The sequence below is a fragment of the Embiotoca jacksoni genome, unplaced genomic scaffold (genome assembly GCF_022577435.1).
Source record: "Embiotoca jacksoni isolate LCO1_2020_lvr unplaced genomic scaffold, fEmbJac1.0.p SCAF_1, whole genome shotgun sequence".
NCBI lineage: Eukaryota > Metazoa > Chordata > Actinopteri > Embiotocidae > Embiotoca > Embiotoca jacksoni.
The window spans coordinates 5,955,687-6,099,072 of record NW_027185229.1 but is presented as its reverse complement, the minus strand read 5'-3'; the positions used below and the strand labels follow the sequence as shown (position 1 = coordinate 6,099,072).

Here is a 143,386-nt window from a genome sequence, read left to right as displayed (position 1 = left end):
GCAAATGGGATAAACTACATGGGCAAAGCGGTTTCAAGTCACTTTGTGTGGACAATTACACAGGAAACACAATGTTTCAAAAACAGCCTTATCCCAGCGAGAATCTCAAAAATAACATAAAAATGCATTACAGTGCCACGGCTTAAACTAAGTGTTTACGAACAATTTCTTCATCAGTAAATGGGATACACTACATGGCCAACGTGGCTTCACATTGTATCTGCAATTACACAGAAAACAGCATTTCAATTCTCACTTTCTCAGCCTAATATAAAACTGCATCACAGCGCCACGGCTTAAACTAAGTGTTTACGAACAAATTTCTTCATCAGTACTATGGCAAATGGGATAAACTACATGGACAAAGTGGCTTCAAGTCACTTTGTGTGGACAATTTCACAGTAAACACAATGTTTCAAAAACAGCCTTATCTCAGCGAGAGAAGCTCAAAAACAGCATAAAACTGCATTACAGTGCCACGGCTTAAACTAAGTGTTTCTGAACAAATTTCTTCAACAGCAAATGGGATACACTACATGGCCAATGTGGCTTCACTTTGTGTCTGCAATTAGACAGAAAACAGCATTTCAAGTCTCACTTTCTCAGCCTAATGTAAAACTGCATCACAGCGCCACGGCTTAAACTAAGTGTTTACAAACAAGTTTCATACTCAGACCTATGGCAAATGGGATAAACTACATGGGCAAAGCGGTTTCAAGTCACTTTGTGTGGACAATTACACAGGAAACACAATGTTTCAAAAACAGCCTTATCCTAGCGAGAATCTCAAAAATAACATAAAAATGCATTACAGTGCCACGGCTTAAACTAAGTGTTTACGAACAATTTCTTCATCAGTAAATGGGATACACTACATGGCCAATGTGGCTTCACATTGTATCTGCAATTACACAGAAAACAGCATTTCAATTCTCACTTTCTCAGCCTAATATAAAACTGCATCACAGCGCCACGGCTTAAACTAAGTGTTTACGAACAAATTTCTTCATCAGTACTATGGCAAATGGGATACACTACATGGGCAAAGCGGTTTCAAGTCACTTTGTGTGGACAATTACACAGGAAACACAATGTTTCAAAAACAGCCTTATCTCAGCGAGAGAAGCTCAAAAACAGCGTAAAACTGCATTACAGTGCCACGGCTTAAACTAAGTGTTTACGAACAATTTCTTCATCAGTAAATGGGATACACTACATGGCCAGTGTGGCTTCACTTTGTATCTGCAATTACACAGAAAACAGCATTTTAAGTCTCACTTTCTCAGCCTAATGTAAAACTGCATCACAGCGCCACGGCTTAAACTAAGTGTTTACGAACAAATTTCTTCATCAGTACTATGGCAAATGGGATAAACTACATGGACAAAGTGGCTTCAAGTCACTTTGTGTGGACAATTTCACAGTAAACACAATGTTTCAAAAACAGCCTTATCTCAGCGAGAGAAGCTCAAAAACAGCATAAAACTGCATTACAGTGCCACGGCTTAAACTAAGTGTTTCTGAACAAATTTCTTCAACAGCAAATGGGATACACTACATGGCCAATGTGGCTTCACTTTGTGTCTGCAATTAGACAGAAAACAGCATTTCAAGTCTCACTTTCTCAGCCTAATGTAAAACTGCATCACAGCGCGACGGCTTAAACTAAGTGTTTACAAACAAGTTTCATACTCAGACCTATGGCAAATGGGATAAACTACATGGGCAAAGCGGTTTCAAGTCACTTTGTGTGGACAATTACACAGGAAACACAATGTTTCAAAAACAGCCTTATCCCAGCGAGAGAAGCTCAAAAATAACATAAAAATGCATTACAGTGCCACGGCTTAAAGTAAGTGTTTACGAACAATTTCTTCATCAGCAAATGGGATACACTACATGGCCAATGTGGTTTCACTTTGTATCTGCAATTACACAGAAAACAGCATTTCAAGTCTCACTTTCTCAGCCTAATTTAAAACTGCATTACAGTGCCACGTCTTAAACTAAGTTTTACGAACAAATTTCTTCATCAGTACTATGGCAAATGGGATAAAGTACATGGACAAAGTGGTTTCAAGTCACTTTGTGTGGACAATTTCACAGGAAACACAATGTTTCAAAAACAGCCTTATCTCAGCGAGAGAAGCTCAAAAACAGCATAAAACTGCATTACAGTGCAACGGCTTAAACTAAGTTTTTACGAACAAATTTCTTCATCAGTACTATGGCAAAAGGGATAAACTACATGGACAAAGTGGCTTCGAGTCACTTTGTGTCTGCAATTACACAGAAAACAGCATTTCAATTCTCACTTTCTCATCCTAATATAAAAGTGCATCACAGTGCCACGGCTTAAACTAAGTGTTTCTGAACAAATTTCTTCAACAGCAAATGGGATACACTACATGGCCAATGTGGCTTCACTTTGTGTCTGCAATTAGACAGAAAACAGCATTTCAAGTCTCACTTTCTCAGCCTAATATAAAACTGCATCACAGCGCCACGGCTTAAACTAAGTGTTTACGAACAAATTTCTTCATCAGTACTATGGCAATTGGGATAAACTACATGGACAAAGTGGCTTCAAGTCACTTTGTGTCTGCAATTACACAGAAAACAGCATTTCAATTCTCACTTTCTCATCCTAATATAAAAGTGCATCACAGTGCCACGGCTTAAACTAAGTGTTTCTGAACAAATTTCTTCAACAGCAAATGGGATACACTACATGGCCAATGTGGCTTCACTTTGTATCTGCAATTAGACAGACAACAGCATTTCAAGTCTCACTTTCTCAGCCTAATATAAAACTGCATCACAGCGCCACGGCTTAAACTAAGTGTTTACAAACAAGTTTCATACTCAGACCTATGGCAAATGGGATAAACTACATGGGCAAAGCGGTTTCAAGTCACTTTGTGTGGACAATTACACAGGAAACACAATGTTTCAAAAACAGCCTTATCCCAGCGAGAATCTCAAAAATAACATAAAAATGCATTACAGTGCCACGGCTTAAACTAAGTGTTTACGAACAATTTCTTCATCAGTAAATGGGATACACTACATGGCCAACGTGGCTTCACATTGTATCTGCAATTACACAGAAAACAGCATTTCAATTCTCACTTTCTCAGCCTAATATAAAACTGCATCACAGCGCCACGGCTTAAACTAAGTGTTTACGAACAAATTTCTTCATCAGTACTATGGCAAATGGGATAAACTACATGGACAAAGTGGCTTCAAGTCACTTTGTGTGGACAATTTCACAGTAAACACAATGTTTCAAAAACAGCCTTATCTCAGCGAGAGAAGCTCAAAAACAGCATAAAACTGCATTACAGTGCCACGGCTTAAACTAAGTGTTTCTGAACAAATTTCTTCAACAGCAAATGGGATACACTACATGGCCAATGTGGCTTCACTTTGTGTCTGCAATTAGACAGAAAACAGCATTTCAAGTCTCACTTTCTCAGCCTAATGTAAAACTGCATCACAGCGCCACGGCTTAAACTAAGTGTTTACAAACAAGTTTCATACTCAGACCTATGGCAAATGGGATAAACTACATGGGCAAAGCGGTTTCAAGTCACTTTGTGTGGACAATTACACAGGAAACACAATGTTTCAAAAACAGCCTTATCCTAGCGAGAATCTCAAAAATAACATAAAAATGCATTACAGTGCCACGGCTTAAACTAAGTGTTTACGAACAATTTCTTCATCAGTAAATGGGATACACTACATGGCCAATGTGGCTTCACATTGTATCTGCAATTACACAGAAAACAGCATTTCAATTCTCACTTTCTCAGCCTAATATAAAACTGCATCACAGCGCCACGGCTTAAACTAAGTGTTTACGAACAAATTTCTTCATCAGTACTATGGCAAATGGGATACACTACATGGGCAAAGCGGTTTCAAGTCACTTTGTGTGGACAATTACACAGGAAACACAATGTTTCAAAAACAGCCTTATCTCAGCGAGAGAAGCTCAAAAACAGCGTAAAACTGCATTACAGTGCCACGGCTTAAACTAAGTGTTTACGAACAATTTCTTCATCAGTAAATGGGATACACTACATGGCCAGTGTGGCTTCACTTTGTATCTGCAATTACACAGAAAACAGCATTTTAAGTCTCACTTTCTCAGCCTAATGTAAAACTGCATCACAGCGCCACGGCTTAAACTAAGTGTTTACGAACAAATTTCTTCATCAGTACTATGGCAAATGGGATAAACTACATGGACAAAGTGGCTTCAAGTCACTTTGTGTCTGCAATTACACAGAAAACAGCATTTCAATTCTCACTTTCTCATCCTAATATAAAAGTGCATCACAGTGCCACGGCTTAAACTAAGTGTTTCTGAACAAATTTCTTCAACAGCAAATGGGATACACTACATGGCCAATGTGGCTTCACTTTGTGTCTGCAATTAGACAGACAACAGCATTTCAAGTCTCACTTTCTCAGCCTAATATAAAACTGCATCACAGCGCTACGGCTTAAACTAAGTGTTTACGAACAAATTTCTTCATCAGTACTATGGCAAATGGGATAAACTACATGGACAAAGTGGCTTCAAGTCACTTTGTGTGGACAATTTCACAGGAAACACAATGTTTCAAAAACAGCCTTATCTCAGCGAGAGAAGCTCAAAAACAGCGTAAAACTGCATTACAGTGCCACGGCTTAAACTAAGTGTTTCCGAACAATTTCTTCATCAGCAAATGGGATACACTACATGGCCAATGTGGCTTCACTTTGTATCTGCAATTACACAGAAAACAGCATTCTAAGTCTCACTTTCTCAGCTTAATGTAAAACTGCATCACAGCGCCACGGCTTAAACTAAGTGTTTACAAACAAGTTTCATACTCAGACCTATGGCAAATGGGATAAACTACATGGGCAAAGCGGTTTCAAGTCACTTTGTGTGGACAATTACACAGGAAACACAATGTTTCAAAAACAGCCTTATCCCAGCGAGAATCTCAAAAATAACATAAAAATGCATTACAGTGCCACGGCTTAAACTAAGTGTTTACGAACAATTTCTTCATCAGTAAATGGGATACACTACATGGCCAACGTGGCTTCACATTGTATCTGCAATTACACAGAAAACAGCATTTCAATTCTCACTTTCTCAGCCTAATATAAAACTGCATCACAGCGCCACGGCTTAAACTAAGTGTTTACGAACAAATTTCTTCATCAGTACTATGGCAAATGGGATAAACTACATGGACAAAGTGGCTTCAAGTCACTTTGTGTGGACAATTTCACAGTAAACACAATGTTTCAAAAACAGCCTTATCTCAGCGAGAGAAGCTCAAAAACAGCATAAAACTGCATTACAGTGCCACGGCTTAAACTAAGTGTTTCTGAACAAATTTCTTCAACAGCAAATGGGATACACTACATGGCCAATGTGGCTTCACTTTGTGTCTGCAATTAGACAGAAAACAGCATTTCAAGTCTCACTTTCTCAGCCTAATGTAAAACTGCATCACAGCGCCACGGCTTAAACTAAGTGTTTACAAACAAGTTTCATACTCAGACCTATGGCAAATGGGATAAACTACATGGGCAAAGCGGTTTCAAGTCACTTTGTGTGGACAATTACACAGGAAACACAATGTTTCAAAAACAGCCTTATCCTAGCGAGAATCTCAAAAATAACATAAAAATGCATTACAGTGCCACGGCTTAAACTAAGTGTTTACGAACAATTTCTTCATCAGTAAATGGGATACACTACATGGCCAATGTGGCTTCACATTGTATCTGCAATTACACAGAAAACAGCATTTCAATTCTCACTTTCTCAGCCTAATATAAAACTGCATCACAGCGCCACGGCTTAAACTAAGTGTTTACGAACAAATTTCTTCATCAGTACTATGGCAAATGGGATACACTACATGGGCAAAGCGGTTTCAAGTCACTTTGTGTGGACAATTACACAGGAAACACAATGTTTCAAAAACAGCCTTATCTCAGCGAGAGAAGCTCAAAAACAGCGTAAAACTGCATTACAGTGCCACGGCTTAAACTAAGTGTTTACGAACAATTTCTTCATCAGTAAATGGGATACACTACATGGCCAGTGTGGCTTCACTTTGTATCTGCAATTACACAGAAAACAGCATTTTAAGTCTCACTTTCTCAGCCTAATGTAAAACTGCATCACAGCGCCACGGCTTAAACTAAGTGTTTACGAACAAATTTCTTCATCAGTACTATGGCAAATGGGATAAACTACATGGACAAAGTGGCTTCAAGTCACTTTGTGTGGACAATTTCACAGTAAACACAATGTTTCAAAAACAGCCTTATCTCAGCGAGAGAAGCTCAAAAACAGCATAAAACTGCATTACAGTGCCACGGCTTAAACTAAGTGTTTCTGAACAAATTTCTTCAACAGCAAATGGGATACACTACATGGCCAATGTGGCTTCACTTTGTGTCTGCAATTAGACAGAAAACAGCATTTCAAGTCTCACTTTCTCAGCCTAATGTAAAACTGCATCACAGCGCGACGGCTTAAACTAAGTGTTTACAAACAAGTTTCATACTCAGACCTATGGCAAATGGGATAAACTACATGGGCAAAGCGGTTTCAAGTCACTTTGTGTGGACAATTACACAGGAAACACAATGTTTCAAAAACAGCCTTATCCCAGCGAGAGAAGCTCAAAAATAACATAAAAATGCATTACAGTGCCACGGCTTAAAGTAAGTGTTTACGAACAATTTCTTCATCAGCAAATGGGATACACTACATGGCCAATGTGGCTTCACTTTGTATCTGCAATTACACAGAAAACAGCATTTCAAGTCTCACTTTCTCAGCCTAATTTAAAACTGCATTACAGTGCCACGTCTTAAACTAAGTTTTACGAACAAATTTCTTCATCAGTACTATGGCAAATGGGATAAAGTACATGGACAAAGTGGTTTCAAGTCACTTTGTGTGGACAATTTCACAGGAAACACAATGTTTCAAAAACAGCCTTATCTCAGCGAGAGAAGCTCAAAAACAGCATAAAACTGCATTACAGTGCAACGGCTTAAACTAAGTTTTTACGAACAAATTTCTTCATCAGTACTATGGCAAAAGGGATAAACTACATGGACAAAGTGGCTTCAAGTCACTTTGTGTCTGCAATTACACAGAAAACAGCATTTCAATTCTCACTTTCTCATCCTAATATAAAAGTGCATCACAGTGCCACGGCTTAAACTAAGTGTTTCTGAACAAATTTCTTCAACAGCAAATGGGATACACTACATGGCCAATGTGGCTTCACTTTGTGTCTGCAATTAGACAGAAAACAGCATTTCAAGTCTCACTTTCTCAGCCTAATATAAAACTGCATCACAGCGCCACGGCTTAAACTAAGTGTTTAACGAACAAATTTCTTCATCAGTACTATGGCAATTGGGATAAACTACATGGACAAAGTGGCTTCAAGTCACTTTGTGTCTGCAATTACACAGAAAACAGCATTTCAATTCTCACTTTCTCATCCTAATATAAAAGTGCATCACAGTGCCACGGCTTAAACTAAGTGTTTCTGAACAAATTTCTTCAACAGCAAATGGGATACACTACATGGCCAATGTGGCTTCACTTTGTGTCTGCAATTAGACAGAAAACAGCATTTCAAGTCTCACTTTCTCAGCCTAATATAAAACTGCATCACAGCGCTACGGCTTAAACTAAGTGTTTACGAACAAATTTCTTCATCAGTACTATGGCAAATGGGATAAACTAACATGGACAAAGTGGCTTCAAGTCACTTTGTGTGGACAATTTCACAGGAAACACAATGTTTTCAAAAACAGCCTTATCTCAGCGAGAGAAGCTCAAAAACAGCGTAAAAACTGCATTACAGTGCCACGGCTTAAACTAAGTGTTTCAGAACAATTTCTTCATCAGGCAAATGGGATACACTACATGGCCAATGTGGCTTCACTTTGTATCTGCAATTACACAGAAAACAGCATTCTAAGTCTCACTTTCTCAGCCTAATGTAAAACTGCATCACAGCGCCACGGCTTAAACTAAGTGTTTACAAACAAGTTTCATACTCAGACCTATGGCAAATGGGATAAACTACATGGGCAAAGCGGTTTCAAGTCACTTTGTGTGGACAATTACACAGGAAACACAATGTTTCAAAAACAGCCTTATCCCAGCGAGAATCTCAAAAATAACATAAAAATGCATTACAGTGCCACGGCTTAAACTAAGTGTTTACGAACAATTTCTTCATCAGTAAATGGGATACACTACATGGCCAACGTGGCTTCACATTGTATCTGCAATTACACAGAAAACAGCATTTCAATTCTCACTTTCTCAGCCTAATATAAAACTGCATCACAGCGCCACGGCTTAACTAAGTGTTTACGAACAAATTTCTTCATCAGTACTATGGGCAAATGGGATACACTACATGGGCAAAGCGGTTTCAAGTCACTTTGTGTGGACAATTACACAGGAAACACAATGTTTCAAAAACAGCCTTATCTCAGCGAGAGAAGCTCAAAAACAGCGTAAAAACTGCATTACAGTGCCACGGCTTAAACTAAGTGTTTACGAACAATTTCTTCATCAGTAAATGGGATACACTACATGGCCAATGTGGCTTCACATTGTATCTGCAATTACACAGAAAACAGCATTTCAATTCTCACTTTCTCAGCCTAATATAAAACTGCATCACAGCGCCACGGCTTAAACTAAGTGTTTACGAACAAATTTCTTCATCAGTACTATGGCAAATGGGATACACTACATGGGCAAAGCGGTTTCAAGTCACTTTGTGTGGACAATTACACAGGAAACACAATGTTTCAAAAACAGCCTTATCTCAGCGAGAGAAGCTCAAAAACAGCGTAAAACTGCATTACAGTGCCACGGCTTAAACTAAGTGTTTACGAACAATTTCTTCATCAGTAAATGGGATACACTACATGGCCAGTGTGGCTTCACTTTGTATCTGCAATTACACAGAAAACAGCATTTTAAGTCTCACTTTCTCAGCCTAATGTAAAACTGCATCACAGCGCCACGGCTTAAACTAAGTGTTTACGAACAAATTTCTTCATCAGTACTATGGCAAATGGGATAAACTACATGGACAAAGTGGTTTCAAGTCACTTTGTGTGGACAATTTCACAGGAAACACAATGTTTCAAAAACAGCCTTATCTCAGCGAGAGAAGCTCAAAAACAGCATAAAACTGCATTACAGTGCCACGGCTTAAACTAAGTGTTTACGAACAAATTTCTTCATCAGTACTATGGCAAATGGGATAAACTACATGGACAAAGTGGTTTCAAGTCACTTTGTGTGGACAATTACACAGGAAACACAATGTTTCAAAAAAAGCCTTATCTCAGCGAGAGAAGCTCAAAAACAGCATAAAACTGCATGACAGTGCCACGGCTTAAACTAAGTGTTTCTGAACAAATTTCTTCAACAGCAAATGGGATACACTACATGGCCAATGTGGCTTCACTTTGTGTCTGCAATTAGACAGAAAACAGCATTTCAAGTCTCACTTTCTCAGCCTAATGTAAAACTGCATCACAGCGCCACGGCTTAAACTAAGTGTTTACGAACAATTTCTTCATCAGCAAATGGGATACCCTACATGGCCAATGTGGCTTCACTTTGTATCTGCAATTACACAGAAAACAACATTCTAAGTCTCATTTTCTCAGCCTAATGTAAAACTGCATCACAGAGCCACGGCTTAAACTAAGTGTTTACAAACAAGTTTCATACTCAGAACTTTGGCAAATGGGATACACTACATGGACAAAGCGGTTTCAAGTCACTTTGTGTGGACAATTACACAGGAAACACAATGTTTCAAAAACAGCCTTATCTCAGCGAGAGAAGCTCAAAAACAGCATAAAACTACATTACAGTGCCACGGCTTAAACTAAGTGTTTACGAACAAATTTCTTCATCAGTACTATGGCAAATGGGATAAACTACATGGACAAAGTGGCTTCATGTCACTTTGTGTCTGCAATTACACAGAAAACAGCATTTCAATTCTCACTTTCTCAGCCTAATATAAAACTGCATCACAGCGCCACGGCTTAAATTAAGTGTTTACGAACAAATTTCTTCATCAGTACTATGGCAAATGGGATAAACTACATGGACAAAGTGGTTTCAAGTCACTTTGTGTGGACAATTTCACAGTAAACACAATGTTTCAAAAACAGCCTTATCTCACCGAGAGAAGCTCAAAAACAGCATAAAACTGCATTACAGTGCCACGTCTTAAATCAACTGTTTACGAACAAATTTCTTCATCAGTACTATGGCAAATGGGATAAACTACATGGACAAAGTGGTTTCAAGTCACTTTGTGTGGACAATTTCACAGGAAACACAATGTTTCAAAAACAGCCTTATCTCAGCGAGAGAAGCTCAAAAACAGCATAAAACTGCATTACAGTGCCACGGCTTAAATTAAGTGTTTACGAACAAATTTCTTCATCAGTACTATGGCAAATGGGATAAACTACATGGACAAAGTGGTTTCAAGTCACTTTGTGTGGACAATTTCACAGTAAACACAATGTTTCAAAAACAGCCTTATCTCACCGAGAGAAGCTCAAAAACAGCATAAAACTGCATTACAGTGCCACGTCTTAAATCAACTGTTTACGAACAAATTTCTTCATCAGTACTATGGCAAATGGGATAAACTACATGGACAAAGTGGTTTCAAGTCACTTTGTGTGGACAATTTCACAGGAAACACAATGTTTCAAAAACAGCCTTATCTCAGCGAGAGAAGCTCAAAAACAGCATAAAACTGCATTACAGTGCCACGGCTTAAATTAAGTGTTTACGAACAAATTTCTTCATCAGTACTATGGCAAATGGGATAAACTACATGGACAAAGTGGCTTCAAGTCACTTTGTATCTGCAATTACACAGAAAACAACATTCTAAGTCTCACTTTCTCAGCCTAATGTAAAACTGCATCACAGCGCCACGGCTTAAACTAAGTGTTTACGAACAAATTTCTTCATCAGTATTATGGCAAATGGGATAAACGACATGGACAAAGTGGCTTCAAGTCACTTTGTGTGGACAATTTCACAGTAAACACAATGTTTCAAAAACAGCCTTATCTCAGCGAGAGAAGCTCAAAAACAGCATAAAACTGCATTACAGTGCCACGGCTTAAACTAAGTGTTTCTGAACAAATTTCTTCAACAGCAAATGGGATACACTACATGGCCAATGTGGCTTCACTTTGTATCTGCAATTACACAGAAAACAGCATTCCAAGTCTCACTTTCTCAGCCTAATGTAAAACTGCATCACAGCGCCACGGCTTAAACTAAGTGTTTACAAACAAGTTTCATACTCAGAACTTTGGCAAATGGGATACACTACATGGGCAAAGCGGTTTCAAGTCACTTTGTGTGGACAATTACACAGGAAACACAATGTTTCAAAAACAGCCTTATCTCAGCGAGAGAAGCTCAAAAACAGCATAAAACTACATTACAGTGCCACGGCTTAAACTAAGTGTTTACGAACAAATTTCTTTATCAGTACTATGGCAAATGGGATAAACTACATGGACAAAGTGGCTTCAAGTCACTTTGTGTCTGCAATTAAACAGAAAACAGCATTTCAATTCTCACTTTCTCAGCCTAATATAAAACTGCATCACAGCGCCACGGCTTAAACTAAGTGTTTACGAACAAATTTCTTCATCAGTACTATGGCAAATGGGATAAACTACATGGACAAAGTGGTTTCAAGTCACTTTGTGTGGACAATTTCACAGGAAACACAATGTTTCAAAAACAGCCTTATCTCAGCGAGAGAAGCTCAAAAACAGCATAAAACTGCATTACAGTGCCACGGCTTAAACTAAGTGTTTACGAACAAATTTCTTCATCAGTACTATGGCAAATGGGATAAACTACATGGACAAAGTGGTTTCAAGTCACTTTGTGTGGACAATTACACAGGAAACACAATGTTTCAAAAACAGCCTTATCTCAGCGAGAGAAGCTCAAAAACAGCATAAAACTGCATTACAGTGCCACGGCTTAAACTAAGTGTTTACGATCAATTTCTTCATCAGCAAATGGGATACACTACATGGCCAATGTGGCTTCACTTTGTATCTGCAATTACACAGAAAACAACATTCTAAGTCTCACTTTCTCAGCCTAATGTAAAACTGCATCACAGCGCCACGGCTTAAACTAAGTGTTTACAAACAAGTTTCATACTCAGAACTTTGGCAAATGGGATACACTACATGGACAAAGCGGTTTCAAGTCACTTTGTGTGGACAATTACACAGGAAACACAATGTTTCAAAAACAGCCTTATCTCAGCGAGAGAAGCTCAAAAACAGCATAAAACTACATTACAGTGCCACGGCTTAAACTAAGTGTTTACGAACAAATTTCTTCATCAGTACTATGGCAAATGGGATAAACTACATGGACAAAGTGGCTTCATGTCACTTTGTGTCTGCAATTACACAGAAAACAGCATTTCAATTCTCACTTTCTCAGCCTAATATAAAACTGCATCACAGCGCCACGGCTTAAATTAAGTGTTTACGAACAAATTTCTTCATCAGTACTATGGCAAATGGGATAAACTACATGGACAAAGTGGTTTCAAGTCACTTTGTGTGGACAATTTCACAGGAAACACAATGTTTCAAAAACAGCCTTATCTCAGCGAGAGAAGCTCAAATACAGCATAAAACTGCATTACAGTGCCGCGGCTTAAACGGAGTGTTTACAAAAGAATTTCTTCATCAGTACTATGGCAAATGGGATAAACTACATGGCCAAGGAGTTTTTAAGTCACTTTGTGCGCGCAATTTCGCAGAAAACAGTATTTCAAATCTCACTTTCTCAGCCTAATGTAAAACTGCATTGCAGTGCCGCGGCTTAAACGGAGTGTTTACAAAAGAATTTCTTCATCAGTACTATGGCAAATGGGATAAACTACAAGGCCAAGGAGTTTTTAAGTCACTTTGTGTGCGCAATTTCACAGAAAACAGTATTTCAAATCTCACTTTCTCAGCCTAATGAAAACTGCATCACAGCGCCATGGCTTAAACTAGGTGTTCACAAACAAATTTCTTCATCAGTACTATGGCAAATCGGATAAACTACATGGCCAAAGTGTTTTTAAGTCACTTTGTGTCCGCAATTTCACAAAAAACAGTATTTCAAATCTCACTTTCTCAGCCTTATGCAACATAGCACCACGGCTGAAATTAAGTGTTTACAAACAAGTTTCCAACTCAGAACTATGGCAAATGGGATAAACTACATGGCCAAGGAGTTTTTAAGTCACTTTGTGCGCGCAATTTCGCAGAAAACAGTATTTCAAATCTCACTTTCTCAGCCTAATGTAAAACTGCATTGCAGTGCCGCGGCTTAAACGGAGTGTTTACAAAAGAATTTCTTCATCAGTACTATGGCAAATGGGATAAACTAAAAGGCCAAGGAGTTTTTAAGTCACTTTGTGGTGCGCAATTTCGCAGAAAACAGTATTTCAAATCTCACTTTCTCAGCCTAATGAAAACTGCATCACAGTGCCATGGCTTAAACTAGGTGTTTACAAGCAAGTTTCCTACTCAGAACTATGGCAAATGACAGGATTGTAACGGAGTATTTAAGGATGCTAAAATCTGCTGAGTTAAAAGTCTGCTCAGCAAAAGTCAATGAGCTCCTAACCTTTTGTCTACAGCCACAAACTGTGGCTCTCAGCTGAGGATGTGCTGTCGTGTGCTTCCTGCCATCTTCACTTGTGTTTGAATGAAAATATCTGTGATGGGATGAAAGTAAAGGGGCTAACATTTATGTTTTGCACCATTTAATTAGAAAATAATAATAATAATGGCACTTTTACCAAAGAGCAGACAAGTGAAGTAACCTCCCACCCTGCTTTCTGATTGACACTGTGACACCAACCCACTGAAACACTCGAGAAAGTAACCTTCCAAATCCAACTTGTATTTGAAAGGCTTTGCTATAAATGGAAGTGATTTACTTCTAAATAATAAATAATAGAGATCATATGCAGTGTAACCTTTTCTGTTGTGCTTTGTCGTAACTGCTCCAATAACTGATTAAGTTTCAGTATTGATGCACCTAAAGCATTACTTCTTTCACATTTATTTAAAGAGATGCATTTTCAAAGGGGCTTAAAACTTATTTGAACGCAGTCCACTAGTTCTGAAGTGCTACCTGCTTATTCAAAGATGTGGTTTTGTTTCTGTGTGAGTTCCAGCCATCAGACTAGAAGTCCCAGTTGCATACCTTTTTTTAAATGTGGAAAAAACAATTCCAACGCTTAATAGTTCAATTGTCTACCTGTCTTTTCATGTTGGACATTATGATGGTTGACCTGTGACTTTGTTTGCTATTTGTTTATGTTTACAAAAGAATTTCTTCATCAGTAACTATGGCAAATGGGATAAACTACAAGGCCAAGGAGTTTTTAAGTCACTTTGTGTGCGCAATTTCGCAGAAAACAGTATTTCAAATCTCACTTTCTCAGCCTATTGTAAAACTGCATCACAGCGCCATGGCTTAAACTAGGTGTTCACAAACAAATTTCTTCATCAGTACTATGGCAAATGGGATAAACTACAAGGCCAAAGTGGTTTCAAGTCACTTTGCTTCTGCAATTTCACAGAAAACAGTATTTCAAGTCTCACTTTATCAGCCTAATGTAAAACTGCATCACAGCGCCACGGCTTAAACTAGGTGTTCACAAACAAATTTCTTCATCAGTACTATGGCAAATGGGATAAACTACAGGCCAACGTGGTTTCAAGTCAATTTGTTTCTGCAATTTCACAGAAAACAGCATTTCAATTCTCACTTTCTCACCTTAATGTAAAACTGCATCACAGCGCCATGGCTTAAACTAGGTGTTCACAAACAAATTTCTTCATCAGTACTATGGCAAATGGGATAAACTACATGGCCAAAGTGGTTTCAAGTCACTTTGTGTGGACAATTTCTCAAGAAACACAATGTTTCAAAAACAGCCTTATCTCAGTGAGAGAAGCTCAAATACAGCATCAAACTGCATTACAGTGCCACGGTTTACATTAAGTATTTACGAACAAATTTCTTCATCAGTACTATGGCAAATGACCTACATGGCCAAAGGAGTTTTCAAGTCACTTTGTGTCCGCAATTTCACAAAAAACAGTATTTCAAATCTCACTTTCTCAGCCTAATGCATATAGCGTAAAACTGCATTGCAGTGCCGCTGCTTAAACGGAGTGTTTACAAAAGAATTTCTTCATCAGTACTATGGCAAATGGGATAAACTACAAGGCCAAAGTGGTTTCAAGTCACTTTGTGTCCGCAATTTCACAAAAAACAGTATTTCAAATCTCACTTTCTCAGCCTATTGTAAAACTGCATCACAGCGCAATGGCTTAAACTAAGTGTTTACAAACATGTTTCTTCATCAGTACGATGGCAATTGGGATAAACTACATGGCCGAAGTTATTTCAAATCACTTTCTTTTGACAATTTCACAGGAAACACAATGTTTCAAAAACAGCCCTATCTCAGTGCGAGAAGCTCAAACACAGCATAAAACTGCATTACTTTGCCACGGCTTAAACTAAGTGTTTACTAAAGAATTTCTTCATCAGTACTATGGCAAATGGGATAAACTACATGGCCAAAGGAGTTTTCAAGTCACTTTGTGTCCCCAATTTCGCAGAAAACAGCATTTCAAATCTCACTTTCTCAGCCTAATGCATCATAGCACCACGGCTGAAATTAAGTGTTTACAAACAAGTTTCCAACTCAGAACTATGGCAATTGGGATAAACTACAAGGCCAAAGTGGTTTCAAGTCACTTTGTTTCTGCAATTTCACAGAAAACAGTATTTCAAGTCTCACTTTATCAGCCTAATGTAAAACTGCATTACAGTGCCATGGCTTAAACTAGGTGTTCACAAACAAATTTCTTCATCAGTACTATGGCAAATGGGATAAACTACATGGCCAAAGGAGTTTTCAAGTCACTTTGTGTCCGCAAATTCACAATAAACAGTATTTCAAATCTCACTTTCTCAGCCTAATGCATCATAGCACCACGGCTGAAATTAAGTGTTTACAAACAAGTTTCCAACTCAGAACTATGGCAATTGGGATAAACTACAAGGCCAAAGTGGTTTCAAGTCACTTTGTTTCTGCAATTTCACAGAAAACAGTATTTCAAGTCTCACTTTATCAGCCTAATGTAAAACTGCATTACAGTGCCACGGCTTAAACTAGGTGTTCACAAACAAATTTCTTCATCAGTACTATGGCAAATGGGATAAACTACATGGCCAAAGGAGTTTTCAAGTCACTTTGTGTCCCCAATTTCGCAGAAAACAGCATTTCAAATCTCACTTTCTCAGCCTAATGCATCACAGCGCCACGGCTTAAACTAAGTGTTTACAAACAAGTTTCCATCTCAGAGCTATGGCAATTGGGATAAACGACATGGCCAGAGGGGTTTCAAGTCACTTTGTGTTTGCAATTTCACAGAAAATAGTATTTCAAATCTCACTTTCCCAGCCTCATGCCTACATCACAGCGCCACGGCTTAAATTTAAGTACTTACAAACAAGTTTCCAAATCAGAACTAGATTAAAACAAAATTATCACGAACAATAGTATCGGCCAAAATCACATCTGTAACACACAGCACAGTTATTCTTCTGATATTTCAGACCCATGGTCTCGCCTTAGCTTCTATCTTGTGCAAACCTCAGTCAGATACAGTAAATTATCAATGAGTCAGACCAGATTAACATATTCAGCCAGATAATCCTGCTGCCCCCACACTCTCTCTGCTGCAAGGTGATGCAGAGGAGGGATGGCAGGTTAACAAGGTGGTGCAGTTTGGTCATTTTGTTAAAAAGAAGGATGACAAATCCCCTCATAGTTCCAGCTGCACAGGTGGGATTGTATCCTTAGATTTAAATTTTTAAGTAAAGACAATTATAATTATTATTTTTTTTTTAAATACATAATTCAGAACTTTACATATATGCGTGTCTATTTTTATCTGTTAAACATCAGGGTTGAATTGCCCTTGCCTCAATATTTAAACTTAGAAACTGAATCTAATTATTGGTGTTTCACATTTCTCCCTCTTAAAAACACACCTTTACAAGATTGCACCCCCTGGTGGCGAAGCTGCCTAAAAATGTATAGATCTCTGTTTCACTGGTTTACAGTGAGTAATTGTTGCCGTGCTGCAGAAACTGAGCAGTTGTGGATGTTTTAAAATCATGTGTCACATGGGCAGTGTGAGTGTGCTTCCAGCTGAAGCTGCTATCTGGCCTGGAAAACATGAGCCAACAGTCTTAAAGTATTACCACTCTTCCCATGGGTCCTCTGTGGACTTCACCTGCTGATTTCTGGCCTCTGAATCGCTGATGTTGTTTCCATACAGACAGACCGCATGTTGTTCTTATTTTAGATTACCATGATCCCCCCCCCCCCCCCCCCCCAGTTTGTTTGACCTAACTCAAGGAGATAGTGACAGACTTGACTGTTTGCTTCTCCTTTGTTTTACAGAAAGTAGTGACAAGACTTGGCATCCAGAGCACTTCTTCTGTGCCTTTTTTGGCATGTGATGAATCAGAGATGTTTTCGTTAGTCGTATTAAAAGAAGTGTACAGTGTGAGTCAGTGTGTGCCTTTGCTGCCCTCTAGGTTTCCATGAGAAGGATGGAAAGGCGTTTTGCAGAAAGGACTACTTTGACATGTTTGCCCCTAGATGTGGTGGTTGTGCCCATGCCATCCTGGAGAACTACATCTCTGCTCTGAACTCACTCTGGCACCCTGAATGCTTTATCTGCAGTTTGTCTGTTAGTCTGAATTAAAAGAGATCATCCAACATTTTTTTCCAGACGGCTCTCCGCGATAAAGTCAACAAAGGGACATACATTTGTGAATTGAACTAAAACATGAAACTTATAGTGCTGAATTATTTTCGCGTTTTGACTTCTGATCTATTTACCTGCCCAGAAGGCTTTGGTCCTTCTTTCAAAAAACAAGAATTATACTTTGGACAATATCAACTTTACAGCTGTATGTGTCAATCTGGTGTCGTCTGAGGTTACAATGAAAAGATGAGTTGCTTAAAACAGTCCAATTAAAGTCAGTATTCCTTTTAGAATTAGCCATCGTCTTGCTAATTGTCTGACATTCATCACTGCACAGGTCACTGATGAAACCCAATGCATTATATAAATATGGACTTCAGGCAATCTGTTTTACAATGAAACAACATCTAATATTTACCATTAAGCCCAGTTCAGACCAAATAATTGCGATGAGATGAAACTGTTTTCAAGGCAGCAGGGGAAACATTGCAGCAGTGTGAACTGGCCTGTCTCAGCTCGACTGAAGCCTGATGATGTCGCCTGTAGTCCGGTTTGCGAAGCCGCCGGTGGACAGTTTTAGAGCCGAAGGCATGTCACGTCTTTCAACTGCCAATTAGCTCGTAGGCAAAGTCAGTGACTCATGCGAGTTACAAACCATCAGAGATGACAGAGTTTTGGATTGAAGAAAGATGAAAAAGAGGATCCCCTCATCAGTTTACATCATCATTCATGTTTTACGACACTACAAATTATATCCAGTTTATATCACCTCAGGATTCATAAACATGATGCTGCCTTTTGTTGATTTTTTTTTTTTTTTTTTTTTTTTTTTTTTTTTCATTTCCTTCCAGAACTTTACGGGCCAGATAGATATGACCCTGCTGCATCACAGCCATGGGCAAGAGTTCCACCCCGAGCTCTTCATGTGTGCTTTCTGCCTCAAGCAGCTTAACAAAGGCACCTTCAAAGAGCAGAATGACAAGCCCTACTGTCATGGCTGCTTCGTTAAACTCTTCAGTTAGACCGCATTTGTGTTTGTGCAAACGTGCGTGTACATGCATACATCTGTGTTTGAATGCATATGCGGATGAATGTGTCTAGTATTTAGGAGTCAGTTGCTTTTCAGACAGATTTGTCAATCACAGAAAGGTGAGAAATGTCTCTGACTACTAATTCTGAGGGTCTTCCCTGGCTGTCCAACCTCTCAGGTTTGACATTTCAGTCTTTCACAAAAGACATTTTTTTAACAGAACCCAAAGAGATTTTAATTTAGAGTTTTATTCCTGTGTGCAGCAGGGACAGGAGAGAAAAGATGCTCATTTCCCCTTGTGCATATGAGAAACGAGTTGAGAGCCCCGATTTGTAAAATATTTTATTCCCCATTACAGGGCAATCCCTTGCATCATATGGTGATGAGCGTATGTTGACATAGTTTGATGCAGTTCTGAGACAATTGCTTGATTGCATGGACCATGGAGAGTTGATTTAAGTAGTTTTAAAGTATGTTGTGTAACCAGTGCTTGGCCATTGAGTGTTGAAAAATATGTATTTTTCTAGCTTTTGAAAACTGTTGAGGTGCCATTTAAAATAAGCATGAAATTAGTACTTCATATGTACACACAGACACACAATGAACCCTCTCGTCTTTTTTAAAATAATCGTCCAACCTCTTTGCACACTCCAACAACCAATCTCTTGATGAGACCATCTTAAGGTGCATTTTGTGTCATCCAGATGTTAGTTCTTATTTTTCTACAGTTGTCCTGTGATGAATGAATCCAGATGTTTTCTCCATTTAAGCATACATTTCATTGACATTTGTGCTTGTTTTTAATGCAATTTTTACCCACCAGGGAGTGAAATCAAACATCACAAAAATATCACATTGAAGCTTTTCACCTGTTGCAACTTTATTTTTAGATTTACAGCTGTAGATTCATGGGACTTCAGTGTGTGTTGTGTCATTTACATTTATAAAAATATAAAATTAAAATGAATTCAAGTAAAATGTTTAAAAATGTATGACCATTTGGTGCAATCTGAGAAAACCAAGCCTAAACAAAGTTGATTGTTTTTGCTCCAGAGATTTTACTGCTGTATCTGCCCACAATTATCAGAACATTCAAACAAATTTTATTCTGAACAAATGATGCTCAAATTCAACATTTTCATTATTCTGCTATTGCTACTTCTGTGCATTTATCACTGTATTAAATTTATTAATTAGGCCAGTTAAAGGTTTCAGATGTGTTTTTCCTTTTCGTTGAGGAGATACTAGTTTCTATATGTGGAGTTTAATCAGCACCAGCTGCCAGTTGCTGTTACAATCACAATCTAAATTTATATACCTGTAATATTGTTGGAGAACTGTGTTTTGTCAGTTTTAATGAAAATGTATATATTTTTGAGCTGTTAGAGCTCACACTGATATGCAAAACGGGCATGTAGCCCAACAATAGTTTACCCTGGTCTCATTCCTACACACGCACGCAAGCGCGCTCGCACACGAGCTTGGATTCCAGTGTGTCAGACTTCAAAAGAAACGCAGCCTTCAGTATTTTTTATTAAGGATCATGAACTATGATCCTGTTGTCAGAGTGGTGTCAGTGCAAAGCTCACTGATGGAAGCTGGATGTTAGCTGGTCAGGAAACACAGGGCCGAGCCTTTAGCAGAATTTATTTGACAAATCGTTTCAACTTCATTTTCCTTGTAGCTCTGTTTTTGTCAGATGAGGCATTATGTGGGTTTTTTTGGACAATGTTTCTTGTCTTTTAATTTTGATCCCTGTGTGTGCGAGGAGTTAATACACAGTATCCACACTCAGATTGTTTTTGAGAAGATATTTATTGTGTTCTTGTGCCAAATGTGTCAATGCAATAAGGTCTTATACACTGTGGAGTTCTCAGCCTTTTTCCTGTGATTTGACTCTTTTTGGGCTGAACTCTGGGAGAGGCTTCATCTGCTGCGGTGCATCTTAACTCTGAACTGTACACTGTAGTAGACAGGCCAAGGAGAAACCTGCTGTACAGAGTCATTCAGCAGACAGTGTAAGTGTTCCCTTGTAGCGGACTCAGATTCACGGGATGTAGCAGGGGCAAATGTGACTGTCGGAAAAGACTTCAACATTTACGCTTTCAGTTAAACTGTGTATGCCTCTGAAAAAAAGAACAGGAATTGAGTTAATTTTGCTCATGTATATTTATCTTCTTTACTTTATTGCCTCATAGTTTTTGCTTCTCTCACAGAATTCCTAAAAAACAAAACAAAAAGAAAGCCTTTTACCGTTATTGGTACTCGGTGAACTTTGCTTTGTAAACGGAGACATATTCATGTGATCTTTTACTATTTGAATTTCCTCATGAGCCATAAACATGTGTGGCTCTTTGCCTGGGTGGGGTGTAAACTTTTGTGGGTCCTGATTGCTGATTGATTAATATTCTGCAAATAAAATATAAAGTATGTATTTGCATTGTTTTGTCACTTTTTATTTTCACAGAAACCTTTAATATTCAGCATTTTGATTAAATCAGATCTTTGGCACACATTTTCACAAAATAGATGTAACATTGTCTTAAAAAAAAGTATTAAAAAGATCTTCTGTTTTTACCCGAGTCTCATGCAGAAGAAATGCAATGCCTAAGGTGTTTTACAAAAAGGAGCAAAATTAGATTGCATAGCTTGTAAAATGTAAAAAAAAAATAAAAAAAAAATAGTCATAATGTTCACTTTACATTATCAAATGGAAACAGAACATTTGGTAAACAGAGTTTACGTTGATTTGCAACTTTTTGGCTCATGATACTGACTTGCTCATGCACTTGGAAAGAAAAAGGCAAACATCTTATCTTCTTAATCATCATACAGTCAACAGTTTACCCTCAGATTGGTTACCACTCATTTAGTTCAAGGATATGGAAAGTATGGAAAGGCACTGTAGATACTCAAATCAGAAGTCCAAATGGCAAAGTAATTCAGCACGCTTGATAAACACAAGAACAAGACATGAAATCTCTCTGGTGAGAAGTTGTGACCTGAAACCTGTTCTTTGTGACAGCTTGAAGCTCGGTGATGAGCTCAGAGAGAAAGGGCCTATTATCTAGGATCTCCAAGTACTCTAGGTCCTGCAGCTTGTGAAGGTGTAAGAAATCTTTCTTGGGTACGTAATCATGCCGAATTTTGAGACTTCTGAGCTTTGGAAATTGTCGTGGGATTTCAGCAATGTGAGCTCCCAAATGTGAGGGCCAGGGGTCTACATGGAGGTGGACGAGATTCGGTACCTGCACTGCAACGGCCGCCATGTCCTCTGTGGATAATCCTGCAACACACAGTGTGAGACTGGTCACTGATGCTGGAATGGAGCTGGCATACATCATAACAGGTGGACCCTTCACGATGACCAGGGTTGACAGCTGAGGGAGGTCATGCAGCCACGTTTCCAGGTGATGCACAGGTGGCTCCAAGTTTTCAGCCATCTCCTGAGTCGAATGCTTGTAGAAAATAGCAAGACGTTTGAGGCCAGGCATGAGCCTCATTGCATCTTCTGGCAATGCGTGATCCAAGCAGTCGATCAGTTCCAAACTGGACAGGACTGGGGCTTGCGAATCTGGGTTTGATGTGGGAATACTGTGAAAGGCACAATGTGTGTGCACAACACACACTGAGAGATGCTTCAGTTTAGGCAGGCATTTAAGTATGGAGCGAATCATCCAGATTGTTTCTCCAAAGATTCCCCTCTGATGCCACACCAGGGATGTAAGATTTGTAAACTGGGATACTGCAGAAATGAAGCTGCCCCATATTTTGGAAAATGTAAAACCACACATGCTAAGGTGTGTCAGCTGCTGGGGTTGACACACTGTGGATGCATCTAACAAAAGGGGAGTGGAACTGCCTCTGACAGCCAGACGTTTCAGATGTGGAAAGTCCTTTACGCAGCTGAGGCTCTCCTGAGTGCTTCGGGCCATTATCACTGTGGTGAGAGTAGGAAGGGACAGGGCGAGCTGTTTGCAGTCCTTGGCTTTGGTGCTCATCACCACCACACTGGTGACTTTTCTGCGGCGAAGAGTGGCCCAGAACTGGCTGTTGTAAGAGCCATTTTTAAAATCCAAAACTACTGTCCAGTCTCTCCAGAGAGACCCGTGATCGACAAGTTTCTTGAAGTATTTGCAAGATGCCCGGACGTTGAACTTGTCTGCTGCTGACAGATACCCAAAAATGTGGTTCCAGATTTCAGCGGGAAACTGTGGAGACGGCTGTGCCATCCTCTTTGCTCTGCAGACGGATATGTCAGCTTCTCGGCTAACTCTAGCGTCTATTTTACCGTTACCGAAAAGTAGAAATGCTACTCTTCACACCACGCTTGCTGCTTCAAGTTGACACGGAAGCGTCGTTTGGCAATAAAAGTGATTGACACAGTAACAATCCAATTATTGTGAAGATGACGCCCATAACTCCCCTCTGATTGGCTGACGGTCCAATATATACTCTTCTCGCGTCTTTCCTCTTCCTCTTTCTTTCACGCGACCCTCCCATAAGGTAAGACTCCTTACTGCCTGCTCAACAAATAACGAGAAAAAGATCTTTATGCCAATTATGTTACATGGAGTTTATAAATTCACGAGCTAAGTATATATGGCGCTTAACAACATGCAATTTGTGTCCCAGAAACGTACCGCGATGCGCTTTAGCCAAGCGAGGCCTGCTAAAATATTGCTAGCCATTAGCCGGCTAACGTTAGCTGTCGGCCACATGTCAGGAGTGTACCGTGGTCCTGGTTGTGTTGTTTGTTGTTCTGTTTATAAAGTAAATCTACTAACGTTTTTGTTCCCTGGATGTGTAGATACTACCTTGTCTTTAAACCAGCTGTGAAGCGATCCTTGGAAGCACTGCAAAGATGCCCAGGGAAGACAGGGCCACGTGGAAGTCCAACTATTTTATGAAAATTATCGTAAGTATGGGCTGGTATTCATCAGTTTACCTTATGTACTCACAACCTTAAGCTTTATTATATATTCCTCTATATTGCAATTAGTCTGACATACAGTGGTACGTTTGCAGCAACTTCTGGATGACTATCCCAAATGCTTCATTGTGGGTGCAGACAATGTCGGCTCCAAGCAGATGCAGACCATCCGTCTGTCTCTGCGCGGAAAGGCTGTGGTGCTGATGGGTAAAAACACCATGATGCGCAAAGCCATCCGAGGCCACCTGGAGAACAATCCTGCCTTGGAGAAGTAAGTTTACTGTCCCCTTTCTGCTGTTTGCTCCCTCCAGCCATGAGATTTTATGTAGCAGGATATCTACTGTGCAGCCTGTGTGGTGCTGTATTGTCGTTCCCCCTGCTAAAAGCATCATGTTTCCTCGCTATCTCTGTCTGTCTGTGTCTCTTGACTGCCAGAGACGTAAGGTTTCAGACATTTGAAAAATGCTCCTTTTTTTTTTTTTACAGATAATGATTTGCTAACATTTAACAGTTGATTCTATGATTTGACAGGCTCCTGCCCCACATCAAGGGGAATGTGGGCTTCGTCTTCACCAAGGAGGATCTGGCTGAAGTCAGGGACCTGCTGCTGGCCAATAAGGTGAGAGCCCAAAAGAGAAATCTGACTACAGGAGTACAAACAACCACACAGTGTGGACCACCTTATGTTCCGAACGAGCAATATGTTTGAGTTATGATCAGATTTTAAATGGCAGGACATCTACTGTGCAGCTCGTGTGGTGCTGCATTGTCGTTCCCCCTGCAAACATTAATTTGTTTCCTCGCTATCTCTGTCTGTCTGCATCTCTTGACTGCCAGAGACGTAAGGTTTCAGACATGCACTATCTGAAACTTAATTGTTTACCATGTTAAAACACTTAAGATTTAGTCTAAGCAGTATGATGTACTAATAGGTCACTCTATAAACCACCCCAGGTCCCTGCAGCTGCCCGTGCTGGAGCCATTGCCCCTTGTGATGTGGTGGTGCCAGCCCAGAACACTGGTCTGGGTCCTGAGAAGACCTCTTTCTTCCAGGCTCTGGGTATCACCACCAAAATCTCCAGGGGAACCATTGAAATCTTGGTGAGTTTGACAATTAAAATACTGTAGAAATCTGTGCTTGAAAGGCAGACATTTTATTCCCCACTTGTATTTGTTTGAACCAAGCTAGCAAATGTAAATCAAATTGTTCAATCCAGCAGCTAACCAGATTTTTTTCCTCTCTTCTAGAGTGACGTCGGTCTTATAAAGACTTGTGACAAGGTTGGTGCCAGCGAGGCCACGCTGCTCAACATGTTGAACATCTCACCCTTCTCCTACGGACTCATCATTCAGCAGGTCTACGACAACGGCAGTGTTTACAGCCCCGAGGTGCTTGACATCACAGAGGCATCTCTGCATGCCAGGTTCTTGGAGGTGAGAGGTCACGTTTGTCTACAGAATGTTCTTGAGACTAAACAAAAATTAAAAAAAACTTCTGTATGTATTAATATATGTAAATTGATTGTCTGACCATATATTGTTGTGAATTTTCTAGGGTGTGAGGAACATTGCCAGTGTGTGTATGGAGATTGGCTACCCCACTTTGGCCTCAGTCCCCCACTCCATCATCAATGGCTACAAGAGAGTCCTGGCTGTCACTGTGGAGACCGAATACTCCTTCCCCTTGGCAGACAAAGTATGATGCCTATGCATGTTAAACTATAAATTATACCACTAGTAAACTTGAAGGATAGGTTTTGGTGTAGCTTGCTACATTGGTCATCATCCAACAGAAATGCATTTTTCTATTTACATGTTTGGTCTCAGAATGCCCTCGAAAGATTTCAAGTTTTTACCTATAATACTTGTCAGACTGAGCTTAATATTTTTCCAGATTACGAAGCCATTTTGTGTAATTGGGAAATTAATATTACACTGTTTGTCCCCCACAGATTAAGGCCTTCCTGGCAGACCCAACTGCTTTTGCTGCTGTGGCAGCACCTGCAGCAGCTGCCGAGACAGCTGCAGCTCCAGCTGCTGCTAAGGAGGAAGTCAAAGAGGAGTCTGAGGAATCAGATGACGACATGGGCTTCGGTTTGTTCGACTAATAAAAATACAGCGAACAGAACCAGATTTGAGTCAAATAAGATCATGATTCAATAAAAACTCCTAAAAAACATTTTCCTTGTGTCACTTGTATAGTTGTATGGCTCATTTGATATGTTGTAGCATAAAATTAACATGTTTTGTAAATTAATGCATTCCACTGAACTGACAGTTGATAATAAAAAATAAACAATTCTCTCAAGTTGTAAACTAATAAATGTACTAGAGGAGAAAAGTTGTACATCACCTTTTTTCAGGAAGCTGAATGGGCAAATGCTAAAGATTTCCTCTTAAAGTGTGTTAATTCCCCAAAATAAGTGCCAGAAGAAAATGTAGGGATTTCACTAGTTACTCCAAGTCAAGTGAGAACTATTGGAGAAGTGTAGAGAAATGCATATGAAAATGTGGTATCTGAACATTTCAATGTAGTTGTATATTTTACAATACCTGCTCAGCTAAATTGCAGAATTAATTCCTAAATTGATATAGTGCAGAAATGACCAGAGTCATGGTAAAGGCACAAATCGTCACCTTCATAAAATAATGGCCCATGTCATCTTTTACAAAAAATGATTTCGTTGCCTAAATCATCTCATGATGCTGGCCACCTCTGGTAAAACCACCTACATCCTCAGTTGAACAGATCATGCGATTCTACCCCTGTAGTGGCTTAGGCTGTTTTATTTTGCTTAAGTCAAAAGACAATGTGACAGGCAATTTTACAAGCTTTTCAAGAGGGTGGCGGCTCCATCAAGAAGAACCAAAATCTACCTATCCACTGGAGTTATTTCCATGATCCAGGGCTTGTCCCCTATTGGTAAGTGATGAGGTTTACTATAAAATAAGCTGGGCTATTGCATAGTTATTTAGTCTTTTTAGTCAATGGAAATCTCACTTGAACATAATAGTAATCATAACATCATTTGACCGGTATTATAGTATGCCTGTTGTGCAGTGTCTAGAGGGAGCTTATGCACCCCTAGGGGTGCATGCACACCACTTTGGGAACCTCTGATGTAGCTTAATACAAGTGACCACAAGGCAATGAATGTTTTTCAGAATGATCACACATTTGTGACCGTACACCTCAAAGGGTTGAAATGTTTTTACATTTTGGTAGGAGATGCACTTGACAATTCTGACACTGATCAGGCCTCATCCACTGAAAATGACAATGAGACCGTTGTTGAATAGATGAAGCAGCATGTACCAGGCCAAGACTGTTTCAGATGGAGCAGACAGTAGCTTAAACACTCTCGTTGATGTTGTTGAAGATGCCTAGCAGACACATCCACACCATGAAGAGGACATATGATGTAATTTCCCAATTACACATGATATGATGATGTCATCAGCGATCCAGACTATACCCCATCCTGGACGTGTCCTCTGCCCCTGAAAATGAGGACAGCCTAACCATGGTGGCAACAACTCCAGAACAGCAGGATGAGGATGTTGATTTAAACAATACGGTTAAAAGGAAAATAAATAAATGCCTTAGTCCGGGAACATGGAAGCAAATTGAATCCAAGGAGAAACGTCTCAAAGAATGTCATACAAAGGTGGCAAAGAAATAAATGCAAAGGCTATCCTCCCTGCAACTCAAAGTTATGTCAGCGAGTCTTAACTCGAGACTGCCAAGTCATTACAGAAGAGAAGCAGCAGTGGATATTTCAGAAAACCTACAAAGACAAGAAGTTCCTTCTCCCAGGCACAACCATCTCCCAACTACATCGTGAATATCAACAGGCATCTGCAACTGCTGGAGTGAGGGCCGTTGGAATACGATATTTCACAGATGTGTTCCATGAAGAGAACTATTCCGTATTCATTCCGCCAAAAGATCAGTGTGATGTTTGTGTTTCATTCAAGCATGGGAATATCAGTAAGGCCGAATATGATGCACATGTCACCCAGAAAGATGAAGTGAGGCAAGAGAAATACAAGAATACAAGGATTCTGCGAATAATGAGAAGTCCGTTTGTACAATGGATTAGGTCCATTTCAAGCTGTCCTTCTTGGAGGACTCTGCGTGGGAAGCACTGCCACAGAGGGTACAGGTGCCAAATGAGCCGATAGCATGGATAAGAATGTTTCCATGTGCTCTACCAATCAAGGAGAGAAAGTTCCAGGACCTCCAGTCAATGAAACATGTCATGACCGTTGAGTGTCATCACTTCTTTGACAATTTGCCACATCAATAGGCATCAGTCAAGAACCCAGGAAAGAAGAGCTGGAGGGAGAAGTGAGGAGATGCACATGCCTCCTCAGCATTATGTTGAGTTAGTTTGTTAATTATGCTTTATTGTTGACAGAGTTGAAGGTTTAAAATGGCTTAAGTCACCAAGGCATGTTAAAAAATTTGCCTAAGTCATTTATTCCTCTTATTCCATGTCATCATTGACAGACATTGTTATTAGTATGTCAATAGTCATCTATTGTCATAACCTTTTTGACTGAAATTATTAATAAATATCATATAATCAGCATTTGGTTAAGTTTTTTGTGTTTCCTGAAAAACCTGGAAAAAATTACTTGGGCCATTATTTTAGGAAGGTGACGATATTTAACTTAAAGCAATTCTTTTCAGCTTGGGTTTTGCTTATATTCAGATTTGAACTTGAAAGCATATGAGCTGTAATTTTGGCTGACCTTGTGCTAAATTGCTGAAAGTAATGTTTCAGTCTGGAAGTGTCACCCTTTTCTAAGATGATTGAAAGTGTATAAAGATACACTCTTTGAATGCACTTTGAATAATGTTTTTTCACATGAAGTTAAATTACCTGGTTAGAAATTCTATAAATATATTTTCTACCTCATTGAAAAATACAGAATTTAGGTGAATGAAAGTTTCAAAAAGAAAGGAAAAATGTACATCCTTATAAAACATTTCATTACTAAATTACTACATTTAAACTACACAGTATACTTCTGAGCAAAATGCACTTTTATTTTGAAAACAATGGGCCGGAAATGGAATCGAGTTCGCGCAGCTGGAGAGTTGATGTGCAGTAGCCACAGGAGAATCGTCCGCTATGGCTGAGGTAAGATTTTAGGTTTTATACGTTTTAGAAAGATTCACGTGTCTCAATAAACTACACATTGGTTGCTTGTTGTGGATGTTGATGAAGGCTAACGTTGCCGTACTTTCCAGTAGCGTTGATGGCTCAGCAAACGTAAGCTAACGCTAGCGTTAGCCCACATATTCATTTACTCATTTTCCACCGAGTTAACATTACATAGGTGGTAAATGTCAGTGGATTAGAATTGTGTAAGCAACGAAATTAGATGTTGTGGTAACTTTTGTCTTGATAATCGTAGTTTATGTAAGTTATTGTTTAGGTTTTGCGAGATAAATTTGTGTTAGCTAGCTTCACAGTAGATGTTATTCTTCCAGCCTTTCTCTATGAAAGGTAGTGGCTTAAATTTGGATTGTTTGTCCAGACCCACAGCTTACAGGACCTCCAGCAGCCAACTATCTCCTCCAAGGTGTTTATCCAGAGAGACTACAGCTCGGGAACCATATGCAAGTTCCAGACCAAGTTCCCCTCTGATCTTGAGTCAAGGGTGTGTACATTGCTTATGCGGATGTTATAATTGTTTGCTCAGCATTTAAGTAAGAAGATGGATGCAAACTGTTGGTGTGGTTTCAGGTCGATAAGCAGCAGTTTGAGGAGACCATCCAGGCTCTAAACAACCTGTACGCAGACGCAGAGAAACTTGGAGGGAAGTCCTATTTGGAGGGTTGCCTGGCTTGTCTAACCGCCTACACCGTCTTCCTCTGTATGGAGACACATTATGAAAAGGTAAAACTGCTCCAGGGCTTTGTTGTGAATGGCATCAATTCATATTTCTTCTGCAGTTGAGCTTATATCTGTGTTCTGCTCTGTCTCTCTGTGTACAGGTGTTAAAGAAGATTGCCAGATACATTAAAGACCAGAATGAGAAGATATATGCTCCCAGGGGCTTGTTGCTGACTGACCCTGTAGAGAGAGGCCTCAGAGTGGTATCCTTAACCTGGCTAACGTTTGATAAACTGCATGATCTCGAGGGATAACTGACAGTAATGGAGTCTAGGGACTATGCAACCAATTGTTGCCCAAGGAGTATGTCTGTGTTGTTTTCATACCTTGCTACTTCCACATGGTGATATAACAAGCTATTGTTTTTGTTTGGTTTCTGTGTGTGTTGTTTTGGTCACGACTAGACTCCAGATCAGCAATTTTTTGACAAGTGTTAAGATATGGCAATGAACAGTTGAATAGGATGGAGGTCTGAGGTAAGGTTAGGCTTATCAATAGGTTTTTCTGTGCGACCCACTCAAAAATCTTTCCACCTGCAGACTTGGTCAGAATAATCAGTAATTAGTTTGTTTTACACCTAAGTTAAAACACCGATTCTAATCTGACAAGTGTTTATTCAGCTTTAAGTAAATCCTATGGTAATTTGAATAATTTATTTTAAACTAATACTACTTTGTATATACTATTCTGACTCACTGAAGGTTGTTCAAAATGTGCCATTGTCCAGCTATTTCAGTCATCATTCTCTTCTAGCTAGTAGTGTGTTACTACCCTTTTCAAAATCCCAAGTCACGACAGGAAACGATAACAAAAACGTCAGAGCAGCAACCTACTTGCTGAAAGCTTTGACGAAGATTTGAATAATGCAATAAGGCCGGCCTGCTTAGTTCTTTTGTCTTTTGCTGAGATTTAGTCATTTTGATGCCAGTGCAAATGTTCCACCAAAACAAGTTCTCCCGCAACAGTATTTTGTAAGGCCACTATCAGTGCATCGTGAGCTTAGCATTGCTTGAGACGATTGTGATTGGTTCAGACAAATACAAACACCCCATCTACAAAAATGATATATTGGTGCAGCCAGAGCATTTTCTAGCTCTGACACTGCGAGGTGGCGATAGGACTGGCGTGGTGAGAATATATGAATTCTAAAAAAGGTAAAGGATGTCCACGTAGCATTCTGTATTTTCCTTAACTTGCTATCTCCCAGGTTGAAATCACCGTCTTTGAAGACAGAAGTATTGGTTCTGGAAGATAAATGAATTCTGGGTATGTTGTCATTCAGAGTCCGCTTCATTTAGAAAATGTTTGGAGCTTCAATATGATGGTTATTCCTGTTATTAAGGAAACCACAGTTTCAGGATTTGTTTTTCTTTCCCCCCCTAAAATTCACACATCAATCTTATTACACAGCATCAGTCAAATTGATCTTGAGGGTTCTTGAAATTCCATCATTTCATAATGGATGTGAAACACTTTGCAGGACTTTAAAATAAGCTATAACAATGCTGAAGACATCATTGGGTTGAGCCTTTGTTTATTCTCTAACAGAAATTTTCCTCTTTCTTTTACCTCAACTTAGGCTGATGACTCACCAGATACCCTCTATGTGTCTGACAGCACATATTCAGCCTCCTGCTTCGCCTGAATGATGTATATAATTTTACTCTGATCCTTTTTCTCTGTTATTTATAAGTACTCTACTGTCTGCCTATCCTTATACATTTGTAAATGTGTTTTCTTGTCTTTATATACACATGGTGAGGTTGATCAAGACCAGTCTTATTGGATAATGCCATTGTGTTAAATGCCCCTTTTTGACCATGGCAGTTATGGGTGATCTGGTGTGTGTATTGTTTTGCAAATGATGTAAAGTCACATAAAGTGTAGTCGCCAGGAATTAACACGGAGACTGGTTGAGTCTGAGTTGTTGCCACAGTCTGTAAACACTATGGTTATGGATCGTTCTCGACAGTATTAACATGATTGTTGCCTTTGTCGAGGAAAATGTTAGTTTAGTTTTATCTGTGCATAAACGTGACATACTTTTTGGGGTGGGGGTTGAACTGCAGATTTTTATGACTTCAAAGTTGGAGCATGTTTACCTTTAATAAGGCCATCACTAAATAATAACCTGACCTACATTATAAGAAATGTTATTTTCCTCACTGGCACACTACAACTGCACTTAATATCCCAAACCATATTCAACAGTCCATGCTACATGTTTGGCAAAATGTTTACTATCTGTGTTGGAAATATCATCCCTTTTTCCATTATCACCAAACATCACAGAATTTATTAACTCCACAAATTGATTGTAGATGGTGTTTTAACAACTGATCTACTTTTCTTACAAGTATTGTTATGTTTTATCTAACTAAACCTGTTGACCTTGTGTAGTGTTGGACCTTATTTCAAATATCAGAGTACAAAAGGCTTTGAAGAGAATGAGAACTAATATTAGGTTTGGGCAGTGTTTTGCAAAATTATTGCTTCCCTTATGTAAAATTATAAGTAATTAGTTATTACTGTATAAAAGTTCAAACTATAATTGCATTTGTGGTTCTCCTAGATTTCAGTGCATAAATCTTTCTGCATCTGTAGCAATCAATCAATTTCCAGAGGCCAATTTTGTTTTACCACCCGCATTCCCCAAGGACTCGCCTTACCCATGTCTCTGATTGGCTGTTTGGAACTGGTATAGGATCAGAGCCAATCAGAGGCACCGAAGGGACGGGGAGCCTCAGAATGCGGATGTGTCTTCAGGTAACGCGGGCAACATCTCCAGTAACTAATTCATTGTATACCTCTCCCGCGACTTTTTCTTACCAAAGCGCCGACTGACAAATCTAGAGACTTTTTGGAAAAACTAGCTACTTTATGCCACATTATGAAATATGTAGCAATGAAGAGCAGCGATTTGGAAATGCTCGGAGGTGACTTCTGGTTAACATGTTATCTTAATGAGCCACGTTTCAGTCACTTTTTCATACTCCTCCTGTTGCTTGACAACAGAAACAGAAATGTAAATGTAAAAAAAAAAAAAAAAGCCGTTTTAAATTATTATTTTTTTTTTTTATAATTCGGCTGTATTTAAAGAGTAAATCTGAGCACAAAGACTAAGAGAGAGAGAGAGACCGATGTTAAGGGTTGACACTCGGAAGAATGCAAATAAGACGTAATGACGTCAACATATGCAAATTAGCGCGGGCGTCATCTGGCGACTTTTCGAGCAGGCGTTAGCTACTTTCCACTGAAACGAGTTCCCACCACTGCTGCACCTGATTAAAACAATCCCAAGGCAGGACTGTACACTTGCTTCAGCTTTTACGGTAAGCACGTTGTAGTTACTAGAAGCATTCGGTAACGTCTGGCAGACTGACATTTAACGTTTCCGCACGTGGTTAACACTAGCCAAAGTAAGCTAGCTTTGTTATGAGTTTTTCAGGACATTTAAACATCAAAATACCAGCTAGTTTTCTGTTCTCATTGACTACAAATAACGTAGGAGTTGCTACTTTATTTCGGCTATCTTACTATAAGCAAGCTAACGTTCGTGGGCATCGTAATTTGCATTTGAATTATGAATTTATTTTAACGCTGCAGCTTTTTATGTCCGTACTATGTTAACTTCACTGCTGTCAACAGGACCCGTCCGTCTCTGTCCACCCTGGCGTTTCCTTGTTTCGATGGCATTTACCTCCCAAAGGAAGAAAGTGAATTCGTGCATCATGTCATGGATGAGCTTGAAGCATACCAAAAGACAAACAACCGCAACAGGTAACGTAAAATTACCACCAGCTAGAGTGGCCAGCTAGAAAAAAACGCACGTCCTCTTGAGGCTAGGAAAACCATTGTGTAATCAACAATCATGTCTGTACTTGACTTGCTGCTCTTCAGATACAGTTGACTTGTGACTTTATCGGGGAGATTAATTGTAATACATTTTGTAGTAATTCTAACCAAAAGCAGCATCAATAACTTGTGTATTCTATAAAAGTTCGACAAAAACTCAGGACTGGCAAATAATTCCAGAATTCCAAAGGCCACTAACACATGAAGGGCTCATTTAGATTTCAAGTGTTAATTTTGTGCCTTTTTAATAAGATGTGAGTGTTTTGGAGTGTTTCTACTCCGTATTTATTTCTCACTGGTCTCAGTGACACTGCCTGATGAAATAAGGGTCATATACCATGACACTTATGACTCAGTGCTGGGTTATGTTGTTGAAAATGATGTTGTGTTTATACAGCCCCCCCAAAAAACCCACTTTCTCCATCTCCACTGTCATGCTCTCTGTGTCTCTGTCCAGTGTGCTCCTGTTCCCCCCTCTACCCAGCAGATTGCGATACCTGATTCACAAGACCATAGAAGACCTGCCGGAGCTCACCACCTTTTCGGTGGGGGAGAGCTGGTGCCGCAGGGTGGTGGTCTGTCATTCTGAGCTCAGGTACTCAATGCAGTGTTAACCAAACCTAAATCTGTGTGTCTTGTGCATTTTTAATTTTAGTGTAAAACTGCTTTCCAGTTTTTTGCAGAGCGGGTTGGTTGTTCGTGGTCATCATGACATGTTTTTTTGTTCGTGTTTCTGTAGAGGTGAAGTTGAGGAAGAGAGTGATTTGGAGAGCAACAGCAGCTTGTGTGAAGAGTTGTTGAGCAGCAGGGGGGAGACGCGAGGCAATGTGAAGTCAAAACCTTCAATCCCATCAAGGAGTCGAGCACCTAAGAGGCCGGACAAGCCCCTCTACATGCCACGGGCCGCTCGAGAGAGACTGTCTTTACAAAACTCTCAAGGACCCACCACAGGCCAGGAGTTACCAAGCTCAGCTCGTCCTAGCAGTAGCTCCGTCAGCAGTTCATCTGACTCTTGTTTCTGTACTGAAACTACAAAGTACTCATCTATATCAGGACAAGGATCATTCCCTGAAGTAGCGGACAGTGTCGTTGACCCTCCTGCAGACAGTTCAGTGTTATGTCCTGAGGAGGAGAAACAAAAGTTGATGCTGAGGCTGAATGAAGATGAGGACCCTGTTTGGGACCAGATTCAGTCCTGCTTGTCTGACATGACCTTAGAGGAGAAGGAGAAGGACGAGGATGCCCTTGTTAATGTGCCATACAGTTCCCAGACAGAAGACTCAAGCACAGACACAGATGATGCAACTGAAGAGGTAAGTTAACACGCACTTAATTTTGATGGTCTAATTGTTTTCCTGTTATTTACTGTCGTGGATGAATTTGTTGGTATCACTAATGGCTAATTGAAGAAATGCTTTATTCTGAAATGTGATGAAATTAAAAGCAATTTTTTTGTGTGTTTATGTCTCAAAGTACAACAAAGAGAGTGTTAAAAAAATATATATATATAATGTTTCTTCTACAAATATTACTCTAACAAGACCCAGTTACATTTGGTGGTACCCTCATAAAAATTGAAATAATTGGTTTATAGTGATATTCCAAACAAGCAGTTTTTCTTGAAATTGTATCACACGTCTTCAATCTTGTAATCAGTCATTCAGTCTATTTAAATGGACTGAAATGGTCACTCAGCTGTTTGGTTTCATTGTGTGAACCACACATGGACCAGAGAAAGCAAAGCAAAGAGTATTCTGAGAAGAACTGAACAAAAACTATAAACAAGCATGTTAAAGGTAAAAGATAAGACCATCTCCAAGCAGCTTGATGTTCTTGTGACTACAGCTGAAAATGTCATTGGGAAGTTTAAGGTCCACAGGACTTTAGCCAACCTCCTTGGACACGGCCTGTTAAGAGAAGGAGAATGGACGCCAGATTAAACAGAAGCATAGTGTGAATGGTAGACAAAGAGTCAAGGCAAACATCCAAAGAAATACAAGCTCAACTCCAAGAGTCTTGGTACATCAAGGTCTGATTGCAGCATGTGTCACAGGCAACTCGGAAGGATTTCACTGGTAAAAGGAAAAACAAAAAAACCGAATTGGAATCTGCTAAAATTCTTTAAGGTGAACTTTCTTTGGCAATATAACACAAACTGGAGCTTTCTTGTAAGTCACATCAGCTGTGGGTTCACAGAACTTTTCCAGGAAAAGAACACCACGCCTGCTGTGAAACTTTGGGGAGGTTTGGTTCTGTTTTAGGGCTTCTTTGCTGCATCTGGCACAGGGTGTCTTGAAACTGTGCAGAGCACAATGAAATCTCCAGACTATCAAGGCATTCTGGAGCAAAACGTACTGCCTGGTATTAGAAAGTTATATTATAGGTCATTGGTCCTTCAACAGGACAAGGACCCAAAACACAGTTAAAATCACCCCAAAACGATTAAGAACAAAACATTGGACTATTCGAAAGTGGCCTTCTGTGAGTCCTGATCTAAATACTGTTAAACATCTATAGAAGGAGCTGGAACATGTTTGTAGGCACCCTTCAAACCTGAGACAGCTGGAGCAGTTTGCTCAGGAAGAGCGGACCAAACTACCTGCTGACATATGCAGAAGTCTCACTTGGAGCCACACAAGTCATTTGTTTACAGTGATCGTCCCTGAAGGTTGTGCAAAAAAACAACCAGTGTCCTATTAACTTTGCCATTTTTTAAAAAATTAAATATAATATTCTGTTTAATACAAATTTTTGATTTTATTAAGAATATACAAAACTACTTTTGTTAGTCTCAAATTATTGCAAAGAAAATTGTCTTGTTGAGCAAACCAACAAATTCTTTTATGATTATTCCCCCCCCACAGATATATATATATATATATACACACATATATCAGTATTATCATCTTCATTGGGTTCCATTGCTCGATATGTTTTTTTTTTTATTAACCTGCACTTTTCATAAACCTATTCATGTAAAGGTAATATTGTATGTGTTGTTTGTTCTCTCAGATCAAGGCACATCTAAAGGAGGCTGCTACTGTTTCCATTCAGCGTGTCGAGAAGGACTTCTCTATGTACGAGAATGTGTGCATGAACTCTGATGACTTTGGCCACGTGATCGAGATCTACGACTTCCCAGCTATGTTCAAGACAGATGATCTTGTCGATGCATTTATAGAGTACAGGTGTGAGCAGAGAAATTGAATTGCATTAGATTTAGCTGAGGAACTCCGAGTTGAAGTTTTCTCAGTCTTTAAACTTTGTGGTGTGTAGCTGAGAGGTTTTCTATTTGTAACAAACGAGTGATGAAGCCACCAAGTTCATAAAGTGCTTCCCTCTTTTGCAGTAATGGTGGAATGAAGATCAAGTGGGTGGACAACACACATGCACTCGGGGTTTTCTCCAGTGAGTCAGCAGGTGAGAGCTTCCTCTGTATAATGAATGTGGCGCTGGGGTTGAGGTTAAAAGCTGGAAATGACTGATGTGTGTGTTGTGTCATACGCAGCTCTCCATGCCCTCTCCATCTGCCACCCACTGCTGAAGGTACGAGCACTGGCTGAAGGCAGTAAAAAAGCCCAAGGCAAGGCCTTCAGGCGGGCAGGTAGGAGATTCACCTACGTGTGTTTAGGATATCTTAAGCCACAATATTGTTATTTTGTTAACCATTGGGCTAAATGCTGATGATGTGGATCAGAGTGCTGTTTCTGTGTCTTCCTCCAGAGTTTATCCAGCCAGTGAAGGACCGTCCCAGGACAGACAGTGCTGTTGCCAGGAGGATGGTGACCAGAGCCTTGGGCATACAGGGACGAGGCAGAGGGTACCGATATTGAAGGGAAAAGCAAACCACTGTTGGCATACACTACAGGTAAAGCAAACTCACTTTTATGTTCTAACATTAAAACACCTTAGAGTTGGAATTACTATAAATTAATTTGATTTGTGTCCCTTGAAAGTCAGCCTGTGGGCAACAGTGATCACAACACTAAACTTGGGTTGTCACATGAAAAACCACATAACCGCAGAATACAGTCCTGTGAAAATTCCGCACAAGGGCCGATCAAAAAGTTCCAACTCTACCCGAACGGTAGGGAACCGCTGAGACAGCGGCAGTCATTAATATATCTATGAATTCTGCATCGTTTCTAAGAGTGCTTGAAGATAACGTGAGGCCATTTGACCAAAAGTTGAAGTGTTTTAACAGGCCAGTGATCCTCAACTCAAAAGGAAGTTATCGAAGTTTATGTCAAGATAAAAAGCCCAGATTTGAATCGACTCGTATGACGATTCCAAATAGGAAGTACATGCAAGAAAATCAAACGTCCTTCCTGTTAAAAGGAAGTTTTTCCTCCCCACTGTCACCAAGTACTCACTCTTTTTAGGAATTGTTTTGGCTTTTCGCAATAAAAAGTTTCCCGAGATGTGATTTGATGGCATATGATTTGAAATGGAACTAGATTTTGCCTCAAAATAATATTACATTTATTGATATAAAGTACCACTCAAAAGTTTGGACACACCTCTCATTCAATGGTTTTTCTTAATTTTTTTCTACATTGCAGATTAATATTGAAGACATGAAAATTATGAAGGAACACATGGTAAACAAAAAAGTGTTAAACAAACCAGAATATGTTTTATATTTTAGATTCTTCAAAGTAGCCACCTTTTGCTTTGATGACAGCTTTGCACTCTTGGCATTCTTTCAATCAGCTTTACGAGGTCGTCACCTGGAATGGTTTTCAATTAACAGGTGAGCCTTGTCGAGAGTTAATTTGTGGAATTTCTTGCCTTCTTAATGTGTTTGAGACCATCAGTTGTGTTGTGCAGAGGCAGGGTTGGTGCACAGCTCTATACAGTGAATAGGCTAATTCGACTACAGTTCTAATCCATATTATGGCAAGAATCACTCAACTAAGTAAAGAGAAACAACAGTCCATCATTACTTTAAGACAGGAAGGTCAGTCAATCTGGAAAATTAAAAGAACTTTGAATGCAGTCGCGAAAACCATCAAACGCTATGATGAAACTGTCTCTCATGAGGACAGGAAGGCCAAGAGTCACCTCTGCTGCTGAGGATAAGTTCATTAGAGTTACCAGCCTCAGAAACTGCAAATTAACAGCACCTCAGATTAGAGCCCACATAAATGCTTCGCAGCGTTCAAGTAGCAGACACGTCTCAACATCAACTGTTCAGAGGAGACTGCGTGAATCAGGCCTTCATGGTGGAATTGCTGCAAAGAAGCCACTACTGAGGAAGAACAAGAAGAAATGGGCCAAGAAATGCAAGGAATGGACATTAAACCATTGGAAATCTGTACTTTGGTCTGATGAGTCCAAATTTGAGATTTTTGGTTTCACCCGCCGTGTCTTTGTAAGACGCCGAAAAGGTGAGCGGCTGGTTTCTACATGTGTGGTTCCCACCGTGAAGCATGGATGAGGAGGTGCTTTGCTAGTGAAACTGTTGGTGATTTATTCAAAATTCAAGGCATACTTAACCAGCATGGCTACCACAGCATTCTGCAGCGACATGCCATCATGTCCGGTTTGCGCTTAGTTGGACCAGCATTTGTTTTTCAACAGGACAATGACCCCAAACACACCTCCATGCTATGGAAGGGCTATATGACCAAGAAGGAGAGTGATGGAGGGCCACGTCAGATGACCTGACCTCCACAATCACCCGACCTAAACCCAATTGAAATGGTCTGGGATGAGTTGGACCGCAGGGTGAAGGCAAAGCAGCCAACAAGAGCTCAGCACCTCTGGGAACTCCTTCAAGACTGTTGGAAAACCATTCCAGGTGACGACCTCATGAAGCTGATTGAAAGAATGCCAAGAGTGTGCAAAGCTGTCATCAAAGCAAAAGGTGGCTACTTTGAAGAATCTAAAATATAAAACATATTCTGGTTTGTTGAACATTTTTTTGTTTACCACATATGTTCCTTCATAGTTTTGATGTCTTCAATATTAATCTACAATGTAGAAAAAAAAAATTAAAGAAAAACCATGAATGAGAAGGTGTGTCCAAACCTTTGACTGGTACTGTATTTGTTTAAAAAATTATCAAATGTTCTACATGTCAGAAAAAGCTGAAAATGTACTATTTCACAGGACTGTATACTGAACTCTTCTCTTCACGTTCATCCTGCGTGGCTTTGAAAGAATTTTAGGGCACTAAAACATTACAAAAGTTTGTTTTCACCATTTTTTATTTAAAAAAAATGTAATGCTTTTCCACATTCATCCATGCATACAAAATAAAAACCACAAATAACAAGTGCCCTTATAAAATGAAGGATCCTTGAACTGCTACATTAGAAAAAAAAGTTTAAAATTTACAAAACCATTAAGAGGCATTTTCACATACATGTAGCTGTTACAGTACTTCCACAATTTCATAGTCCCTGACGGTAATAATTTAACAAAACTCAGACAATGAGAAAAGAAGCCGAAGGGGGTGTACAGATTATGAAGATAAAAATGTTTGTCTACTGTCACAACCAAGAAAACAAATCAATAAATAGAACATTAGCAAAAGTGAGCTCAAGTCTGTCGAACACAAAAAAACATTTTTATGAAATTGGATACAATCCTCCTGAGAAAAGGAGTGATGTTTTGTTGTCATACAACATGCATGCTGCGCTGTATCAGATATCATACATATCGGTACTGTATTCGTTTTCAGTCTGGAGTTGATAAAACCTTTAATCATCCAATACTGTTGAAGCAAATGTGATTCGTACACCTGCCCTTCAATTCAGATGTTAAAAAAAAACAAACATACAATGCAAGATTCAGAATTTTTAGCACCAGATTTCACGGAAAACAATTCTCATCTGACTAAAGTGAGCTCGACATAGAGGTCAGGGTCTTGTCTATTATTTTTTTTAGTTTGAGGCCTTTTTAAAAACAGCTAAAGTTTTGGCTTAGAATTCAACTGTTGGCACAGGTAGTTTAAAAAGTTATTTGGCTGCAATCCTCATGGGATTGTCCTAAGTGCATCAGGCCTGACCACTGCTGCACTGACAACAAAGGCAAAATCGCTGAAAGATACAAACACTGTAGTACAGCTGAATGTGGTTAATGGATTTAGTAAGCAAGCTGTTCATTTTCCCCTCCGAGTCATTGTTTATTGTACCAGATGAACCCAGAGTTCCAACAACAACCCAACACTGCTTCAAGGAAGCAAAACCGTACAGCCCCCTCTAGTGGTTGTCAAATAGAAGTATACGCTTCCTTGATGCTGTCCGTCCGTCTGTGTTGTCCATCTCAGGTCTACCTGTGAGAGAGCTGGTTGGTCAGCAATCCGGGGAATGTGTCCTCTGTTTCTGAACTCCGTGTGCCACCTGTGAAGTTGGACAGAGGTTGATAAAGACATTAGCAATATTCTGGAGCGCAAGACAAATAAATGATAAACTCCTTCATGAAGCTTTGGGTAAACAAATCTAAAATTGAGTCGGTGCCACCTTTTTTTATTTGATTAAAATGTACCATCCAAACAAGCTATTCAGACACTAACTATGCCTGATGTTGCAGTGATGTTGCAACTTGAAAAATATTGACTAAAAAAATCAGGCAAACCTTCATTTAAAGTTATTTTGCTCTTCCTGTTTTCTACAGAAAGGTCCAGCAGAGGTCTGCCTCCCTTCACTGATCATCGGATGAGACTCCACAGCTGCCACAAACAGCTAACTGCTCTGTGGCTCTGTTTGCCTTCTTCAGTGATCACTACAGGAGGTTGGCAAAGTGAAAGAGACTGACGGAGAGCACTGCCCCGCATCACCAACATCATCCACCCTGATCAAGTGTCTCTGAGTAAGACACAGAAGATGAACTCAGAGACTCTGTTTTGTATAAGTAGGTCCATCTGCAGATGCACAGTACCACACAAAAGACCTACTACAGTTAGGGTTAGTGGCAGCTCTCTCAGGGGGGGTGTTGTGTAGTCTGCAAGATCGCAGATAGACTGATCTTCATTCTACAGCTCAGCCTGACCCCTGACGTTTGGACATTACTGTTGAGGTTTGTGTTGTTTATTATACTAATGAGGCAATTACAGCACCAGCATTAATGAATATAAAAACCGTTTGATGCATTTACGATTTCAGATAGCATTGAAGGTTGAAGGATTAAATGGGGCACACTCGTACTACTATTGCACGTTGACCAGAGATTAAAATGTGTTTCCTTGTCAACTAGGTGTAACAGCATTGGTTGCAAAATTCACCTTAAGTGTTATTGATACCTTTCTTATTTTATGTCAGATTCCTCATCAGGATTTGGTCAAAAAAGTATATTGCTTGTAGATAACGGGTAATGTGGATCCACTAACAGAATGTTTTTTTTACGTTTTCAGAAGCCATCATTTAAAGTCTGACACTGTTGTCAAAGCAATGTTATACTGGACACAGATATCTGCTAACGTTTTGTTTTTAAAAAAAACATTTTTTTTCAACAAATTCCCAGGTGTTAAATTGTTCTTTGTATTTTTGTCCGTCTAAATAACACAGAACTACCTTAGACAAAGTGTTTAAGCTCTTTACGCCACGTTACACAAAACTTTTTGATCCACTGGAGTTTGAGCTTTGCAAACGTGGAATGTTATGTCCCTTTATAGTCATGGGTGTAACCATCGCGAGGCGGTGTGGGGGGGGACTCGGAGCAAGCGACTTTCGAATAGAAGTTTTGCTTGAAATGCCCACGTCTAGTATTAAGAACAGTTTACAATGTACAGTTTAACAATGACCTGAAACGTAATGTATTAGCTTATTTACTGAACAGTTACCTGTTTAGGTATCTGTTACTGTCTGAAAAAAATATGTTGCTGTCATTGCAAAAACAAAATGTAACAAGCAGAATTTTCAGTACATCAAATTAAAATGATCTAGTCAAGTTGAAATAGTTACATCTGGTCACAAGACAAATCAACAACATAGAAATGAAAACACATTTGGTCTTGATTACACAATATTTGCTTAAATATCCTTTGGATATGTAATTATATACGTGTGCGTGTTTATATCTATATAAATATAGAGTATATATATATATATACACATATATACATTATATTACATTACTGCCACACCTGTTCTCGATCAAGAAATCACTTATTTAAAAAAAAATAAATTTCACTTTATTAATCCCCGAGGGGAAATTTCTTCGCTACAGCAGGGGGGCTACCAGGGGGGAGCTGCTGCAACGGGCTGCCACTAGCGCGGCGCCAGGTAACCTGACCTGAGGTGCATGTTTTTGGATGATGGGAGGAAGCCGGAGAACCCGGAGAGAACCCACGCAAGCACAGGGAGAACATGCAAACTCCGCACAGAAAGGCCCAGGACCGGATTCGAACCCTGAACCTTTTTGCTGTGAGGCGACAATGCTAACCACTGCACCACTGTGCCACCCAGCAAAATTAAATAGGACCTGCCTGACAAAGTGAAGTAGACCAAAAGATCCTCAAAAGCTAGACATCATGCTGAGATCCAAAGAAATTCAGGAACAAATGAGAAAGAAAGTAATTGCGATCGATCAGTCTGGAAAAGGTTATAAAGCCATTTCTAAAGCTTTGGCACTCCAACGAACCACAGTGAGAGCCATTATCCACAAATGGAGAAAACGTGGAACAGTGGTGAACCTTCCCAGGAGTGGCCGGCCGACCAAAATTACCCCAAGAGCGCAGCGACGACTCATCCAAGAGGTCACAAAAGACCCCACAACAACATCCAAAGAACTGCAGGCCTCACTTGCCTCAGTTAAGGTCAGTGTTCATGACTCCACCATAAGAAAGAGACTGGGCAAAAATGGCCTGCATGGCAGAGTTCCAAAATGAAAACCACCGCTGAGCAAAAAGAACATTAAGGCTCGTCTCATTTTTGCCAGAAAACATCTTGATAATCTCCAAGACTTTTGGGAAAATACTCTGTGGACTGACGAGACACAAATTGAACTTTTTGGAAGGTGTGTGTCCCATTACATCTGGCGTAAAAGTAACACCGCATTTCAGAAAAAGAACATCATACCAACAGTAAAATATGGTGGTGGTAGTGTGATGGTCTGGGGCTGTTTTGCTGCTTCAGGACCTGGAAGACTTGCTGTGATGAATGGAACCATGAATTCTATTGTCTACCAAAAAATCCTGAAGGAGAATGTCTGGCCATCTGTTCGTGACCTCAAGCTGAAGCCAACTTGGGTTCTGCAGCAGGAGTGTTATCTTTGATTAATATTTAAATTTGTTTGATGATCTGAAACATTTAAGTGCGACAAACATGCAAAAATCAGGAAGGGGGCAAACACTTTTTCACACCACTATATGTCTATATATCTATTTATGAAACAACACGCATATGACATACTAGTTTGACAACACATATGTGGTATTTTTTGTGACATTTTGGATTATATGACTTTTTTTCATATTTTGGACAACGTGCTTTATTTTCATATTAGGGTTCGGGTTACTTTTGACATTTCCAGGTTCGATTCTTGTCCTTGACGGTACTAAATTATTTAACATCCTAGATGACAAGTCCTGTCTACGGCAAGAATTGAACCCAGAACCTTCTGACTGGGAGGCAACAACGCTAACCACTGCATCATTACTGTCTGCCATGACATGTTTAAAAGTCCTATAAGTCATGCAATAGAGCGCTGACAACTGCACAACTGTGCTGGTTAGCGTAACATGAATAAAAGTCATACTTATAACATGTCGTCACAAATAGCACAAAAAAGTCATTCTATAGCATGTCGTCAGAAATATGATGACAAAAGTCATACTATAGCATGTCATCCAAAATGTGAAAAAAGTCATTATAGCATGCCGTCCAAAATGAAAAAAAGTCATACTATAAAATATAGAAAAAAAGTCATGTCGTCATCCAAAATGTGAAAAAAAAGTCATACTATGGCATGCCGCCCAAAATATCGAAAAAAAAAAAAGAGTCATATTTTGTCGTCCAAAATGTGACAAAAAAGTCACACCATGTCTTCAAAATATGGAATATATAGAATATAGTCCAAAATATGGACGACACTTTTTTTTTCTTTGGACGACATACTAAATGATCTGTACTTGTATGGCAGTCTTGAAGCGCTTTTACACAGTTTTCCATTCACCCATTCATAGCGCTGCCATCAGGAGTACACACTAATGTGGGCAGGAGGAGCTGGGGATCAAACCACCAAGCGTCCAATTAGGGGGCAACCCACTCTACCATCTGAGCCACAGCATCCCCACACTATAGGATGACGTTTTATAACCTTTTTGGACAACATACGACGGTTTAATGAAGTTTTTATGACCTATTGGACAACATGACTATTCTTTACATTTTCATAAAAATACAATAACTACACAGTTATTAATTTGACACAATATAAGTCAAGTTAAGTCATATTAGTTTGAAATCCCATGATTAAACTGTCTCAAACATTACACAGACTTCATATGCAGATTACTTTGAGAACAGTGCAACCCCCTGCCCCTTTTAACCTTTGCAGTATTGTAGTAAATATAGTTGTGTCCCTAATGCAGATAAGATTATGCAATGGTCTTACCTATATGACAGTTGTATGTCCATATCCGATGTCCATCGTACCGAGAGCGGCACTTCATAATGTTGTTGGTGTAATCTGATTCTGCAACCTCATAGTTTGGGTTTATCACAATCTGGAAGAGGAAAACAGTTTTTTACATGTCGGTAAGTATTTCCCGTTTACACATCACACTACACAAGAAGCAGCACTTTGAAAAAACTACTACGATGGACCAATTATACAGGTATAGTGATTGTCAGTAATGTGACTCAAAAACACACAGCTCATCCATAAAGATGGAGTCAGTTTTTTTTATGCAACCCCGAGACTGTAAATTTAGTTTTGTGTTCAGTGTCCTTCAACAACCCCTGCTCACTTGTTTTATGTCTGAGTAGGAGTAGACTTGGGCTTATTGCCAAACACTAGCAGATGCAGAGATGTGGAAACCGTTGATGTCTATATCATATATGGTCTATATGACTGGACATGAGATGGATCTTTCCAGCAGCAGATGTGCCATATCGTCTATGGCTAGACAAACAAACCAGATGTTTTACCTGGAAGATATAGTCACCGGGCGTCACATCTGTGATGTCGATCCACTGACAGTCGATGTCGTGCCTGTAGGTATCCCAGCAGCCCACTGTGATGCCCTGTGCGCCGAAGTTTGCACATTCGTACCTCTTCTGAATACCTGAATTCAGGGCAGTTTTTAAGATGTAGCTTTGTTCAAAAATGTATTTAATCACAGGGACATCATGCAGGATGTTGTTTTTAACAGGATCATAACATATTTTTTAAATAATAGGTTTCAATATAGTTGTAATGTAAGGAGGACATGTAAACTCAGAACCAGAATATGCTCTAAAGCCACAGTATAAAAAAGGAAGGCAGGTGTCTATTTACCTTCGTCACAATGGGTGTCCTCCAGACAGAAGCTGGCTTTGTGTCCCTCCGCCACTTTAGTGCCGTTCAGACTCAGCAAGTCATAGTGGGTGAAAACTTCCATACTGTGGTAATGCCTGAATTATACAAAGAAAAAAAAGGTTGAAACATCCTATATTTAGGAACTCCACAATATTATCCACACTCTTATCTGTCTAGGGCAGGGGTGTCAAACTCATTTTAGTTAAGGGGCCACGTACGGCCCACTTTGATCTCAAGTGGGCCAGACCAGTAAAATCATAGCATAAAACGCATACATAACGACAACATTTCTCTATGTTTAAATCTTTGGTGAAGGTTTTTGGATGATAAACCCTATTTTAAGGTCTTTCTACAATAAACTAGAAACATAAAGACCAAAGACTCAGACATCAGCCCACTGTTTATCTGCCTGGGCTCTCCTCTGCAGATTCCCTCGCTTTGTGACGCGTTTGACGTGAAATGCTTCACAAAGCGAGCAGCGAGCGCTTCAGCCTCCGGAGCAAACGTCGCATTTACGCTGTTTTTGAAGCAATTACTGGATCGATTAAAAAAAAATTACAAAACGTTTGTACTCATGAACCTCCATATTCTCATAGAAATGCAATTTATGTCTTTCTGTAATTTTCACACTTAGCAAAGTCATCCGGCGGGCTGAGCTGGACCCCCTTGCGGGCCGGGTCCGGCCCGCGTGTTTGACAACCCTGGTCTAGGGTGTCTAGGGGCTTTTCTTTGAGTCACATTAGAGAAAGCCTAATTCCAGTGGGATATGAGTATTTCCTGGAAAGTTAGCTGCTGGCATTTTGCCGCTTAGCATCTGCAGTAATACCATCTAGCCCTGTGTAATTATTTGACAGTAACAGTTAAGGTTTCACACTCACTATGGTAAGAGCAAAACGCCAACTGTGAGTCCTGCTGAGGTCTCACCTGTGACACTCATGCCAGATCCAGGAGTGATGTGCCGCCCGCGGTCTGAAGTCTGTCTGGCCGTTGTTGTGGATCTGGGAGGAGAAGCGGAAGAGGCGGCGGTAGGAGCTAGAGTCAGCTTTGTTCGTGCTGCTGGACAGACAGCCCTCCTCCTGGGCACACTGCAGTGCGTACATGGGCCTGTCCTCCAGGTAGGATGTCTGCTCCACAACCTGAGCACTCAGGACCAGGTCTGGGGCCGCTGGGATGGTAAGAGCAACATGGGATGTGGTGGTTAACAATAGCATGTATCACTGAAACTCCACCATTTAGCCACAGGTTTGTCTTTGAGACAATATTTTTTTAAGAACTATTCCTTACTACCACAGTTTAGAAACTTTATATCCAAAAGCAGCAAAACAGTATTTGCTACATATTTCACTTAATTCTAAAACAATCAAAAGAAAGTCACAGAAGAAAAAAAAAAACCCTGGTGTTACTAACAGCATCAACAATCGCTTTGTTCTTTTCATGTGTCTCGGTAACTCATGACATTTGGTTTAAACCAAGAACCTTAAACCATCATTCACTGCAAAAGGCTTAATAGTGTATTCATAAGACTCCACATGCGATGTGACTTATTTTCTGGAGTTCCTTACTCTGCGTGCATGAGACCCCAGCAGCGAAGCGCCCGCCTCCTTTGGGACAGAGAATATGTTGCCCATGATGCAGACACTGATCCAGAGTCAGCTCCGTTGCTGAACATCTCACCCCGCTCATCACTACGGCATCAGCGGACGAATCTCCTTCCCAGTACCACGTTTCCTGATAAAAAAAAAAAAAGAAAAGAAGAGGCATGGAAAACAGGATTAACACAGTTGAATGATCAAAAGTCTGATCCAGAGGCTGATACCGCTCTCATATCTATACTGTAAAAAGCTAAAACCAGCAGCTGCTTTTTATAGCTCAGGATAAAGGCAAGGCGTGGGGAAACATGTAGCCTGGCTCTTTTCATCTATAATAAACTCTCCCCACCAACACATCTAAAACAATGCTCATAAAAATATCAAATTTATTTTGTATGAGAAAGTGTAACCTAGCTATAACTTCTGCCTCTCACATGTGGTACCATAATACATGAGATTTATTACCTCTGGAGAACCTGACTTGCTGTTTCTCCCTGTTTTTTTTTGTCTGAATGCTAAGCTATGCTAACCAGCTGTAGATTTACATTTAGCGTACGGACACGAGAGTGGTATCAATCGTCTCATCCAATTCTCAGCAAAGAAGCTTATTCCAAAATAAACAAATCATTCATTGGACTCCAAGTCAAGTCAGGTTAGGTTAGGTAGTTACTTTATTAATCCCAAGTCAACAGCTTTGTTACAGAGGCTCATTCACTCATGCCCCCCAAATAAGTAGTTGCAACCAAACAAATTAAGATCTTGCCCCTCAAACCATTCTAGAAAGGAATAATTGTGTAGGGACTTTAAACAGGAACATTATTTTAATTCTCCTCCTGTATTTCATTTGCAGACATGGCAGCATCTAGGTAGGTAGGTAGGTAGGTATGTACTTTATTAATCCCCGAGGGGAAATTTTTTTGCTACAGCAGCATACAGAAGCAAACATGTGTTTGATTTAATCACACAGCGAGAGGTGCTCCGTTGTCCTCACAGTCCTGACTCAGCCTTATTACAGCATTTTGCAGACCACAGGGAAACCTTCCGTGAAGGAAACTCATACTTTCCATCATCTTCTAAAGAAGTCATGAGAAAGAAATTGAGCTAAGGGGATGTGGATGTGGGAGGACTTGCTGGTGGGCTGAGGAGAAGGACAGATATACAGCAGTATAGTTTAAGCTTGGTGTCATTTGTTCCATCTGGCGGTCGGGTTCGCCTGGAGAAGTATTTAAAAGTCAGACAGTCAGCTCCGTGATAACAGAGACCAGGCATTTATTACTCTTACATGACAACTTATGTAATGACAACTTACTCGATGTAAAGAGAGATGTTATTAGGATACCTTGACCTGATTATTTAACTTGGCACAGAAAGGGACTCTTTAATCCGATCCAGTCCAAGTTCCATTCATAAAATCCCCTGCTGTTATCAGCACACCTCCTCATGATTCACACGCATACTTTCCACACCTATATCATCCACAAACACCAAATCCCTTAAAATAGAAAAATAAAAAGAACACAAGAGGGTTCTTTAGTGAAGACGTCTCACCTCATGAAAGGGAGCTGGGCTCTTCTTTAAAAAGCAAGAGGGAAATGTAAGCGGGGCAGAGCTGTGATGCTGACAGGTCATGCCATGTGGTTTACTGGTGGAGTGTCCACTAAACTTCAAACCTTTCCCTTCACTCCTGCTGAGGAGCTGAGCACATTTGTGCTTATCACCACCGAACCTGTGCTGACTGTGTTTTTGATGTTACTAAGCAAGTGGCATCTTTGTTTTGCCTTCTGGGATCAATAAAACTCAAGCTTGTTAGAGTGAGAGTTAATGGAGTCCACTGAAGCACACACACACATCAAACTGGAAAGAACTGCCAGGCTGATTTAATCTCATCAACATCTCACGTGGCTGTAACTTTCATATCATCTCCTGTTCCTCCTGTCTGTAAAACATCCTGAACACTTTCTAAACTACTAATAAAACTAGATTTATCAAAGTGGCACTGTAATATAAGGGAAAATAAAGCTGACATAGCAGCAGAAGTTGCTGTGCCTGAGGTGCAGACAGACCCTATTCTACCTTTTGGAAACTGGCTACTTCTACTGTTGTTGTGTATTTATTCAAAATCTTATCAGTTTTACTTTTAAATCTGTTTTAACTTAGTCATTTTTGTGTTCATTGTATTGTATGTGCTTCAACACTGTGGTTCTGACAACAATGAAACTCTACAAAATAAAACCCCAAAACAAGAATAATGGAAACACTGAGTCACACTGGGCATGTTAGCAAATACAAACTAAGTTGTGTTCCCAGAGGCCAGAGACGAGTGACTTGAAGAACAAATTTATGGTTTTCCATCTAAATTGAAGTAATATGCAAAAATCCAAAAAGTAAATAATAAATTTTCATTTCAAAGGTTTATTGATTTATATACAAGTATATCAATGAAAGAATAAATACATCCTTTTGGCTTGCTAATGTTATGTCAGAGCACAGAGTCCAAACCACTTTCTTTATGCTGAAAGTCTGTGCTGTAAAAATACTCTCATCTTAAAAAATATTTCATCCGAGTAGGCTTTAAGGGAAACATCTATTTCCTTACCTGAAAAGCATGGCTGGCAAAGCCCAAGCCCAGCTGTCTGCACACCACCATGGCCTCCATGGTCCCCCAGCTGTCGCTGCACACTGTGCCCCACACCAGAGAGCCGTTCCTCTCTGCCAGCACCTCCACACGGCCCTCATAGGGGTTACGGCCGCCACTTAACCGAAGCTAAGGAGAGGGATATGAAGATTTCCCCTCCAGTGCTTTACAAATACATTTTGTTTTGTTTTTCGTATGGCAGATGGAATTACTCACTCGATTGTGGAAGCCCATAGCAGGGACATTACACCTGACAGCTGCATCTTCCTCATGGCTGCAACCCAGAGCTTCACGATTAAAGAAGCACTCAGTCAGAGACTTTTCAAATCCAGAGCACCCCACCTCGTTCATGTGGACCGGCCCGATTCCTGCAGGCACACAGCAGGCATATAATAAAATATGTAACTATGATTCTGTTGAATTTATGACTGAACTCGCATCTGGAGGGTTAACATCATGTACATCACAGGGAATAATCTGGAAAGAAGAAATTTGATCCTCAGGTTATACGTTGATTTTTTTTTTTTAGCCCTGCCATGACTGAAACAGCAGTAGCCTCGCATGCCCGAGTGTTTTGTTAGAACAACAAGCCCATCCAAAGACAGATCTGCATTTCCTAGAATTACCCTGCAAAGGAAACAAGCAGTCAGCTATGTCGAATGAAAATGAGACACTTAAGGCCCATAAAAAAAATTAAATTCTCTCTCTGTGTGGTGAGGTTTCCACAATAGCATGCTAACTTGATGCTGATTTTCTTCCCATGTGACTGAGCAGGAATGTCTCTGGTGACGGACAGGGAGACAGTGGAGCAACATAGATTGAGTCCAGATCTGACAGATGACTATCAAAGATCGAATAAATACTATACGGATGACAGAAAACTGCTGCGGGTCAAGGGAAAGAAATAATTCATGTTTCTATCAGCATTATAATCTGACAAAGGGTGAACAAGATATAAATAACAATCATAAATTTGTCAATTGTTCTGAATAAGGAGGACAAATTACATATCTTCAATACAAATAAAGGAATATTTACTTAGGAATATTTTCTTGTTTAGTCCACTTCACTGTGTGTGGCACCATTTTTGGATACTGTGGCCAGCTCATAAAGAATTCCTTCAAATAACCTTGTCAACTGTCCAACAAAGAATTCCTCTTCTGAAACCCATAAAAGCTGTTTTTACTGGAACATTTTGTGCGCTTTTCTGTTTAGCTGTGAGAATAAGGCAGAGGAATAGACAACTGTTCCAGAGAACATATGATTCCCATAAAGCCTCGGTATATTGCATTTCACAGAATCAGGTTTTGGGTCAATGTACAAACACTAATGTGCTACTCCATACATCCCTAATGCCTTCATGTGCTGACTTTAGGTCTAGACTGATTGAACGGAGACAAAAACAGGTGATACATACACCAAAGATAAGGTGTAGGTAGATGTCTCTGGTTTCAGTCCACACCTTTCATTTTCACAGCTGGGAATGAGCTCTGCTTGAAGTTGTGTTTGAACTTTTGTTGAATGATAGTACTCTAACTGTGAAATGTCATCAAAGGTAAAAAAAACAACCTGTGAACAGTTAAGTTCAACAAAATGTGCAGAGAACCTGTTACAGTATGGGTGAGAGCGGTGAGCCTGACCAACACCAAAACTTCTGAGGCCCTGTTTAAAAAAAATCTGACAACAATCTCTGATTTTCTTTTAATACACAAATAAGCATTTTTGGAAAAGATTGATTAAATTTAGTTATGAAAAAATTTGGTATGTACTGAACTATTCAATGAAGAAATTTTTACTTGAAACGTATTCTGTATTGCAATTTTGGCCAAGCCCAGTTTTTCAGACTAGCTTAATTATTTTCTGTGTCTACAGAGTAATTTAACAGAAAATCCCCTTTTTGCATATATTAAAATTTTAAATGTATTTTCAAAATTTATGAATTGGGTGAGTTCAAGCTAAAATCAAGTAATAAGTTGCTCCTAAATTAAAATAAATATATAAATTAGTACATTACAAATAAGACTTATATTACAAAACGTCTTTTTAACCTTCAACTCTTTTCCCCCCAACATTATTCTTTTCCAACACACTTCAGACTCCATATGTAGTGCGAGAACCTGAAACCAACCACATCGTCAGGTAACACTTCACACGTGGTACTGAACCACGTGAGACTTTCGACCACACTGCGGAGAATCCTTTGTGAAAACTGACTTCACCTGAGGGGGAGAAGTCACAACCACTCTCCGGTCCGGTGATACAGAGTGACAAATCTGTAGGTACCTTGTCCGAGTCGGGCGCCAGTCAGGGCCTCTTTGGCGCTGCCGAACCCGAGCTCTCGACACACCACGGTGGCAGCTTGGATGTTCCAGTTGTCGTCACACACTGTTCCCCACTCTCCGTTCCTCAGCACCTCCACTCGGCCCTCACCTATCATAGCTCCACCTTTCAGACGTACCAATGGTTGCTATGGAAACAGCACACCAAAGAACAGAAATTAGTGGAAATATTATAGAGAATGAAAGAATATTGTTAAATGCTACAGGATTTAGAAAAATCTCAAAAGCTGAACGCTAAAGAAATAATTTAAAGGAAAGATTAACTTTTGACAACATTCTTAGGTTAGAAACACTGTCATCCACATGTTGTTCATGCATATTGTCTAAGGGGATTTCTTTAACAACTTAATGAGCCAGTGATACAACATTATTAGTCTGCACTAAACCTAATTTTATCTCACTAAATAAGAGCTTAAACAATGCACTACTCAAACTAAAGCTGCACCACACATAAACAAAACATCAGCTCAATGTTTACAGTGAAATAATTACCAAGGTTCACCGTTTTTGTAGTTAAGAGAGGAAAAAGTGTCACCTTGGTCCAAAAAGAAATACTGATTTAATTGCAACCCTGACAAATGTTTAGTGTTCATCCATTCAAATGTTTCCAGTACTAAACAGGAAATGGTTTAATCCACTGGTGTACTCATGTCAATAATTGATTATAGTATGAAATATAATATGCATACTGAACTCTCTACTTACATAGAAATGTTTACGCTTCTTAATATGCAATGTAATGGATTATCAACATACTGTATTTATAAAGAAAACAGATTCTGGATTAGGCATTTATGTCTTTCTTCAGGATTAATAATAAATTAACTGTATCGATGTCAGAAGAAGCACAAACATCTGCATTGTGTCTAGTTTTAATCGCAAACCCTGATATGAGCCATGTGGTGTTATATCTGATGATTGTTTTCGGCTTTGGAAAGCCTCAGGCCTCCAGAAGGGATTACACTTAACAAAATGCATGCCTGTTTGTCCTCTATTAGACACACTCAGATTTTCCATACATCTGATTCTGCTCACTCTAAAATCACCAAAATCTGATTCAAGTGATGACCTCAAACGCTCCACTCTTGTATGAAGTCCACTCAGGAATATATTCTGAATTTTTACATACAGTATATAATAATAGGGACTGCCATTAGACAGCAGGGTTAAAACAAAGATCCCTTTTGGTCACAACTTTCATACATAAAGGATAAGAGCTGAGTTTCACACCCTGGATTTCCTGCTGTGATGCAAAAGAGATGACCACTGATTCACTGTGCAGCCAAGTGGGAGGCTGTGGTAGAGTGGGTTGCACACTAATCGGATGGTTGGTGGTTCAATCTCCAGCTCCTCCTGTCCACATGCCCAAGTGTCCTTGAGCAAGACACTGAACCCTAAGTTGCTCCCGATGGTGTACCATCAGTGTGTGAATGTGCTCCTGATGGCAGCACCTTGCATGGTGATCTGTCTCATTAGTGTGTGAATGGGAAAACTATGTTAAAGCGCTTTGAGACTGAAAGGTGATAAAGCGCTATACAAGTACAGACCATTTACCAAGTGTGTGTAATCTGACCAACCTCCACCCTGTAGGCCTTCCTGAATCCGGTGCTGACGCTCGGCGCAAACGCCCGTCCGGGCACACAGCTGACCACAACAGGCATGCCTTGCCCACAAGTGCTGTTGCCCCTCAGCTCGATCTCTCGGCCCAGTTTGCAGTCAGAAAGGTCAGCCTCGTTGCCTGTGCAGTTGACGGAGAAACCCCAGTAGTTCTTCTTACGACGCTTGGCCAGCAATCTGAGAAGGAAAAATACAATAATACAAACTATTACAAATTATATTGTGTACTTTTTATGTTAATTCTGCAAAGGTACAAACCATAGGGATTGTTTTTCAGGTTAATGAATGATAAGTGTCAGCATTTTTTCCAAGCTTTCAGGTACCCATCAGTATTACCTCATGCAAAAAGGTACAGATGTGAAACTTGCTTCAAAAAATTGTATCTATTGTGCCTAACATACATTGTAATATTGTGTTTTTGTTATTTTATGTCACCACTACTTGGCAATGCTGTTGCTCTATAAATTTTAGAAGAAGGGAATTGACTCATGCAGGGATTACACAGGGAAGCAGGTTAAGTTCAAAGTCTTCATGAGCATGCCAAAGATCATAAACAGCCAGCGCAGCAAACAACACATGTGTGAAGCAGGCAAAAGAACAACAAAAACCTCAAGAACATAGTAATGCATGAGGACCATAAACTGGTGACAGGAATGGCTGAAAGGCTCCACTAACAGGTACTATGAATCTGTGTGAATGGGGAAGAGGCTGGACTTTATACACACAGAGGCCTGATTGGCTAACTAGACACAGGTGAGCACAATAAACACAAAGACAGGAAGTGGTTCCATTTATCACAGCAAGTCTTCCAGGTCCTGAAGCAGCAAAACAGCCCCAGACCCACTACCACCACCATATTTTACTGTTGGTATGATGTTCTTTTTCTGAAATGCGGTGTTACTTTTACGCCAGATGTAATGGGACACACACCTTCCAAAAAGTTCAACTTTTGTCTCGTCAGTCCACAGAGTATTTTCCCAAAAGTCTTGGGGATCATCAAGATGTTTTCTGGCAAAAATGAGACGAGCCTTAATGTTCTTTTTGCTCAGCGGTGGTTTTGGTCTTGGAACTCTGCCATGCAGGCCATTTTTGCCCAGTCTCTTTCTTATGGTGGAGTCATGAACACTGATCTTAACTGAGGCAAGTGTGGCCTGCAGTTCTTTGGATGTTGTTGTGGGGTCTTTTGTGACCTCTCGGATGAGTCGTCGCTGCGCTCTTGGGAAGGTTCACCACTGTTCCATGTTTTCTCCACTGTGGTTCGCTGGAGTCCCAAAGCTTTAGAAATGGCTTTATAACCTTTTCCAGACTGATATATCTCAATTACTTTCTTTCTCATTTGTTCCTGAATTTCTTTGGATCTCGGCATGATGTCCAGCTTTTGAGGATCTTTTGGTCTACTTCACTTTATCAGGCAGGTCCTATTTAAGTGATTTCTTGATTGAGAACAGGTGTGGCAGTAATCAGGCCTGGGTGTGGCTAGAGAAATTGAACTCAGGTGTGATAAACCACAGTTAAGTTATGTTTTAACAGGAGGGGACAAACACTTTTTCACACAGGGCCATGTGGGTTTGGATTTTTTTTTCTCCCTTAATAATAAAAACCTTCATTTAAAAACTGCATTTTGTGTTTACTTGTGTTATCTTTGACTAATATTTAAATTTGTTTGCTGATCTGAAACATTTAAGTGTGACAGACATGCAAAAAAATTGGAAATCAGGAAGGGGGCAAACGCTTTTTCACACCACTGTAGTTGTGAGTATTTTCATGTAAAAGACCACATAAAATATTTTACCATTCTTTCTCACTCTACTAAAATCATAAGGAGCTGTTTTATTTGATGTGGGAAATTTTTTTTTTCGAGATTGAGGAATTCATCAGTGCTCATCCAAATACTGGGAAGCACAAAGGGAGTATTATTCTGAGAAAACCATAACACTTCCATGCCCCCATACTTGAATGGGAGTCATCGACTAAAGGTCACAGAGGAAGCCCAACAACAGTGGCCCTTGAAGCGGGTCCGAGGCTTGGAAGAAGCAGACCATGTAATGAAACCAGCAGGAGCTACATTTACAGCCTTTTAGTTATTACAGCTTTTTCACAGGTTGTGGTTATGTTGCTCCAAGTTGGTTTGAATACAGCAACAATTTGTGGTCTGATGCCAAATTTAGCTTCAGGCTTTTCATTTTTGTTGGACTGATATTGGCATGTTTGGTGAACAGATCTGCCCTTTGTTGCTCAGGTAAAAAAAAAAAAAAAAGATTTAATGTGCTCTTTCACCTCTTGAAACAGCGAAACATATGAGACCACAGCAGGATCACACGCTTTGAAACCACACAAGCTTTGTGATCTTAAGTGATAACCAAAGTTAAGTGCTGATTTGATGTGCCTTGTATTTCCTTTAGTTAAAATGCATCCATATGTAAGATTAACATTAAATCAGATGTGATCATGTCTACCAAAGCTTTCAAAATAAAAACATTTGTCTTCTTTGCCTTATTCTTACCATATCACAGACATCACTACAAAAAGCCAGAAAAATGTATGTGAAGATCCAGGTGCAGACATGGATCATTACACATCCCACGGATTAAACAGGACTTGTAAATAAATCTATTTTTAAGTCTGTAAGGTTTTGATTTCAGAGTTTTTATCCTGTGGTTCTGAGATGCTTTAGAAGATATCAGAGTCCAACGCTGGCTGGTAGTAAGATCTGCTCATGTGATTGTTTTCTCATGTGCTGTGAGCATCTGTTTGATTTTGAACTTTAGTTCAGCACATAAAAAGGTTCAGATGCAAAGTGCTCTACAAAACAGCTGCGCAGCATTGTATTAGACACTTATGAAAAGCAGCATGTTAAAACTGCTGCTGGGAGGAAAACAATTACATAGAGTCAGAAGAGCCACTGTTTCACAGCGAAGTGCACTCAGTCGTTTCCCAGCAAAGCTCATCCTTCATCTGCTAAAACTTCCTTTGGCAGGGTTTGGCTTTTTGTCAAGAATTTACAGGCCGGAGCCTGTTTAATCTCAGTGTGGAAAATAGATGAAGGGGTGAGTGATTACCAGAGTAAACAAACTTGGTTATGTAATGGGTCCTCACATCAGTTTAGTATGGGCTGAACATTCCTACATGGCTCAACACAGCATTTCAAAAAAAGCCAAATGGGTACCTCCCAGAAATATTTTTAACATAAAAGTGTTTGAATCATGTGGTGTCCCTCAAGAGATGATTTTTTTTTCATATTTTTTACACGGGCATGAATAAAAGGATTCATATATGTAGCCCTGCTATATTCCTATAACCTAAGCTGTATTTAAGTAAGTTAACAGTTTGTGAAGCCTTTCATTACATCAAACTGTCCTCGTTTAAACGCTGTGGCCCTGGCACCAGTACTCACTTGTAGGGTCGGCTATTGAAGCGTTTCTCCCCGGGAAAACCATGCATGCCACAGATGACCCTGCTGTTCATCTCCGTCCACCCCTCGTTGCAGATCTGTCTCCACTTGCCTCCATCTTTCACCTCCAGAAAGCCCTCAGTGATGGGAATCCTTTTCCTGTGAGAGTACGTGGCTCTGATCCTTACCTCCTCCACCTGCACAGTCAGACTCTGACAAACACAACAGAAGAAACGGTTGACCACTCTTCTCCAGATAGCAGAAAATATACAGACAATGTTCAATATACAGACAACTGATTATAAACTGCAGTTTTATCCTATAGGATGCCTCACTGTTGGATACACCTCCAGATGATGGCATCAGTCAAACACTGGCCAAAGATTTGACCACAGCTACACAACAATGACTAAAGTTTCCATACATTTATTTTATCTTTGCAAACATGCTTTATTAGTGCAGAATTCACTACTATTATCGAGACTAAAATATATCTACAATTATTAAATGAATTGACATTAGTTTTTGCAACACATATGCATTTTCCCCAGAGGATGAATAATCAGATTTGGTGACCCCCTCCTTTCTTTTCCTTTAAGGTTACACTTGTAGTTTTATGTATAATATATAGAAACGGATTGTATTTAATGCCATTAAATTCCCCCTTAGACTCGTTCTGGGTATTTGGCGCATATGGACTCTTTCTCCCTGAGTCACGTGTTAGAGTGTGAAACTTGAAATGTGACATTACTTCTATGAACTACACTGACTCAGTGTCATTGCTTTATAAATAGTCTTATGTAATTGGTGAACATAATCTCAAATGTTATTTACATGATGTCGTTGATTTTGTATATACTGAGTTCACATGTATTCTTCCACTTGATATAATGTAAATACAATACAGCCTGAGTCATAAAGGAAAACTGTATTGCGTGTGAACGTAAAACTGTTAAAGAAAGAATAAATAATTGTGCTGTGGTCTTGCAGGAACTCAACATTTTTCATGTGCTTGAAAAAAACAAGTCAAGTTGAAAAACGTGAAGTTGAAATTTTGTTTAAACTTGTTAAGTGTTGCAGAGAGGTCTCAGCAGATCAGATAAATATCTGGAATTTTCTCTCTGTCTTCTTTGGGTCATCAGGGTTTAGAGCTGAGATTTAAGGGCCGGCAGGTAGTTTGTAAACAACATACATGAGAGTTCTGTCATAACTAGCTGGCATTGCTTTGGAAAAAGTAAAGTACTGTAAGGGAATATCGCATAGATGATTTGGATGTTAAGATAAAAAAAAAAATTAAACGCAGTGCGCAAAGAAGCTGAAAAAAAAAAACAGCAGAAAAGGAGAAACACAAATCTTCTCCCTGTGGGGATGTGTGGAAAGAATCAAGGCCAAATGTCTGTTTAAAGGCTTCACACCTAGCGTCTTAGATGTCGGCGATTACCAGAAAGGTGAAGCAGTGATAGAAGAAGTTAAAAAAGAATAAAAAATGATCCATGAAATTGTGTAGATTGCGATGTTAAACAGAGGTGGAAGACAGAAGATGCAGTGAGCAAGTGTTTCAGGTTGGAGAGTGTCAATGGGTGGTCCACAGATTATTACAAAGGGGTATAAACCCAGCTGATCGGATTGAGGGTCACTGATGCTCTCAATTAGCATCATGTGTCCTGAAGAGCCCTAAATCCAGAAGGCATGGCTTTATGGGAAAACAGCTACGTAACAACATTGTTCATTCTCCTGCATGAGCCAAATGCTGCCACTGGTAGTTCCTGGCAGGGTGTGAGGTTTTAGTGTGGGTGCCAAAAAGAGCTCAAGCTCTGAGCTGCAAAGATCAGCAAAATGCTGATATCGGTAATTTTGGAACAGCTAGTTTATTTAACAGTGAGAAAAAAAAAACATTCAGGCATGTCTCCCGGAATATTAAATGTTTGCCCACAGGGTGGTTTCCTGAGATGGCGTCAGCCTGAGGGAATGTTCAAGGCTACAGGGTCTCAACACTCAAGACTTCAGCGCAGGAGGAGCTTTGACTAAGACTGTTCCAACAGTGACCCCGGCCTACTGACCGCAGCAGTTAAAGGGGGTAAAAACCACTCTTTCATGAGGAGATTCCTGCTGGCCAGAGCATGACAGAGTATTTTCCGTTGGTGCCTGACAGGATAGGGAAAGTCAGGAGATGTGATCATGATCAGGGAGCTGGTGCCTATCTCAGTGTTTTGACTTTCTTTGCTTTAATGTAAAAGCAAAACAAGAATAATGTAGAGATGATCTATTATGATAATAGAAAATTAAAAAAAACATGAAGCTAATTTATAACATATAACAAAAGAAAAGGAACGAGAAAGAAGATGACTGTTAGGTGAATGTACCCGACAGAAAACTAAAGAAAATTAAATCAAAGAAAAAAAAGTGAAGCTTAAAATACCAGACGAGTATGAGTGAAAAATGGGGCACTGAGATGGGTCTGACCAGTGTTGCATTTGGCTCAGATGAAGGAAACTGGCTGTCTGAATGTGTGAGACTGAAGAGAAGTGGACAGATATGCACAGCTGGGATCAGTCCAGGCGTGCCCCACCCCCTGAAATCCTGACCACCAGACATAAACTCAGCATAAGCCTGCTTGGCTGAAGCCCAACTCTACATCAGTCACATCATAGCAATTTCTGTGGGGAAATGCATTAAAAAAAAAAATTCAGCTACAGAGCAATGAACATGGACACATGATAAACTGTTTCACATTACACGACTAAAAACCCTAATATCAATTTATGAAACCAGGAAGTACAGAAATACAAGAAAGGAATAGTTTTCACTTTACTGCTGAGAGCTAGATGAGAAGATTGATACCACGGTCATACCTGCATGCTAAATATGAAGAGCTTAGCATAAATTAGCTTAGCTTCAAAGACTGTAACCAAAAGCAATGGTATGCATTTAACAAACAGGATATGACATGCTAATCGATGAGATTTAGAGGTGCTGCTAGGTGGATTTTAAACTTTAGATTTAGATGATTCTGCCCATTTTCAGTGCTTAGCCAAGCTAAGCTAAACTAAGCTAATAGGCAGCTGGCAGTAGGTACATACATGTGTCCTAAACGTTTCACTTAAGAAAACAAAGTATATTTCCCAAAGTGTCAACATTTTCCTTGAAGTGTAGATAAATGGATCTCGTGGATCAGCGAGTCTTTTGGCCATTTTGGCAAACAGATCAGCCTTAAGAACTCATTAGTAATGAGTGTAGGCTTCTTTCCCACAGGTCATACTGAGGTTAACGCTTTACTGGACATTTCTACGGTGTTACCTCATCTTACCAGTTACAACTCCCTATTTATTTATATTTTATCATATTTATTCATTCTATTGCTTTTTTCCTCAAAATAATTTCATAATTTTTTTTTTTGTTCTTGTTTGTGAGTGGCGACTGAAAAAAAAAAAGAAATGAAAAACATTCTTCTTTCAATGAGAGTCTGTAAAGTGAGCTTTGACCATTACTGAACTATTTCCAACTGGAGAGCCGATTTGTTTTTCTGACTGGGTCGCCGTCACAATGTAGATGTGTGAACATGAGGCTGTGGTCTAGCCAGTGTCTGACTAATGCTTCCACTACTGTGCATTTCTTCCACTTTATTCAGCCTCTCAGCCCTGCTGCACGTTTATCTGCACGTGCATCAGTCACCCCCCCCACCCACACCCGCTCCTCCTTACGGTACATGGCAAGTATAAATGCTAATCACGCCAGATGGACAGCAAGAGAACAGCAAGGCTCTTTGAAATGACTTTCACATCTGCCCCACCCGACTCTCTGCCTCACTGGCCCCCAGTCTGCCGGACTGACAGAGGCAGTGTGTGTGTGTGTGTGTGTGTGTGTGTGTGTGTGTGTGTGTGTGTGTGTGTGTGTGTGTGTGTGCATCTGGAATATCTATTAGACTGTAATGCTCCCATAGTGGCAGTGTAAAGAAAAAGGCGCACAACTCATCTCAGACTGGACTTACCTGGCTAAAGCACAACTGGCTGTGTTGGATGTAGTAGATGTAGATAATTTAAAACTCCAGCATATAATCAGTGGAAACCCCATTTCTACTAACTAGGCCCCAGGCAAACTGCTGCCTATGTAATTAAAGGAGCAGTTTGACATTTTGGGAACTATGCTCGTTTGCTGTATTTGACAGTCAGATGAGACTCTCTGTGTCACAGCATGTAGCCATGTCAAATAAATAACTGTAAAAATGTAGCTACAGCCATCAGCTGGTTTGCTTAGCATAAAGACTAAGGTCCCCCAATTTACAATTGGTATCTCATTTGTTTTAGTCATACAAATGTGTAAAAACACCAATTTGTGATTCAGACACTCGAACATTTCCTGTCAAAATGCAGGTACAGTAGGCTACCTTTAAGCATGAGTTAGCCAGGTGACCAGCTCACTGCTGTTAGTCAAGAAATGACCATACATTTTACAGGTGCTGATATGCAGATTTTACCACCTTTGAGATTGCCAAGTAGATGTTTTAAGCTGAGTTTTGCTAAACCAACCATTTCCTGTCTGTAGCTTCATGTAACAAAAATGAGGACTATTACTGATCTTTGATCTTTTAATCCGAATCCTAACAAGAGAGCAAATACGCATGTCTCCCAAAATGTCAAACTGTTCGTTTCAGTCAACATGTCCAGTACAGAGATATACATAAATATATAATACAGTAGCTAAACTTGTGGTTTGGGAAATTTAATTTATGCTGCTCCTATACAAACATTGAAATGGTTACTGCATAGTGACACGGACAATATTTTGGATGACTGATGGATACTTGTGTTTGGACAGCTTAAGTTGTGTAATATTGATACTTCAGCCATGATGTCGATTTACAGCTCACGTCCAATAATTCACATTTAATGAGTCATCAAGCTGCACAGATGTTAAATCATAAAGAAAAAGTGTGAATCATAAAAGTCAGAAGTTGGGCTCTCTGCAACCCAAAGGAGAGCTGAGGCCACAGCTGTTAAACATGTGGTGAATCTATCTGCTACTCTGTCTTCAAGAGAGAAACTGGCCTCAGCCTCCTGACATGCATCAACCCTTTCTCCCCTCGATCACTCTCCTCCTCGTGAGCCCCTTGCGAACATCACGCTGAAGGCAGATCTTACTTTGGCTCAGGTTTCCTTTTTGTTGTATAGAGAATGTGAGGCTTTGAAATTCTTGTAAGCAGAAATCGTCACACCTGATTGACAAGCACAAACTCGGCCCCGTTCAGATGTGTAAAGAATCAAAAGGCTTTCAGCGGCTGCAGTCTGTTATAACAACCTGTGTGTCAGTCTGTGTCTGAGTGCTGACTCTAGATGTAAGTGTTTGGCTGAAGTTAACGGGGTTAATGGTCTGGTGGTCCACTGCAGCTGCTCAATTTTTTGTATCCCTTCAGAAAGAAGATTTCCTCTCACGTCCGAAGATCAACTCAGCTAAACTCGTCATCTGTTTATAATCATGTGGAGTTTCTGTAATTTTCTATCTGAAATTTGTTTATTTTCTTCACTTGCGCTGGTTTGTGAGCAATCGAAGTACAAATAAAAGGGATTCCAGCTCATGTGAGTAACACTTCCTGTTGGATTGTTTTCTTTGGCAGGGAACACAATCTGCAGCATTGCACAACGATTCCACACGTGCACAGCAATGCGAACTGTGTGGAAAACACAGGGCGAAGAACATCCTGAAATAACTCCTATCAAACCTTACCACCTGTAATTATCCTCAAAAGATACATCATGCGCTGAGGTTTGCTGTTCCCACATGAACAAGTGACCATGGCAGAGCTGATTAAATCATCTGTACAAACGTGAGATAAACAAAATTCCCTGCCATTGTTGTGCCTAGTTCTGATGACAAATGTTACCCCCTACTCAGAAGGACATTAACCATCTCCTGCACATGATAATACTAATGTGACTGTGGTGGGGTATTGTGCCCAATAAATCAGACTCCAGGACCTGTTGTTGGACCAGTGGGGGGCATTAGATGCTGCATGGTAAAATATCTAACAATATGCAAGACCATGATTCAGTCACACAGGAATGCACGTTCGTTTGTTGTTTCAAGAGTGTTGCATTGCCAGCCGAGACCATTTGTACCGGCGAGACACGAATCTTTTGTCTCCAGAGGTCAGCAGACCGTGTTAAAAATTGACGTTACTTCCAAGAAGAAGCAGTTGGGAGGGTCAGAGGTTTTTCAGCAGAATTACTTGATATTCTGTAAATGCCCTCATTAACCTCATAGGTTGTCTTTGACTGAATCTGCAAGAATTCAAATCCAGCAACACATGCTGTTTTTATTAATAACAGACTGATATTTTCAGTAGACTATTATTTGTGGTTAAATCTGATCTTGCCAGATGGAGCTGTTATGGTGTGCTCTTCACATTCCCAGATACCGTAAAACAGTCTCAGGATGTAACCCTCACACAACCAAAATAATCATTTGAGGCAACTTTGTGAACAGTACATTCACCCTGACATGCACTAGTAAAGGGTCAGTGAGAAGAGTTTAGTGGGATCTAGTGGCAGAAATTGATTAATTATATTCATAATCATGTTTTTTATTAGAGTTTAATCACCTGAAACTAAGAATTGGTGCCTTTTAATTACCTTAGAATGAGCCCTAGATATCTACTTAGGGATCAGATCCTCCTCCACCATGTTGCACCGACATGTTTCTGCAGTAGCCCAGAAGGGACAAACCAAACTTTAGACAGACTTTCGTGTTTTCCACAAGTTTGGCAGCCACTGTAAATTCTCGAACACCCTTGCTAGGGACGGATGATGCGAGCGGTTGGTTGCAATCTGCAACCTCACTGCTACATGCCACTACACTGCTTCTTTCAAACTTACAAGCAGAAATTGGTGGTAATACAAATTTTCATAGTAATGAAAAATACCCACTGCGTCACCCTTTTAGTGCACACAGTTGGGAGTGTGAACTTTCCGGATTGAGCACAGAATGTCAATTCATGCTGTGAATAAACAGATTACAGGAACAGTGCTGCCCATTGGCGATGTCAGTTCAAGCATAGTTAAAGAGGTGTAGCAACACCCTTTTCCTATTCCTCTCCCCTATGACTTTAAAGACTTCGGCCAGACCAAGGAAATATTTACGGGGTGGAGGACAGAACTGCAGTAACCCCCCAGATATCCTAAATACACAGGACAATTATAGAGAACAAGCAGGTGCTGCTTTCATACATAACCTACAAAAATCTGAGTGTTGCGAATAACATTCAGCAGACCAAAATAATCATTTCAATTTCTCCTCTCTCCTGGTCCTCCGTTCCCAGGACTGAACCAGCCACTGGAAAGATAAAAGAGGATTTCAGATGCTCTCCTCAGGCGTGTTATCTTAACTGAATCCAGTAAAAAAAACAGTGACTGTTCTGGTGATGCAGCCAAATCTACGCCTCCCATGAACAAACAAAAAAGTCTGGTATGAATGCCGTCACAAAGTGCTGAACTCTCTTCTAATCTGCCTCTGCCAAACAAATGTTGCTTCATCTAAATCCATATGGTTTTGAGAGGAAAACCCTCTATGTTGTTCAACAACTTGCCTTCAGACAAGTTGAAGGAATGCCTCCATCTTGTTTTCTCCCCCCTCCCCTTTCTGCTGTCACGTTCACAGGCCCACACTGACTTTCCATCGGTACAGAGGCGTTTTTCTGCTGCCAGACGGGACGGTCTCCCTCCTCTGAGTCAGCTACACAATCTCCCAGACTGCACGTAGGGAGGAGGAGGAGGGGGGCTGATGTGGGCAGAGATAGATTAATAGGAGCCTGGCGAAGTCATTAGTTCGAAAGGTGGCGCGGACAGCATGACATTATGCACCATTCTGACTAACTTGGGGATCATTTCACTTGCATTATGTTACGGTAGATGAGATTTGCTACACTCATTTTATCCAGACACAGAGATTACCTTTCCTCTGGGCCAGTACTATAATTACTAGTTGTATGTTTTTTTTATACAGGAGCTGGTCAAATAAGCTGTTATTCACTTTGCCTTGTTATGACACTGTTTACCAAGTGGAGAGGTACACATCACTAAATTAAAATGGGTTGCATGCAGTACAAACTACTTCTTACATAGCAATTAGCTGTGACTTCACATTATAAAAACAAATTATGCCTTCAAGGAAGTAAAGTTTCATACTTTGTTTTGCCTTTTATAACCATCATTTTTGTTTCAGTGGCTTCCTGTTCAAGCTTGTTATGGGATGGGACATGTTTCCCAGCAGACACTTTACATATTATTGGAAGGATGAGCCCAACCCGGTTTCAGACTTCTGGAGAGCTGGAAGGATTTGAAGGAAATAAATCACTTTGAGACTTTCGGAGAAATGCACGGTGATAAGGTTTTTCTTTCATTCTCAGCCTATCCTCTGTTCCTTCTTTTTATTGTACAGAACATCTGTTCAGGTTACGTGTGCGTACTTGAAGCATGTGTGGATGCTACTTCAGTGTTGGTAATTCTATGATCAAGTGATTCCACCCTGTTGTTAACACTTGTGTGAGATTATATGCACATATACACGTATTTATTACACCATGAGTGTGAACCTTTGACTGCGAGTGTGTCCATGTGAACCTACCTCGTCGCTGTCTGCCTGATTCCGGATGAACTTAAATCCTGGAATGCGCTTCTGGGTGCACACCACCCCGACATCCTCTGAGTGCTTGCAGTCAGACACTCCAAAGCCGTTGGACTCACACTGAGCCAGGCTCTTCTCTGCACCGGTGCAGTGCACATTGTCGAGCCAGATGTGGCCTGGAATGGAAAGAGGAAAAGATATGACCAAATGGACATGTGTTCAGATGTAAATGAAGATTTCCTTGTGTAACACACTGCATGCTTTTGAGATTTTTCTTTGGTTACTTTGTTCAGTCTAGTTTTGAAAGGATGAAGCTAATCAGCCTGAGGGTTTTATTCAGCAGTTACAATACATTTATAGGATTTTTGTTGTTGTTGTTGTTGTTCTTTTTCTTTGTGGTTTGTCATGTATTTTGATTTTTTTTTTTCCCTTTGCAGAACTGAAACTATGAGTAAATTAAGTGATTCAGCAATGAACAGAAAATTTATCTGCAACTGCTTTGATGTTTGAGTGATCATTACAGCTTCTTTGTTGCTTTATTTCATCTTATGTGGTAGTAAATTGATTAATTTTGGGTATTTGACCCAATCATTAGTTGATTATGAAACAATATAATTGACGACTAAACCAATGAACCAATAAAATAAATAAACCAATATAAATGACAATATTCATTATTTGAAGCACAAATTTATTGCTGTATTTTGACATTCTCTGTAACCATTACTTAATGCTTCTTTATTGGACTGCGGGAGTTCCACTGAGCTACATGCAAATCCTCACTTCCCTTTAAACTTCCCTAATAAGGGATTACTTCATCTAAATAATAAAAATAAAATATTGGCCCAAACATCATACTTTGATAGCTAAAGCTGTGAGTCACACCCTTTTGACATATTCAGCATTTCCACTGAAGTCTCGTCACAGAGACAGTAAACCTACTCACTTGGAGATGTGTTTGGGTTCTATCATAACCTGGCCAATAAATGTAGTCATCTGCTGTCCAGCTGGCTGTTCTGAGTCACCCGTGAGGGAAACCACATACCTGTGGCCATGGAAACTACCAAAAGGCCGCTAATCATTCAGGCAGTCTCAACATGTTGCTGAGGAACATCTTGATCATACCAACAAAGTGACTGCATGTTGTACGGTCACGTAGTTTGCAGAAAGCCTCTGGAAACTTTTTGTCATAAGGGCCAAGTTTTCTGGTGCTGAAAAAAGGCATGTACTCAGTACACCTTTGTCTAAACAAGTACTCAGCATTGCCAGTTGTGATAAATCTGGATTGCTGTATTAATACTATCATTTGCAGGCCTTGCAGGGATTTAACGAGCCACTGAAAAGAGCAGAGAGCACAAACCACATGGAGCCAACAATTGAGCTTTTATTGGCAACCACATTCAAAATTCAAATCAAACAAACTCCTTAAGAGATCTGACTAAAATGGATTTTGTAATTGAGAAATTTGTAGCCCAACACTGGCCAACCTTTGCATTTTCAGTTTTTTTCACATTGAGATAGCAAATAATAGTTGTGTAACAGCAGTTGGGGATCTGATTAACATCCCTGCAGGAAAAACCCTCTGCATCCAAAACGGATGTCCTTATACTTGTCACATAGTAATGTCTTCAATTAAAAACATTTGGTGGTTTAATTCACCAGAGCATAAATCATCCTGATTGGGAAATGGAAAATCCTCTTAATCCCTTTTATAGCCACGTGTCTCCATCAACAACTATAAAACACAGATAAAACTAGTTTCCATCCACACACATTCAGCCCCCTTAAATCTCCTATAATCTGATTGCCAGGAAAGCAGGAACTGTACTCCTCCTTCTACAAATGTTAGGAAGGTAATGTTTCATTTCATACTGTGCAACTTTACATTTTGTGACAAAAATCAGCTTTTTCTGCTAATGTTATATCAACATTTATCTTCTTCCCCAACTAATAATGAAAACATGGAACTTCACAACTTTCTGTTGAACATTTGAAGGACAGTCTAACCTAATCCCTAAACATAAACTACTACATAAAGGAAGTGCATACTGTTGCTTTTTTGCACAGCCAGTATAAACGTATGCTGTATGTCAAACTGCTTGTTTATTGCTTCTCATAAAATAGTATATGCATGGAGTGCATAACTTCACAATTGTGATTAAAAAAATTCCACAATGACTGTAATGCTTTGAGAAGTTAATTGGGAACTGTGGCTGACCCAGTGGTAAAACATGTCTTTAACAAGGGACCCAAGGCTCCCTTACAGCTACCAACATACATTCACCACCAGCAGCTATCACATTTAGGGAGTTGGGAATCTCATCAGTAATCGAGGAAATCTCGCACGACAGAAAGAAAAACGAGGTGAGATTACATCTGCGTGTGTCTGGTTTACACGCCCAGTGTTTCCATCTTTTCCCCACTTCCATGCTCTGAACTGATTGGAGAGTCTCAGTCCTCCTTTGATGGGGAAACCAGTGCCTGAAGGTATCAGCAGTCAGACAGGAGGAAACCTGGACCTCATTCAGGGATTTCCATGGAACATACAAGTGCATGGAGAGATGTGTATGCGGTTGGGCGCCTGATGGATTGCTCAAATTAACACCCTATAACCCACACCTCAGTTTCTAAACAGCTGAATAACATGATTTCAGGCTGGACTTTAGAGGTTTTTGATTAGTTAATACTGAGTTGAGGTCCCAACAGACACTTCTCATAAACTCATTGCTACTTTTCTTACCTTCTCCTTTTCCATACTTGGCTGAGGGTGACCAGGATTCTGCATCCATGAAGCCAATCTCTCTGCACACCACTTGGGCAGCAGAGCTGGAGAAGTCATCATCGCACACTGTCCCCCACTCTCCATTGTAGAGAACTTCCACCCGGCCCTCGTAGTGTTTCCGCTTCTCCCCCGCTAGACGTAGCTGGATTACAGGCTTGCCAGAGTCTGACTGGGCGCCGCACATCACCCACATACACAGCAAGGTGGACAGGAGACAGTGAATAGCAACTGGGCGCAACATGATGCAGGATGATGGGGGAAACGATGAGCGATCTAAAGGGAGATACAAAGACAAAACAACGTTAGCATCAACAGTATAAAACATTTTTTTATTTTTTGTAAAAGTGGTTAAAAGCTTTTTCCAGTTCCAAAGAGTTAAATTGAAGGCTGAATGTTATCTGAAGACAGGCAGAGACAGACAGTCATTTGTGGTGCGTTGTCGATAATGTGAGGAGTGTCAGCATGAAACCGTGCACAGTAAGGTTTGGCAATCATATCAGGCGCCCGAAGGCCCTTCAGTAGCCTCTTTTCAACCACAAGTATTGTAACAGGATTCGCCAGAGTTTTACAGTATATTGAGCAAACAGCAAATACATTTGACCGCCACTAAGAGAGAGAAATGGAGAATTTGGGAAGGTTTGGTCAAGAAGGAGGGTTGAATTGCTGAGACAAGGATTCCTCTCACTGTCTTTCTGGCAGCCTAATGGACAGCAAATGTGGGCTCCTGTCAGGAGAATGCAGCCCTGCTCATTATCTGCTGATCCTAGAGGCAAGGAGGTTCAAGGAGAAAGTTGACTCCACCTCAATATTTCATGGCATACCATGAAAGTGTCAACGGTACAACCAAAAGTCCCAAGGGAGGAATGTTCCTGAAGTCAAGGGAGGGAAGGAAGACAGTGAAAGTAAGAGGACCTCCACATCCTCTGTTGTGTGTGTGTGTGTGTGTGTGTGTGTGGAGGGGGAGGGGAAGGGTGCTTTCCGTGTTGACGTCATAGCAACAGCCAAACAAACTTAGGGTTGGAGTACACGGTCAATAAATTGCGAAACTGTGTGGGAATTCACTTAGAGTAAAACATCTGGTTCATTTTTCCATGAAAGGAAAGAGTTCAGCAGGAGACACTTTAATTTGTTTGTTTTTTTAACATTCAGTGTGTCACAGACGTTAATTTAACGCAGTGAGTGAAGCATTAGCACTGTGACCATTAGACTTGAGAGTGCACTTCTGAGCAGCTGTGAGCAAAGAAACATCACTCCAGTCAGCACTCAAGGCACCTTTAAAGGTACAATATGTCAGATCTTTCTTTTAAAATGTTAAAAAAATGAACAACAGAATGTTTAGGAATAACAGTGTTGATGTTTTTAATTGTTACACGGATGTCTACTGAAGTTGAAGTTACCAGCAACTCCTGGCCTGTCCTATCATGTGATATCACCCCACACCACAAGAGGTGATGGTGAGTCAGTGTACGCCCAGTCTGCCCTCAGTCCGACATGAGAGGGATTAGAAATAAAAATAAAATAAAAGATAAAATAATAAAATAAAAATCCTCTTGTTATGATGAATATAACCAAAAAAACAAAACAACAACAATGGCTGAAACTTGGTAAAACCAGAGTTAGCATTGGCATTACTTTAAGCTGCTGAAGACACCTTTTAGTGAGTAAAGGAATAAAGTTTAATGCTGATCTCACAATGTTTACACGAGGCTGGACACAACTATTAATGCCAACGTTGGCTATGGAAAGATAGATTATAAAGATAGATAACATTATAACATTGCATAACATTACTGACAGCAGCTGTTTGTTGACCATCGATTTATAACAGCTAGAATAGTTGTATTTGGCTTGCTCAATTAGCTCGTCATCTAGTGATCCACCGAACTGTGTCAATTTTATGGGACCAACAAACACTTAAAATGTCGTCGATATATGGTTCTGTTGTGCAACTCTTGCAACTATAATCTTGCTAAAAACAGAGATAAGTTATAACGTAAACTATAAGCTGAAATGATCACAATTTCAACAAATTGAAACTACAGGCTGAAATGATCACAATTTCAACAAATTGTGATCATTTCAGCCTATAGTTTACATTATAACTTATCTCTGTTTTTAGCAAGATCATAGTTGCAAGAGTTGCACAACAGAACCATATATCGACGACATTTTAAGTGTTTGTTGGTCCCATTTGTGTTGTCATTAACTCTGCTAAAGATCCATTTTATGAATTGTCCAAACAAGGTTGTTGCCCTGTTTGTTTGCTGCATAAAATTGACAATCAATATCTTTAATTAGCAACAGAACTATTAAATGCACAATTTGATCAAAGTGCAGTACTGACGGACTGAGGGCAGACTGCCTGGACGCCACAGCGACTCACTGACTTCTCTTCAGGTGCAAAGTGTTATTACAAGACATATTGCAACTTTAATATAAAAGAAAAGTTACGCTTCTTAATTTAAAAAAATATATTTTTAGATAATACTGTTTACAGAACAAGGAGAGACACCCATGTCCTTCAGAAGAGTGTGTACAATGTTCAGCAAAGATGTACATGTAGAAACATTGCAAGTGGTTGAGAACAAAACATTGAACAAGAATGAGTCACATACAGTAGGAACAATAAGGCAAAAACGGTAAAGCTGCTTGCCAATGAAAGGAATTGCCAAGCATTGTCAAGTCAACTGGAAAATCCCACATAGGCTGCTTATTTCATTGCTTTCTCAGTCAAAGCTATGGCTCTTGTGTTTTGTGTGTTGTGCATTAGTGAAAAGGACAAATCAGCCATCTAGTGACTGTTAAGCCCTGGACAACACAGATCCAAATATTCCCTGTGAGTGTACAAAGAAGAAAGAACTTATGGAAGTTTAGAAAGTCAGAAAAACCTGCAGCTTCTTCAAGAAGTTAGTCCACTGTCAACACCAAAATTAGCCAATAATGGGAGCCTATGCGTTTTATGCTAATGGTACAACATGTTCTGGTGGACTTTGGTGACACTAAAACAGAAACAAATATTGGATATGAAATAAAATAAAATAAAATGAATATTAAAAAGCAAAAAGTGAATGTAGCTTAATGTAAAGTCGTACATACAAGGCACGTAAAGAAAATGTCACAGTTTTACACATTCATGCACGTGCGAAGCAACATCCAGTCAGCAGTCGGACAGCCAGAGGTGTCTAAAAAGTGAAAGGACTTACTTTGACAGGCGAAAAACGGACTGCACACCTTTTTCAAGACCCAGGCTCTGACGTTTCCAACCTGTTGGAGAGGATGATATGTGAAGCAGCGGCTCTTTGTCCCTTTAGTACTCTCCCGGCTGCTTGGTGGGCTATCCTCACAGCTGGCAGCGCGCTCCCGTCCCACTTCTCACCACACGCAGAAGCCAATCAGAGGCGGTCTCAGCATCCTGAACCCGCCCCCTCGGAGCCAATCACCAGGGTTACAAAATCACACTGATGACGCTATAGGAAGAGCTTGACATCCTACAACGCCCCTGACTGGTAATTTGACGTGGAAACAGTTTCTTGTGTTTAATTAGGGCCCGAGCACCGAGCACCGGTGCGAAAGCCCTATTGTTTTTCTTATTATTATTCTTAGTATTCTTAGTGATTTGCCTTTTTGGAGGCTTTATCATATTCAAAATCTCATGAAAGTGGATACACATATGTCTCCGCGAAAAATTTCGTATTCTAGTGGAGTCGCGAGTGGGCGCGGCCAAATGGCTCGAGAGCGCCCCCTAAAGAGATGCCCCGGCGGCCACATTTACCTAAATTCACGAAATCCGGTGGACAGGTGTATCACACCAAGACGCACAAAAAAGTTACATTGGACCATTACGTCAACTCGACAGGAAGTCCACCATTTTGAATTTAGTCGCCATTTTGGGCGATTCTGACACATTGCACTTTGTCGAACTCCTCCTAGGGATTTTGTCGCACCGACTTGAATTTAGGTTCTATGGATAGATAACATGTTTGGGATTAAATCTTCTTAAAATAATTCGTTTTCGTCGATGCGTGTGCCCGTAAGAGGCGGCCATTTTGAGCGTCTCCCCATGAAACTAGGAGTTGCTTTAAATCTTATGTACATGGACCAACCTTCTCCAAACATCACAGGTATGAATAACAGCCTGAAGACCCCTGTGGGGTAATATTCGCTCATAGTCATTGTCACTGTTGGCCACTGGAAATTACACTTTTCATACTTTCACATTCTACGTCGAGCTGGTTGATCCCATGAACGTAAAGGCGGGTCACAATAACCTAAACATGTAGTTGATGATATATTGAGACATTCGTTCGACTTTGTCAATGGGCGTCGCCGTGACGGTGCGGCAAAGTTTAATGTCTCGCTGTGACACAGGAAGTTGATGTTTAAGGTCAACAGATGCTTGAAACCTCATGAAAAGTGACATCCGGCGTGAGACCATACATTATATACCTGTTTTGCGAGAAGCGGGGATATGCGGTCCCTCGTGCGCTGCACGTCAGAGAGATGGCTTCGGGGAGGCGGCACGCGGGAGTGCGAGGGCCCGTACATCACTGCTTGCAATTGATTGTTGCTGTTATTCCCTCGAGGTAGTTTCTAAATACAGTTGCTTTTAAAGCACTCTAAACAACGTTGGACATGGATCTGTGTATTCAGAAGTTTGTATTCATAAATTATCGTCTTTCCCTGGAGTTTTTTTTTAATTTATTTTTTAGCTTCCCTCTTTTTTTCAGATCATTTTAAGTTACTCTTTTTGCCAAGTTTAGGACTAATTTAGTTAAAACACAAAAAACTGGCCCTCAATTTCCTCCCAGTTTGCTGTTGATGGTTCAAATTCAGCTCAACAAGTGAGATTTGTGGGCTTCAATGGGTGTTAATAAAATCCATTGAAGTATCTTAAAAGTTTGATTAATACGCCATTTGGATTTGTTCAATTAAATGACACTCGATTCCACTGAGAATCAACACCCAACAACTTTTAGCTGCTGCTTTTATTGTTTTGTTTCTGCCTCGGTTCATATGGATTGATTGTCAACCACACAAAAGCATTGCCAGAAAAACACAGTCAGTGAAGCTCTGACAATCCACACATTGTGTCCAACACGACAAGGTGATAAAACAGCAACAACTGTTCTCACAAAGTTATGTAAAACTGAGGGGAAAAAAATACTTCTCTTTTTTGGTTTACCCTGGTAAACACATTTTGTTCTGTCCACCTGAGAATAATGTTGACTACGAGGCTATGAAAGGACAAAGCCATGAGAACAAGCTGTTCTTTGGACTGCCTTAGAGCTGGCTCTGGGTTTCTAGTACAGTAGGGTTCTTTTAGTATTTAGTTGAGTTACTATTATTTCTGTGTGGAGGTAGAGGTGACCAGGGAAGAGAGAGGAGAATAACATGCTACCCAGGTTCTCAGCTGGAACATAACAGTTATGTAGTATGGGCTTTAACCTTTAGGCTATCAGGGGAACACTGTGCTGTGGTGTTCAAGGACACCACCATGTGGAGACAAGGTGCAATAACTGAAGACGCTGGGACATGGCAGCTTAAATAGATACAATTTCAAACAAATTTTAAAATAAATCCTACATATCATCACAAATATTCTCTAAACATTTGACCAACACAAAATGTAAGTCTTCTTTGCAATTAAAGAGCAATAACCAGAAGCTGCAGAGGGCAAGTTAAACATTTTTTTTTTTTAAATCACAAATTCTGAGGCCTTCCTCTTTTCTCCGTCTGTTGGTTCTTTTGCAGAAAACGTAAGAACCGAACAACAAAGATGAACACAACTTGTGACACAAAATCTTCTTCTAACCCCACATACAGTTAATAGTAACATATACATTGTTTCACCATGAGAAATACATCTGTAGTGCATCTACAGGCAAATCTTACTACTTTGTGAAACTGTGGCCTCTTGACTCCCAAAATTTACTGATATTTTCACACTTGTAAAACGTAAACGTAAATTGGGTGCAAGAAAACAGAGAAGAAATTTGGCTCTTGAGGACAGAACAATAGCCAAGATTTTCTCTGTTATCAAGAGTTCATTGCTGCAATGATATATTGTTTGTTTCGGATTTGTTAAGTACACAGTTTAAATGATTATGGCAAAGATGGGAAGCAGCACAATAATAAATCTTAACAATTTATTCAGGAATGCACAAAATATAGCAGTTAACATACAATCTGATTAAAATTTTACAAATATAAGCAACAAAATTTTGAATGTTTTTTTTCATAAAGTATAAAAAGCATACATTTTATACTATAACAATGGATTTGCTTTGAAAAGCACCTTTCAGCAAATTTAACATCACCACAACAGGACATGGAGTCAAACACACAAGTCATTTTACGCTGATATTTGGCAAATGATTATGCTGAAATGATTGTGCTGAAGTAAGAGAAGATTTCCATACAAAAGTCTTTTATGCATATCTGAGTGCATATGCACTTGTGTGCTCCTTCAAGTTCAATCAGTCCAGAAAATGTTGATGTTGGCAGAGCAGATATAATTAAGTAATGAACCTCCACTCCCTAAAACACAGGCCTTATTGATCTATCACTGCAGGTAAAGCATTAAAACTGCAAACCCATCATAACTACTTCAGAATATTTTGATCATACAACAAATATACTGTGTACAGTACACTTTGGCAACAGAGTTTTGAAACAGCATGAGGACAAAAATTTTACTTTTTTTTTCTTTACAAAATAGACAAAATAAAGGCACACCAGCAACATCTGGGCTCACAGAAAAAATACAAATACAAAGATATTTACATACGTAGCATCTGGTGACTTTTCCACACTCACACAGAGTGATAGAAAATTTAACATGGCACATAGTTGAATATTGCAGTGTAATACAAGTTAGGTTTTTACTGCCTCAAACTTTCATCATCACCCATCACTTAAAGTCTCATCAAATTAAAAATCATTTACAAAACTAAATATACGATTTGATTCATCTTAAGTGCTCTTTATATTCAATTCCTGTGATTTATTTTACATAATGTCAAAACTCTGTTGTTTAACTTCAAACTTTGCATAAGTGAGGATACATTTTATCTGTCACTCTGTGAAAAAAGAAAGACAAACTCAAAGGCAACTCAAAGGCAACTTAATAAATCTAAACTAAACTGCCTGAACCACAAAAGAAATGCCAGCTAGAAAACGAACACAGACTATGTTTGGTTTAGGCACTCAATAGAGAGATTTGTCTTTTCTGCAGACTTCTGAATCATTAAGTCAGTTAATTTCAGTGTAAATGTGCAGTGGTAAAAAAATGTCTGTACTGTCTGTCCATATCATCTTTCCCTTAGCTTGTGCACACATGCTTTATAAAGTCGTAATGGAAATTATTTCTCAGAAAACAAATACTTTTTTTTTAATGCATACTAATTTCTAAAAATAAGAAAAACAAATCTTAAAAATGGATGAATATTTGAACCATAAAATGGTCCTTTAATGTAAATCCTTAACTAAAGATTGTTAAATCATGGCGCCACTTCAAAATGGTAAAAAACAAACAAACAAATAAAAAAACACTTAATGATAATTTTGTGCCTTTTCAGTTGCCATGACATGATTAACACACCGAACAATTATTGTTCTGGTTTTATATTTCAGCCTGAAAGGAGAAAATGAGCAAGTGTGATGATAATGTATTTCAATAATATACAGTTGTATATTTAAAGAACAAACAACAACCATATGTTGAAAAGGTTGAGGTGGTGCGATCATGTACAGGATTTACATCACATGCTGCTGTAAGAAAGTCTGGTGTTTAATCTGAAAGGAGCTCATGTGTTAAAGTGGGATCATGTGCCACAGAGGTTGATCAAGGGCCTTTTATTCTGTTCCCAGTTTGGCGATGAGTTCGTCACAGATCTTAGTGAGCTCCTCGATCTCCTGATTCTGTAAAAGAGAGGTAATGCTGACATGCATAAACAGAAACACAAGGATATAAACTTATGATCTATTGTCTTCTTCAACGGTTCATAAGGGTTCGTAACAGCTGTTTATAGTTTTTCTTCATTTCAACCAGATTCTGGTTTTGGTAAATGAAACACTGCCCCCTATTATTTAGTTACATGCTAGTGTTTTGGCAGATGTGCATTTATACAACTGTTTTCAAGCCTGGAAGTATTGAATGTCTCAAAGTAACAAAGGCTGTGAAATCACTGTAAACGAAGCACTATAGGAATCACTAAATCACTGTAATCAAACACCGACATGAATCTGTGTTATTTAACTGCAAAACAGGAAAAGAAAAACAAAATAAAATTGTATTTTGTTTTTGGCACAATAAGTAAAAATCTGACAAGAAAACACATGTATCACATTGACTATTGTATAGACAAAATCAAACAAAACAAAGACACTGAGAAGCAACAGAAAACAATAGGTTTTTGTGTGAGTAGGTGGAAGCTCTTAGCCTCGGGAAATAAACAGTGCTGCAATCTTACCACTGGTGTGAAATAAAAACACAAATAGTCTGAATGTGGTCTGATTTGCTTCCAGTAATAATTCCCACACAGCACAATTCATTTAACAGCGATACACTGATTTTGAAACATGCCTCGTTGAACACATCTTTTCAGGCCAGATGGAAAGCTAATGCACAAACCGACAACTTCACACTGAGTAAAAGGTCTTCAACCTCAATTATCCAGAGTAGTTTTTTTTGTTGTTTTTTTTAGCACAGACTGCCTTTCCCTCACACAGTTAAAACACACTGGATCAATTCTAATCATATTTGCAGGGACCCTACCTTTTGAAGCACTGCTCTTTCAAGTGACTCCACCTTCATCTGCTCCTTTCTCAGACTTGCATTTAGCGCGACACCCTCAGCGTTGGACTTGGAGCGTACTTGGGCTATATCCTCATTAGCCCTGTTAGAAAGGAAGTGAAGGGGACACTGCAAAAATGAGCATTTATGTCTTGCGTTTAAATGCAAAAACTGTCTAATGACAGAATCCCGGTACTGCAACTTGCAGAGAGTGACGCCTACTTGTCCAGTTTCTCCTCAGCGTGAACTTTGAGGGTTTGATATCGCTGCTCCTCCTGTTTGATCCGCATCAGGTAGTCCTGTGCGCACTTCTTCAGCACCTCCTCATTCTGGGGAGATACATGTCAAACATATGTAATGCACTGGCTTTTTTATGAGGACGGTGTACACAGCATCTCATAAGATTCATACTGATACTCTACCGACCTTCTTGAAGCCTTCCAGGACTCCCTTCATGTTCTCATACCTCCTGAAGAGATCAGCGAAGGAACGCTCCACTGAGTTGAGGTCAGCCATGGCCTGATCCCGCTCTGCGGTCAGCTGCCTGACTGACTTACTACAGGACAAGCTCTTCTGCTGCTGATCATCCTCTGTTAACACACAAGTCAAAGGGTGAGAGAAGAGCTAAAGGAAAACTACACCTTAAAGATTGCTGTGAGACAAAACAGCCAAATGGAGCTCGAGATGTATGCATGTAATTCCCAAAATGAAGTAAAACAATTTCAACAACGTATCAGTGTACATTACCACACTTGTATTGGCATTACCTCACAGCGTTAGGGCAATATTGTGTTTTTATTGTACTGGCTCTAGACTTCTTCAAGCACACTGTGTTTAAAATAAACCAATAACTGTGAGATCAGTCCAGACTCAGTGTGAGACTCTGAGCTGTTTGTACAGTTACCGGTGGCCCCCGCAGTTTTAGGACAATTTGCAGCAGAAAAGTGAGCCGAAACAAACAAACAACAGGGTTTAATGACTACACAGTGTAATGGGCTTGACTGACTAAAGTCAGGGACTTGACCTCAGTACAATTAATCATGTGTTTAACTTCCAGAGACCAGAGTGCAGGAAAAAGGTCACAAAAACAAGTAAAAGGTGAAGCTGCTGGTAGCACAGGCCTGGTACAGCATTGTACAGGAGGATACAGAGAGTCTGTTGGTGCTTTTGAGCCAAAGACTTCAGTTACTGACTACAAATAAATCCACCCAAACAATAAATATGATGGCAATATTGAAGTTAAAGAAAAACCTGTTCCAACGACTGTTTTTGCTCTGATAAAATTATCCATAATAATAAGTAAACACTGTATATGTATAAAGGTGAGCGCTGACACCTCATTGTTAAATTTAAATCCAACGTGCTGAAACAGCGCAAACACAATATTCTGACTTAAGACTCTCATTACAAGTAAGTATGTATTTTTTAACGTAATGTATCCCTGAAGCAGTTACAGACTTGTGGGAGCAGGTATGAAATAAACAGTCAGTACTTATAATTGTGGAGCCATGAGGAGCTGTTAAAAAAAAACAAACACAAAAAAAACATGTGGAATGAACCACCAAGAGGTGGCAGCAACTTACCAATCATCTGTGCAACCGTTTTCTCATATTCTGCAACTATTTTCCTGTCAAGATAAGAATAGAAAGCAGTCCGCTGTCAACTCTGTTTCACTAAATCATTCATATTTTTCTGTAAATGTGCTGTAATATTTTGTCCCGGAGACACAAAAAGCTTCCTACCTCATCTCCATTACCTCCGCTCTGCTCTCCTCATATTTTCTCTTCCACTCACTGACCTCAATCTCTTTAGTGATAATCTGTTCAGAAAAAAAGAACATTGAATAAAAGTAATGAACAAAAGGGTAATCAAAATATAGTTATAGTTTCCCTCTCTGTCTGAGTATGTGTCATACCTCTTCTCTGATCAGGGTGAGCACTGCAGCCTTGTCCATCTCACTCAGAGGCATGCCGTCCCGGGACAGGGCTGCGATGTCAGTGGACTCGCTGCTGATCATTTTCGTTGTTTGGATCATGGATATCTCACTCTGTAGAAGAAAACACACTGATACACAAACATCTCGGATCCTTGTATTTTGTAGGCAGGTCACAGCTGCTATGCCACGAATCAGTATTTCTGCTGTGTATACTGTTTGTTTTAGACATTTGCAATCATCACATTACAAGGAGTGCTCTAGAAAAAACATACGCACAAGTGTGGTTATCTTGGACAAATATTATGGGACAAAAAAGATGTGATTCTTTCAGTAAAAATATCTAGTTTGGCATCAGACTGCCAGTATGAAAAACATTTAACATCAGGACCTGTTATGGTTAAACTAACTTATTCCAGATTGAGGTAAACAACAGTTGATGCAAAGCAAACCGGCCATGTTTAATTATTCATGGTCTCTCTGTGGTTCCAATAGTTCACTTACTATATAGTCTTTCAGACTGATGGTGTCCTTCTCCTGCAGGTGATCTGTCATCTTGGTCTCATGACCTTTGAGAAAATAAAACACATAATTGACTGACAAATAACAACTGAAGAAAGAATATAATTTGTTCATATCTAAATTTGAAAAAGAACCAAATCCACACAGCAGCCTTTTTGTGCCCTTTGTTAAAAACTTAGGGAACCTCACGAATAATAATAGTAATAATAATGATAATAATAATAATAATAGTAATAATAATAATAATAATAATAATATGGGCACCACTTGACTAGTTAATTGGATTGTTTTGTTTCCATGATGAAACGTTGGTATGATACTGACACATATTAGTCCTAATGCACAACTGTGGGAAGCATTTTTTTTCCTCAGTGTCGTATATCCAGGTCACAATTTTGCTGACAATGCATGCTCCATTTTTCTTCCAAATAAAGCCTGACACATTCATAAGGCTTTGTCGTCTCCAAAACTCCCAGCGGTATTTATTGAGAAAATTATGTAACTACATCACCTTCCATGTTTCACCACATTTTCCAATTCATCCAATTGATAAAAACACCTCTGTTCTATTGTACTTCTTGAAAATCATACTGACATCTAATGTGGCCTCTTCACTCCAATGAAGTTAATCTAAAGTGACTTAAAGAGGTTTTTTAAAATTTATTATCTATTCCAAACATCCCTTGAACTTGAGAACATCTTGCCAACTCATCACTTAGAAGTGACCCTAACTTGTAGCCCAGTTCTATCAGCACAAAGTCTTCTCTCAATATCTGAAGTTCACGTCTGCACAAATGTTGGTTGAACTTACCCTCCAAGACAGATTTCTCACTGGTTGGCTGCTGTTCCACAGGTGCTTTATGGCATTCGGGCTCTCCTCTCTCCTCCTGGCTCTCTGTTGTTTGGCCCATCATGCAGGTGGACGCCAGCTTCTCCTCATCGGTGGCGTGATGAACTCGCTGAGTGATATCTGGGGTCTGAACCACCACTTCATCCTCATGCTGGATAGAAGAGAGACAGATACAATTAATATCAAAATGGAATATATTATCTCTGTATATATTTATACCTGCTTATAAACTATATATATTCTGAGCAAAAGAAAAAAAAAAAAGTTAAATGAAAAATAAAAATCATACTGAGAAAAACATTCAATTAGTAGGCATGTACTCTTTTTCAGGAGCAAATGTACCAACACAGTACATGTTATAAGCATCCAATGTCACCACAGTGTTTGAATTATAATATTTCAACCGCATCATGCTTGGGAAGTTAGACAACATTAAAGGTCTTGAAAAATGATGTTAAGATATTTTAAGTACTTTATGGCGACAACATCTTTAAGATATCTATAGGAGGATGATACAGGTGATATATTGTTGAGGGCACACGAGAGCAACTGACTAATATTTGACTGCAGAGTAATAAGCCACAGATCTGTCACCACGGCAAGACAGTACTGCAGAGACACTGCTGATGCTGTCAGCCTGTGTGACTCTCTTTGTCTGTGGGTGTGTGTGTGTGTGTTTGGAGGGGAGGCCAAAAGGTTGGGCAGCTGCTGAATAATGAACATTGCAGTGTGCAGTAAGGTGAAACACCTCAGCAACACACACACACACACACACACACACACACACACACACACACACACACACACACACACACACACACACACACACACACACACACACACATAAATTACCTGATTGCACACGTCCAGAACCAAGGACTGGCTGTCATCATATTTCTGTAGTTTACAGGAATTCCTACAAAACAAACACATAATGAGAAGACAGCAGTTAGAATATGTAGGGGGAAAAAAGTACAATCTTTAAAAGTTTAAATTTATCTTCACTGTTTCTATAACCATAACGCTGCAAGCATTTCTGTGCCTTGTAGCTTAGAGAGATATCAAATGAAGTGCAACAACATACATGTGTAACCATACTGGTGCTGCACAACGTCTGGAGGGATCACAAGATAGAACAAATTAAACTGCTAATGTACGAGGGGATGGCCTTGTTAGCTGAGGTGAAAGAGAGGAAAAGATTTATTTCTCTCACATGCTGCTTCAAAAGCCAGTTCTGACACAGCACGTGCCAGGATGAGGGTAAAATGGGAAGCGAGCATGCATGAAATAAAGAGAGCGTCGATCGTGAGAGTACTTACAACAGAAAACAGAGAAACTTGACTTGTTCAGATGTCCTGAGGCCGATAGAAGTGGAGGGAAGCAGAGTTTTGGCGGGGGAGGGTTGCATAACAGACAGGAAGATGGAGGATGAAGGGGATAACGCAAGGAGCGGAGAGATTTTGATAAGGGGAACAAAAGATAGGGGCAAGAGACAAAGGAGAGCGGGTGAGTTACTGAAGGTGTTCAGCTCAGCATGTTAGACACTCAGCAGATTGCAAAGTTTGATCGTAAACACAGGATGCGGACAGACGTGGAAAAGCTGAAAATAGTCCAACCGCTGCAGCTAGAGGCTCTTTAACAGCCTATAAATAACCTGTCTGAAAATTGCATTAATGGTCAGAATGCAGTGTTAAGTGTTTATGGTGTGTTCAAAGCATTATTTGGTGTGTATCCAACCACTATCAGATGTAAATAATTATATATTCAGCCCAGGAAAGAGGAAGATCAGAAGGGTAAATCTAAACGATAAAAGAGGGATATATGTTACAACCTCAAAACTGCAAACTCCTAGGACACAAAGGAAAGTTTTCCTTTTGCTGTAGATGTACGTGACAAACCTCTCTTTGCTTTTCTTGGGAATCTGCCTCGCTTTCTTCTCCCTGGGCGGCTGCCCTGCTTTCTCTTTGCTTCCGTCTTTAGCTTTTTTTTCTGGCTGAGGGGTGCTACTGGACAAGTCCTCGGTGCTGACGGACTTAGAAGGTTTGAAAGGGTTCACAGAGTCGTCAAAATTGTCCAGGTCAAAGCTGTGGGAGGCCTTGGGGAGCACCGGAGAGCTGCTCATCTTGTTATTGCTCCCAAACGGATTGAAGTTTGGGTCGTCCCACTGACTGGGATCGAAGTTACATGTTCCAGTCTTAGGAATCGGAACGTCGTCCAGGTTCAGAGGTGCAGAAGTGTCTGACACTGGTAAAGAAGTCTCTGCAGTGGGATCTGAAACTGGTTCTGATACCATCATAGTCTGGGGAACTGGAACTGGTTCTGGTACTGGTACTGGTTGACAAAATGGTTCCACCACTGGTTGAGAATCAGTTTCTGACACTATGGGTTCTGGTGCAGGTTTGCTGGAGGCCTCTGACCCTTTGGGCCTCTGCTTCTTTGCAGCAAGTTTGCTGACTCTCTTTTTCCCGCCTAATTTCTTTGGAGGAGGCTTGCTAACCGTTTCCTCGTCCAGACCGAATTCCAGCATCACAGGCTTCAGCTCTGACAATGACTCCATCATTTCCACGTCAGCTTGTGATGCTGAACTCGCCTCACAAACGGGCAACGAGCTGCCAAGCGGCTCCAGTCTGGGGAGAGAGCTTTGGCCGCATGGTGGAGGAGAGTTCTGGATTTTGGATCCGCCGCTGATAAAGGGGTTAAAGCTGTCATCCAGCTGGTCAGGGTCAAAGTTATATGTGGCATTGGGAACAGGAAGTTCTTGTTCCTTATGTGTTTCAGCGAGGTCATCCAGTGAAGCCTTCACTGTAAGAGATGGAGGTTTGAATTTTCTGGTTTTAGTATTTTGAGACGTCTCTGCCTGGTCGTGGAGGCTGTTGCACTGTGTCTCAGGTTCAGCAAGAGCTTTCTCCTCAGGGGGGTCTGGAGCTGAGAAGGCTGCAGGTTCGCTGCTCTGGACCAAGTCTGGTTCTGGGGTAGGAGCAGGACCTGGAGCTGGAGCCGGATCTGGGACTGGATCTACAGTTAGGAGGGGGGTTGAGTCTTGGCATGACTCAGTCAGTTCCTTCAGTGAGGATGAATCTGGCACTGAGCCCAAGTCTTTTGGAAAGTGCTCTGTTTGTTCTTGTTCTACGGTCTGGGTGTTTATTTCTAGCGGCCCAGCCATGGTGGCTGCAGGCTCATCCTGACCCATGCTGTGTCTGAGGAAAATATCCTGATCCCCGGCGGTCACTATCAGGTTCTCCTCCTGCTCCAAGTCTGCAGAGTAAATGAAAGAAAAAACACCTGAATTATCCATAAAACAATATCAAATTTAAAGTTCAAACATACTTCTGGTGTCAGTGGTAATATCTCCAATCACATCTAACCTCAGATGTATGTGATATCTGATTGGCTCTCTGAAAGCATGTTAGTAGCCAGGCAACAGTTCCAGTTGCTGCTGTTGCCATGGTGACATTTTACTATGATGGCAACAACATCTGAATGAAGTTTTTGAAAGCCCCCCAAAAAAGAGGTCTGTGATTTATCTAGTATTGCATTGATGACAACAGGCACATTATGATGTAATTATTAGCTCCAAGGAACATTTTGACACTACGGCATATTTCAGTATGCCTGTCATAGGCACCGTATTCATCTCATATTATGTTGCTAGGAGACCAGCACAACCTGCTGTGTTTCTACCTACTTCCATTAACATTACCATGTCTTCAGAGCGTCATTTCAAAACAGTCTTTCACTTGAACATGCCCATGCAAACATGTCCTCATCCATATCTTATAGTGGCTGACGATGAGGTGCCAAATGATTCAGCCAACAAACACACAGGACCTAGTGCCTAAAATATGCCTAGTTTCATTGTGCCTGCTCTCACCAGCTCCAACCATCTCCACCTCCCCTGAAACAATTAATCCCTTACTTTTTAAAATCCTAGTTCTGTGTCCCGCTTCTGTGTTTCCATCCAAGTGAAACATGACGACATGGAGGCTATATTCACCTCCGTCACTCGTGTTTCATGTTTGTGGAGAGGCACAGTAAGGGTAAGTCTCACTCAGCTGCATGCCTGTTGGCATCGTACACAAATCATGTGTTCTAACGTGAGAGATAAAATGAACAGTTTTGCATGTCTGTAGCATTCCATTAAGATCGACTTTTCTAATATTGTGTGAGTAAAAAGTATCATGTACCTGTGCGTAACAGTTGTTTTGAGTCAAACAGTTCTAATGCACATTATGTTCATGATTATCATTATTTTATTGTTTAGCCAAGCCATTACAAAATAGTAGAAGTATTAACTCAAGTCAGAGATCAGTTTAGGCTCTTTGACTGCAAAGTCAAAGTCTTCAATTATTTAGATGAGACCAGAGTTCTGACGTTATAATTGTGCGCCTCCCCAACCAGTCAAACTGCAGTTTGCATCCACATCTGTTAAGACTCATATAATATAGTTGGTGAAGAATTTGAAAGAATTTGGCCTCTAAAGCTGAATGACAGCAGATAATTCTCCAAAACTGAATGTTGTTGCAAAAAAATCTATACATTTAAAGACATCTTCAATCTAACAGTGCAGAGGATCTTTACAATCAGCACAGTTTCAAGGTGAACACCCAAGATTAGTGTCACCGATTCAATGTGACCAAATACGGAATATGGTCACAATCTCCCAATGTGGTCCGGAGCTATGGTGTTAAATGATCACCGGAACATTTTGATGTCACAGGAAAGTTGACCTTTGACATTTTGGATCTAAAATCACTTTACCATTTTATCCTAATAAACATTTACAACGTTACAAGTTTTTTCACAATAAGTGTATGAATTATTGAGTTATAGCCACAAACAAAGTTTTTATGTTACTTTGACAACTGACAATCAAATCTAATCTGTTTGTTCTTAAGTCAAATTGAACGTTTGTACCAAAACTGAAGGAATTCCCTCAAGCCCTCTTTCACAACAACGGTACGCATGGACAGACGAACCGAAAACAAAAAGCCTCTAGCCGTTGCTGTCGAAGGTGTGGAGGAATACAAAAAAATGTATAAACTGTAATCATGTATAGACTAAAGCTGGGTGGTGGCCACAGACAAACACAAACCATAACATGTTTACATTTAAATAATTTTCAACTTCTCCAACAGCTGCAGGAAGGTACTTTGCAGTTTAAACAAAAGTGAACTCCCTCTTTGCAGCACACATTGGCCTTTTCAACATCCACTTCTAGAAAATGTTGTTGGAGCTGTTCTACAGGAAATAATTTATTCCCAACAAAAAAGCAACTGCCTCACATCAATGCATGGGCTCCTAAAAACCTCCTTGATAAACAAGCAGCATGATGGTTTCAGCCTGATTACAGGCTTTGTTCAGTCACTCCCCTCATGGTGACCTCTATCAGTGACCTCTACAAAGCACCAAGCTAACCAAAGCTTTTGTTGAACCTGTGGAATTCCAGAGCAAAGGCCATTCCCACACTTAGTTATAGGCTCCGCCTCTTAGTGATTCAAATGACAATGACAGTGGTTCAGCCATCATCACACCCAAAACCCAGAAATCCCTGCTCAGTGTGCATAGCGGCTTACATACCAAGCATGCAGAGCATGTTTTGCTGTCTGCTTAGGTATAACCTAACCACAGTTACCTGTAACTAAACAGTGTTTTATGCATTTGTTAACATGTTTGTATAAAACATAAGAAATCTGAACACTTAAACAACCTGTCATCGTCCTCAGTTTTAAAAGGGAGATATATCTGTACTGAAAGCTGAAAGGCAGTAGGTAGGTACATTCCTGACAGCATCTGTATCCAATTACTCTGGCATGGTGAATGTGATACACCACGCACACAGTTCAGACATAGAAAGTCATATATGACCAAATGTGCTGTTTAAAATTCTCATTTTAACATAAAAAGATTACTTAGTTAAAACAATATAGACAAGTTTCCTTCTTTTGTTAACTATCAAGATAAACCCATCATGTGATGTGCAACATCAAAAAGAGTCTTGTTTCCATGGCAACTCCAAGGAGAGACCCTGTCTGTCTGTGTGTACTTTGACAGGCAGTTCCTCTGATTTGTTGTGTGTTTGAAATGTTGAAATGAGCCTTCATCTAGCCTGCCTTGTTACAATGATTAAGTCTTGGACAGCCTGTCAGCTGACTCTCTCTCTCTCTCTCTCTCTCTCCCTCTCCTTCTCCCTCTTCTTCTCCCTCTCACTGTCTGTCTGTTGTTGCTCTGCTGAGCAGGTGGATCTCACCTGCTTTGTCTGCATCAGCGTTGTTGTTCTCCAGCTCTCCCGGGATGGTCGGAGGGGCACGGGCGGGACTTGCTGCTTCAGGAGTACCAAAATGACCCTCTGAGTCAGAGCTGTGGCAGGCAGTGAAAAAGACATGGAAATGAGAGCATGAACTTTTCAAGCATTCAAAACAAGGGAAAGGAGGACAGAACAATTCTTACATAACTGAGGATTAGTGATCATGTTACAAAGAAGGAGAGTGGGAGACAGAAAGACTGGTGATGCCCAAAAGCAAAAGAGTGAATCAGCAGTGAACAGCAACAGACCAGCATAAACAGAACTGCAATATATGCAAGTACAGTAGAAGAACAAATGAGTTTGCACTTTGTTGTAAAGTAAACCACTGTTATCCTTCATCAGTGGCATTTCCTTTTGTATGCTGCTATGTTTGAATTCTTATTTGAGGCCTGAAGATGAAGAATCAGTACCACTGATCCACACGATATTACAACACTGCCAGTCATGCTTTAGATTTCAGATTGAAGGATATTGGATAACTAAAATCATACATTACATTTGCTTTAATTTTTATCATGTGCAATAAGACTTTTGAAGTCCCAAGTCCATCTACTGTCCCAAGTCCATCTGCAGTGCATCTTAATTTCTCCTATGTTCTTGTGTGTGTCTTGGTGTCAACACTATCTGAGTTGAGGAGGGAGAGTAAACTACAGATAAAGTAAAAGATATGTTGAGGAAGAGGAAGTACTTGTAGGGCAGCCTACGATTTCCTGTTACATTGTAACAACCATACAGCATGAGGTATGAGAAACACAAGCTGTAAATGATGTATTAATTTATGTCAATATGTGAACACTGCAACAGAATAGAGTTATGTAAAGATCCTTTTTCATCATCAGCCTGTGGTTTGAACTTCACAGCAGAGCAGCATTCAGTTTTAGCCAATCACATCAGGAAGTCACATCACAGAGTACTTAAATATTGATGTGACTCTGGTTAAATAATGACTGGATTTAATGACTAAACACTCCAGGGTACAGATACAGTATCTGGTAAAGTGTGTGAAGTCAACACTTCAAAAAAATATTGTGGATCTTTGTGTCTACTTGAAACAATGGCCAAGATAACATGAAAGCAGACACTAGGAGCAGACTGCAGGGAGGCCTTGATGACTTGAGCATGTGTCAGCTTTGTGTGTCACTTCATTTAACAACAGCGTACCTGACTGCAGTGTTATTTTCTGTATAGAAATGAAGATGTGTCAGTGAGGCTCAGAAAAACATTCAGAAGCTGTGACAGTTCAAACCACAGTGACAAAGGTGTCAGCTCTGCATGACAACAAAACAAAATGTCGACACATAGAAGGCAACAGATATGTTTTTCTCATTTTATCCTCTGTCCCGTTCATCGAACCTTTAAAATATCAGAGATTCAACCTGACAGTTGGTCACATGTAGAAATCCTCCAGTAGAAACAGTCAGAGACTCTCAGGGCTCTAGCCCAACACTTGCCTGCAGCCTTGAGATCTCTCCTCCTCCTCCTCTTCCTCTTCTCTCCCTTCATATTGTTCTCTCTCCTCGTTGGCCTCCTGCCCTTCTTCATCCTCCTCTCCCTCTGCTCCTCTCACCGCTGTCCACGTCCATTTGGCCCATGACACGGGTGACAGCCAAGACATCACTCCTTATTGCACGGGGGTCCCTCAACCCTCTGTCGACTCACTGATGGCCAAGGATTAGTTTCCAGCCCTGACTGATCCTTTTCTGTGAGACTTTTCCTCAGATTTCCACCGTGTCAGAAGCTCTCACATCTTTCCACAGAGCTCCTCTCTTCACATTAGCCTTCAGTTTCCCATGAAGGGAAGGAGACATTTCTTTTCCACTCAACTACCTATATTATTACTCTCAAAATCACAAAGACCTGAGCTGCCTTCTCAATCTCCCCTGTTCTTTTTTCCAGTCACACACTCTCCCTCTGCCTCTGTGGCAGAATACCTCAGCTCTGATCAGCTGGTTTCTCAAACGCTGTGCTCACTCTCTCCTCTTCTGAATCTCCTCCAACCTCTCCCCTCCACCTCCGAACAGCTCACTGATTGAAAAATGCGGCTGGGGGGGGGAGGCAGGAAGCTAAAAGCTCTCTATGAATGCAGCTTTTCTTTGCTCTGCTAAACAAGTTCCCCTGTGGTTGAAGAATGGTACGTCCTTGTCTGACTGCTCTTCCACTCTGAAACAGAAGGAGGGAGTCGTAAAACAAACACAGAGGGAGGAGGGAGGTGGAGGAGGTGGAGGAGGAGCTAAACTGTTGGGGCTCTACATTTTATAGTCCAGAGAGGGGTTAGGAATGTGGGGCTGGATCTTAAAGCCTCCATTGCCCCCCAGGCAGTTTAACAGTTAACTGTTTCTCCCATCCAGTGGCAGGCAGGCATGCCTGACCAGAGGAACCAGTTCTGCTGAAAAGCCCCAGGAGATCTTCTGTACCTGGCTGAATTCAATTTGTCTGAGGTAGTTCAGACCCCTAAACCCGCAGGGAACCACGGCTTTAAACACATTTAGTTATGGATGGTAAAAACCTCCATTGTAGTATTTTACACAGGTAAATTATGAATATCATCAACTAACAGGGAGGGAGAGAGGGCACGACATCGCTCATGATATGTGTCTGAAATACCTCAATAGCACAACAAAGTGTACTGTGGGATAACTAATACAACCAAAAAAGGCCACATACATCCAATAATATACATTCAAGCCTCCAAACAGAAACCTTACAATATACTAGGAATGTCTAATGGAAAAAGAACCCATATGTACTTTAGCCACTGCTTCAAAGGTGGTTCATATTGGAGTCAGAATTAGCAGCAATAATCAGATGAATGATGGCAACCAATGATTATCATATTTAAATTAATCAGCAGGTGATTTCCCTGACAAACTGATTTATTTTGAGGACCTTAAAACGTCGATAAAATATTGAAGAATGTGGTTTTTTTTCTCACAGTTTAGATAAACAAAGCAAGAAATCTTATCAATTTTAAGCTTAAACTGGCATTTTTGGAGAATGATTAAAAAGGACTAACTGATAGATTTTTTGTTTTTGTTCAGCTCTAATAAGTTATAAGACAAATCTAAATTGCCACTTTGATATGTAAGTTTTGAAAATAAAGCAAAACTTACAGAGCTCAGTGGTGGGCATAACTTAGAGATTTTGCAGGTGGTTCAGTCAGTGAAGTGAAGACTCAGACATCGCATGACAAACTGTATGTAAAACAAGGGACAGCACACACAAGCTTTGTATTTGACACACAGTACAGTTACAGTACATAGGAGGTTGACAGATCCCTGTGTAAATATTAACCATGCAGCAGTTTATGGCAGCCGTGTTTGCAGACTTGGTTAAATCATGTTTTCTGTTCCTTTTTTAACAACTGTTGCAAAACCATTTCCCTTTTTTGTTGCGAGTCTTTTGTCATAACATGATATTACATCCTGTGTGCGTTATGTTCGAGGACTCCAGTGCCAGAAACTCAAGGCTTGGCTGTGCAGCAGCAGTGAAACTCCTCCCAAATTCCCATCAAGGAGCAGACACATGTGCCTCAGTCAGGCTCAGAGTTTCCACACTAGACCAGAAAGGGTGGAGTTTGTCCTCTGCCCACTTATTGTATTGTCTGGGTCTGGTGGAGCTTGTGGCTGGAGTGAGAGTTGAGACTATCAGGCATTAATTGTGGGCACTGAGTGGTTAAGGGGTGGTACAAAGAGAATATCACTGGAGCATAAGGAACTATTAGTGAGCTCCAGGTTTCAGGTTTTTTAAATTACCGAGTTGCAGTAAAGCCCCTCAGCAGCTCAGCTCCCACAATTTGTAAGGACTTGCTGTAAGGACTTTAATGTGTTAAGTGCCATGAAACCTATGTTGTGATTTGGCGCTATATAAATAAAGTTGAATTGAATTGAATTTAGGTAATCCTTGATCTATTCCAATGTCATATTTTATTAATAGAAAAAGCTAAAAGACGTGACAACCCTAAAGTGGAAGGAAATAATGGCGTGTTTCTGGAATCAGTTGTGTTTTTATATGAATAAATTGGAATTAAAAAGCGCATTAAAGCTATTATTTTCATGGATTCACTTATTTCAAATGGCTTCTTCCAACAGTGGTGAGGGGTCACTGACAATACATAGTAACCAGGTATAAACATAAGTAAGGGTTTCCATTTCTTTAATATAATAATAAATAAATAAATAATAATACTTTTTTTGGGGTCTGTTTTTGAAAGCCAATCTAAAAACACTGAACTGACAGTCTTTTTATTTTTCCGTCTCCAGAATACAAGTGGTCCTGCTCACAGAAGAGAGCTTGAGGACCAGTGCTTTTCTCGTCTAAAAATGGCATCAATAAACATCAGTAGGCAGCGTGAGGCAGCTGTGTTATCTCCAGATAAAAGACCACCCCAATTCTTAAAGGCTGCTCTGCCACCAGCACCACAGACCCCAGAGCTCCTGCCAAGGAGTCTGACACTCCACCAAAATCCAAACATAGCTCAAAAAGAGCTCAGATTTCAAAGGCAGTGGGAGGAACCCGAAAGACATTTTTAAGTAAACAAAAAGTCACCAGAAGTATACTGCATAACAATCTGGGTTCCTTAGCTGACACATCAACTGCATTTCTGCCTGTAAACATGTGACTAATGACACATGTATGTTTAGTCTCTGTGTCATTGCGGATTAACATGCAGTAGCAAGTGTCTAAAAGAATGAAGAGATAAAATGTGCAAACTGTGTAATAAAACTTTAAATACTTTCTCATCATAAATAGAGAAGGAGACAATAGCAGAGCCACAAGATTATATAACAGCCCTTCCTGTGGAGCCTAAAATAAGTGTAGACACAGAGAGATGGCATGTCACCGCAAACTAACTGAATGCATCAGATATTCCTGGAAATAAACAAATGTAAAAAGAATAAGGCAGAAAGGGCAGGAGAGGAGCTGACAAGACAACAAAGTGTACGGAAGTGAGTCAAAATGTGACCTGAAGAGTGTGTGTTTGAGGAACAGAGGGCGAGGAAGGGAGTCAGATGTATTAACAGAGGTGATGCAGTAGCACAGTAAAGTTCTTCTGCCTTGTGAGGGAGACTTAGATGTCAGCACTCAAACATCAAATAAAGAGGCTCTAAGTGGCACAAACTGAACAATGTGACATGAATATTTGTGAACTAGCAGCAAAACTACAAACAGCAACAAGTTATGAGCGTAAGTACGTTCTCCAGTCACAAAACTACTGTAAATACCACACCATTCCTCTCATAAGTCTGCTTAGCTGAACTGTCAAATCAGTGTTCTGCAATGACATCTAGTGGTCAAAGAGCGTAATGACACCCCAGATAGTGGACCCTAACCATTGCTGGGATAATATCCTGATAACAATTAAATATCATCAGTTGAAATACTTCACTTTCAAAGTTTATACACGAAACACGAAAATTAACAAACTACCTAAAATTAACAAACTACCTAAAATTAACAAATGATAAACATTACATGACGTACTTGTGGACAGTATAAACACCATTCATATTCAACAGGCTCAATGTTGCAGAGGGGTATTAATTTGCATATAACTATACTTAATCCATAATGTCCTCTACTGCATTATTAAGCCCATGATAATGACATGTACATATGAGTTGTATGATGTATTAAAGCCTGTTAAATTTATTTCCACTGTATGCTGTAACCCAGCTATTACAAACACAGGCTACAATCTAATTTGAAAATGCTCAGTAATGCAAACTAATCGGCCATAAATAATCGTATTACAACAATTATTGTATCATTTCTGAAAACACTTGAGCTAATTTCCATAACATCTAGGGCAAAAAATAACAACCCCTGGTAGTGCAGTCTTTTGTTATGCAGCCTTACTTCTATTTATTCCAACGGATTTTATAACATTGCCATAACTACACACAGGTACAAATTTAGAAACTACTGGAGAACCACTAAAAGAATTACAAAAAAAAGTTACAACCTAAAAAAAAAAAAATATAATTTACCTCTAATTATATTTCAAGTATTAAGAAGTCTCCACTTAAGTCAAGATAATTAGCATGTAGGTGTACACATTTTCTATAAGGAATGCTTCTCTCTTTATTCAGTCTCTATACTATCAATTATCTTGTCTGAACGCAGTGATACAAAATACCGAGTAGTGAAAAAGCAGCACTAACTGGACTCCATTATGAAACATTGTGCCCTCAAGAACATAAAGTACATTTCATGAAAGCACAAACAGAAAGTAAGCGGAGGAAAAGACAGGCTGATTTAGTGGCAAATAACAATGAACACGCTTCGCCTTTATGTGGCGGTAGAGTTCTTAGTGGTGTGGCCGTTCGACAGAGGAGAGGTCCGTCACACCCGAAGAAGAACAAGTACTTCCGCCGTGACGTAGATAGCTAGTAGTAAACGTTGGTCGCGAGCAGGGTGGACTGTAAAATATCAACATTTATAACTGTAACTGTCTAATTATCCTAAAAACATGTACTCGGCTGTGTCGAACATGCAGCGTGGTTACAAGATGTCTATTTTCAACTTTCAGGTCGGTTCATGTGCCACGCTGACAGGAAATTCAGTGCCGACAAGACGAAGCAAAGGGTAAGAAGACAAATGTAATTTCAGTATCTGCTTTTATGTAGTTAATATGTATCTATTTAAAGTTTCTGAAGGTAAAGGGCTTCGTCGACTATTTTATATTTAAGTATTTTTTGCAAACTGTTATCTTCTTTGCGTTGAAAGAATTATTTACTTCCAGAAATAAGTGATTAGCAGACAGACGCGCTAGTTTCCGTTAGCTGTGGCTACTCTTCTAATGCTGTTTCTGTGTGTAACATTAACTCCAAGTTACAAACCTGGCTGATCGCAAAATGTCCTGGTGTTTAGTTTAACTAATGGACAACGAAGACGGGAACGGGGAGGAGGACGCGGAGCCTGAAGTGACCGAGCTCCGCCTGAAAGTAGACTCGTTGAAGCGGGAGCTGAAAGAGTGCAGAACCGAGCTGGCCAAGTTACAGAAGCAGCTGAGCCAGTCGGAGAGACTGCAGAGGAGCACAGAGAGCTACAACGAGGACCTGAGGAAACAGGTCAGTCAGTCCAGAAGAGGCTCCTATTATTATCTGTATCTATTTAACTCTACACGTGTGTCCAACAGGTCTCTAAGTTCAGTTTGTTGAACAGTTTGGTTGTTAAACTAAGATGATGCCTGATTTGAAAAACAAAATAGCGTTTAATACATGAAAATAGAAACGTTAATTGCATAAGGGAGGCTTGTTATTCCTAGTGAAATCTCACGCATAGAACGTTTTCCTGTATTAAAATATAGTGGGACATTAATGTCAGGAAGTATTTATTTTTGTCTTATCACATAAAAATTTGGGAGAAAAAGTCTCCTTATTTTTTCCCCTTTAGGTTCCTGTTTTATTTCATTAAAGTGATCTGATTATTTATTTTTCTAAGTGGAGTGTAATTTTTTTTTCCAGCATTTAAAAAAAAAAAATCTGTTACGAAACTGCACAAAACTCTAAATTAATTTGGGGGGGGGGGGGGTTTATGAATTGTTACAAACCATCAAACTCTTTTGACTTTTACGAATATCTGGCAATTTAATTTATGTGAAAAAAATGCATCGCTGCAGGTTGACCAGCTGAGCGCGGAGATTCACGAACGGAAGAAGAAAGAGAAAGACAGAGTCAACACTGAAACCCAGACAGAAGAATATGTGTGGACAGAATCTGGTGCGTTACTATTGTACATACGTGAATTGAATTGGCAGATCACATCACTGATTTAAAATCTGTTAAAAAAAAAAATCTTTCAATAATCCTTTTCAGATTATTACAATTACTACTATGGAGACAACTCTCACAGCACAGAGGTGGCAGACACTCAGGAGAGCCTGAACGCAGCGGTGGATGCAGCAGATTGCAGCGAGTCAGCAGAGGTCTCAACACCACATGAAGCAGCAGCTGCAGATGTATCGGGTCAACCAGAGAGCAGTGTTGCAGTCACAACGGAGGTGTGTTTTATTAAAAAGTTATTATTAGCTGTGGCAATTATGTATTTGTTTTACTTTAGGAAAAAATGTATCTGCACTATTCTCAAATACTGAAATAAGTAGATGTTGTTAGGAATGTATAAATTGATTTTTATAAATTGTAATGTACATTATTACAGCACTATATATATATGTCTGTTTTAGGATGGTGATGGAGGATCCATAGCTGATATGTTGAGGGCCACTGCTGAGCAGGCTATGACACAGACTGGGTTTGTCTTTGATGAGACCACTGGGATGTATTATGACCACAGCACAAGCTTCTACTATGACTCGGTTTGTCAACAGTATTTTTTGTAAAGTTCATAGCAAAAGGAATTGTGGAAGCAATTTTTTTTTTTTAACACATATTTTGTAATCGTGTCTTGTCTTACACATTCTTTTCTCTTCCTCAGGCCACTCAGTTGTACTATGATGCCAATACAGGCATTTACTATTACTACGATGCAGAGAGCGGACGATACCAGTTTCATTCCAGAATTGAGGTTCCTGCTGCACAGACGAGTGCAGATCCTTGTCAGGAGAAGAGTGCTGCTGAGAAAAAAGCCAGAAAGTTAAAGAAAGCGCTCAAGAAAGCATCACAACAGGATGATCGGGTACGTAACAACCAGATTTCTTATCCATGCATCGATCTGAAATTTTGTATTTGGTGTCTGTCAGTCGGCTTTTGATTCTGTAGTTTTCCTTAAAATCTTCACGACTTTGTTGGTCTCAGTCTTCAAATAGTTGAATTTTCCTGTTTGTATTAATGGAAGGCTAGTTGACTAAAAGACTATTCCTCTGACCCAGGTGCAAGATGTGACTAACTCTTTGGCTAAAATGAAGATTTCCTCTTACTGGAAAACTGCTTCTTACAGAGGTACAGCTTTTAATATTAACAAGCAAACCATTGAAATATTTTCATCCTGTTTGCCCTCACAATTAGAGAACTAAACAGTCCCAAAGCAATAATATATTTCCACTGCCTTCACTGTCATTCACACAAGCAGCAATTTAATATTCATACACTGACCCCAATAACTGTGTTGCCAGAATTCAAATCTGTTGTTTTAAGTTGTCAAACAACTGTTTACATGTATGAGGTGGACATTAGTTGCTCGACTCTGCCAACATTTGGCCACCAGTGCAAAGAAATCTGGCTGCAAAATAATATTTGGATCACTGAGGTTTTCCTGAAGTAATCTGGATAATGTCTTTGAAGACTGAGACCATGTATGAGAAGTCTGTGCCAAAAGATTCGGGAACTACTGTGCAAAGTCAGCTGACCTGCTGTCACTGGACATGGTAATCTCACTGCTGACTGTCTGATGGCAGGAACTGAAATTGGATGATATAAAGCAGGAAGAAGAAGAGACTGAGTGGTGTGAAAGGCAGACAACTAAGAGGAACACAGAATCACGGAAACGAAATCGAAGGTCTCGCAGTCCAGACGCGGCTCCACGTAAAAGAGACTCTTCGAAACGTCAAGAAGAGAGTGAGAAATCTTCGTTAAAGAGGAAAAAGCTGAAAAATGGCTCACACCATGATGACAAGAGAAAGTCCAGGAAGAAAAGGAAGAAATCTAAGTCAGCAAAGCGTAAGAAGAAAAAGGAGCAATGGAGCAATGAGTCAGAGGAGAACAGTGAACCAGAGGAAGGTGAGATCACAGAGTCTGAGAGAGAAGAGTGGGACTCTACACCCTCAAGTTCATCATCTTCGAGTTCCCCCTCAAAGGAAAGTTCAGACTCAGAAATGGAAACGCAGAGTCAAGAAGGTGAGACGAGAAACGGGTCGAGTTCAACTCATGTGGAGGGCACACATCATTCAATTACTTTTTCTACCAATTGGTTTAATCTGTTAATAACTTGAAGCTGTTATTTTGGCTTTCTGAGGCCGTCATGTTCCTGTGATAATGTAAAAGGTTTATTTTTCTCACAGCCAAAGACATTTGGCCTCCCTGCGTACGCGTGACCGTGGTCAGGTCTCCTCTGCTGCAGGTGGGCACTCTGTTCATAATCACAGCCGACTCTCCAGCCACCATCGGCAGGTTTGTGTTCTTTTCTCTGTTGTTGTATGGCAGCATGAGTTCCATCTCAGCACAAGATTTGATACTTTCATACCAAGCAAAAGCGAATGCGTGTTATTTTATAAATGGGTTCTCACAGGGAGAATTGTTAGTGTTAGTGCTCACATGGCTTGAAGCAAGAATGGAAAAGTTCACCTCTTTGCAAGATGACGAGTAGTCAATAAAAACAGGATGAATTGATCTCTTAGTTGTATAAAAGCTCAGCGACCTTCTTAAAGACAACATGCTGCCCTTCTCTGCAGAGAGAAAGATATGGACCACGCAATCCGAATTCCTGAAGTGGGAATCAGCAAGGTACCACTCTACAGGGATCAGAATAATTATTCTGTGTCATCCAGGGTTATGAGATGTTTTTAAATGTTAAATATATTTGGTTCCAGTTCCATGCAGAGGTGTACTTTGACCAGGAGCAGCAGAGCTACATGCTGGTGGACCAAGGCAGCCAGAACGGAACGGTCATCAACGGCAACCGAATCTTACAGGTCAGCATTTCATCTGTTTGTTAAATTAAACGGTAAAATCTTCAACTCGGCAGTGACGTCGTCAATAAATATTTCTTCTTCAGCCCAAAACCAAGTGTGAGCCACATGCACTGATGCATGGTGATGAGGTGAAGATGGGAGACACCGTGTTGTCCTTCCATATCCATTCAGGCACTGATACTTGCGATGGCTGTGAACCTGGTCAGGTGATGGCTCACCTCAGCAAGCACAGGAGAGAGGAGGCGACTGGTGAGTGAACAGTCATCACAAACAAAGACCGTTTTGCAGGTTCCTGAGTTGAAGTTATCATCGTTGTTCTCCGAAGGTCCTGCGCTCAGCAAAGAGGATAAAGAATCTCTGAGACAGAAGGAGCTGAAGCAGATGAAGGCCAGATATGGCCTGCAAGTAAGTGTTAAACTGGCTGCTTGTGATGAATTTTAATCCTCTTTTTTTTCATGAAGTCACTCATCTCTGCGCTTTTCTGTATACAGAGCAGCGAGTACGAGGAAACCAAAGCCCAGAAGAACCCTAAATACAAGGACCGAGCCGAGTCTCGACGACAGACGGTGGGCAGCGAGGGGGTTTTCCAGAGAGATGATGCACCAGCTTCTGTCCACGAGTACGTAAAGTGAGATTGACAGTAATTGCTACGGAAGGGAAATGGTGGATTCAAGTGATGAGTTTTGTGTCTCATTCTCTCAAAGGGAGATCAGTGAAGTCAATAAAGGTCGGAAGATGTTGGAGAAGATGGGCTGGAAGAAAGGAGAAGGGCTGGGTAAAGAGGGAACGGGGATGAAGAACCCGGTAAGATGATCTGCTGATTCTGTTGCTGGTTGTTCAGTTTTGATTTATCGTGAAAGAACAAAAATGATTTGATTTTCTTCTTTTGTCTTTGTTTTCACCACAGATTGAACTGAAAATCAGAAAGTCTCAGTCAGGTTTGGGGGCAGGTGCCGCCATGTCTCTAGACAACGTGTCCTTGACGAGAACAAAGTCCCAGAAGAACTGGGAGAAAGCACGCGAGAGGTTCGCTGACTCGTGCCAGCCTGACATGCAGTCACCCAAAACACAGAAGAACAAGTCACCCAAAGCCTGGGTCAGATCTGAGGAGACGGAAACCACACAAATGAGCTCTGGAACCGGCGGCCAAAGTTAGGGTGAAATGAGTTTGAAAGCTGGGAGGTTTAAAGTGAGAGAAAGTGAAGTCCGCTTACTGTCATAGTTTATTTATTTACTCATCTGTCATCATGAGGAAACATCAGTGACGACTCCACCAGCCACTTCAATCTCAACTCATTTTCTCTCGCACCACTTTATGCATAAGAGAACAGAAAATCACCAAAACTATTATGTTACCAGGATGTTTGTGTCAGTGTAAAACACCATCAGCCTGTTGTTGAGTAACAGAATTTGTAAAATTCTCTTGCAGTGGTTGTGTACTCTGTCTTTGCCTCTCTGTGTGCAATGTTTGTTCAGAAAAACTCCCAAGAAGAGTGGCTGAGGGATTGAGCTGCTTCAGCGTTTCACGGTCCACTGTGTCTGCAGTTCGGCCCACAGTACAAAGAGAACATGATTCGCCTCACGCAAATATTGACACAGTGAAGCTGTATTTCTCACAATGACATCATACTGTGATGAGACAACTTGGGATCTGTTCAGGCAACACTGTAACTGATAATGTTAAAGCAGTCACAACTGCTCAGTATTAAGTGTCTCAAACTTGCTTTTTAATGAATGAAGCACATCAAATTTTGAATATGCTCAGCTTACTGTTTTTTTTTTTTGTCTGTTGGACTCTGTGAGATCAGATAATGGTCATTGGCATGTTTTCTAAAAAGCACAGGGACATCCACATACTTGTAGTTTCAGTGATCAGACATATGTAACAGTCCATCTGTATGCAGCCTTATCTATGGGTTCATTTTAAGGGCGTGTGAATATGTGCAAGCTTGAGGCCAGTCTCACGCCAAATGTAAAAACAAACAAGCTCAGTTTTCTAGTTATTTTAGGGCACATAAAAATATAGTCTGTTAAGTTTTGAACGTGTTCATACCGTAACATACAACTTCATAAATATTAAGTAATGCTGGAGAAGCAAAACTCCTCATTAATCACTCGTTCAGGAGAAAAAACACGTTTGAAGTCACTAATAAATCACCATCAAACTAGTGAGCGATTTGACTCACGTGATAATGTTGCTGTAACTCCTTGAGCTGGCTCGCCTGCTGATCTTCTGACTTACAGTGCCACCCATTTTGATCGCCCCGTTTCTCCAATCGATGCACAGACACCACGGCTACTGTGTATTTCCCTCAGCCAGTCCACATACTATGCAACACTCCTGTGCGACAGTTCGGTAGGTAACAGTGGTGCTCTGCTGTCAGATTTTCTTCTGTCTTGACAGGTGGGACCTCCCTCCTCTCCTCAGCTACTCTTTCAAGTCTCCTCCCTCAACTTAACTGCACTTACTTGAGCAAAGATTAGACTTGTGATACTGTAGTGTCATAAAATTGGGAGGGATTAGCTCGTGCCCTGTGTTGCCCTATTGTTTTGTGTAGAAAGTCTCAGTCATAAATAGATGTCATGAGATAAAGTGGGATGTGGCTCAGGGCCTACGACAGATCTGGCTTGACTAGTTCCTGACGTAGCAAGAGCAGTCAGGAAAACACAGGGCCGCTGTTCTTTCAAGTGCAGGCTATTCATAATGTATTTCTTTCAGAAGTTATTATGCAAAAATCTGCTGATTTAAGTTCAATACATGGCTTATTGTGTGGCAAACATAATATACTACGAATCTCTTCTCTTCTGTTTTGTTGGCCATTTTTCCTACTGTTCAACTGAAAAGAGAGGTTTTATAACCTGTACAACATAAGCAGTGCCAATGCACATTAATCTAGCAGGAAGAACATTTTTAGTCACTCAAACTTGCCATTGCAATCCTCACATCTCAGATAAAGGGGCCTTGTTTTCCACCCATTCTTGCTTTGAGCTGTAAACAGGTCAAAGGTCAGGAAGCAGGAAAAGGTCAAACCCTCTTTCATACCACACATTGCACCACATGCGTACACTCGGCCACAAAGACTTGTAAAAAACAGTGTTGGGAGCTTGATGGCGGAGATGAGTTGGACATTACTTGTAATCTGAACTAAATCAAATGAATTGATTCAGACCAATAACTTAATTTCTAAACTCAGGAAGTGAGTTGGTTTAATTACACGAAATTAATGAAATCATAACCAGGAAATAACAATAACTTCAACTAAATAGATGAAATCTAGTTGAATTCAATAAAATCTATTAAAACCAAAATAAATGTAACTATTATATAAACTATTGATTTATTTGAATTTAATTAATATAACAAAACTTAAAAAAACTCAAATGAAGTAACATTAATTTAATGGAATTTAATGAAAGAGGTAAAACTATATTTAAATAGACTATCAAATAATTGAAGAATTTTGAATAAAATGAAATTCATTTACTAAATTAAATAATTTAATTATCAATAATTGGTTGTTTGAATAAACAATCAACAAAAACTAAATATTGTTAAATTATCAAACGTAAAATATTTTGTGAGCATGGTCTGATCTTAAAACAGTTTGGATGGACTGCTCAGGGGTCACAAACCAAAAAGATTTGGGACTACAGTGTTATAATCTCTTACACCAAACTAATAGTTGGGAAGACACAGTTGTCCAGACAATCAGGTTTATCATGATCCATCGCGGAGTGAGGCCTGACATCAATAGTAAACTGGTGCACTATAAGAATGTGTCGTCTTTGTCAGAGCGACCACAGGAATCAAACAGCTCCTCCATCATCATTCATCAGATGTAATTCATTTCATTCTGGTTAAGGGCTGTGTTACAAGCATCAGTCATGGAAGCATGTCATTTGTGAAAATATAGCTCAGAAATAGTTCAGTGAGGAACAAATCACAATGGATTCATTATTCAGAAGATTTGAATTGCACTTGCGTGTGTTTAAAACCTGTTGGGTGCATTGCATCGCTCAGAGCATTAACGATATCCTATTGAAATGTGTTGATCAGGGTGACTAACAGCTGTGCAGCTGAAAAAAGTCTTTGCGTGCAATATGCAATGTATAAACATAGCAGCGAGCGGTGTGAGTGATCAAAGCCACAGAATGGAGACAATAGCTCTGCAGACAGATGGGAGCCCTTTCTCCATTATTGCATGTTATGAAGCATTTCTACTGCCAGGAAAATGCAAAAGAGTGATTTACAGATCAGGAGATGAAAGGAAAATGTAGCAGTATGAGAAGAGTCTAGATATGTACATTTTTGAAACACAATACAACCTTGTATTTTATTATAAGTAACCAGTAACCAGACATACACAACTCACTTTCATTTCATTTTAGCCAGATCACAACTGTCTGCCCCAATCTGCAACTCTGATTGCAATCTCAGTCTGGCCCTGCCAGTCCATTGAGAGGCATGAGACCAGAAGTGACCAGTCTGAGGCACAGTCCTGTGTTGACTCAACACCCCCTCCCTACTTCCGCCTCAGCCAAGCCGCTCAGCCACGTCCGTCCACACTGCTAAATCTGAGCCTGCAGCACTTCTCCAACTCAAAACAGAGCCCTCTGGCAGAAAACACAATATCGTACGATTGAAAAACTTCATTGTGACTCAAAAGACAGGAGAGGAGACGCCAGAAAGAGTTGACATGTTATCCAACTTGATATTTTTGACCAAGAGGAAATAGGACACATTCCAACCCTATTTCATTGCCAATATATTATTTCCCTAATGAAAGATATGCATACAGCATTTTGTGTTGAGGAGATTAGATGACAGTACAATATTTGGAAAACCAAATGTCTAGCAAAATGATAATTTGTGGAAAACATTTTGTAAATCTTGTTGAAGCTGTCATGCGGCTTCTGTTTCTGTATGTGAACGAGAACTGACCCTGCTATGCATGTTAAGCCATACGCTTCGGTCTAAATATCACATCCAGAACAAAATTCTTCTGCTCTGAACTGAATGGAAATTCCAACAGTTCTACGGCTTCCTCCCAGCAAGTGACTCACTCGAAGCCACTGTTGAATGTCTTCCACCCCTGGCCCTGTTTCTGCTCACAGCCAGAGCCTCTGGGTGTGTCTCCCTGTGACCTCATCTTCCCAGAAAATCCTACAGAAACCTCAGCGGCAGGACTGCCCACATGATGCAGCCTCTGTGCATGTTTGTCCACAATAACAAAGCAGGCAGTTTCTAGCAACAACTGCTCACTTGGATTACTACATCAACATCGCTGACTCTGGTGCCCGTTCATTCAACCAGAGTATCGGTCTCTCTGTGTAAATGTGTGTTTATACAGGCTGGTTACTGCTGCTGGCTGGGAGAAGTTCAACAAACCAAACTTTCAGTCTTAACCTAATTGTTCTTGCCAACATTCTTACCATTATAATCTCTGTGAATAATTCTTCCTCAAGGGCAAAATAAATCTCAAGTGTGCCAACTTTCAGTGACCTGCTTGTTACAGTTAGTCTTCATCAGAGAAATCATTAATGAGAAGAGTTTCTTTACAGCTCCGAACATCACAGCTACCACAAACTGCGGGGGAACTATAGCTTCATGAAAAGAGGCTTTGTGTTTATGCATCAGACAATAGCTCCTGCATGGCAGCAGGACCTTTAAACCAGACACAGCACATTCAATGAGTCATGTGACATAAAGTCCAAAAGTCAGCAGATCAATACAAGAAAACCCTAAAACAAAAACACATTGTATTCACACCGCTTAACACTTAACACTCAGCTTACTGGCAGGAATAACAGTGCACCTGACTGGCAGAAAGCTGCCTGACTTTGAGTTTACGAGTGTAAATCCTACCTCTCTTCTCCGAGGACCGACAGGCTGTCACAGATCTGCTGGGAGGTGGAAGTCCTTCACGGTGTGATGGATGTTAAAGTCCCTGGTCAAATATAGAGGTCCTGTGTTCCGACTGCTGCTCGAGTTGCCGCTCTCTGGGTGGAAGTCCTTCTTCTCTCTGCGTGGTGGAGCTTAGTCCATGTGGCTGGATGGGAAATGGGAAATAAACTTTCTGGGCGAGGAGCCAAGAACAGAGTGGTTTTAAAGAAACAGCAGTTTCAGTGCTATATATGGTTTAGTCACAGTCCACCACAGTTCAAAGACAAATCATATACTTTCAATCCTTTTGGTCCATTTGATAACTTTAGTTACTTTTTATTTTTAAAGATTCATATTAATCACACAAAATAAAGTCAATAAATAGATTATTATGGAGTTTAAGATAAAACTTTATTTACCTCTCCAAATCTTTATATAGAATACAAATATGATATAGTACATTATGCCAAAATAGTAGATTTACATTTTGTGTATTCTGATGTTAAAACTTTTGCACTTTTACTCAGGTACATTTTTTAACGCAAAACTTCTGCTTGTGACAGAGTATTTCTACATTGTGGTATGGCTACTTTTACTGCAGTAAAAAGATCTGAATATTTCTTCCAACACTGCCCTCTTCAGTAATCACTCATTTTGTTTCTGTTCTTGTGAAAAACTCAGTAGCTAATATGATTTTGGTCTAACTAATCCAAATCACCCAGAAAATTAGATTTAAATGGACAGTATAAATAAAATCAAATGGAAACGTGTGCTCACCTGTCATGAATCGGTTGTCATTCCACTTCTCTCTTTTTGCTCAGTCTGTTTATAAGAAAAACAGAGTTTAGATCATAACTTCACAGTTTTGCAGGGTATAGTGAGGATTATGGCCACAGAGTAACAACATACAGTGTGCAGTTATAAAGTCTGCGAGCTGGTGTCTCCCTCTAGTGTTTTTTCATGAGAAAGCAACTGCAGCAGAAAGCCTTGCCTCACGTCTCCCGACTGTTGCTGCTGCCAAAGACTCAAAGTGCATCAAAGCTGGAAATAAACAACAACAGCTTTCCTTGATCAGATATGATTTCCACTTTTCTGTCTAATTTGGTCACAAGCTTTGCGTGTTTCTTCCAGGCAAAACTTTGAATCAGCCTCCACAGTAGGCCGCTAAGATTACAATGACATCATGCAGGTATTGAGGCCAAGACAGTTCATTTAATGGAGAACCTCCCTGCAGAGGCTGAAACTACGTCTCTGCTAAAGCATTACAAGAATCTACCGTCCAGCTGCACTGCAACACATGCATTGATGGGCCGATATCATTTTTCATACAGATGTGGTTATGACGAGATCTTAAGGAAACCATATTGAAACTCTTTGTATGATTAAAAGTTATGATGTAGATCACATGGCTCTGAGGTGAGTGACACTTCCATGTCCATGACATTTCTGACTACATTAAGACTGATAATCACATCAATGGTTTTTAATGTGTAACACTGAAATTAAAGGGTTTTGCTTTATGAACCATCAGTGCGATACTCATCTCCCTCCAGTTCAGGTACTATTTCACATCCAAATGAATAAAGTATGCAATGTCAGCTATCACGCTTTGTTACTGCACAGTCACTTCCTCACTACAGTGGATATCCTTTCAGAAAACACATGACTTCACCTCTGCAGCTCCCAGAGGGGAAACGTGATAGCTAATGACTATTTACTATAGACTCATAAGAAAACTCTTCATCCAGACACAAGTAGCACCACACGGAGCCTCTGCAGCTGCCATATGGCCACCAGGTCGAGTCAGTCAACAGTCCACCAAAGACATGTGGTTCCTATCTCAGTATGTGATGAGATCATTGTAATTTTCTCTGCAACTGCTTCCTTGTCAACATGGATTACCAGGCAGGACTTGATCATTTATGTATCCTCCTCCAACCCCATTTTACACACGGTAGCCTGGCAACAAGCCACTGGATAATATGTAGCCACATGCTAGTTTCATTTCACCCATTACTGGGGACATAATGAAGAAATCCAGTGGATGAAGTATCATATAAATATCATATATTTTATGATGCTAGATAACTGTGATTATTTGAATATACTCTGTGTATCTTCCAAATGGAATCATATATATTTGCATGTCCATGATAAGTCACTTAAAGTGATTGATGGCAAATCTGGAAAATTACTGTATATGTATGACCAAGTGGGAAGTCAATACATCAAATACTTCATATTGTAGAGAGAAATACTTTTAAAAATGCAATAACTAAATTTCCTGGCCACTCAGGGGCAGCAAAAACAGGCTGTGAACATTCACACGTCATCTTAATGCTGATATAAGGAACAGTAACCTGCTGCGACCTCAAAACGGAGTGTGAGGTAACAGAAAAACAGGGAGTCTGTGAGCTGAACAGCCAAACAATGAGCTCAAACTAGAAAAAGCTCTGTGAAGCCAGGGAAGCTGCAGATTCACATGATCTGGACATTCACGACTACAACCATAGTCCTTACATTGGCATATTGAGTTCTAAATTTTTCATGAAAATACTGATAGAATCAGTATTTGCTTTAATATTTGAAGACAACACTAAATCAATACTTTTACAGAATTTTATTACAATGTCGCAGCCTGCTTATCTCCATATGTCTTGCACTAAATCTGTCCTAACAAAGAATATAAATGCAAAGATCTGTTGATTTTGCAGGAGACAGCATAACTATGGACTGTATGCTAAAAAGAATTGCGCCTAAAAATCATGTTACTCTAAATCCGAGCTGCTGATGGGCACCTGATCCTGGGTTTCCTGCCTCTGTGTTTGGATGGATGTGAAGAGGACGTTACATCACTTGCAGTGCAGCCAGACGCCAGCAGCAGCATCCAGCTCGGAGGTAACGCGGCGCACAAACCCAGCTGGCCATATTGTGCACCAGCTCCTCGCAAATCGGCTGCGTCACACCTAAAAGAAAAAACCCACACACAGCAGCACCGGGACAATAAAGTGAACACATCAAGAGAAGCATACTGATTCAATACGCGACTCGGCTTAGCTGGTAAGTGTTTGGATGTGGAGAATTCTTCATTTTTTCCCCCCCGGTGATGCATCAGTCCTATGATGTCGAAGCTTTGTGTATCTTATGCGCTTTTGTGGTTCACGGGGTTTCTCGTGGCCCACAAAGCGCCCCACACCGTGCACCTCGTTTTCTTTAAATTGCACCGCTGTTTTCATGTGTAAAAAAAGATAATTCAAAATTTGTGATTCCACGAACGATGAATGTAATCACACAGCAGCGGAGGATGATCGATAATGTCTTACATTTAGGTTGGTGTTTATTTTTTTTTTCGTGCAGGGAAAAATGGTTAAACTGGGGAATAATTTCAGCGAGAAAAATAACGGGAAGGTGGCTTCTGAAGACGGATTTGACACCATCCCTCTCATAACACCATTAGATGCCAGTCAGCTCCAGTTTCCGCCACCAGATAAGGTAAGATGCTTAATTTCATAGTTCCACATTGATTTTATGGGGCCAATGTGTTTAATAATGTATTTACCTCATGTCAATTAGTCCAGTTATGAAAACTACATTTTTTGGGGGATATAACCAATGTTCATCATTACATATGTATCGTATATATTTCCTCAATATTTAAACATTCAAATAATTTTACCAGTCCTCCTTCTCTTAAGTCTCACTTCCTCTGAGAAACTGCAACATGACTGGATCTTCTTTCATGTGTAAATGTTTGTGTAATGTCCTTCCACCAGGTGGTGGTGAAGACAAAGGCAGATTATGACGGTGAGAGCAGTAAGGGAAAGCTACGGTCTCCTAAAATTGCAGAGTTCTCAATAAGTATCATCGAAGGCGTATCTGAGCGACTCAAAGTAAGACCATTATTGCTGCCACCATCTGTGTTTCACACATCACCCCATTTCCAGTATCTGCTCACACTCCCACACGTGCATATGCCAGAGGAGCAGCCAGCTGCCTCCCTGCAGCTCAGGACATTTATCACAGCCATTGTAATGTTCCCTCTCCGATTCAAGTTTACACTCTGAGGCGGCTTCGCTCAGGTCTCCTTCATGTCCTGTGCCGCCTGTCATCTTCTCAGGCGACACTGGGAGACTTAATGCACAATGAGTCACTTAACCCCGCCCTGAAACTCTCATTTATTCAGCTGCTGCCATGGCGATGGCCTCCAAACGGCAGCATCTCTCCCACCTTCCTAAACGCCCACCTGGCTGGCAGATGTGTTTCTCTGTTCACACCTGCAGAGGGATTAAAACATATGGTTTTGTAAAATTAAGAAGTGAGAACACAATCGTAGTTGGGAGACTAAAATAGTAAAAGACTTCCTTTTTCACTTTCACAATACCTGTGCTGCATGGAGACTCCACTACTCTCCCCTTCATCGTTCAAAATCAACAAATGAAACCGTCTCTGAGAGGTGTGTCAAGCTTCCTTAGCACAGCTTTAGTTCTCTTACATCTCAAAGGCAGAGAGGGACATCGCTGTCTCCGAGAACACACCTCGGATCCCCAGGTCGCTGCTTTGAAATGCAGCAGGCTGGCCTTTTATCGTCGACGGTCTCTTTCATAAGCTCCTGTTGCTGTGCTTTGTACCTGCAGGATTCAACCAGGACGATAAAAAGGATATCATTGTATTCCCACTGGTGCACACTAAACAGTCTGATCAAACCTTTGCCAAACACAGCAGTTCTGGGATACATGGCGTCTCGCTCCCACGAAATCCTGAAGATTATAACGTATATAATTTATATAAATAGAAAAAAACATGATACGGATTTCTAACGGATTTCTAACAGCACAACAGATGGTTGCTCTGTTGCATCTGTATAATCACACAAATACAGAACTACTGTATTACTCTGTCATCGCTTTGAAATATCTAATTTCTCTAAGAGCACTTAACAAAGTAACAGATTCACTCATACTCAAAAATAACTTGATCACACCTTTGAGGTTGAACATCTTGGGAAATAATGAGTCCATTTCTCCCACATCTTATCTTATTCCTCTCCCACTACCCTGAAACACCAGTCGCTGTTACATAATTCCCCTGAGAGGTGAGAGCTGGGATGTACAGATGGTCACACAAGCCATCCGCTTATTCAGTTACGACATGCAGAAAATCCTGCCGGCCCTCATTGTCACCGTTACACGTACATCCACGTATTTGCATACATCTCACCCTTTCATGGAGATTATTTTTTATTTCAATACAGCAACCCTAAAAAAAAAAAAAAGGTAATAATCTAAAAATGAAATCTGTTCCACTCTGCCCACTCGTTTCCTTTCATCAACACAGTCCATTTTGTGGCGTCCTTTAACTGAACTGTCCCACAGGTCTTGTGCTGACGATGACGTCGTTGTGCGTCTCCTTTAGGTGACCTTGCTGGTGATCTGTGCCCTGGCTTTCCTGGTTTGTGTGGTGTTCCTGGTCGTCTACAAGGTCTACCAGTATGAGCAGCCTTGTCCAGAGAGCTTTGTTTACACGGTAAACACTTACGAGCTCTCTCTGTTTGTGGCAGCGGCTGATGTAAACATGTTTAGGTCAATGCCAATCTTTTGCTATTGTCTCTTTCTCTTTGTATCTTTATTGAGAACTCAAAATTAATAGAATTTTACCATAACTCGCCTGTTGTCTATGTTGTAAAAGCATTTTTAGCAATTTTAAAAAGTACTCTATGGTTTATTATACAATAAGAGACCCGATACTACAACCAGGCTGTTACAATATATTAGTGTTTATATTACAATGTGTTGCAATGAAGCCAAAAATGTACTGGTCCATAATTTTTCTGCATTTTTTTCTCTGCACTGTAGACCTGATCTTTAGTAGAATGATTGTCTATTTGTATGTGATTTTTAATTATATTACTGCTGCCACAAATTCATGTAAAATTATGTAACTTTTGATGATTAAAAACAAACAAAAAAACTCTTCCAAATTCAGATAAAAAGTGGAATTAATAAGCAATCTGTCCAACACTGTCCAATTCAAACACCGAGTGTTTTCGCTGATACAGTCTTTCTGGTCTGGTCTGGTCTGACTACTAGCTGATGGTGGCTAATGTTGGTTAGTTAATAAACGCAATCGAGTTTGCTGACTTTGGCCGTTTTCCACCGATGCTTCTTTTCCAGTAGCATAACGTTTTAGCTTAATACTTGACATTAGAGTTTTGCATTATTCCACTAATGTCACTTATAGCTGCTGTTCAGAAAAAGTCGCATTGTCTCATTTTAAAACCTGTAGCACTGAGGTTAATGAGTATCGTCTTATTTTATGTATAACTCTGATCCATTTTACAGGCATTTGTATAGATAAGGTTTAGCTCATGTTAAGACTTGTTTTTCTTGTTTGGCTTTTATGTAAATTTTGGTCTTTTGCACTGCTGCTTTGCATTGATTAAACCATTTCCTCAAGTAGCATAATCACAGTTTACATCGTAGAATTCATTACACTTTGTGTCATTTTTCTTTGCCGTTTACTTACCCACGGTGCAGACTGAATGATTTATCATCTCTTGGTGTGTTTGATCTTCTCTTTCTGGAGCAGCAAGGTCGCTGCATGCCGGCCGGGCTGTACGGCAACTACCCCCCTCAGGGCCCTGGGGGCCGCGGTCGTCTCTTTACCCTCATCAACCACTACAACATAGCCAAGCAGACCATCACCCGGTCAGTATCACCATGGATGACCATCATGTCTGAGGAGAAGGTCACCCAGCAGGAAACGGAGACTGCCCAGAAACTGGCTTAACCAACCTGGGATCATGAGGTGACGCCCCCTTCTGCGGAGAAATAAATATGGTTGTGCCATTCAAGCAAACCTCAGAGTCCTGTGGCTTTCTGTGGAAAAATCAACTTCTCTCGTGTGAGGTGCTATGCTGCCTTGTTGATGTAGTTTGGTCAGTTGATGTGTGCTCTAGCAGGAAATTTGGGGAGATTTTGAACATGTTTCAGAAAAGTGAGCCTAAATGTTGGGAGGATTCCTGGTTTGTTTGAATAGCATGTACTGTTATTTATTTACACTTCAAAACAGTGGCAAATGTGTAGAAAAAGCCAGACACACAAACACTGACACACACACACACACACACACTGTCTTTGTACATACACATATGTAACAGAACACATTTTAGTACTCCGATTGTGAAATGACTGTGAACCATCTCGTGTCTGCGTCGCTTGTTTTAACGCACATGCACGCACGACACTAATAACAATCAGTTTGCTTTGAATATTTTTCTTTTCCAATACTTCACGCACTAATAGAGCATGTCGGACCTGTCGAGGGTCAGGCAAGTGGTAAACTTTTAATGAAGCGGCAACATTTGAAGCATATTTGCCATCGAGGTCATTTGTGTCAAAATATTTTACTGTCATGATGTTGAGGAAACGTACCAGCGGAATTTTTTTTTTAAATTGTGTCGTTTCGCGTCAGCCCATTCTGCTCTCTGCATATAGTGCTGTTGAAGAGTTTTCAGTATTTGATTCATCAAGTCTTTTAACAGACATTAATGATTGTTTCCATTCATTTGAACTCTGTGAACACCACATGCTTTTCTTTGCTGGCTTCACAAGACTTAGTTATTTTTCATAGCATAACTTTTATGCTACTGTATTGAATGTTTTTGCATTGCTAGTGAAGACACTGTATTGTGCAATGCTTCGCATTGATTAACGCCACCATAGATGGCCGTTGGCAGCCATTACAGATACTAGAGTTAGGTTGATGTAGTGGAACAATCTGACAGTAGATGCTTGTCCTGTTGCTTTTTTCTGTATTTGTCATTTAACTTAAACTGTCACAAATTATGTACCTTTTTCAAACAATGTAATGATTACCATTAAAGTGCATTTGCTACATAAAAATGTTCAATGAAAAACTGAAATAAAGTGCCCACATTTCACACTGATGTCCATGTGGAATCCATATAGTGTATGTACAACAACATTTTCATGAGTGATTTCAGGAGTAAATCTGGTCAGTGTTGCTCAAACTCCCTCAGTGCACAAAATAAATACAGTTAATACTTCCAGTTCCCTCAAGTTCAGATCAAAGAAAAAATTTCAAAGTGCTCTCACTCGAATCTAGGTTAATCCTAATAAACAGATTAGGAGAAATTTCAGGAGTCAACAGCTTCTTTTCTCCTCTGACATGAAGCAGACAAGACGGGCTGTGGCTTTCTGATGCTCTCGATGTTATCCGACGTGCTGACATAAATATGAAATGATTCAACCGTTATAAAATGATATACTGAAGAAAGGAGATACAAAATTCAGTTAAGAGTACATTACTTCCTTTTACTTGAATGCAAGTGGTGTGTCACTGTTAGTGTTATTCTGTCATAGATATGTCAACATTTTCTGCTGCTCATATTTGCCTGGAAAGCAAAACATTGTCAGCATTTGAGAGTGAAGTATAATTTCAATTTATCAGTGAGCGATAAATCTAGAGTCTAATTACATACATGGGACCACAATGACAAGATAGAAGTACATTAAAGTTGGTTCCAAAAGGAATCAGCAGAAACCAAAATCCGTTTTTCTTTTCAGCCAGTTTTACAGAAGCAGTTGGTGCCAATCAAACCATTATCACTCCTTTAGTGGTAGAGAGTGACTGACTGTGTATCCAGACAAAGTGCTCCACAGAAGTGCATTTATACATTAGAGCACCCCTGAGAGCACTGGACAAAGAATAACAGAAAGCATGAAGGAAGAATAAAGTGCCGGCACCACTTGAAGACGCACGATCTTCATGAGGAACAAGTTGTCCACCAGGTCCAGCACAGTCACCTGTACATTCTGTCTCAGTGTTGTCATCACTCCTTTATGAGATAACCAATGTGTACCAGGTCCAAACAGTTTCCTGTCCTACAGAGTCCACGGTGGCAGCTGTGTTAACTGTCATACCAGTCCAGGAAGAGGAGAGAGAAAGAGCACATAACGAGGAAGAAGAGGATCCATACCCGGAAGCCAGCATTGTTTTTGATGGCCTTGTGAAAGGAGGAAACAGAATTACATTTAAACGACTGCGCTTATTGACACCAACCAAAAGAAAGTGCAGGTATTTCTTTTTCAGCTGGTGAATGGTACCTCTCGTATATCCTCATTGCCTTCTTTGACGTTCTCTGTTGCGCCCACAACCAGCTGATGAATACTGTCTATCTCCGTTTCCTGTCACAGAAAGTGAAATGAGTATCAGTTTATGTACAACCTCTTCTTAAAACACGTCTAAGTGACTGATTGATTAAAACAGAATGAACTCAGCTCACCTGATGCAGCACTTTCTCAGCAAAGATCTCCTGAAGTCGCGAGATCTCCACCACCTTCCCCTCGATTTGCCTGGTGGGCACAAAAAGTAAGCATGACACATCATGTGAAAACAGTGTGACAGGCATGTATAAGCCCTTCCAGATGGCATCAGTATTAGCAGCATTAGTCTGGTGTTTGATGATTTTCACCTGAGGTTTGTTCCATCTGGAACAAACATGACTGTGATTTTCTGTGGCTCCCACAGTAATAATGTCATCTGCTGACAAACGTGTGTGGGTCATTTTAATCCTGTCTGGATCGACATCTGGCTTCACGAATAATTGTTGTCTTGCTCACCTGGCACTTCAATCACCATGACCATGTCAATGGTGAAAGGACAAGTGACAGTATAAATAGTGCCACGATTCACATGACTTAATCACAGAGCTTGTGTGAACAGAAGTAAATTACTGACCTTCCCTGGTAAGAGTCATGTTGTTCAGGGCAGACTTAGTAAAAAAAAAAAAAAAAAGGAACCTGATGGAGACTCACCTCACTTCATCCACCAGGTTGTTCATCTCGCTGATCAACCTCTGGTTCTCCTGCTCAAACTAGACAAAAACAGAACATTGTAACATCTTCATAAGCGATGCATCAGAATATTTCAGGATATGTTGCAATTACTGAGCTGTAAACCTTCATAGGTTTTTATCTGGCAATGCCAGTAAGCCGTTTTTGTGATGACAAATAAATCACTAGTCAAAATTCTTCGGCTATTTGCCTCTCTACAAATTCAGTTCTGACAAACCTCCTCAGTGAAGAAATGACCAGAGTCCCTGTGCATTGAGACATCATCCAAGTATAGCTGTATACCTGTGACACTCATGTGAATCATACAGATCTACTGTACATATTCAGTATACTCCATAACATGAATAATGGTTTCTGGGGTGCCACACCATCTGGATCTCCTCAGGTGAGAGCTCGTCCTCCATTCGGCCCTCCTCCCACAGGTCAACAGGCTCATCCAGGACCTCTGACACACACTTCTCTACAGAAAGGAAAAGAGACTAATTAAAAAGCCATACTTTTTATATACTGCAAAACCCCCAACAATCCATCTATTGAAAAAGGGAAAATATAATCCTAAATAGTAATTTAGTTGGATTTAATTAGATGGGCTATTTACATTTTGTCACGATGAATTTAAGAGCATTAAGCATAGTCTGTTTTTGCTTTGACAAATATAACTGCTATTATGTGCAATTAAATGATAATGAGTAGAACAGAGGTGAAGTTTTAAAATGGCTTCTGGTGCCTCCAGTTTGTTGGGAGGACTGTAACAGCGGACTCAGCCTTATAAATGATTAAGTTTGTCACTGATTGACTGAGTGAGAAAATTACACCACTGGTCAGCCAAGTGTTGTGACTTCCTTTATCCATTTAAAATTAAAAGCCCTCTCATTTTTCATTCACATTTCAGCCATTTACTAAGTTTTAAACCTTATCTTGTTTATTAAGACCAAGACAATATTGTCTTTAAGCAGTTTTCATGATCATATAAAAATACAGTTGACATGATAATGGCAATAAATTTGCTTTGACTGACTACTATTGAACTTAGTTAAAATTTGTATCATAATAATACACCTGTAATGCTTATAATGTCATTAAAAATACATTTAAAGACTCAAAATGTAATGTTACTGTTGCCAGTAAAAGTGTATTTAAGTTGAAAATACTCTCAGGCATTGCATAACAAGAGACATAGTTTACTTTGGTTGAAGATATGAATGAGGATGGTTTTGAAAATGTTAATTGACACCACTGTGAAGATTTATTTATTTTCTGATGTTTTACTGTGAATTGTGTGAACGGTCAGGTGTATCCTGCATGTTGAAGATTGATCGAAACGTCTGGATTACGATCACAAAGTTGGAGAATTAGAAGTTATTGATTATGATTTAAACAAAGTGCTCTGTATTGATCATCATGTGTAATGGTGCTGCACTTAAACACAATGTCTTGGCACAGCGCGCAAATTTAAGTGCACATTATGAGACAAAAATAGGAAAATACCAAAAATAACCAAACCAGCAAAGCGTACTTCACAGCCACTAAATATACCACAGCAGGGCCGCTTTTTTTCGGTCTTTGTGCTTTCCCAGAAAAAGAAGCCCAACGTCTCCGGAGACTCACTAACTTACCAGAACTTTCCTCCTTGACAATCTTCTCCTCTGTGGGCTCCACTTCCACTGGTTTCTCTACTCGAATCTGGTGCTCTGGAACCAGTCTTGATCTGAAACCACAGAGCACAATATTTTCAACAGTCTTAAAATGAGGATGAGTAATATTATGTGAATGAGGTGTGCAGATACTCACAGCCTCTTCTTGTCCACCATCCTCTTGACTCTAATTGCTCTCTGCTCAGAGTACAGCTTGCATACTCCTTACAAACACAAAGATACACACGATATCACCATGGAGGTATGTTTGCTGAAATATAGATTCAGTGATTTCAGATGCACCATGAAAAAAAAAATTGCCAACCAAAAAAATTTGCTTAAATAAGGACACATTAAAAGGTCCATAGAGGACTCGGTGCAGTTCAGTCTGAATTGTAATTGATTGCATAAACTCACCTTTCAGATATGTTTCAACCAGGTCCAGCACTGCACCCCTGTGTTCCTTTATCTGAGCTGACGTCACCCGTTTCCCCGCTGATGTGAAAACAGGAACACTTTCACGTTAAAGATAAGAACTCAAACCAGCATCTCCTGTTAGTACAAGTTTTTATTTCCAATAACATTTGAGTTGCACAGTAATACAAACCTTCGTTGCGTAGCTGCTTGATTGCTTCAGAACAGGTCCTCATGAAGATTTGAGCGTCCTGGTCGATCTGGTCTCGTTCACTGTCCGTCATGCGGGTAAGATCTGATGAAATTAGACTATAAAACACACAGGAACACACAGTTTAAACTACTTTTACCTACAATACATTCAAGTTACCCTGACAAATACATCGGAACTTAAATACTATCGAGTCAAACTTGGTCAATGTGGTGTTAATGTCCTTCCTCCTTCTGCATTTTCATGTGTAGTTTTAACCTTCATTCATGTCAAGCAGAGGCACATTGACCATTAAATATTAAACCCTTCTTACACATTTAAGCAGAGTTTCTCCTTCACCTGAGCCTCACGTTTTAGCTCTATGAGTGGAAATTAAACTTCTTTGAGGAAACCTGAACACGGAGGACAACTGAATTTCCCACACAGTAGAAAGGACCCACGAGTACAAATCCAAACACACGACTTCCTTCCTGTCAGGTGAGAATTAATGTCACACTCTGATGGACTTCTAAGACTCAATCCTTCTGCTCAGCTGATGACACAGAGCTGACGGAAACACCGGAGGCCCTGGCACACAGAAAGCAGTGATTTATTCTGCTGTAAAGGTGGATTTCGATTGGTCAGATTGGAATTTGAATTATTGGTTTAAGACGGCTAATTCAAGCATAAAGTCTAATTCCACTGTATTTTTTGCACAATACACTGACAATAAAGGCTTTTTAGTCTTTTTATGTATCTTTTGGGGTTTTGGGCTCTTTGTTGTACAACATTTTTTTTTTCCTGGAAATGCTACATTACAACTGATTGTTAGGTGAGTTGACAATGAAAAAAAAAAAAAAATCCTCTAAATAAAAAAAGCGATAAAAGGAAAGACATGAAGCTGAACAAGATGATCTTATGTTTGTTTAAGATACTATTATATTATAACAATTACACTGTATTGCATTGTATTATTTTCTATTTTAAGGCACAATCAATCAGGTTTTTTTTTAACTTTAACTTCAGCCATACTTGAGCTACAATAACGACCAGCTAAACTAATTCAGTTATAATCTGTAATCCATAAATATTATTCCAGGAAAAGGACGTTAAGAGAGAAACTGTTTGACAGAAAGCTAAAAGATTGTGTGCAGATCTCGTATACCTTTGTATACGAGATCTGCACACACACACACCAACGGATTTTCCCACCACTTAACACTCCTGCATTCCACCCACATCTCTAATGTTAACTTAATGTTGAGGCTTTATCGACAAATCTTGCACAACATGGGCGACTCCACAGACCCACACCTACTAAACACAGAGGGGCCTTCAGAAGAGGAAGGCCTGGATTAGTCCCTGGGCGTGATTTGTTCCCCACTTGGTTGCAGCTCAATTATTCCAGACAATTAGACTGGAGCCTGCCACTACAGACCACCCTACTCGCTGCTGACCTTGTGCCAGCAGCCAGCCAGACAGACAGACAGACGCACACACCGAGGACATAATTGAAGGTGCCATCAAATAACCCTGACCCTCTGTGAATTTTGTCAGAATCAAAGTCTGTCCCGTCTGCAGCCGGCGACCTCTAAGGGTTTTTCCGGTGCTGTTGTTGATTGCGTTGATTACTGGGGCCGTTTGGAGAGACTTACCTTCCGGCGCTCACATAATCTTTTCTGTGTTGTAGCAGAAAGTCTTTGAGCTTGGTGATGTTCGTGATCTGCGAAGATAAAGTGAGAAGATACATTACTCCACTTCATTACTTTCACGTCAATGAGCCCCTTTAAATGCTATCCCTCGCTCGCGCCTTTAAATGTGTTAACCCTGTCAACACAGTTTGAGAAAGAGGTTTTAGACACGTATCAGGAAACTATTTTCTCCCGACTACATTCAGATGGAGCCAGAGTAAATGTATAACTTAATATTTAGTAAATGTGACAGGGGACCAATGTCTGTCTAGCTCTGTGAAATTTCAATATTTACTTTTGACAATTCATCAACTCCTGGACATACAAAAATCAAACCTGCAATTTCCTCGTCAAACATCTCGTAAATAAAACCATGAGCTGCTGCATACAGAGCGCTGACAGAGCAATCCCTAATACGCTTTCATGATATGTCACTATTTATCACCCAGAAAATGTCCAAGTGTGTGCGTGCACGCAGGGAAACCAGAGGAAACTCGGTTCAATCCAATATTTGCTCCTATAATTCGGTCAAATATTAAAAAAGGCCAAATTGCTTCCCTGTCCACAGAGCTGTGCTGGCAGAGTGTGTGAATACACACACAGTGGGCTCTGTTGGATCCACAAGAAGACAGAAAACAGACAAGTCCAGGATTGGAAAAAAATGACAATGAGTGTGACTGTGACAGCGAGCGCAGGGGATTATTTTGATAGCATAACGACGCTGTCTTCAGCCTTCAGCCTTTTCACTCTAACAACCTCAATTATCAAATTGCCTCGGCTGTAAAGAGTCACCTGGCTGGCACCAGCCGTCTAATAATGTCTCTAAACATTCGCTGCGAGCGTCATGGTGACCTGGAGCCGTGTTTTACATTTCAGCTGACGTTTGAGAAATGACAAGTTTTTTAACGCAGAGAGGTGTCAAGATAAACAGAAAGGGGCAATTTGTTAGAGGCCGAGAAGTTCTTCTGGTTCAGAAGCTACCTCAGTGATGTATGGCACTGCTGTGGGAGACATGCTAACGCAGGCCAGGGCTGCGTGAGCAAGCAGACCCTTGTAATAATACAATTATTTGAGGTCAAGAGTTAATTGTTGTTCAGTGCAGTCGAACTCAGAGGGGAGTTCACGGAGAACAGAACTTTTTTGATGGTTCAAAGTCAAAAAACGATCAGTTATGTAGCAAGACGTTAATTGTTTTAATGAACTTAGAGGTTTCTTTTGTAATTAAACAAAGCATGCAGACAGGATCTTTTAGAGGGGATGTGACAAATGTATTCTTGCTTTTTTTTTTTTTTTTTTTTTTTTTTACTGAAACCTGCTTAAACATTGTTTGTTGTGACTTTGTAGTTTGTGTCTCATGATTTTTAGGGGTCGTTTTGACTGAAACACGTGAGGTAAACGGTTTTTGTCTCACCTCAAAGATAAAGCACACAAGATATGAATGATATTAGAGCTGAAATAATTTGTGAATTAAAGCTGTTTGGATAAATAATTTGATGAGGGTTTTTTTTTTTAAAGTAATGTGCATATTTTCAATGATAAAAGCCAAGAGTAATTTTGGGATTTGGACTGTTGACTGGATAGATAAAAAAATTTTTTGGCATCACTGGGGTTTCTGTCAATATATTTGAATTGTATATTTTTGCAACTTAGCCTGGTCCTTTTAGTGCAATAGAGGCAGCATCAATCATTGATTTATGTCATAATCTTTGCGTTTGACTCTCCATTTATTTAAGCAGAACCAGTTCTTGTTGAAAAATGGTTATTTATAAGTCAGGAAAACCACTGTGGAAGCACTTTTTGGAGTTTCAGTAATGCTCTCAGTGGCCTGCCTCAAGGTGGAAAATATAAACTCTCAGATGACATGACTAATTTATATTTTACAATAAACTGTTTTCTCTGTTCATGGTACTACACTATTCTGACCAGCAGGTAGTGCTAAAACCACAGCAGTGGAACATGCTGAATCAGGGAAAAAGAGTGCTGTGCTGTGCTGTGCCCTGCCGTGCCATATTGTGGGTGTGCCAGGGAGTGTCAAGACTGCTGCTTTGGGGGTTGAGCTGTCTCCTGTGTGTATACATTGGAGCTCAGATTCCCAGCACAACCTCAAGGGTTTGCAGGGGGTCAGAGGGATCAATTGCTCTTGTAACTTAAGACCTTAAAGAGCAAGTAATTCCTCAACAATGAGGAAGGGGGTAGCCTGTGCATGCGGCTCACCGTGTGTGTGTGTGTGTGTGTGTGTGTGTGTGTGTGTGTGTGTGTGTGTGTGCAGCTGCCATAGGTGTGTGTGTGAGGCAGAGCTCGCAGCGAGGGCAGGAGGAGACAGTCTGCCGGGCTATATCTAATCTCGTCATCATCAAAGACCCCCACTTTACCTCCTCACTTTCTCCTTCCCCCTGCTTCCCTCCAGCCCTGACTGAGCCCAAACAAACCATCAGGGGGGATTATTATGAGGAAGAAAAGGGAAAAGGCTTAGCTAGCAGATTTCTAAAGAGCTTGGATGGCTCTTTGTTTTGTTAAATCCAGGTAACTGACAGAATTCGATGATGTCTGCCCTGCTTTGGTTTAAGTCCCTGTGTGTCCTGACCGTGGGCTATCCATACTGACGCCACGTTATGTTATGTTTAGGTATGTAGGCCTGATACAGAGAGGATGCTTCAGTGGAGAGCACGGTGCCACATGTTGACTTTATTATCATGTTTATGTCTGACTCTCTAATGGGATGAGTTTTCTCTTCTCATGTCTAGTCACAGTTAGAGTGCTTTAGTCAGATCTGTAAACAAACCAAAAGCAGTGAAACAAAGCTTTTAAGAGGAGTGATGAACAGGGTCTTTTACTTTTTTTTTTTTTTTTTACATGTGCTAAAGTTTAATTAATGTGTAGGATTTTTAGTAGATGCTCTATTTAGATTCAAAGATGTGCTAAGCGCTTCTTGCATAGAATCTTGGGTGTTTTTTTTCATGTAGGTCAGATCAAGCGTGGATATAAAATGTCAAGCAAACTGCCCTTCAATCAAATATTAGAGCTTTTGCAACACTGAGGAACAGTGTATGTTGCACGTATGCTGTGTCACATTTCCAAATCCTCTCCCATTCGCAACAGACAGAAAGAATTTAACAAGCCAGATCATCTCTTGTATACCTGTGACTGTCCTGCTGCCAGAGCTCAGCGAGGGGGACCGAGATGGTGACATCACCACTGAGAAAAGATCTTGTAGTCTGCTTTGGACCAATTTCAATGGAAACTCCATTGCTGCATTTTCAGGCAATCACATTACAACAATCAATTTCATATGAAACAGATGTGAAGGGTGAGGCTTTCACATTTAACCAACAACAACAAAAAAAAAACTCCACAGGAGACAAAATAAATGAACAAACAGAAAGGCAGCGCTGACTATGTGAAAGGCGGGTGACATTAATTCAAAAGCAAATCAACTGAGCAGTTATTTATAAATGGAAAACAAACATTTGTGTCAGAAGTGTTCCAGTTTACAGATGACTTACATGCCAATACGAGCGATGTATCAGTTTGTACTGGGATTCTTTGGGGAATGTGATCATGTATTATTTTTGATTTCTGCTATATATTTTTAAATAATAAGAACATTTCTGACAGTCATGTTTTCTGGAGTCTTCTTCTACTCGAGTCATACTCACCGGCATGCTGTTTGTATTACCGCAATATACATCACCTGACTTGCTCTAACAGCCCTACTCCTCCTATTAAGACTCACTTCCTCTTTTAAGGTGTAAAATCCAAAATTGCAAATGCAAACACACCTTGGATTTACACTCGGAAGCCGTTTTTCAAAGCTTTGCCAATATACTGTTTTTATTTCGGTCTGGGAATTTGAATATGTGTGATTTGCGTGTGCACGCAAGGCCATGTTTGTTTCAGCCCAGCAGTCATCTTTATTTCACCCACTTTAAACATAGGAAAGATAAAAAATAGAAAGGTTTACCTACTTTAAATATCAGAATTAAGTCGTATGAATATTTTAATTATGAAAATATGCAGCAGAATATACAATAATTTATGTTAATGAGCTTAACAACTGATGCTAGACTTGAGATGCTTCATAAAGTAGCTTTAAAAAAAAAACAAAACACAAAAATCCCCAAAACTACACTTTCCAAAAGTCATGATCTGACAATGACAAAGACATTTAAGGGAGATCCAGGACAACTAACAATCCTCATCATTTCTTGTCATGCTGTAGAATATTAATTTCATCAAACAGATGGTGATATAATAACTTTACTTAAGTCCATCATAGATTATAAATTGCTAAATCTGTAAGGTAACTTCTGAACAAAAAAACGCTTCTCACTTGATTCAAAATTGCTTCTCAAAAAGTGAAGACGGAGGAATAAAGACGTTCCACAGAGACAAAAACCACAAGGCAGTGCGTGTCAAAAACGAAACAGTCTGACTGATTTCAATGAAGCCATATAATTTGAGGAATGCCTGGAAAGTGCCTGGAAAAAACCTTGACTTTTCAGCTGAGTGGATGACAAATTCGAACAATGCTTGGATACTCAAAGACCCTTAAAAGCAGAGTCATATAAACAGTCCTCACCTCAAAGGCAGCTAACAAACTCTTCTGTTGACTTCTGCCTTAAAAAAAAAAAACACTCTTTTGTACACTGTGGATGAACAACCACAACTGAAAAGCCAAAACAATCTGTTTACTGTTATCTAAATAGCATTATCTGCCTTAGTTTCACGTTCAGTATCAATGTAAAATGACAATGCATAATCAATACCCCATGACTTATTCCAACATCTTAATCTATAACAAGAGGCACACTGGTGCCATTTAGAGCGGTCATCGGTTTAAGCAGATGAGTTCACATCCGTTATAGTTCGCGGTTCAGAATCTGTATTTTGGAGTGTCAGGGTCAAGTATGCAGCCTGCTGTTATTTATATTGCGAGTATTACAGCGATTGTAAATCACAATAACTAAGATTTGTCTAATGACAAGGCCTTACAACATTCTTTAAAAAGTGTCCACAGCTGTTGCTTCAGTCTCGCTGCATGTTTAAATGCATAAATTGAGCCTTCAACAATTGAGCTTGACACTACTTTTATTTAGCTTGAACAGATTTAGTCTGCAATATATCTGGTGTTCATCTCTTGATTTACAGTTTGACAAACATCTGCAAATCTAAATTTAACTTTTTCAAATCATTGCAAATCATTAAAAAAAAAAAAAACCTCTTTGCTACATGAAGCGAAACATAATCAGGTCTAGTGGTCACAGTTCTGCCAGGAGATGCCTCAAAATTCAATTTGCGCGGCTTTCATGGGAAAACAAAGGAGAGATTAGGCCAACTGGTAAAGAGAGCATTTAGCAGCACCGTTCATCTCGGGGAGATCCCTGCAAATCGCTCGGCGCGGACGTGGCTTAGACAGCTGTATGTGAGCATTTGCACCAGTATATTGTGTAACGTGATGAAAATTATAACTTAATGTCAAACAATAGATTACACATTTCCACAGTTCCGAAAAAACTGAGTCTTCAATGAGACGATACAAGCCTTAATTTTGCCTTTTTTTTTTTTTTCCTCCATACGATTACTTTTCCTTAGTCTCTCTATATACTGTACTTCTGTAAAGCTATTTCAGAAATATTGAGCAAGGGAAAATGTAACTATAGTATAGTATAGTATAGTATAGTACCGTGTGTGATTTTATCATAAATACTTTCACTTGGTCAACAATAGCTTTTACAGAAAAAGAAAGACTGGCAAATAAGTCAATACTTGTGCACCATATTTCCTAAACATCTCATAAATGTCATTGCTGTTGTGCTGCTGCTGCAGCTGTACACCATCTACCCATGACCTGTTAAAGACACACAAAAAAAAAAAAAAAAAAAAAAATCCCCCAAGTGCATTTCCACTTTCATCTGTATGACAACCGCCGTAGGATCATAAAGTTATCCCAATAAACTAATGTTAAAGTTTGGTCTCCAAGTTTGAAATTTGCACCTTTACTGATCCTCTTGATAAAATATTTAAATGTCATGCTCACAGTCTGACCTTGTGTGGGATGATTTAATTTAAAGCGTCTCATATTTACTTTAAATGACATTTTACATGTTTAAAAAACACTTCAGAGTTGGAAACGGAATTGTCATAGAATCTTAAAAATCCAACTAGATGCTGTGAAAATACACGACTATACAATTTCAATCTGAAGTTTTCACAGGGAAGAGCCGCTTTAACAACACAGCGTACTTTTAAGAGCTGGCTGATGGCCGCACTTTTGAGAGTTGCAAAGAAAACACTGAGAAGGAGCCAATTTTGGAATACCAATACTAAGGGCACAGCGTGGAGCCAAGCACTATTTTCTACACCCAATTTAACAATTTTAGAGTGACCTCTTCCATTTAAACTTGAGAAGGGCAGCATGCTGCGGAGAGTGACGAGGTGAGCGGTGAAACGAAGATCACAGCGCCCAAAAACCAACCCCTATGAAGTAGAAGATTCCCCTGACCAAACACTGGCCCTCTTATTAGTCAATCAAACCTTTTTTGTATCGCCTTGAAAAAAGCAACGTTTCCTTTCTCACTGTGCTGATTTTTGAGTGGAAAAAAGTCTCACAGGACCACTGTGTATTTGTCAACTTTGATGTTTTCTTTCTATTTTTGTGAAGCTTCAATGGGAACTTGGGAGGGAGAGTTAGTGGGAGAGTTATGCACGTCTTGAAGGGCACCCACATCTGTTGTGCATTAGGTGCCGGCCGTCAACATTGTTACTGGGGACCTAATTTAATATTTTCTCTGTTTTGATCTTGCACCTTTAATCACTGGCTCTTGGGAGGATCGGCTTTCCCTAGAAATTGTTCGAGAGCCGAAAGAAAATGTTATTGCAGCATGTTTATGGAATCATACATGGGAAGAGGCGACTTTTGCAAAAAATGCTGCCTATGTCAAGCTGTATAGAGAAAGGAATGGATAGTTGAGTTGGGGGAGATGTGGGTGAAAACCGCGACATAACTGTACGCAGTCAGGACATTCCAAACTCACAATTTCAATTGCTACAAAAACTGCCTCAGCGAGATGGTCCGAGATGATATCTGCAGCGCAAAGGACACAGCAGTAGGGGGGGGGGGGGGGGGGGGGGGGCAGGCACCACAGGACAGGTTCGGGTTTCTTTTGAGTCCACAGCAGCTCTTTTATTAAACCACCATTTCTAATATCAATACAAGAGAACATAACAAAAACCTGCTTGTGCAAAGCTGCTGCAACTGGGCTCATGTTTGCCTCAGACTGATGGTTGGAGACATCAGGTACAACTTAAAGCCCCAACTCCCCTAGGGAAACGTAAAGTGGTTCTTCAAGGTACCTTTGAAGAGGTTTGTGTTCATGATATTCATGTCATGCCAAGGACTTCTGGCTGTACAAGTGATACTCATGACACGGAGCGAAGCATTTTACTTGCCAGTGATCCATCTCTTACTGCCAACCATAGATGATGGTTCTGTGCCTCTATGGAAGAATAAAATCAAAGATGTTTTTTTGTGAAGTTTTCTGAGCTAATTAAATGCCAATGTTACCTTCCATGCCAGGTTTTTGAAGTCCGTGTCTCATGACAAGAAGTTTGAAACAAATTTTTTTTTTTTACACCATTAATTTAGGCTTGCGTAAAATTACAATTAAATGAAGATTAGTAAAAGAATGTACCCCTGTTTTAAGTAGTTTGGAGCATCACAAGAGAACCTGCCATGTCTGCTCAGTGTTTGGGTGATGACTTTTCTCAGTAAATTTTCAGCTTACTGCTGCCTAAAGTCCAGATCACATTGGGCAAATTTTCGGGGTCAATTCAGAGTCCAACCCTGTCAGTGTTGACGGCACAGTAAGATTCAGCAGTTGGAATTAAAGTATTTTGGGTTCAAAATTGCAGAGTCTGGCCAGTTGGCCCACTGTGATTTTATTTAATTTTTTTCAAACAACTTAGCTTTTGTCTGCCTCAATCTCAAGCAGAGCAGCCACTTATTGTGACCTACCCGCATTAAACAGGATTTCAACATTCCTACATGTCTCACTGAAGTTCAAGTCATTTTGAAGTTGTTATTTCATTTCATCTTTATTTCTCTGTCCAGATGACATTTTGAAAGGGATTTATCTTTACAAATAGATTGACTGAAGTGATAACGCAGTGTTTGGTCCACATTTACTGACTTGCAAATAACATAACTGCTGGCCGTTATACGCGCACATTTTGCTGGATTTTAAAACTTCGACAGATTGGCTGGCCAGAGTCCTTTCAGAGACGTATAACCTTAAAATAATGTTTTTTTTCTTCAATTTGGCATATGCTGGGTACCCACAAGAATGCCACCAAGCTGAGTAGGTCCTGAAAGAGGTTACACAAACAAGCAGCACAACACAGCGAGTGACATTGAGTCAGCAGAAAAATATGTATAAATATGTGCTACGAGGGGCAACTAAAGTTATCCTCGAAGACTAAACGGCAACAAGGTCTTCTGATCTAAAGCCATCACCCTTGCTAACTAAAATTTACACCCCGATACAACTGACAAGGTAATGGCTGAGGTAACAGTCATAGTCGTTTCTTTTTTAAGGAGTTGTAAATAACATTCACAAGGAGAAATAAAGTTCTGAGTCAGTGAATTATAGCACCATGTTCGTCATAATGTGTGAAACTGCTTCTTGGATATGACGAAGATCTTCACAAAGTTAACAATACATGGCTACTTACGGGATTATTTGAAAAATAATTCGTTTATCAGTTGCTTGTGGAAAAAAAACAACAACACTCAAAACAAATCATCTTAAAAGGTTACACATACTGTGCTAAAACATTTGTATCCATAACGTCCACCCCTGCATCTTATTTAAGGTCATGCTGCATTCAGTAAAATTGTATACATGCTGCTGAGAGGCCTTGTTAATAGTAAACAGCTAGTACACACTATCAAGGACTTTCAGTTTGACAGCTATTGTCTGTCCTATTGCAGACGTATCATAGTCTGCTGCTGCTTCTACAGTACAGCAGGAGCGACAGTGTCATTAAAATAGTGCATATCTAAAGCTGCTGCTTAATGTAAAGAATGGTTGTCACGGTGCTGCTAGCATAGTTAGCTAAAGCTAGCTTGAGTGAACACTCACCACCTCTTTCGCCTTCGGAGAGAAGCCACTCTTTGGTCTGCTTCGCTTGAAGATTTCATCTTTGGGGGAGTCGAAGCCTATTCCTATGGCTTTGTTCCTGGTTTTGACAGTCTTGACACTGGCTTTAAAAAGTAAAGTTATATCCGCAGCCATGTTCGCGCCGCTGCAGCATAGGGACACGCTGTAAACAAACTGACACGTCACCGCGTGCTGACGTCACTTTCCTGCGACACTGTGGATTTTCCCTAAAACGGAGAAGAAAGCCTTAACGTTTTACCTTAAAGGTTTTACCAGTATTTTAATGTCATAGCATGTATTGTACCTCATAGTATTTGCATCCTGCAAGCGCCTGAACAGATATCTGATAACTCGTCGCTTTGACTCAGTTAATGTGGCGAAAATCTTAAAACTGAAAAAAAAATCTCTTAACTATAATAACTTAAGTGCAAAGAGTCTTAAGTGGAAGCCTTTACCTGAGGGTTTCATGATCCTGATGAGTAGTAGTGTTGAATTTACTTACAAATTTTATGATCAGTTTTAGGCATGTTTTGAGGGACGAGCTGTACAGCTGTACAGCTAAGCAATAACGGATAATCAATCTGTGTGTGTTTCTCTTTCAGACTAATGCCACTGCAGGCTCCTGAAGTGATGAGCAGCAGGAAGCGAAGACCTAACTGGACAGACCAGGAGTGCTTTCTTCTTGCACAGGCTGTGCAGGAGAGGAAAAGCATAATCAGAGGAAAGTACAGCACCGGAGTATCAATACCAGACAAGAGACAAGCCTGGGAGGAGATAGTCCACATCATCAACGCTGCCTTTCCTCAGGCTCAGCGTACAGTTTCAGACTGTAACAAAAAGTGGGAAAATCTACTCGCAAAGACAAGGGATGAGCTCAAACGGCAGAAAAGGCAACCAGGTGAGAAAAATCAGCAGTTTGTTATCAATAAAAAGTTTTAAAAATAGTATCATCAAATCTATGATCAACAGCTGGTGAAGTAAGCTGAAGCTCTGAATGTGAGGATGGATTCAGAAAAGAAAGAATGAGTTTAAAACTTGGAGGAAAACATTTGCTTTCTGTTTACATGTTAAATTAATTTATTAGATAATGTATAATTTCTCATTCACAGATGAAGACCCATCCCTTGAACAGTTCAATGCTGTGACCCAGATAGTTATTTCTGTGATGAATCTCTCCAATATGCTGCAACAGGACAGAGAAGACTCTTCAGTCTCAGAGCTCATGGAGACTCAACAAAAAAGGTAAAAGCCTATATATATATTTTTTTTGTTGTTTTGTTTTGTTAGTGTTTGTATCTACAATTAAATCATAGTGAACTCTGTGGGATATTCAGAGAAACAGTGACATTATTTTAGGAAAAAGATGTTCCAATTAGTTTATAAAATATGATTTATACGACAAATGTTTGGACAAACTTTTTTCCAGATGTGATGAAGATGGACTGACAGAGCAAAGGCTGCCTACATATCCAGGTCCAACATTCTCCCCAGCAGAACAAAAAATTGATTTGGCTAACGCGGCTAAATCCCTCACGGTGCGATTTAGCCCTCCTCATGCTGCCGTCTTCTCCCACTCTGGAGAACACCTGCATACTTCTTGCATTACCTCTCTGCCGTCAACGCACTGCACAACTTTGCAGGAGCGAATGGACTTGGAGATGTCTGTGCTGAGAAGACAAGAGGAAGTCCTCAAGCTCCAACAGGAATATTACACACTTAAAATCAAGCTGATGAAAAAGCAGGTGGACGAGTCCCTCCAGAAGGACTGAAACAGTTTCGCGCCTGAATGCAACTTGTGCCTGCCGGTGAAATGTGACCACCAAAAAAATGTTCTGTTCTCCAGTTAAAATATTTTACATTTTCTGTAAAGTGAGGTGTGGAGAACCAATAAAAACAATATTTAATCTGATTGTAGGCTCACAATATATATATATATAATATTGCTTTGACAAACAAACAGCAGGTTGGTTTAGTTTTGTCACTCTACAGAGCCTGCATGGCCACAACTGTGAAAAATATCTTGTGACCTGATCAGTTAGTTACATTCATTTGCCAGTTCGATTTATTTTACAGAAAGCTGGCAGTAATGAAAGCCACCAACGTGCCAAATGTTGGTCTGAGGATTTATGGTCCACTGGATATATTGGATGGTTTCAGATGCCTTTTTTGGAGCCTTGCTCTCAGAGACTGTGCCATTTCTGTGTGAAGCCATGTCACAGCATGACAATGCGGCCTCCATGTTTGAATGAGGAAATGTTTTTGTGTGTTTAGCTTAAGTTGTAAATTTTCTGTGAGAAAGTATTTTGTTTTAGAGTGTATTAATGGTCCAACAGCATGTTTGTCTGCACCAGGCATCTATATTAAGTATTACCACTTTGCATTCTGGCAGATGATGATGATCACGAACCAAAAGGAATCAAATTGGATTATTCAAGCGAGAACTTTTTTTGTTGCTGTACTTGATTGTACTCGGAACAAATGTGTTCTTAATTTCTTTTTAATGTACTGTGGTTGCTAAAATAATGTGCTTGTCAGTATAAAGTGGACTGTATCGTGTTACAGATTTACAATTTATTTTTGGAGTTGTTAAAAAAAGTAATCCAGTGCATGGATCTTGTGTTGCCTGTTTAACGTATATCAATGTACATTTTGTATGTTGAAATTCTTGAAATAGATTTCTGCTTTTTCTCCTCACTGCAGTTTGTTGTGCGAAAAGGAATTCAAAGATGCATTGCCTCTAATTTTGTATTATCATACTGAAACAGAAAAAAAATTACTGCAGTACAGTGAAAAAGTGCTTACGAATATTGTATTTATTTTAAACTTCACTTTATGACCATATTAAGGGGGAAAGTGTGTTTATCATGTGTTGCTTTAAGCATACACTGTTTAGAATCACAGTCTGAAAACACTGATTTAATTTAATATATAGACAATATGAGTTAAACATCCTCTATTATTTTTCAGTCTTGTGCTTTTTCTGTTATTGTACTGTCTATTGTATTGTAGTGGTACACTAAGTGCATTAACAAAGATGACAACAAAAGTTAATCAATCTTGAAATATTTTCCCCAGGTCACATGTCTCACCTGACTGAAATTTCAACTATTAAAGTCCTCAACTTTTTAAATCAGATTTTTCTTTTGTAGAAAGTATAATTTGTGTTTTGCTTGCAGAAAAGTGTCAGAGTCATATGAATAGTTCAATGCTGTGGGAAATGTAGTTTATTTGCTGATTCATCCCATTTACTGTTAAGTGCAAATTTGGAAGCTGTAAATGTTTGACATATTCATAAAAATCAAACTTGATCATGCTAAGTAAGTAAAGCTAAAATAATGTCCTGTCTAGACAAATGTAGTAATTTGTAGGTAGTATTTCTCATAAATCTGTTTATTTGTAAGTGACTGGGGTTGGCACCCAGATATAAGCAGAGGGGCCCAGAGTGTTGAATAAAAGTCTGTTATTTGCTGTGTGGTTTGCTCATTTCCTTTGTTAGTGTTGTGCCAGACTGTGTTACAGCTGAGTGCTGTGACTGTCTCTCCATTTCTGCTTGTTCAGCATTAACAACACATCTTTTTTTTTTTTTAGCTGCGAGTGTGGAAAGAGAGCAGCTTTTTAAAGGACCAAAGTTATGGGCGCAAGCTAAGGGATGATTGCATTTGTGATACAAAATCTGTTGCAAGTAGTCTAACCAAGCATTAAAGTTTCCTAACTTTTATCTTACCACAGGATAAAACACACTAATTGAGCTTTCTGCAAGCTGTACTGGGCTAGAACAGAGCTGGATGATGGGGTGATGATTCAACAACTGATTTTATCTCAATAAGTTTGATAGAATTACACTTTATTCCTTCATGTGCTGGAAAGTTTTCTCTATCACTCATAATATCCAACAATGTGGTTCCTAAACTTTATCTATTGATTATTATTTATGTTAGGTGTCAGATGAGCTCAACCCCTTCACCTGCACCACTCAAATATGGTCTTTTTAAGGATAAATTGGATGTTATTAACACAATTGATTCTTACTTTTTTTTATCACTGTTTTGTTTGAGTTGGTTAAAAGTAATAATAAAAAAAGTAGTGTTCCATTATTTTTATCCAGCAATTGACTTTTTGGTCATCACCTCAACTATTTATTCATTGCTCTTCATTGGCTATTAATTTCCCTGAAAACATGGATATATGTTTAACTCTGTCTTTTGGCAAGAATATATATTCTTTTTTAATCAAATCACAATTTCTCTGAATTAATTTCATTCAGAGTAGTTAAAACTTTCCACTTACACCCCCTGTAAACTGCTGAGGTGCTCCATTGGGTACACTTCTGATTGGGAACGACTCCTCTAAATGATTATTTCTCTTCCACTTATCTGAAGACATGAGCCTTGGCTGCTCTTTGACCTTTGAGCTCTGCTTGCGTGGATGTTTTTTTTTCTGCTGCTTCTTTATTTGCATTAAATATGTTCCCTTCAAAATAGGAGTATCAGCTACAGAAAGAATGTATATATTTATAAATAAATACATACAAAATAAAATAAGAAATAAATGTTAAAATAATGTAAAACATTCTGATAACGCACTCATGATAACCTAAAAACTGAAAGTACAGGAGACTGCGCATTCTTTATAGAATTCCTTGTTACTATCTCTCCGTGGATGACACGTCAGTGATGGTATCCATTCCCCGGTCCCTGACAGACGAGCCATGTTTCGGAGTGTCCTCTGGGCAGTCCACTTAACTCCCTGAAAAGGAACCCCTTAATCTCCACTTTCTCTTTGTTTGGACCATTATCAGACCTGTCAGTCCTGGTTGCTTTATCTTCACAAGACTCATCTACTGGCTGTTTGACGTTGGCTTAATTATATCAAAGGCCCTTATCTCTGCTTTGCCTTAGGATTGCATCCTTCCTCTGACTCGCTAGAATGGTCACAGGTCTGATAAGAGGATCCCTTATTGGGGTGAAAACCCCTGTTTTGGTTCACAGCTTTTTTATACATGATGCTGAATGTTTTCCTGTTGTGTTTTGCTGAGCTGAGCATCTCAGTGTGCTGTTTTTTCGGGTTCGTATTGTTTATTAGGGGGGGTGTAGTCTGAAACCTGAGCTAATGGCACAACAATATCCCATCAGCCACCATTGATCCGGTTTGGAGATAGTCCCCTTTGATGGCAGTTAACTCTGTCTTTTGGCAGTAGTCACTTGAAATAGTATGCAGGAATGTCATACAGCTTGATCTGATGAAGAGCAATTAGATGGGAGGGAGCTGTTGCCTTTGAGGTGGAAGCTTACCTGCCACACCCTGCAGGCTTACAAATAGGCCGCTGGACACGTCCCAAAATGTGTGAGGGCAGTCTCTTCTCTTCCTTCTCTGGGTGACATACAGTCTGACAGGATCTGACAGGTGGAGACAGAGAGAGAAATATTGGCCAGTGTGTTAAATTAACTCATTAAGTTTGCTTTGGTTCACATTATGACGACAAAACAAATAGAAAAAGCCTTTTAAATGAGACAACTGGTACCAGGACAGATTGTTTGACTGAGGTGATAATCATCTGAGTTTCTGTATTTGCTTTGTGATGTCATGTCAATAACAATAGCGCTTCATGTGTATTATATTATGTGTATTATATGTATTTATTGTACAGGTAAATAAACTCTGTTTATGTATAGCTTTTTGCACATGTCTGTTTGTGTTAGGCTGTGAGAAAGTGATCATGTGCAGTATTTCAGGGTTCTGTGCTCTGTACATGGGTTTGCAAGTCTGAGAATATTTAGATGTTAATTCTTTCTTACCATCATAATAATCAGAATCCAGTTTTTGCATATGAATCATAAGTATTGCATGCAAGGTCATGTACATGCAAGTTTCCTGGAAAACTAATCATGGAAAAGACATGCAGCTTAGCTGCTGTGACCAACAAAGAGCTACCCATAGGTTGAGTTTAGATGTTGCAATCACAAATTGGATTTTCCATAATGCAGTCGCTGTTACAAACGCTTAACTTTATTTAGAATAGAAAGGGCATTGCCCATTACCAACAGGCTTCAGGCACAACTCCCTGCTCCAGGGATTAACCACAATTTATGCTTTTATTTTGCTGGCGTGGTGACAGCCAAGAGAAGGAAAGTTTCTCAAAGACTTGGTTACAAGGCAAATTAGCCTTTACCCACTTATTTTATTTTGTCTTTCTCTCACCACAAGCACAAACTTTAAGAAACTACGTTTCGGACACTGCATGACAAGACTGTGGCCATCAATGTTATCATTGTGTCTTATTTTGTTTATTCTTGGCACAAAACAAGTCATTTGGTTTTTGGTCTCCATCAGTTTGGAGGTCATTTTACAAAAACTGTGGATATGCGAGTTTCAAATATGATATAATCATGACATGGCCACAGAAAGAAAGTCCAGATTTAAGCATTCTGGATATGGTTGACTTGATCATTTTCCACAATGGTCTTCAGAAATGGACAGCAATTGCCCCACCAATGAAAGGGGATCCTCTTTGTAATTAAAGCCAGTAGAAAATTGGATAATTTTTTGCCTGGACAGCTTTCACATTCCAGCCTAATATGGCATTGGAGGCTTTTGAAGTTGCTGTCTTGGCAGTCCCAAATTATACCTTTCATCAGCCAATCATAAGAAAATGGCAACCTGACATTCCCAATCACAACTTACTTCTTAGTTGAAGTCTATGTAATCAAGGGGGAGTGCATGATACCCACCGACAAATCGACTATGAACTCACGAAATGTTTTACTTTTAAGATGAAAATGAAACCTTTACTTCATCTACGAAACGTCTGATATATGTAATTATCTCTTTACTTCTTACTGGTTCAAATGATCACCTTTTCAGTGAACCCTGAGTAATGCTACTTATTCTAACATAAATGCAAAGACTTGTCTGATGTAAACTGTCACCATAACAGCAAGCAGGACATTAAAACTGATATCTTAAACAGGTTTTCAGTCTTTGAGTACCTTTTGTGACCGCTGGGGTTTTCATTATAACTGCAATATCATGGATTCAGGTTTGACTGGGGGCCTTTGTCACATAGAATTTACCAGACTGGTATCACGACAAAGCGTTTACTACACCTGTCAGCGCACCACAGGATACTGTGTCAGTGTCACATTTTACCTCAACTAGGCATGACAAATACATGTATGATCAGGGAGGGATGTCATGGAACAAAGGTCAAAGAGGGACTGGTAATCGAGTCCATGAGAAAACAAACGACGAGTAAGTTATTTACAAAACATAAAATATTTTGTGTATGTTAACTAACTTTCGTGATGTACTAGCTTTACTTATTTAAAATTACTCATTAACATGATCTTATCTTAACCCTAACCAAGTGGTTTTTGGGCCTAAACCTAAGTTACCTTATTTTTCACGCCTACGTGGGACAAAATGCGACATTGACACGTCACCCTCTAGTGGACTAATGAGTGTATTACATATTTCTGCATGTTACCAGGATGAATTGACGCAAAAAATGCATATTGTCTTCTTTTTTCAGAATGAAATCCAAGCATGTGCATTTTCTTTCACAACCTAATATTAACCATGCTCAATATTATAACCATATAAGTTCACAGTCGTTCAACCTCTACAGTTGATTTATTTTCCTGTTAACCACGGAATAAATGTCGGCTGGACTAAAAGGTTGCATCGTGTCATTATAAATATGCGTAAGTCCAACCAAAAACGCAAACAGGCTTAGTGTAATATTAAGTCACCAGGTTGTACTCGTCAGAATTAATTTAAGTTATGTTGCCAACATTGTAATGGATATTTGTGTTGCTTTGCCCTCTGAGCTCAAGTTCACAAAAAAAGTTTCTTACAACTTCTGCACGGCCGCTCAATTATGACTTTACACAGCTGACACAGGCGAGTACATTCACAATGACACAATGGTCCTTGAGGAATGAAAAGCTCAATGGAAGCATTGACAGAGTTGGATACTCTTCGCCCCATTGCCTCATCTTCACTGGACAGCTGTAATGTTAAAAAAATCAGTCTGAAGTGATAAGGAATTACGGGTGTGAGCGCAGGCCGGCGAGTACACTGACAAAATGTATTTTATAGTAAGGCTATTATACTGTGGCATAATAGGTAACATACAGTGTGCTGCAATTTTCTCGTCCACCACTATAATACTATTTAATTTTTGTACAACCTTTGTTGACCCACATCAAAAAACAAAGTCCTCCAGCGAGACAGTTGGCCAGTTGAGGTCAATTAAACTCATGCTCTACTGCAGAGAGACAGTTGGCTGACCAGCGTAACCCCAAAACAATAGCAGCTATTATGCACCGTCAGGCATGTCTACTGTACAGGCACGTACTCCTGCCCCAGAACAAACCAACCTCCTCAGAGACGCTGAAATGAATGAACTAATCTGTGTTTTGGTGGTTTCTCCCATTCTTAACCCCGGGCTCTGGCCAAGGCCAGGACATCGTAAAAGACTTCATGTTTTTATAAATAGGCAAGGACAAAAAGGAATAGAGAGGAAGGAGCCGAGCAGACGACTGAAACCATATGGAACTGATGGAGAGTAACTCATCTTGTGACAACGTAGCACGCAGCACCCATCTCACCGGCCTCCCACGCCCCCGAGTCTCACTCTGTCTCATGTCACAACCGTTCACGAAAGACTGCAATCGGAGAAGGTCAGTCGGTGCTGGGGCCAAGAACAAAGTGATTTTGATTTTCAAAAAGTACATGCGGGATCTGAGGAGGAAATGGTTTTGCCGCCAAACACTCAATTACACGTAATTACAATAATTCAACCTTGGAGGATGGTTTATTCCATTTTATTATGAGGCTCACTCTTTCATGTCTCATAGAAGGGAGGAGGAGGGGTGCGTCCTAGAGGAGTGACAGGGACTATGTGAAACAGATACTTGGTCCCTCATCTGAATGCTTTCATTCTTTCCTTTTATGTCCTGCACGAGTTAAGCCCATGGGCAATTATTTCTTTCTCAAGATTATATTAAGATATAAGGTCACTCTTCACACGCACTAAATGTCTGACCTTCTACAAAGGTAACTTTCAGTATCCTCAACATTTGGAATAATTGGAATAATATTGGTATTAAATGTAAATAGAGTACAATGAATGTAATTGTTTGTCTGTTTCTTGGGCACTCAGAGGAAACAGATTTTTTTTTTTTTAAAGATTTGAAGCCACTGGGTTCAAGATAACATGAATATGGATTTAGATTAAAAAACACTGGATAGTACATTTCCCACAATGAAACTTTCATTAGACCCTCCCTGCCACCTAAACCCCCAGTTCTTTGCAGCACCTGCAGTTTGTAATACAGGCTTTCTGCCAAAAGTTTTGAATCTCAAACCCTTGGTCATCCAGGTAATTTTGTCAACCGTTAAAAAAGCAGCTCCAAGCCATGTTGGACTCTTCATTAAAAATTTTGCTTTAAGCAGTCCCCTTACAAATAGTGATCTTGCCATTACAATAATTAATGCAAATTCAGGCAATCTCTGCAATGTTCGTGGGAGCTTGCAATTTTGCAAAATTCACGCAATTTTTCCACAAAAATGGGAGCTCTGCTGAAGACGTCCCGATACAAAGTAAACCTTACCAAAAATAACAGTCAGCAAGTCTCTGCTCGTTCTGCTCTCATCATCAAACAAACCAGCTGTCAAAAGAGACTGCACTTTGTTTTTGTGCATACAATAATATTAAATTAATACTATTTAAACATTTAAGCCCTTAATCTTTTTTTACAGCAGATGTAGCCTTTGTATTCTATATCACAGTCTCAGACTGTTTTGTAAAGTTCCATAATTTCATAGATTTATTTTTGTATTCTCAAGCCCTTTGTTTCTTTAAGTTAAAAAAATAAAAAAAATATTGTAACTAAAATATTTGTGATTTGTAGTATGTTTATTATCAAAGGAAGTGATTATATCCAACTCTTCATTAAGTACTAGTTAAAACGAATCGCAATGTTTTTTTTCCAGACAATGTGTTACCTCCCACAAAAGAAATCTGATAAATCTCAGCAAATTACCAATTTCTGAGAAAAGTCACCAACAAATTTTGCATTTTTTTATTTTTTTTAACAATAAACAAAAAAACTCCAAAATCTTAGAGGGACTGTTTAAATTTAATCAAGTGATACTATGCGCATGCTAATGAAGACAAAGTGCATATAGTGCATACGGGACCATTAAGATCTCCTTAGTGCCTAAAAACAAAAAAAGAGTTTTTCCTCCAAGACCAATCGAAAAAATATTGTACAGAAGACATGTCGACCTGTTGTTCACTGTCAATATCTGATGCTGGATTACGTTTATTTTAAACTCAAAAAGCATCTTCTTTGGTGCAAAAGCTCTGACTTGTTCACTTTGTGTGTTTTTCACTCAACAGTGGGTGATTGTGCATTTCAACTGAAGCATCTTCACAGAGTACAAAGGTCTTCTCACTGCTGAAGCCAAGAAGTCAGTCCAGGAGCTCGCTGCTGTAAGAGTTTGTAGAATTTTCCTGTCTCACTGTAAATTTAACCTTCTATTAGAACAACACTCTCAAATATGAGCCCACTCAGTGTGGTAGGGTCTGACGGCTGAACAGCCAGGTCTGCACCGCCACACCCCAAATGGAAGACTGTGTGATTGATCGTCACTTTTAATTTTGCTTCAGGTTTTTGGTGTGTTTCTCTGCTGAAATATAGGCCCCTTAACAAGACTGAATCGCAGATGTGGGCAGAGAGGAGGCTTTGAATTGCAGCAACCCCTGAACCAGAAAATAATCAGGGCGACTTAGGCATGGCACTGCGGCCGGAAATTCACTGTGAATACTGGTCTCAACCATGACCATTTGAGAAGCCAGCTTTTTGGCTTTTGCATTGATTTGGAGTCCGCCCCCCTCCAGTTTCCCTCTCGGCTGTATGTCACACACTCAATTTGGGCTCCCTCTGACCTAAAAGTTGATGAGTACCGTCTCTGTTTTCGAGGCAGCTCTTGTCAGCAAAAAATGAACTGGTTCATGCCTTTGGTACACTTATGACACACACAAATGTGCACGCACGCGCCCACACACATACAAACACACAGTATGTCTCTTTCAGATCAACGGCTCGCCTCGGTTCTTAACAACACATATCCCAGGGATGGCTACTTTTCTGCTCGTCCAGCAAAAACCTTCTCTCACCATTTCCACCTCTGTTATTCCTCCTCGTCTTCTTCCACCGCGGAGGAAGAAATTGTGGTTGAGAGTTTAGGCCAAGTCTCCCCACAGCTTGTCCTGATTACCAAGCAGACAAGTACCCACGGTTAGACAGAACCAGGTCTCTCTGGTCGTCGGTTCCCCTCCTTCATGTTTAAGCGAATGTCTCTGAGGGACCCGGATGGATTGTGGATGATCCTAAAATAAGCCATCTTTTAATCATTCGCCTCTGTGGTGGTCAATACGTTATGTAAATATTATAATTGCACACAAAGTCATTGATAAAGTGGGTCGTGACCTCATTCAGCATGTGGGAATGCACACGGTGTAATTTAGTTTTGAATAAACAACGTTGAACCGCCTGTCAGTGTCTGGCATGTCATTATAATCTTAATGTTCTCATGAGCCCTCAGAGTACCAACCAACCATGGATTTTTTTAATCTGCAGTTTCTACTCTTTCTTTCATTTTTCTTCTTCTCCTCCTCCTCCTCTGATCACTCTTCTCCCTCTTAATTGTATCAGCAGCTTACTGCCTTCCAGCCAATTAGTAAAGGCAAACACAACAACAACCAGTCTCTTGGCTTAATGCACTCCATCTCCTCTGCAGTAAATACCAACTGATTCTTCAAAGTATTGTCATTCAGAAGGGCCCCGCTGGCTCTGGTCTTTGTCAAGAAGAGAGGCCCCTCTTTGAAATGGCAGGCCGGACCAAAAACACAACGAGTTTGAGAGGGAGACAAAGGAGTATCACAATGGCTGATGGGGCCTGATAAAGGCAGATTACAGTTAACTGGTCGTTTCATCAGTCGAGCAGTTGGTGTTTTATGGTGTACCAAGGACGGGTCGTGTCACAGGCTGCTGGAATTGTCCAGTGTCACTAATCTGAGTTTAAAGAGAGGGTTGCAACCTTCTAGTTACACATGTTGAGGAATTGTTCACTTACATCAATATATGTTTATATAAAGTTTGATTTGATTCAGTCTCTCTGGGAAGAGTAACAAGATAATTTAATGTAAAAGTTGGTACAGCTGCAATATATAAAAAAAATTAGGTCCTTACTGTTACTGTCCTTCAGTAACAGAAAAATGTACACGTGCTTACTGTTTATCCTGTAACTCCTTGTTTAACTGCCTACACAATCGATCTATTGAAAAAGCAACAAATAGTTTGAAACTCAGCAACCAGACAGAAAAACAAAGATTTTCACACATCACACCAATTTTGGCTTCACTGCATTGGCTTCCAGTCTCTTTTTGAACCCATTTAAATCACATACAAGGCCCTGAATGATCTGGTGCCCGAGTATTTAACAGAGCTCCTCACTAAAAGCCCTACAGGTTTTCTAGTCCGAGAGCTTTAACTATTCCAGAGTCCAGGTTAAAAACAAATGGTGACTGACACAGTCTTTCACTGAGCATCGAATCAGCTGACTGCTACTTTTAAATCTTAAAACTTTGTTTTACAGAATAACTTTTCCCAACACTTCTCATGAGCTGCTGGTTTTTATTCCTATGATCGAGTTTTTACCTTTATTGTGTGTGTATGTACTAAGTATATGTATGTGCTATGTGCATGTGCGCATGTGTGCCTGTATGTATGTATGCATGCATGCATGTATGCATGCATATGTATATGTATGATTCATAATGATTCGTAATCTGCTGATGTTTCTATTGTGGTGTTTAAAAAAAACTATTTTCTTTTTTGGTAAATTGTAACTGTATATCTTAAGATGAAAATAATACATTGGATTGTGACAAATAGCAATGCGTTACTTTTACTGACAGTAAAATGTTTAATTTTGGATTTTATTATACAAACTACATGCAAAGAGATGTGTCATTTCTGGTTTCCATCTCTGTTTGGACAAGGGAAAAGAGAAACAACTTGTGAGAAAATATTTTCTGACTGAGCAACAGATGGAATATCGTCTAATATATTCACAGGAGAAGAGTCTTTGAGGAAAAACCTTCAGAACAGTAGAAGTGTTGAAAAAAAACAGGCATATAGGAAAGCTGGATGCAAAGCTCTGTGATATGAATGTGATGGTGAGACATTAGAGACACACTGGGGCCTCCCAATCATGCAGAAATTGAAAAGAAGCTATATGCACACTACAAACATACATCTTCACATACATGATTTTTAAGTAGATATTTCATAGGCAACCAGGGCATCTGATTTTCATGTCTTTTTCTTGGTACTTGGGCATCTAGGATACTTTTTGACTTGCAGGTTAGATATTTATCATAATTAAAAATGTATTTACATTTTTTCATGATTTTTTTTTATTCTTCTGCAAACATTAAAAGTAACCAGCTCTGTTTACTTTTAGCCTACTTACTTGTATACTTAAAAGCATGGCAGGCCTGAAGAGAGAATGAACTTTATAGCATGCTGACAACATCAGAGGTAAAGGAGACAGCTTTACCACCGTAACAAAGAAAGGTAATCAAGCGACAGTTCCAAACAGCATGACAAAAGGAGCATGTAGTAAAGAGAGAAATGCTTTGTATGTAAATCATTTGAGTTTCCTTGGCGTCATGTGAAAGTATGCAAGACAGTGCAAAGAATCCCAAGCATGGTGCTGGTATGGAAAGAGCCTGACGCCAGACCGAACGGCGGTACCATTGTCAATTTGTCCTTCAGAAACATAGAAGAAAGAGGGGGAGAGAGGGACAACAGGAGGGATGGACAGACAGATTGGCCAAGAAAAAAGGATGAAAGGAGGGTGAGGAAGGAGAGCATGAAGTACAGAGAGGAAAGACAGAAAATAAAACACACCATCAGGGGGAGACAGGTGCCTGGAGGTTATACTGGAGACAGCAGGGTTAGGAGGAGGCGAGGCAGGAAGATGGATGAAGCAGACCCCTGCTGAGTGTCCGTCTCAGACTCCCGTCTCGGACTCCTCTGCGCTCCCGTGAGCACAGTGGGAGAGAAAGAAGAGGACAGTGACTCCCAATCACACATCCTCTCTTACTCTTCAACATTTCTCTCCTCCTTTCTCCTTCATATCAACAAGTTGACAACAAATCCTCACACATACTTGCTGTGCTCCATCCTCCTTACCTCTCTGCCTGCTTTTCTCTCGCTCATTACGGCTCATTTTCACTTCAAAGCCTCCATTATCTGCCATCTCTGAGGGCAATTAGGAATGGGGTGACTTTGAGCGGCAGGCACGGCCACTGCATTATAACTACTCATCCCCTGTCATGAGGGCTTTTGTGGGGGAAGCCGACATTGATGGAGAGGATACTGGGGCCCCGGTACCCCCAGCCCCCTCTCCACCCCACATCAACCCCTCCACATACCCATATGAGGCCCCTCTGTTTGACTGGTAAACTGTGGAGTAAAACGGTGTGTAATTAAGTGGCAGTCAAAGCAGGTCCTGTCTGGGTGTGTGACGGGCTTGGCAGGGTAGAGTTGGGGTTGAGGCAGCAGTTTGGAGAGGGGGTGGGGGGGCACAGAGAGTCACAAGGCCTGCGGGGCAACAGGGGTGCAAGTCTGAGATGAATGAGAAGCGGGAACACAATAGTGGGGCTATAAAGCGCAGAAGAGGGAAGCCCACTCTGGATGAAATAAAGTCAATGTTTACTCACCTACAGTTAATCTGTATTTTTGAAAGGGTGATGAAAGGGTGATAAAAGGGTGGGAAAGTTGTAAAAATGGCCAATTATTGTAAAACTTGTGCAAACAAAAATGCCAAAATCTCAAATTCTTGACAAAAACCTTGACATAAGGCTCATTTCTGAGAGTTATTGCCTCTAAAATAAAAGAACTGTCCATGTTCACGACTTCCATTTTGTCATTTATGGCATCTCTTTATATGCGTGTGAAACAGAGGCACAGTGAGTGAAGCTGTCACCAAATAAATGTCTCATTATATTCCTTTACTCTCCACGACAACATTTACCGCTCCACGCTGGTGGAAGCAGACATGCACTGGGCCCCTCAGTGTGTGCTGAGTGGTATACGAGTTTTTTTAAAGGATGGTGGTTACTGTGTTACTGCTGCCAAAGTAATGAAAAGAACCAACATTAAAGAACAAAGTGAAGACAGCTGCAGCTGTATGGACAGAGAATGAAGAAAGATACATGTATGTTTTTACAAACTGTTGAGAGCTGTGAGATTTGAGGAGAAATTCCCGAACAAAAATAAAGTCAGGAAAACTGCGGACAAAAAGTTGTCTTTCACTTCCACAGGCACTCGAATTTTGTGTTAGATTGCGCCACTTTTTTTTGCTATCAAATGTACAAAGCGCATACTTCCTTTCATATATGCACCTTGGAGGAATGTGGTGACTGTGGTGGAAGGGAGCTGATTTAGCCGTTCTTTGATGCTCCTCTAGTTAGCCATCTCCCACTGAGCAGTGACATCCTGTCAGCATGAAAGCTCTTCTCATCCCCCGGGTCAGTCACTACATGACCACAAGATGTTTGTGTGTGCGTGCGAGAAAGAGAGAGAGAGAGAGAGAGAGAGAGAGAGAGAGAGAGAGAGAGAGAGAGAGAGAGAGAGAGAGAGAGAGTTCATGCACAAGAAGGAACTTTCCAGACGGCATAAAAGGTTACAGATTTCCCTGAATTCAAACAATCAGGTATAAGATCCAAACCAGAATCTAACTAAACTTGGTTCTGGTCCCAAATAAGAAAACTTATTTCAATATCATTGTTTACAATTGTAAGAATTCATAAAACATGGACATAGAAGAAGACATGAAAGAAACTAAATAACTATATGTAGGCTAAGTATGTGAGCTAGCAAATTTGCTAGTTAGTTTTATGCTAACCAATTGGTTGTTATTTTCCTTTATTACAATAAAGATTTCAACTTGGGGTGGTGAGTGATCTTTTCCTAAACCTGAACACATTGTTTTGACAAAACAGCAGTATTTGACACCCTGGAAATGAGAAAGGATTGTCGCTATAGGGATTTTGAAAACGGTAACATGTCTTTCATGGAAACATGATGGCGGAGAATTTTGACTGATATATTTGGCCAATGACAAGTTAATACCAACATCTACATCCAGTGAGTCAGACTAGCTCTATTACTACTTGTCTAATTCGTTTGGGTCATCATTCCTTTAAGGTCCATTGATGAGATCTTGAAATGTAGCAACATCCCAAAAGGCAAATGGATCAAGAGTACGCTGATGATTTGACAGGTTGTAAACAAGACTGCAGGTTATCCAAACAAAAGTAAACATTAAAATGATCA

General features: G+C 40.0%; 8 protein-coding genes and 1 long non-coding RNA gene across 16 annotated transcripts; 6 read left to right on the top strand and 3 right to left on the bottom strand.

Moving 5' to 3' along the window:
• Nucleotides 1-23,445: 23,445 nt before the first annotated feature.
• Nucleotides 23,446-26,109, top strand: rplp0 (ribosomal protein, large, P0). Its single transcript, XM_069158370.1, has 8 exons — nt 23,446-23,503; nt 23,808-23,915; nt 24,026-24,201; nt 24,462-24,549; nt 24,885-25,031; nt 25,179-25,364; nt 25,486-25,626; nt 25,883-26,109. Exons 2-8 carry the CDS (start codon nt 23,862-23,864, stop codon nt 26,036-26,038), a joined length of 948 nt encoding a protein of 315 aa, XP_069014471.1. The 5' UTR covers nt 23,446-23,503; nt 23,808-23,861; the 3' UTR covers nt 26,039-26,109.
• Nucleotides 26,110-28,993: 2,884 nt separating this feature from the next.
• Nucleotides 28,994-32,234, top strand: golga7 (golgin A7). Its single transcript, XM_069158359.1, has 6 exons — nt 28,994-29,080; nt 29,481-29,603; nt 29,690-29,842; nt 29,941-30,042; nt 31,047-31,105; nt 31,419-32,234. Exons 1-5 carry the CDS (start codon nt 29,072-29,074, stop codon nt 31,092-31,094), a joined length of 435 nt encoding a protein of 144 aa, XP_069014460.1. The 5' UTR covers nt 28,994-29,071; the 3' UTR covers nt 31,095-31,105; nt 31,419-32,234.
• A 755-nt stretch (nt 32,235-32,989) lies between these two features.
• r3hcc1 (R3H domain and coiled-coil containing 1) lies at nt 32,990-42,647 on the top strand. Of its 2 annotated transcripts, XR_011178721.1 has the most exons (10): nt 32,990-33,171; nt 33,488-33,619; nt 34,152-34,289; nt 34,434-35,007; nt 36,707-36,882; nt 37,044-37,114; nt 37,203-37,298; nt 37,418-37,562; nt 40,971-41,132; nt 41,318-42,647. XR_011178721.1 is itself a non-coding variant. In XM_069158343.1 (9 exons), the coding sequence occupies exons 2-8, from the start codon at nt 33,576-33,578 to the stop codon at nt 37,525-37,527; spliced, it is 1,209 nt and encodes a 402-aa protein (XP_069014444.1). In that variant the 5' UTR covers nt 32,990-33,171; nt 33,488-33,575; the 3' UTR covers nt 37,528-37,562; nt 41,318-42,646. The 2 variants fall into 2 exon arrangements, 1 of the variants encoding a protein (XP_069014444.1); XM_069158343.1 differs by lacking the exon at nt 40,971-41,132 and having other exon boundaries at nt 41,318-42,646.
• On the bottom strand, nt 39,889-72,449 carry loxl2a (lysyl oxidase-like 2a). Its single transcript, XM_069158329.1, has 14 exons — nt 72,335-72,449; nt 69,090-69,404; nt 66,350-66,525; nt 57,737-57,945; nt 54,303-54,519; nt 52,670-52,853; nt 50,603-50,754; nt 50,348-50,515; nt 47,725-47,890; nt 47,087-47,327; nt 46,142-46,257; nt 45,793-45,929; nt 45,257-45,368; nt 39,889-41,043 (listed from the first exon to the last, which is right to left on the bottom strand). The coding sequence occupies exons 2-14, from the start codon at nt 69,370-69,372 to the stop codon at nt 40,973-40,975; spliced, it is 2,232 nt and encodes a 743-aa protein (XP_069014430.1). The 5' UTR covers nt 69,373-69,404; nt 72,335-72,449; the 3' UTR covers nt 39,889-40,972.
• A 2,814-nt stretch (nt 72,450-75,263) lies between these two features.
• On the bottom strand, nt 75,264-104,168 carry tacc1 (transforming, acidic coiled-coil containing protein 1). Of its 4 annotated transcripts, none has more exons than XM_069158278.1 (14): nt 103,989-104,168; nt 87,478-87,587; nt 83,129-84,485; nt 82,550-82,585; nt 82,083-82,146; nt 81,192-81,381; nt 80,363-80,427; nt 79,841-79,972; nt 79,668-79,744; nt 79,509-79,552; nt 78,352-78,515; nt 78,148-78,254; nt 77,908-78,028; nt 75,264-77,051 (listed from the first exon to the last, which is right to left on the bottom strand). In XM_069158278.1, exons 3-14 carry the CDS (start codon nt 84,418-84,420, stop codon nt 76,986-76,988), a joined length of 2,358 nt encoding a protein of 785 aa, XP_069014379.1. In that variant the 5' UTR covers nt 84,421-84,485; nt 87,478-87,587; nt 103,989-104,168; the 3' UTR covers nt 75,264-76,985. The 4 variants fall into 4 exon arrangements, with proteins under 4 accessions (XP_069014379.1, XP_069014371.1, XP_069014353.1 ...); XM_069158270.1 differs by lacking the exon at nt 103,989-104,168 and adding an exon at nt 100,309-100,391; XM_069158252.1 differs by lacking the exon at nt 103,989-104,168 and adding an exon at nt 88,986-89,551.
• aggf1 (angiogenic factor with G patch and FHA domains 1) lies at nt 82,682-99,882 on the top strand. 4 transcript variants are annotated; one of them, XM_069158306.1, is made up of 16 exons: nt 82,682-82,736; nt 94,064-94,119; nt 94,405-94,604; nt 95,156-95,255; nt 95,352-95,536; nt 95,720-95,851; nt 95,971-96,171; nt 96,890-97,328; nt 97,493-97,601; nt 97,883-97,934; nt 98,021-98,122; nt 98,206-98,371; nt 98,448-98,527; nt 98,614-98,741; nt 98,827-98,926; nt 99,030-99,882. In XM_069158306.1, the coding sequence occupies exons 3-16, from the start codon at nt 94,413-94,415 to the stop codon at nt 99,276-99,278; spliced, it is 2,235 nt and encodes a 744-aa protein (XP_069014407.1). In that variant the 5' UTR covers nt 82,682-82,736; nt 94,064-94,119; nt 94,405-94,412; the 3' UTR covers nt 99,279-99,882. The 4 variants fall into 4 exon arrangements, with proteins under 4 accessions (XP_069014407.1, XP_069014392.1, XP_069014417.1 ...); XM_069158291.1 differs by lacking the exon at nt 82,682-82,736 and adding an exon at nt 93,897-93,978; XM_069158316.1 differs by lacking the exons at nt 82,682-82,736; nt 96,890-97,328 and adding exons at nt 93,897-93,978; nt 96,365-96,434.
• A 2,625-nt stretch (nt 104,169-106,793) lies between the features above and the next one.
• Nucleotides 106,794-111,945, top strand: LOC138203401 (neuronal vesicle trafficking-associated protein 1-like). Its single transcript, XM_069158228.1, has 5 exons — nt 106,794-107,066; nt 107,364-107,498; nt 107,780-107,896; nt 109,419-109,529; nt 110,592-111,945. Exons 2-5 carry the CDS (start codon nt 107,370-107,372, stop codon nt 110,790-110,792), a joined length of 558 nt encoding a protein of 185 aa, XP_069014329.1. The 5' UTR covers nt 106,794-107,066; nt 107,364-107,369; the 3' UTR covers nt 110,793-111,945.
• A 506-nt stretch (nt 111,946-112,451) lies between these two features.
• Nucleotides 112,452-127,141, bottom strand: stx18 (syntaxin 18). Its single transcript, XM_069158239.1, has 11 exons — nt 126,951-127,141; nt 117,775-117,842; nt 116,123-116,238; nt 115,933-116,010; nt 115,673-115,739; nt 115,498-115,589; nt 114,250-114,341; nt 113,843-113,901; nt 113,311-113,380; nt 113,132-113,212; nt 112,452-113,031 (listed from the first exon to the last, which is right to left on the bottom strand). Exons 1-11 carry the CDS (start codon nt 127,101-127,103, stop codon nt 112,936-112,938), a joined length of 972 nt encoding a protein of 323 aa, XP_069014340.1. The 5' UTR covers nt 127,104-127,141; the 3' UTR covers nt 112,452-112,935.
• Nucleotides 127,142-127,166: 25 nt separating this feature from the next.
• Nucleotides 127,167-130,410, top strand: LOC138203398 (uncharacterized). The gene is made up of 4 exons (XR_011178712.1): nt 127,167-127,234; nt 127,571-127,866; nt 128,078-128,210; nt 128,395-130,410. It is a non-coding gene; the product is annotated as an uncharacterized lncRNA (long non-coding RNA).
• The last annotated feature ends 12,976 nt before the right edge of the window (nt 130,411-143,386 follow it).

Coding starts and splice junctions, on each gene's coding strand:
- r3hcc1 (XM_069158343.1), top strand. CDS start 33,576: ATGGATGAGCTTGAAGCATACCAAAAGACAAACAACCGCAACAG. Junction 35,008..36,706: donor CAGATGATGCAACTGAAGAG/GTAAGTTAACAC, acceptor TTGTTCTCTCAG/ATCAAGGCACATCTAAAGGA. Junction 36,883..37,043: donor GATGCATTTATAGAGTACAG/GTGTGAGCAGAG, acceptor CCTCTTTTGCAG/TAATGGTGGAATGAAGATCA.
- aggf1 (XM_069158306.1), top strand. CDS start 94,413: ATGGACAACGAAGACGGGAACGGGGAGGAGGACGCGGAGCCTGAAGTG. Junction 94,605..95,155: donor ACGAGGACCTGAGGAAACAG/GTCAGTCAGTCC, acceptor GCATCGCTGCAG/GTTGACCAGCTGAGCGCGGA. Junction 96,172..96,889: donor CATCACAACAGGATGATCGG/GTACGTAACAAC, acceptor GTCTGATGGCAG/GAACTGAAATTGGATGATAT.
- stx18 (XM_069158239.1), bottom strand. CDS start 127,103: ATGGCTGCGGATATAACTTTACTTTTTAAAGCCAGTGTCAAGACTGTC. Junction 113,902..114,249: donor CACCTGAGGAGATCCAGATG/GTGTGGCACCCC, acceptor GTTTTTGTCTAG/TTTGAGCAGGAGAACCAGAG. Junction 113,213..113,310: donor CTGAGAAAGTGCTGCATCAG/GTGAGCTGAGTT, acceptor TTTCTGTGACAG/GAAACGGAGATAGACAGTAT.
- LOC138203401 (XM_069158228.1), top strand. CDS start 107,370: ATGGTTAAACTGGGGAATAATTTCAGCGAGAAAAATAACGGGAAGGTG. Junction 107,499..107,779: donor AGTTTCCGCCACCAGATAAG/GTAAGATGCTTA, acceptor TCCTTCCACCAG/GTGGTGGTGAAGACAAAGGC. Junction 109,530..110,591: donor CAGAGAGCTTTGTTTACACG/GTAAACACTTAC, acceptor TTTCTGGAGCAG/CAAGGTCGCTGCATGCCGGC.
- loxl2a (XM_069158329.1), bottom strand. CDS start 69,372: ATGTTGCGCCCAGTTGCTATTCACTGTCTCCTGTCCACCTTGCTGTGT. Junction 54,520..57,736: donor TTCAATAGCCGACCCTACAA/GTGAGTACTGGT, acceptor TTTCCTTCTCAG/ATTGCTGGCCAAGCGTCGTA. Junction 50,516..50,602: donor CTATGGGCTTCCACAATCGA/GTGAGTAATTCC, acceptor CCCTCTCCTTAG/CTTCGGTTAAGTGGCGGCCG.
- rplp0 (XM_069158370.1), top strand. CDS start 23,862: ATGCCCAGGGAAGACAGGGCCACGTGGAAGTCCAACTATTTTATGAAA. Junction 24,202..24,461: donor AACAATCCTGCCTTGGAGAA/GTAAGTTTACTG, acceptor ATGATTTGACAG/GCTCCTGCCCCACATCAAGG. Junction 25,365..25,485: donor TGCATGCCAGGTTCTTGGAG/GTGAGAGGTCAC, acceptor TGAATTTTCTAG/GGTGTGAGGAACATTGCCAG.
- tacc1 (XM_069158252.1), bottom strand. CDS start 89,149: ATGTCTTGGCTGTCACCCGTGTCATGGGCCAAATGGACGTGGACAGCG. Junction 82,586..83,128: donor CCCAAGAAAAGCAAAGAGAG/GTTTGTCACGTA, acceptor TATCGGCCTCAG/GACATCTGAACAAGTCAAGT. Junction 77,052..77,907: donor AAAGAGCAGTGCTTCAAAAG/GTAGGGTCCCTG, acceptor TCTCTTTTACAG/AATCAGGAGATCGAGGAGCT.
- golga7 (XM_069158359.1), top strand. Junction 29,604..29,689: donor CCTCTGATCTTGAGTCAAGG/GTGTGTACATTG, acceptor GTGTGGTTTCAG/GTCGATAAGCAGCAGTTTGA. Junction 29,843..29,940: donor TGGAGACACATTATGAAAAG/GTAAAACTGCTC, acceptor CTCTGTGTACAG/GTGTTAAAGAAGATTGCCAG.